This window comes from Pelodiscus sinensis, chromosome 1 (genome assembly GCF_052426305.1).
Source record: "Pelodiscus sinensis isolate ZL-2025 chromosome 1, ASM5242630v1, whole genome shotgun sequence".
NCBI lineage: Eukaryota > Metazoa > Chordata > Testudines > Trionychidae > Pelodiscus > Pelodiscus sinensis.
The window spans coordinates 35,508,696-35,652,874 of NC_143052.1; the positions used below are offsets into that span (position 1 = coordinate 35,508,696).

Below are 144,179 nucleotides of genomic sequence, written 5' to 3' on the forward strand. Positions count from 1 at the left end.
AGAGAAATGAAACAAGAATCTAATGGGTGGAATGCTGACCCCACTGAATACAGTGATAACATTTATTACAATGGGATCAAGATTTCACCCAGCATCACTAGGCTCACTGAATTGGACAAAGCATGTATCATCAAAGGTCCAATTCTGCTAATCTCAATCTTGTTGAATGGTACTTTACAAATAGCCCCCATTAAGTCAATAGGGCCACTTTTGGAATATGGTATTCAACATGAATATGAGTGTGAGAATCTAGCTTCAAACAAATACATATCTTAGTTTCTATTCACACACATTGTTGCTAATGAAAATATAATTTTCTTCTGGCAAATACAGAAGTAGGGCAGTTGTAATGGAAAAGAGGTGAGTTTTGCAGATAAACTTTCATTATTTGTCAAAAGCCACCAAAAACTGAAGCAAACAGGATTATTTTTCCATCTTGGTAAATTGGCAGTAACATGATTTTTATATTATCAGCAATACAATTTTCTTCTTTCCACCAAAAGCTCATTGTTGCCATAGATAATGGCATGTTGGCCTTCCCAGCCTTCATGTTTTTGTGTGGACCATCCTAATGAAGATGATTTTCCTATGTATATGTCTTGTATACACCATATTAATTAAACACTAATTTTCAATAGCACATAAATTTATAGATTAATATCTATGAAATGTAATAGTACAAATTGTAAGGAACTAATAAAAATTTCTAACAAAGTAGGAGCTCATCAACTGGAAAAAGACAGAGAAGGATACACACTAGGGTATATTAATCTTCCACAAGATTACATGAGCCAGCAATATGACACAGCCATGAAACATGCAAATGATATCCTAGGGTGCATGAGACCAGCTGTTTCTGGTACAGATGGGGAAATGGTGATGCTATTGTACAAGGTACTAGGAACACCTAATCTGGAATACTGTGTATAATCCAAGTCACCACATTCAAGAAAGATTAATTCAAATTGGAACAGATGCAGAGAAGGGCTAGTAGGTTGATCAGAAAGTTATATGGTCTCCATACTTGATGAAAATTGGCTTGTGGATATAAATGTGCATAACTCAAGGATGCTTTATGTAAAACCATTCATGTAACATATCAATTTTAATGTTACAATCTGCTGAATCTGTATATCCTATTTTTGTTCATGTATCATTCTTGTATGCAAAATTAGAAATGTAAAGTGTGAATCTATTTATATTTTTATATGTGCCAATAAGGGCCGTTAGTGTTATTTCAGATACTTAATTACTCAGTATTCAAACCAATGATCTGTGAATGGTCATGCTTGCCCTATATGCCCAAACAGGTTGGTCCTAGAAAGACATGTGACCATGCCACCTGGTACTGGAATCCATCTTGAATCTGATATTTTTCCATAGGGATGGGAGGTGTGAACAAAAGCTTCCCTCCCTGAGGGAAAGTCTAATTAAGTATTGGGAAACCAACAGTCCTTTGCCTTCAGCTGGCCTTTGAATCTGTCTGGTCCACCCTAAAAGGATACCTGAGAACAAAGAAGTCTGAAAAGCTGTAGACTCGTGCCATATTAAAGATGAATTCTGGCTTGAGATAAGAAATGCTGTTTAGGGTAAAAAAGTACACATAAGTTTCTTACTGGGTTACAATTAGCTGTGGGTTTTTTTGTTTAAATTTAGTGACTTACTTTATCTGACTGTTTTCACTTGCAACCACTTACGTCCTACTTTTTATACCTAATAAAAACACTTTAGTTTATTATCAATTCCAGTGTAAATTGTTGCAGGGTGCGGGGACATATCTCTCTTTCATTGATAAAGAGGGTAGACTTTATGAGCTTTCTTTATGTAAAACTTTTACATAGGGTAAGATGTATTTGTTTGGGTTTTGGTCTCTCATGGGGATTGGTTTTCTAGGTGATAAACCCTTAGAGCTGAGCTCTCCCAGAGCTGAACTGATTTGGTGTCTTTGTTGCTCTGCAGGAGGCAGTAACCCCAACTCTGTACCTTGTCTGGGAGGGAACAGCAGAGGATCTGGTCCAGCAGGACAGAGTGGTGGGGAGCCCCAGAGGGCAGTAAGGCAGGCATCAATGGCATGATCATACCCGGGGACAACCGAAGGGATTTTAAGTAATCCAACCCATTATATGGGGAATGAAGAGCCTATTTTATGAAAGGCACAAAAAGAACTTGGCTTATTTAGTCTAGCAAATCAATGGTTGAGAGGATGTATGATTGCATCAGTAGAGTAAACATCAGGGAGAGAGAAGACCTATTTAAACTCAAGGAGAATGTTGGTACAATAAAAAATTGGTGTAAAATGGCCATGAGTAAATTCAGTTTGGAAATTAGATATTTCTCACCATCAGAGGGGTGAGATTCTGAAACAGCTCCCCAATTGGAATAGTAGGGTAATAATTTTAAGTAATTTTTAGCTCGATCTTGATAAGTTTATGAAAGGAATTACATGATCTGGTTACCTATGATGTCAGGCATCTAGACTCGATTAGTAAATCCCTTCCAGGCCTATGTTCTTATGTTATTGTATACTGTGAACCTAAAAAAGGAGTTTATTGTATTCTTACATCACCAAAATTGGATTTAAGGCAAAGAAAAGTATTCTAAATATGTTTTAAAGCACTAATCCCTTAAAAATTAGAATGCCCTATAGCTCTAGAAATAACTGATATTCAAAGAGCTCAAAATTTCATAGAGACTTCTCGCTCCACTGTGCATTGCATCGAATATATGCAATGTTCATGACAAACTATACAACTGTGCCACATCTTATAGAAGTTGACAAAAAACAACCCTGGCTAGTATTCATGTGATGATTGTTATTGCTAGTTACTAGAAAGGGAAACCTCCCCTCAAGAACAAAGCTGTTCATTGTTAAATTTTGCATTTCTGTTGCATTAAGGATCTCAAAATTGCTTGAAAACATTGGTGAATTAATGGTTCATAGCAATCGTATAGGTAAGGAAACATCATTAGACACATTTTACTAATGGAGAAGCTGAAGCAAAGAAGAATTCATTATATGGTCCAAGGTCACATTGGAAATCTTTGGCAGGGAGCAGAACTCACATCAGTCCTAGGCTTTAGTCACAATATGCTTCTTCCCTTTTGAATTAGTTGCTAGCATTGTTAATATTCTAACTGGAAACTGGACTATTTAATATATTAATTAAAACCACCAAAGTATATCCATAAACTATTCCTGTTGAACATAAATAAATGCATAAATAAATCACTGCACTTGTGATTTCAGTGTTATCACAGAGCAGACTGTAAAGTTAGTGTGCCTGGAACATACATAAAGGCATGATGAAAATACAAAGAAGGGAAATGTATCCATTCCTCTAACACCTTTAAAATTGAAACTAAATTGGAACGAGTAGGAAAGGAGTTCTTGTAATCGTGCTACATGAAAGCCTTACAAGTAGTTTTCATTCACATCATACTGGTGCTGAAGTACTCTAGCTACTGATTGTGAAAGGTGAAAGAGATTGTTTCCTTAATAAAAAAAACCTGCATGCTGTTCATTGAAGGAAGAATATTAATACAATACTTTAACATCATACAATGGAATATGTGAAAATAATACAAAGACTTCTCATGAATCTCTAAGTTTCAGGAGAAAATACAATAATTTCTAGCTGTGCCAACAAATTCTATTTCAACAAGAAGTTCTCCAGATGCATAACCCAGCATGAGTAAGAAAGATCAGGGTAGGTAACACCAAATGGCCCTCCTTTCAAGTTATTTCTCTATATAAACAAGCAAAAGGAAGATAAGGATTAACAGAAACAATTATCAGCACCCCTAATTAAAGGAGTTCAGAGTTATTACATACAGTACATATTGCCCCTCTGAGGCTCTCCCACAAACACAATTAGAAAGATGCAATGTTAAGTCCTTAATCTGTTTTGTCCCTTGCTGCTCAATGCTAATGAAAGACTCGAGCATTTTAGAAGCACTTGCCTGTGTGGGCGTAGTATAGAGAGGCAAAGCCCTTTGTGGGAGCTCCAGGAGATATTCTACCACAGAGAGAGAAACACCTGCTAGAGCTCTCTGACATGCTGGGAACTCTGACAACTGGTACTTTCCTTACAGAGAGTGTAATGAGCAGACCTCTCCAGAACTGTCAAACTTCTTCCTTATCTTTCTCCTTAGTGCTTAGCTTAGCTACTGGTGCCAGACAGGAACAGTAATTGCATTTAGTGGAACATGAAGACAACAATCCTTTTTTATGGAAAAGCCTTTTTGTACCCACATCCCCCAGCATGACTACACAGGTTCTAATTGTGTCTGGTTCCAAAATGGAGCCCTGATCCAATGAAAAAACTAATAGAACAATTAGAGGTGTAGTTGACGTCTATATTTGATGGTGACATAGATTCCATGTCTACTCAAGGCTTGCAGTTTAGGACAGGCAATGTCACTCCTATGCCCATGGAAAATTAAACCATGTTTACGTGAAAGTTTCTTTTTTGAGCAATAAGGTCCACAGATGTCTTTGAGTACTTTAGCCTGTTTGCAAGTTGAGGCAAAACCACATATTCTAGTCACCATTATGCCCCACATTCTGAAGTGTCTTCCAATTGAGATGAATTTCACAACCAGAATAATGCAAATCTACTTTTGTCAACTACAGATTGTATTCAATACATGCGGAGCAAAAAACATCTCCTGCTCCAGCATATGCTGTAATCCACCTAATGATAACAAACCCATATTCTTGGATGTCAGTTTCTATCTCAATTCTGCTGCACTCTGTGAAGGTGGACAAGAAGAGAACACAATGCTGATTTTATTTTTCATTTTTCCTCTTTGTGAGTTTCTTCCCATAACTCTGTATCAGTTGGGGCAGCAAAATTGGGCTCATATTTCTCTAAAAATATTTAAATGGTTGACGCTCCCCAGCCTTACAGAGGCTGGGCTTATTTGTCTTTCCTTGCCCATATTAGTTTCATGGGAGGCATCAGTAAGGCCATGTTATATATTGCCATTTACACAATGCCACTAGTATACAAGGGTCTTTAAACATGCAGGCCAAAAATGATCCATGTTTTGAGGGGCTTGCATTTTAATTTGAAGAGATGCAGTTCAGAGATATAGGGCAGGAATTTAAAAAATAGTATCCAGTGGCTTTTATGGGCCGATTGTCAGAAGACCTCAACACCGAATCCATTCACAGATCTTTTGAAAATTTGGCCCCAACTGTGTGTGCTAAATACTTTAAAACAGAACTGACTGTTAAAGATGTGAAAACTGAAGCTGACAGCCAGGAGAGATTAGTTTTGGAAAGCTGAAGAAAGTGGGTTTTGAAAGCGAAATATCAAAGTGGAAAGGGCAGGTGAAGTGGTAGGGATTTTTTGATAAGTCATATAATAATGGACCTTCCAATTCTGCCTTCTACACATGACTGAGCCCTTTTTCATGGTAAGTACCATATTCATATAAGTACTCAACAATGTGTGGGGGGTTTGTATATTCAGTCCTAACCTGTGAAATGACCACCACATCCAAAGTGGATTCTGAAAACTCTTATTCATGTCATTAATCATTACTAGTCTGACTGAGTTCCATTGATTTCAGTGAGACTACTTGAAAGTGTGAGGCTTTGCAAGAACTGGGTCTCGATTTTGAAAGATTTACAAAAATACCCTCTCTCAGACTAGGACTTTGTACTGCAGAGTGTCAGCCCTGAGGAAATTTTTCATCATCATGAACAAACAGAAGTTTATGGTATTATGGAAGTACTGATAGATCCTTAACAATAGTATCTCTACAGTGACACAATAATTATTGAAAATTGCTACAGTTACATGTAGAGTTGTTTGTTCATATAACACAGTAAATAGAAATAACTGTAAAAACATAGGGTATGTCTATACTGCATCCCTCTGTCGGCAGAGGGATGCAGATTAGGTAGGTCGACATTGCAAATGAGGCAGGGATTTAAATATCCTGTGCCTAATTTGCATAAAAATGGCTGTCATGTTTTTCCGACTCAGCACCTTTTCAGATCCTGTAAACTTCCTTACAGGAGGCATAAGGGATATGTCAAAAAAGGCTTTCTTTCTCGACAGATCCCCTCTAGACTGCCGCTTTTTGCCGACAAAGTGCTGAGTCAGCAAACCACAGCAGCCATGTTTATGCAAATTAGGCGTGGGATATTTAAATCCCTGCCTCATTTGCAATGTCAACCTGCATAATCTGCATCCCTCTGCTGATAGAGTGATGCAGTCTAGACATACCCCTAGAGTAGCCAAATAGTTTTCCATTTTCACTGAAGAAAAAGAAGTGTGTCTCTTTCTGTGTTTGTGGGGAGGGGGACGGGGAGAGGTGAGAGATATTGAAGGTTCTTATTATTTAGGTGATGCTCTACTTTATGGAAGATCTAGTATGACATTGCACTGAAATGTTAGTCTTTAAGCCCTGGTCTACACAAGGGAGTTATTTCAACATAACTCCCATTACTTCGAAATAACAAGTGGAGTGTCCACACTACCACACCTCTCTATTTCAAAATAAGGGGCGGGTTATTTCAAAACAATAACTCCTGCTTTCCATGAGGATTAATGCTTATTTCAAAATATTTTTTTTAAATAGTGGGAATGTGGATGCTCTACATTTGCTATTTCGAAATAACAACTGCCCAGAGTCATTCCAAGCAATTACTCCCCAATGCTTCCTGGGGCGCTAAGTCAAGGTGGCATGTACACATTAAGGGAGCCTGACCAATTTTGAGGCTTCCCGGTGGTGTAGACCTGTTATTTCGAAATAGTTATTTCAAGTGTTATTATTTTGAAATAAGTTATTTTGAAATCATCTCTTAGTGTAGACATGCCCTAAGGGACTTTTGCACTGGGTAAAGCTTTCAAATATATCATGCAGATCCATTTGATCTGCATATATATGTCATCTTTCTTTATCTTGTGTTTACTGTATGTATTCCCTTTTAAAGCAAAAATGTATTACTTCTAACTTCAGCTGACAGCCTCCCCTCCCCCACACTGGCACTTGCAACTGTACAGGTCAGGTCAAAACCTCAAAGAAGGGTTAAATGTACCAGTTCATTGATAGGTGAACTTCAAAGGAATATTAAAAGATTCTATTTTTATATCTAGATAATTCATTTCTTAGACTAGATGTTCATTTGGCTTTGTCTTTATCTACATACATTCTATTTAATGGATGTCCGTTGTTTAATTTGTTGTTGCTATATATTTTTTGTTGTTCTGCAATTCTGCAATTACTTTTACATTATATATGGTAATTCTACTAGCTATCTTAGGTCAAAAGGCCTGTATTTAAATGTTTGGATGTAAAGTTGCTTGATGTGTAAAATCTCATGAAGAATCTTTCCTGTCTATTACATTGTGTTCCCATTAACTTTAAGTGGCCCTTCAACCAGAACTGAAGCCCTAAAACTTTGAATGAGAGGGTTGTTAGCTTTAGAGCATAGGTCACTATGTGAAGGTCAATGGAAGATCTATAAACTTCCTCTGCATTTAGTCAACAAAGCAAAACCCAGTGGTGATGAAAGCATTTGCTAGACTGTTTTCAACTATAAAAAAGCTACACTGAGAGCAATTATGAATCTTTGATTTAGCTGAATGTTGTGAGGGGGCATTCCAAATACCAGACAGAGGTCACTAAAAGCCATTTTGGGAAGCCCTGAGTAACTTATGAAAAAACTCTAAAACACTGGCAGATTACTACACCTCTGTTAATATTTTGTACTTACAAAGTTTAATTCATCTGTTATATATTTTATTTACTTTAATCTTTTAATAGCTCTCATTAGCAGATGTGGTCACCCATGCTCAAAAAAGATATATTGGAATTGGAAAGGGTTCAGAAAAGGTAACACAATGATTAGTGGTGTGGAACAGCTGTCATAAGAGGATTCATAACTCCTGGACTTTTCAGCTTGGAAAAGAGATGGTTAAGAGGGAATATCATTAAGCTCCATCAAATTATGACCTGTGTAGAGAAAGAATCATAGAATCATAGAACACTAGAACTGGAAGGGACCTCAAGAGGTCATTGAGTCCAGTCCCTTGCCCTATTGGCAGGACCCAGTACCATCTGACCATCCCTGATAGATGTCTATCTAACCTGCTCTTAAATATCTCCAGAGATGGAGATTCTACAACCTCCTTAGGCAATTTATTCCAGTGTTTAACCACCCTGACAGTTAGGAAGTTTTTCCTAATGTCCAACCTAAGCCTCCCTTGCTGCAGTTTAAGCCCGTTGCTTCTTGTCCTATCATCAGAGGCCAAGGAGAACAATTTTTCTCCTTCCTCCTTGTGACACCCTTTTAGATACCTGAAAACCACTATCATGTCCCTTCTTGATCTTCTCTTTTCCAAACTAAACAAGCCCAGTTCTTTCAGTCTTACTTCATAGGTCATGTTCTCTAGACCTTTAATTATTCATGTTGCTCTTCTCTGGACCTTTCCCAATTTCTCCACATCTTTCTTGAAATGTTATGCCCAGAACTGGACACAATATTTGAACTGAGGCCTAATTAGTGCAGAGTAGAGTGGAAGAATGTCTTCTCGTGTCTTTCTCACAACACTCCTGTTAATGCATCCTAGAACCAGGTTTACTTTTTGTGCAACAGCATCACACTGTTGACTCATATTTAGCTTGTGGTCCACTGAGATCCACTAGATCCCTTTCTGCAGTACTACTTCCTAGACAGTAGCTTCTCATTCTGTATGTATGAGACTGATTGCTCCATCCTAAGTGGCATACTTTGCATTTGTCCTTATTAAACTTCATCCTATTTATCTCAGACCAATTCTCCAGTTTGTCCAGATTATTTTAAATTATGACCCTATCCTCCAAAGCAGTTGCAACCCCTCCCTGCTTCGTATTACCGTTCCACGAGGAGTAACAGTAGTTCGGATTAGAGAGCCTAATCCAAACTGTCTACTCCATGCCGCGTGTAGCCGCGGGCACGGAGTCCGAATGACCGGGGCTTTAAAAATGGCAGCGCCTGGCAAGATGCAAATGAAGCCTGGGATATTTAAATCCCGGGCTTCATTTTCAACTTCGGTTGCCTACATTAGCCACCCTAGTTCGAACTAGGGTGGTAGTGTAGACATATCCTGAGTTACTACAGGCAGTGTGTCAGAGTGACAGAGCAAAATTCACAAGCAGCAAAAACTGTTTCAACAGCCTTAAAAGAGGTAGTGAAAAAAATTGGCCCATTGTGTTCCATTTGTGATAGCACAATCTTTACCACAGGAAGAAATAATTGTCATGATTTGTTCTTTGCAGAATCTATCAAAAGGACAATTTGGTCTATGAAAATGAAAGGTCACATTTTAAAAGAATTTTTTTCCATAAAGGCACAGCAAACACAAAAAGGACCCTAGACAAAAAGAATGTTCCTTGCTGTATAAAAATGTTCTCCTTTCCTCCTCTTTTAGGGTGATCATCAGGGGCCTGATACAAAGCTCATCAAACTCAAAGTGAAGTTTTAATGCCCAGCCCTAGTATCCAAATTAGGGCTTATGGTGTTAGAAACTCTCTTTAAGAAAACATTTCAAAATAATTAACATTGAATAAACCTGTTGCCTCTACTTTAGGAGTGTCAAACATTTTAAGTCAAGTGTCTCATGCCCTTGTACAAATGATAATAGACTGGATGCTAGCAGGTTTGCAGCTTAAATTGGGAGGATAGGGTTAGATTTCTTTTTTTTAAACAAATGATATTTAACCTTTCCAGTTATTTAAGGCCCAATTCTGCTAATTTTGTCCCCGCCTTCTCTACACACAGCACCCAAAGTGGTGGTAGCGGGGGGGGAGGGAACCTTATCCGCATAGGTCGGGTGCCAGCATGCTGTCCTCCAAGGGGGAAACAGACGGGGGTGATGGGTTTTGGTGTGAGAGGAGGAGAGGGCCCTCCACAGGTCCCTTCTTTCTCTTGTGGCCTACAGCGGCCAACCACCATCCTCCCAGGACATCCTGCATGACCCAGACAGCCCTCCACAGTGCCTGCCTTTCCTCACTTTGCGGTCACCGGTAAACTGCAAATGTGTTTTTGTATGGATACAAGAACTGGCATACTAAAAAGTCTTCAAATAACAAGCTACAGGCATTCATAAACATATGCCTGAGGTACATTCTTTACATCAAATGTCAAGATTTTGTCAGAAATGAGGAGCTTTGGAACAGAGCAGGACAAGAACCACTTGACATTCAAATCAAGAGAAGAAAGTGGGGACGGCTAGGCCACACTCTCAGAAAATCATCATCCAGCATAGTCTGTCAAGCTCTCACATGGAACCCGCAAGGAAAATGCAAAAGAGGAAGACCTTGGACAATGTGGAGAAGATCTACTAAGATTGAAGGCCAACAACTGGGTACTCCTGAAATCAGCTAGAAGTTTTGTCTCAAGACAGAGTGAAGTGGAGGAGACTTGTAAATGACCTATCTTCTACTTGGAGTACAAGGGTTTAAGAAGAAGATGGCTAATTATGGCATTTGCCCCACATTGCTTGAATTTTGAGCAAGCCAGTAATACTACAGGTTTTATCAAAGTTATTTACTAGTGCAGATAACATTGACCTCCAAGTGGCACTGGTAGCAATATGATTTTTTGGACCATTGAATTTGAACGGCATATCAAGGACTAACTGTTCAATTTGTAAATAATAAAATCATTGCTGAGTAAATAAATCAGGGAAACCAGATTGGTTAAATTCCATTTGGCATAAATATCATGATCAAAAGAAAATATATGCATTTTCTTCTTCAGTCTTCTTCTCCTTGCTTCTCAGGTCGCAGGTACTGATCAATGATCTGTGTAGAGTCATAGATTTAAAAAAAATCAGTGCAGGCAATTCAGAAGAGAATTATACACAGGATGCTAAGAAATGAAGGGGAAGGGCCATATTGTCCATGCCTGCCTCTTTTGTAGTCATTTGCATCAACACAAAGGGGTTGTAAAACAATACTATTCATATTTGTCTGAATTCTACAATCTACATCCACTTTGCATACATATAAATGAAAGTTTGGATCATTAGATTCTACATATAGCAATTTCTTCCCATTCATTGAGGATTGCTAGAATTTCCTTAAAAGAACTGGGCCTGCTGAGCAAACATGCATGGTGAAGAGAAGTGAGTCACTTTGGAAATATGCGGATTTAACATACACTGCCTACCCAAGCAATTTTACACAAAATACACCTCTCCTTATTGCAAACAGCTACATTCATGGAAAGTTGTCAGTAACTATTTGTTACATTACACTATGAATTCTCATTCCCCTTCCTATACTACATCACAGCCAGATGACTGAAAATTTCCTTGTGACCTCATCCATATTCAAGGCTTTCTGGGGAACAAGGACTTCTTGTTTTTCTGGGGTAGTATAAGTATCAGAGGGAGAGCTGTGTTAGTCTGAATCTGCAAAAAGAATGAGAAGTCCTGTGGCACCTTATAGTCTAACAGATTTATTGGAGCATAAGCTTTTGTAGGCAAAGACCCACTTCATCAGATGCATCTGGACTTCTCATTGCCACAGGACTTCTCGTTGTTTTAGGGTAGTGTAGTCTAACTCGATGAGTACTAATGAAAAAAAAATGGAAGAAAAGGGAAATGCTCTCCTCCCTATTCTCAATATCAGCAATACCCCCAAGGCAGGTCTAAGAGCTGAGCAATCACCTATAGGAATGTGGAAATAACAGCATCATTCAAAACAGCAGATAACACTTCTCCTCCTAATACAGCAATTTTTGAAGCTGTGACTAATTTTCAGTTGTTGGTATGGCTAAGCTTCCAGCCCAGAGTGCTGGCAGGCAAGGAATTAGTTGTGTTGGGAAGTTCTGCGGGAGTCAAAGCATGATTTTAACAAGAATGTCTAATTCATCATGACAGAAATCACTTGATGGGGAACCTGCTTAGTCGTGGCACAGCTATATATGCTCACTCAAACCTCTCTCACCACCAAATCTACAGACACTAATCTGTGATCCCTGAAAGCTATGATGTACTCAGTGTTTTGATGCTGTTATATTTTGAGAAGATCTGATAAAAGTAACTGAAGCACTTTTTTAAAAAAAAGTGCACAAGTAAAATAACAGCTATATTTAATACTTTTATTTTACTGTTGCGACATTTTAACTTTCCTTTATTCAGTCTGGGTTGCCTGTATTGCATTCATCCCAAATGAACAAAGAAGGCTCTAAAGTTGGTAATTGTACATTCAGACTCCAGTTAATAATCTCACTGACACTTGTATAATTCCCCTGACTTTGCTGGAGTTTTTCAAAATATGGGGCCAGATTCAGCAACCCCTTTCTCTGTGCATAGCATATAGTATATAAGGCTATGTCTACACAGCAGCATTATTTTGGAATAACTGATGTCATCCGTGTTTACACACAAGCAGTTATTTCAACATAATGTCAAAAGAATGTCGAGCTAGAAGACTGCTTACTCTGACTCCTGTAACCCTCACATTGTATAAGGGGTAAGGGAAGTCGGGGGAAGAGTTCTCTATTTCAAAATAACTGCTGTGTAGACAGTGCCAAAAGTCGAAATAAGCTATTTCGAGTTAAGCTACACAATTAGTGTAGCTATAGTTGTGTTGCTTATTTCGACTTTAGCCCTAATGTGTAGATGTGCCCTAAGTTAGCAACTGCTATTCATCAGAGTAAAAATTTCTGACTCCATCCCTTATAATGACATGATAGCAGAATTGGCCTCAAATACCTATTACTCCTGAATGCGGTTTTGGAAAAAAGGAGTTCTGTTTGAGTTGCATACAGAATGCACAGGAGGCTTTCTATGTAGCATATGGCTGACCATATGATAAAGTTATTTGTTCTTTTTCCTTCATCATGAAAAATTATGTGTAATTACTGTTGGTACAAAATAAATCAGCCCATCATTGGGTGAAGTCAGCCTCCCCATATCATGAAGGCCTGTAATTCTTAAGGACAGAAGCACATTCTGGATTACATTTGTAAAAAAAACATTTTTTTTTCTGGAGCATCTTACATTTACTTTCATTTCTACATTCAAAGCTCAGCAGCATTTTGAATGCCAGTGCAGATGGATGTCATCCCTAATAGGATAAGCATTTGAAGTGGCACTTGGTGAATGATTGACATTGGGTATACAGCGAGTTCTTATTCTGTCACACTTTGGCATGTCATTAGGTGTCAGAGTTAATCCACTGCCAGCTATCTGACAGGATTGCATTTAGCGCCTGATGACGGTCTCCAAAACATTCATGATTAGAGCTGCATACAAATGCTGCTTACTCAATTGAATAAACACCAGTTATGGGCACAAAAAAGTGGAATTCCCAGATCAGCAATTTATGGGTACACAAAGACATAAATCATAGCACTGAGCACCAGTGTGCAGTACTGAGGGTGTCGGTTAGCAACTCCACTGCTTAGCTGGAAGAAGAGAAAGGCACTGTGCCTGGGTAAGGTGTAATGTGTACTAAAGAACTCTGGGAAATGTGATAGTGGTTTTCAGCTTCACATGCAAGCATATGCATAGAGAAAGTAAGACCCTAGCATCTCTTTCTAGCATTTGTAATGCTGCTGTAAAGCCAGAAGCAGAGATTGAAAATATGACCTTGGCTCTGGTCTACACTATGCATGTCCACACTACCAAGCTTGTTATTTCAAAATAATGAGCTGGTTATTTAAATATAACTCCTGCTTTTCACAAGGAATAGCTCTTACTTCAAAAGAGTTATTTTGAAAAAATGGTAGTATGGACGCTCCACTGCTGCTATTTTGAAATAATTACTCCCATTACAGTCATTGAAAGTAATTACTCTCCAGTGCTTCCTGGGGCTCTAAGTTGAGGTAGTGTGCCCACATTCAGGGACCCTGCCTCGGACTAATTTTGAGGCCAAGGGTGAAATTTCAGGTGCAGGGGGAGCGGGGCAGGAGGACAGCAACTTCCTTCACCAGCCAGGTGTGAGAGGCATGCACAGAATACAAGTACTTTCCTCTCACTCTCTTAGGGTATGTATACACTACCCCGCTAGTTCGAACTAGCGGGGGTAATGTAGTCATCCGCAGTTGCAAATGAAGCCCGGGATTTGAATTTCCCGGGCTTCATTTGCATGAAGCCGGCTGGCGCCATTTTTAAATGCCGGCTAGTTCGGACCCCGTGCCACACGGCTACACGCGGCATGGGGTCCGAACTAGCTGGCATTTAAAAATGGCGCTGGCCAGCTTCATGCAAATGAAGCCCGGGAAATTCAAATCCCGGGCTTCATTTGCAACTGCGGATGACTACATTACCCCCGCTAGTTCGAACTAGCGGGGTAGTGTAGACATACCCTTAGGGTATGTCTTCATTACAGCATTATTTCGAAATAGCTTGTCGTACCTCGGTGTTTTCGTACCTCGGTACCTTCGCTGGTCTGGACTGTCAGTGTCAGCATCATCTGGTCAGGGTTGTCCTGGCGTGCTCCTGACAGGACCTCTACTCCGTTGTTAAACTTTCGGCTGCGTGCGTAACAATTGGTACTCCCTTTATCTAGAGTGTTAGACCCCGTGCACTTGGGTCAACACAAGAGATCTCTGAGAGGCCCCGGAAACGACAGATGCAGACAAGGTTTGAAATCAGTCGAGCAGGTTTATTGTCAAATGCGAAGCTCTACCAGTTGGTAACACAGATCAGTACAATGTTACACCACTGGGCACTATGGCCCGCGTTGACAAGGTACCAACACCGGGCAGGCCTATTGCCATATAACAGATATTAACAGCAGTTAGTCAAAGTTAAGCTACTGTGCACTCTGTAAGTTTAGGCAATGACACCTGCCGTTCAGGTGCCTCGTGCGCCCCCCCCAAGGTCAGCCGGAGAGCACCCTCTGCGGTGTCCTTTTATAGACAGGTACAAACAACTTACATCATTTCTTTACGTACCAGGTTACTACCCTCTGTTGCCTAGTTACCACCCCTCACCTTACGGAAAGGGGGCTTACTTACTATCCATCATGCTGTCAATTTTGACCCAGTCCTGAACCTAGGTCAGTATGTGCATTAGTTTTTAGGTAGTTTTTGTACCAAGACATTTCTTATTAAGATGTTCCATTACTCCCCTTTGGCTCACAGTCTGTACCCAGTACCTCCCTGTGTCCTTCCATGCTCGACCTAACTTACACAATCACACAATTATCAATAGGGCCTCTTTCTTGGCTCCTGTTACTGAACCAAAGTCTTGCTCACTAGATTGCAGGCCTGTTGCTGTTTTCATGTTACAAACCTCTATTTAGGCCTGCTGACTCCATGTTACTGACCCTCAATTTACTACATAGCTTATAGACACAAAGGCTACGTCTACACTGGCATGAATTTCCGGAAATGCTTAAAACGGAACAGTTTTCCGTTATAAGTATTTCTGAAAAAAGAGCGTCTACATTGGCAGGATGCTTTTCCGGAAAAGCCCTTTTTCTGGAAAAGTGTCTGTGGCCAATGTAGACGCGCTTTTCCGGAAAAAAGCCCCGATCGTCATTTTCGCGATCAGGGCTTTTTTGCGGAAAAGACTACTGTGCTGTCTACACTGGCCCTTTTCTGGAATAGTTTTCCGGAAAAAGGACTTTTGCTCAAGTGGGAGCAGCAGTTTTTCCGAAAAAAAAGCAGCTGATTTTTTACAGTAGCTCATCAGTGCTTTTCTGGAAATTCAAGGGGCCAGTGTAGGCAGCTCGCAGCTTATTCAGGAAAAGCTGCTGCTTTTCTGGAATAAGTGGTCCAGTGTAGACACAGCCAAAATTCATTTCAAAATAGCGTTTTGCTATTTTGAAAAAAAGCGTCCACACTGATAGGATGTTGAATCGCATTTAAGGCCAGGTGGAACCAGTTCTAGCAGGGCATAAGGTCAGAAGCTACCTTGTGTAGCTGCTGCCTGAGGCTTAAAGGGACTCCCCCCCCCCCCCCAGACAGCTGGTTCTAAGGTTTCCCTGCTTGCTTTCCTACCTCGCTGAGGAACAGCAAAGCATTGTTTTCTCTGCACGTTCTGGTTGCCCTCACTCAGGACACTACAGCACTCTGCAGCATGGAGCCTGAGCCACTCGGGGCACTCTGGTGCTTCTCCTGGATGCCTTGCTGTGACCTGGCAGCATGTTCTGCAGTCAATAACAGTCTTCCTGGTGTGCCCCACTGGGGGCTTGTGCCTCATTCCTTCCTCATGTCCTTCCACTTACCCCTTCCCAACCCTCCTTCCTGCTGTACAATAAAAGACTCATGTGTTCATTACAACAAAGCCTCTTTATTGAACAAAACTGGGGTGGGGGGGAATGAAACTGAGGTGAGATGGGGGAAAGAAGGTGGGAGAGGGGAAGATGGAGAGTGTGGGGGGGAACCTGGGAAGAGGGAGCTAGCAGAAGGAGGCAAGGGGAAGAAGGGGGAGGAGAAGCTCAGGGCTAAGGGTTGGGGGGTCTCGCTGGCCGAACTATGTCCCAGCACCATGGGTGTGGGGGTCTCGGTGTCCCTGGGGGTGTGCTAAGGGTGGGTAGGAAGAAGCAGGAGGGGGCAAAGGAGTGGGAGGAGGAGCAGTACCTGGGGAGGCAGTGGTCCTGCCTCCCAGATTGTGGTCCATGGTATCAAAATAGGGGCAGGAGTCTGGGTCTGCCCCTGGTTGGGAGCTGCCCCTTGTGGCCCTGGCATAGGCCTGCCACAGCTCCTTTATTTTCATGCGAACTGTTCCTGGGTTCGCACGCAGCCTTTGGTGGCCAAGCTGGCAGTCATCCATCTTTAGACAGTTGCGTTCCTCCATTTAGTGCGCAGATCATGGATGTTGGAGGCATACCACCAAACCTCATTGAGGTCCATGATCTCCGCACTGGAGCAGGCACGTGCCCACCTTTTCTGGTCCCTGGCAGCCTCCTGGGAGCTGTCAGACTGGTCCTGGGAGCAGTGGAGGGCTGGCTGGCACTGGCTGCCTGGCTCATGCTGGGGCCACTGGGTCAGGTGCAGTGACTGCTGGCTCTGGGCTGGCAGGCTTGGAGCTGGCACAGGCACTGTGGCCAGAGTCAACCCCTTCAAGGGCTCTGGGGAGGGGGGAGGGAGAGGAGTTTTCTTGGTGAGGCCCCCTATTTCAAAATAAGCAGCTACACAGCACTTATTTCGAAATAGCAATTTCAAAATTGGCAATATTCCTCGTGGAATGAGGTTTACCAATTTCAAAATAAGCCTTCTGCTATTTTGATTTCAATTCGAAATAGCGGTTTGGCTGTGTAGATGCTGGTAAAGTTATTTCGAAATAACTTTGCTGTGTAGACATACCCTTAGGGTGTGTCTACACTGCAGGGCTTAACTCAAAATAAGCTAAGCAAATTGAGCTACATCAATTGTGTATCTTATTTCAAAATAGGGAGCGTCTTTACAGCGCTTATTTTGAAATAGAGCAGTCTTCCACCAACTTCCATTAATCCTCATACAGTGAGGGTTACAGGAGTCGGAGTAAGAAGTCCTGCAGCTTGACAGTATTTTGACACTATTTTGAAATAACTCCTGCTCTGTAGACATGGACTAAGTTATTTTGGAATAGCGCTAGTTATTTCAAACTAGTATTGCAGTGTAGACGTACTCTTAGTATCTGGGGAACAGGATGAAAAGCAAGCCAGAACCCAGAGCACACGGCTGCTGCGCCCCCCACCCTCCCAAAATCCACCCTTGTTCAAGGCTTCCCTGTAGTGTGGACATGCTATTTTGAAATAGTTATTTTGGGAGTTATTATTTTGAAATAATTCCCCAGTGTAGACATGCCCATGGGGGCTAAAGCCATGTATCTTTGTACAGAATGAACTAAAATCCAAATTGTGCTTAGCTAAGACCATATACCAAACTTCACTCTCCTTTGTCAGTGGTCCCAGTGCCACTGGATTATACTATCAAAGCTACTAGCTGGTTCTCCCATTTGCATTCAGGAAATAGAAAAAGCCCCCTATATAGATGAGCGAAAGGAGTGTGGAGGAGTAACACCCTGCCCTTCTCCCCAGAGCATGATTAGACTCAGAGCATGAGTGCTTCTACATGCTTACCACCGGCTGAAATAGAACCATAACAAAATTTAGTTTTTCCTTCTGATATGGTGGCTGTATAATCAAAAAGAGTAAGGGCATCATAAGCACAGGAGAGCTCTAAGTAAAAAGTTCGTTGAAAGATTTTTTCCTCCTTTTTTCTCCTTTTCACACCCACCCATTTTCTACTCCCCTGCTACTTTCTGTTGTGTTTTCTTATAATAGCAAAAGCAGGATTTTAGTAACTTTCATTTCACTGCAAGCCAATCCCAGAGCACTAAAAGAGAGGCACATAAAGCAGGAAATGAGAGGGACAGAAAACAATGTAACAAAGGAAGAAGAGGTAGCACACTAAGGGAAGGAACAAACAGGAGACAGCGTAAGTGAAAAGATGACACAACAGAAATTTTCCTTTCTTGACTGGTATCCATATGTGTGAACATCCCTTTCCACCTTTCTGTCTTTGTATCCTACACACATACCTCAAGTTAATGTAACGTGTTGTGCTCCAAGTCTCTAATCACCAAATTGTAACTCTGTGCTCCTCCCCTCTGTTTGCACTCAGTGGTTGTCTCTCATCCTATAATAAGAATCAGAATAATAGGAACTTGTTGGGAAATTTCTATGAACATTATTTTTTCAACTTCAAATTCTGTTTGGACAGGAAAATTTCATTTGATCAGTATTTTAAATTTTTTACAGGGAAACACACAATGTAATGTTTCATGTTTTGGGTCAGTCCAACATTAAACTTATTTGCCTGATTCTGACATACCTTTAATGACAGTTCCAGTTTCCATTCTCTCCTATGACTAGGCTCCTTCACCAGATTATATCTCCCATGTTGCAACATTCTCTCCCTGTCACAGAACGTACACCTGTGTCCACATCCTTCAAACTGTTGTTAGAGTTGCCAACTGTCCATCTGCACAAACCCAAACACCATTGCCCTGCCCCCTCTGATGACATTCCCCTTCACTCCATCCTCATTCCTTCATTGCTCACTCTCTGCCACCCTCACTCACTATCAGCAGGCTGGGGCAGAGGCTTAGGCTATGGGAAGGACTGAAGAGATGAGTGGGAATGTATAGAAGGGACTGAGGGATGCAGGCTCTGGGAGGATATTTGGATGTGGGGTGTATACTTTGGGCTCTGAGTGAGAACTAGGGTGCAGGAGCATGTGAGGGATGCAGGTTCCAGCCATGTGTTGCCTATCTCAGACAGCCTTCAAAATCAACCAGCACATCCCTCTGGCAGTAGCTTGTAGGTGGGAGCCAGGGGATTTCTGTGCTCTGCCCCATCCACAGCTCCCATTAGCCATAGTCTCTAGCCCGTGGGAGCTGTAAAGTTGGTGCTTGGGGTGAAGGCAGTGCACAGAGATCCCCCTGCGCTTTCTCCCCTAGGGACTGTATCGCTACAGGGGAGGACATGTGCCGGTCACTTCTGGGAGTGGCGTGGAGCAGACAGGGAGTCTGCCTTAGCCCTGTGGACTTTTAGCAGGTTAAAATCTTCCAGACTGGGTGCAGCAGCCTCTGGCACAATTCCAAGAGACTTCTGGTGAAACTGGGAGAGTTGTAAACTTTAACTGTTGCAATAATCCTTGTTCAAAGTATTCCTTGTAAATTATCATCCAAAAATGCATCATTTGCTGGTCAATATTCTCCTGATAAAATTGTATGTGACATTACAAGATCCCATAGTTTTTGAACTGAAGTTGGCAAACATGTCTGTCTGAAAGGAATGTATGTGCTGCTTACTTCACAGTTAAATAGTAAACAGAATCATTAGGAAGGAAGGGAAACAAAAATGAAACTCCAGTAGATAAGGAATAACAGCAATGAACATCCTTACCTATAGATTTGCGGGTTTCTGAGTCTTAGCTAGAAATGTTTACCAAGAAAGGGACACACTAAAAATTACAAACAAACATCCCTCCCCCATCTCCCTCTCTGCCAATAGTTTCACAGAACCTGAAGAGATAAAGGAAGCCATCACTGAAACAGAGAAGTATCCCGACTTTGGTCAGTAAGGCTATGTCTATGCTGCAGCACTATTTCGATATCCCAAAACAGCTATTTTACGTCTTTTGAGCATGCCCATTATTTCAAAATATAATGGGCTCACTATTCCAATGTCACTGTAAACCTCATTCCATGAGAAATAAGGAATATTTCAGAATAGTAATTTATTTCAAAATAAGTGCTCTGTAAACAGCACCAAACTTCAAAATAAGCTATTTCAAAATTGACTCAAAATAAGCTACACAATTTGCATAGCTCAAACGGCGGCTGAAAGCATGTGATGAGAAACTCTCCCTTTGAATTTAGCATAGTTTGTTAAATTAAGCACAAGTTGTATTTTCCTTTTATTTTTCTTGAAACTATTTCTGACTTCTATGACTCATTAAATGTCTTCACTTAAAATCGATTTTTCTCTTTGTTGTTAATTAACATCTTTTGTTGTTTTATCTAAGCCAGTGTGTTTGGACTAAAATGTTTGGGAAGCACCCTCTGGGATAGCAAGATGTGTGCCTACCATTTCTATTAATAAAATGATGTAGTTTAGATAAGTTTGTATAGTCCAACTGAGTGCTAGGCAGCACAGTACATGCATTTCTGGAGGGAAATCTAGGATTTGGAGTTTAATGGGGATCATTCTTCAATGTAAATATGGTAGTTAGAGCCAAGGCATAGCTGGCTGACTGCAGAACATATGCAGAAATAGATGGGAGGGGCTTGCTTACTGACAGCTGTTTGTGAGTAGTCCAGACTAGAAGCTAGAACAGCAAAATATTGTAAAGGATACCCATGGCTAGAGGCAGGGGTCACACAGTTACTCATTATTTTGTTCTCTTCTCACCCCTCCTCCACCCACAGAATAAAAAAAACTTTAGGACTTACCCAAACCTGCAAGGAAAAACCAACAAAAACAAAACAAACAAAAAAATCAAAATAGAGCTTTTTGTATAAAGTAAAAGTGTTCTGAAAACTCTTGGACTGCTGATTTTCAATGACGTTCTGGCCCCAGTGTGACACTTCTAGTATTGTAAGGACCCAGGAAAAAATGTAGGGAAAGCCTATGGGGAAAGGTTATAGGATAAAGAAAAATCCTCCATCCTGGGTAGCCCTACATCACTCCCACTCCAGAACATGGGGCAACACTGGGAGCAGGGAAGCAAAGTGTGAAAATAGGGAAGTGATACCATTAAAGCTCACTCTATTCTGTCTACTTCAAACCACTGCAGTTAGAAGGCAAATTAAAGGCAGTTTCAGAACTGATCTGACATATTCTGGAAGCCAGGTAGGTTCGCAAACATCCTGAGAAAATGGAGAGAGAACAAGGATGACATAAAGTGCTTGGGATAGGGGCACCAACCCCAAAAATGAAATAGAGAATTAGGCTTTTGATGTTTCACGAAGCTGATCAATTATTGGTCATTAATAAACATGATTGTGAGAAAAAGCACCACTTGTCTTTCCTAGAAAAAAGATTTTCAAAATGAGTGATCAAAAAGTTTAGAAGCATCAAACATAACAAATAAAGAAGAAAATAAAGTATTACAAAACATGTTTTATTTATCCCCAAAGTCAAAATTGAGGGTAGGAGAATTACGCATGGGAAAATATTCTTCAGACTGAATATTTTCTTTGAGGTACCTCTTTATAATATAAAACAAAATATGTTGCATTGAAAACTGTTTGTTAAAGATTATTTCAATCTATTGTTTAAACACCATTGTGGGATATTCATTAAGCTAAAACTTCAAAAGCTAACTGTTTACACTGTCCAGTGTGGTAAACCAAAGTTCTTGCACTATCAGTTGAAATTCACTAGAGTAAAAGATGAATTAATATAATCAGAACCTTCAATATCCTTTTTTATATGTCTTTTGAACAATGGTAATAGTTAAGTAAATTGATAAGTGAAATTTCTTTATTTGCGAACTTTTGAATGTCAGAGAGATGCTGCTAAGATCCCAGGGCCAAGCTATTTGCATGGCTAATAAGATACACTTAAATTTAATGCTATAGCATTGACAGATGTTCGTTTTCAAATATCTATCATGTATGTAAAGGTAAATGTCAAGCAGTACTTACTCAGAAATTTGCTTTACTCCCGAGAATTAGAATGAATTCCAAAAGAAGAAAAAAACAAGACTAGATACATAAAACATTAGGCATGCTGGCAATGAAAAATGACTTCTGTGCTTTTACAGACATGTGGATACTAAATACCTATTAACTGAATTTCTTACTGAACTTTTTCGGAAAGATACTTTTGCAATTGTTTGCTTTTATTGTTTATTTTTTTTTTATATATATATATATATATATATATATATATATATATATATATATATATATATATATATATGCAGAGAATCAAACAAGCCAATAGATTACATATAAATATGGCTTATAACTATCTATTATTCCTTCTCCTAATGTGATTGTAATCATCTAACTCAGAAATGCCATGTATGTTACACGCTGGTGATTTGACACTCACTGCTGGCCTATTTCACCTGACTTAGGTTCATGAGGTCTCAGTCTGTGGGACTGTTTAATCACAATATGGTCTTCTGAGATTCCGGTGAAGCCTAGGTCCTTGGACAGCACAAGATGGTATTGTCACATATCTCAGATTCCAGACCGAGTAGGAATGTTTGCACTGCTATGTTTAGTCCAAGAGACTCAGAGCTGCAGGGTTTTCTTTGCAGTGTAGGGCTTAATCGGGATCCATCTTACCAAGTAGTGTTCAAAGATGTAGGGAGAGACATTCACTACAAGAAGTGTTTTTATACACCAAAGACTCAGAATCTACTGTCCTTAGAAACCAATAGGAATCATTTCACTAACTTCAGTGGATACTAGTTTGTGTCAGATCCTACAAAGACTGATGCATGTGAGTAATTTAATTTACATCTGTAATCTTTCTTCAAAGAGACTACTTGAGTGAATAAAGTTACTTGCTGGCATAAATCTTTGCAGGATCAGGGTCTAAAAACAGTGGTTCTCAAACTTTTTGGCCCCTGGTACACCTGGTTCAATGCAAACCTTTCTGCAGACCACCAGTTGTTAATGGAAACTCGCCATTCATTACATAATTATGCCTGAGCCATTTTGCTAGTGTTGCAGCTAAGGAGAATGATGTATTTAAATTATTAAACAGATTAAGCATTTTAACTTTCTCATGTTAGTTTATCAAACTTCATTTTAAATACAGTAAAATATTAATTTATGTCCAACACAAAAGGTTTAAATGTTTTCTTTATTTATGGCAGGGATAGGGAACCATTTTTGTGTCGGAGGCCAGTGACCCACAGAAAAATCAGTTGGGGACCACACAAGTGAGAAGCAAAAAAACCCACTCCCTCAACCCCCACTAATGTGGCTCCCAATTGGGACACCTCACTTCTCTGGCAATTCAGTCCCATGGGATGAGGGAGAGGAACAGGGAGGACATAGGTTCAGGGCTTCCCATAGGCCAGGTTTACTCTTCTGGGGTTCTTGGGTTAGTAGATTTTGTGGACCCGCCTATGTTTTGGGAGGAGTTCATTGTGTGGATAGGGCTGGGGGTTGGAGTTTGGCCAGGGAGGAGGGCTCAGGAGCAGGCTCAGATTGCAGGGTCTCAGTGGGGTAGAGCGCATGAAGGGCTGGGAGTGTGGGGTCTGAGCATGAGGGGGAAGGAAGGTGCTTACTTGCTTTTGTACCCTACACAGCTCCCAAGCTACGAGTTGCTGCTCCAATTGACTGGATTCCAGGTGTCATGTGCTGGAAAGCCTCCAGGTGCCATGCGCTGCTGTTCTCCCATCTGGGTGAGGGGGAGCAGCAGCACAAGAAGCCACTTCTGGCTCCACTTCTTTCCTGTGGGCTGGATCCGGCAGGTAGGCTTGAGGCTTTCTTCCTCTCCTCCCCTCCGGTGGAAAGACAGCGCTGGCACTCAAACTTTGCAGGGGGTGGGGGGTCCCTGCAGTAGGGAGAGGCAGGAAGGAAGAGAGGAAGGAGGAAGGGGGCTGAGCTTGAGCCACAGACCACCTCAAAGGTGACCGCAGACAATTAGTGATCCATAGAATGCAGTTTGAGAACGACTGGTCTAAAGTAAAAGACATCACTGCAAATTCAGTGGCGAGAGCACCAAGGAAGAGCTACTGCTAAATATTACTTGCATTTTAACCAGTGTATTGATACAATTTTCACTGGCTTAGTATCTTAGCTGACATTGAATGAACGAAGCCAAAAAAATAAGAAGTCTCACGGGTCTATTTACACTAAGGCCACTATTCTGGGAGAATAATAAGGGGTCATACTGTTGATATATTTATAATTTTCAGGAGCGAGAGGGTGGTTCTGTAGAAATAATAGTATGTGGTCATATAATTTAGAACTGTATTGCAAGACAAACATACAAAGGAAGGTAAATTAGGTTTGCACAGACAACCTTAATTCTAGTATTTCCTAACTTTTGAGCGCTTGACTTTGTAATGCTAACGTACTTTTAACATTATGTGCATGTTTATTTATATATCTATCTAGTCATATAAAATAAGATCCTAAATATAAATGTTATCAGTTTACATGGATGGGGTCAACTTTACTTATTGTTTTCAGTGTGGTAAGAAAGGCTATGTCTAGACTGCAGGCTTCTTTCGAAAGAGGCTCTTTCGAAAGCATCTTTCGAAAGAGCCTCTTTCGAAAGATCGCGTCTAGACTGCAGGCAGATCTTTCGAAAGAGCAATCCGCTTTTTCGAAAGAGAGCACCCAGCGAGTCTGGATGCTCTCTTTTGAAGAAGCCCTATTTACATTGAAGAACGCCTTCTTTCGAAATTATTTCGAAAGAACGCGGCTTTTCTTTTGATGGCGGTAAACCTCGTTTCACGAGGAAGAACGCCTTCTTTCGAAAGTTCCTCTTTCGAAAGAAGGCGTTCTTCCTCGTGAAACGAGGTTTACCGCCATCAAAAGAAAAGCCACGTTCTTTCGAAATAATTTCGAAAGAACGCGGCTTGAGTCTGGACGCAGGGGAAGTTTTTTCGGGAAAAGTGGAAGTTTTTTCGGGAAAAGGCTACTTTTCCCGAAAAAAACCCTGAGTCTGGACACAGCCAAAGAGAAAGTAAGAGGACAAACATGTAAAATTAAAGACATATTTAGAACAGACGTCAAGGAAAACATTTCATATCTGGCATACTTCCTGCAAGGCAGACAAATCTCTGGAAGCAGATGGCATTTAATATTGGAGGGGAACATTTCCTCACAGAACTAAAAATAATATACGTAAAAGCCCTTTGTTCACTCAACTCTCCCACATTCACCACCCTATATATGCTGGAACTTGAGCAGAACACAAAACAGTATCAGATTGCTTTGACCTGATAATATTGATAAGATATTGGTAAACATGGGCACACAAGTAAATCTATTTCTCCTTAGAATATAGTGGCTGTGAGAACAAGGAGGTAAATAAAATATCAGAGCATGAATATACCCTTTTGAAAGTATAATTGTAATTACAGTAACTGTCTTCATCAACCTTTTTTTGCGTCAGTGTTTGTATTTATTATATGACTTCAAATGTGTCAGATCATACTGATTAACTGTACATTATCTAGGACACATGGTGATTGGACTTTTTGTTATTTCCCTTAGTCCAATTTTGCCTGATCGGTTATTAAAAATTCTCTCAACAATCAAACATAAACACAGGGGAATGTTACTTACAAGAAACAGAATTCTCACTAAGCGGCATATAGTTTAGAGTTTTCTCTGTTATACTGCTACATACAGCAACTTTTAGGCTGCTACAAGTTGAAGTGTAATCAGAGGCATCTTTAAGTAAACAAATAAAATAAACAGGGTTTGAACTAAAATATCTTTCTCAGGTTGAGTATTAGTACTTAAAACACACACAACACACTTTTGATACTCATATGCCCATTCCTGTTTACACTCAGGCTCTTTTATGCTGCAAAATGAAATGGCCCTGCAATGGGTGGAAATAAGAATCAGGTTCAGACTTTCAAATGCATGTGCAGTGTTACACTTCCTCATATGAAAGGTTGATTTTATCTTTATATAAATTCAGCCTTCTCTTTTATGCTACATATAGTATTTGTTTATTGTGCGTGTTAGGGAAGTGGTTATCAGTCAAACTTATGTTAGGAAAGTGATCAGTCTGTGAATTCTTGCATGTAAATTAAATGCTGTCTCTGGGGTAACTAACTTATCTTTCTATGACAGCTTCTTTTGTTTGAGACAAACTTGTTTGTTCTTTAAATCTAAGGTGAAAACTTTTGAAATTGCACTAGAAAAAAGTGATATTTTGGCTGTGTTTTCTGAATCTCAGAAATTATTAAAATTCATCATTTACAGTTTAACATTCTATGTGGTTGTTAGTGATGTCACAGTAATGATGTATTTCACCTCCTAATCTGCACTTCATGCCAATTTTACATTGATGTGGCAATAACCAGAAATCATTAACTATACAAAGAACAATAAAGATGACAAGCAAGCACACTAGCCTGTCAAAATATAGAAATATCAGAGAGAATTCTGGACTATATAGATCACTGTGTCTCATCACTAAGGCAATTCTTAATGTCCCAATCCAATGGAATTCATTACTTTTGACAGATAGAATAAAATTCACCCTTAAAATAATCAGTTCAGTATATTTTGTGGTTCTACCAACAATACATATATTTTCAGAAAATGTTTGTATGCATGTAACTTAAGTAATATTCTATATGAAATAGGTGTTTCTCTTTTTATGTATAGTAGAACACCTATTCGACAAATGAATGGAGACTGAGGAGTTCTAAAAATAAAAATTAATACTTGAGCATCTCAAAAATACAGCAGGTAGGGCGTACAAGTAACACCAGTGTTTCTTAAACTATATTCCGTGGAACTCTGGTGTTCTGTGAAAAACTCGTAGGTGTGCTGCAACCTCTTTTTTGTTTTTGTTATGTCTTTGTTTTTGTCTTTTTTTGTCTGACAACAATTTTTTTTTTAAGAAAATGTTCATAGTTGTTCCACATAAAAAAATATTATTGATTGTTGTTCCGTGGTCTCAAAAAGTTTAAGAAACACTGCAATACACTACGTCACTTTCTTCCTGTCATTCAAACATATGCAAAGCAATATCCAATGTGTTGAAAGCATTGGAATATGAAGGAATGTTGAGTTTTTCTTCATCAACAACACTTTCATTATGTGATTTTTTCCTCCATTGGGCAAAAATGCTTTGTATAATTTGTTGTTTGTCAGACTGGTGTTTTTAAAACTGTGTAGTGTGCAGTTCAAAACGTGGAGTTTATTCTTGTTTATGTCTACACGCTAATACCATGAACAGAAGCACAAGTCACACATGCATCCAGAAGACAACCGTTCCCTGTTCTGTGTAGTTTAATACCTATTAAAATATCTGTCAGTGACCAATATTGGAAATGGTTCAAAACATTATAACTAAACATGACACATATATTTAGCGATATGTGGAGATTCAGTTAGTTTATTTAAGTTTTCTACTTTTAATTATAATTAGGTGTTTTTATATTTACATAAACAAAATACATAATTTCTAAATATGCTCATACAATGTTAACAGGCAAAACAGATGGAGCTTTTAAAAATAAAGCTGAATTTAAAAACAAGAAAAATATACTACTTACATGGTCTTAAGTGATCAAAAGTCACCTGTACAGCACATTTAATATATAAGCCCACTGACAGAGTGGCATTTTGTCAGTACAGAGCAAGCTGTCATTTGCACAACATAAACAGAAACCTGCTCTGGCATTTCACCTAACTGAACTGAAATGTATTGTTGTTTGATGTATGGCATCGTTTTCTACAAATGTCATCTCATTTTCTTTCCTGGTGCCCTGTTTTAAACATAAAACGAAAACTTCTTTTGTTCCACCCATATTCTATTCCCCTGAAAAAGAACCTGTCTCTCTCTTTCTATCTCTATCTATCTCCCTCCTCCCCCATCTGACTTTTTGAAAGTCATGAGACTGGTTAAAAACAGATCACATCATCAAAAATAAAATGTACTAATAGCTCTGTTACAGATACCTGAGGGAATTTACCGTGCACCAGTGACAAAAAACTATATTGTACTCTTGAGGTCTCCCCCCTCATAAAAGCCACTATGACATTCTCTTCACCTGGGGAAAAAAATAAAAACAAGTTCTTACCTCATGCTGGCTAATAGGTGGTAATTCAAAGTAGGTCATGACTTAGGCCTGGTCTACACTAGAGCTTTATTTTGAAATAACACCCCTTAGGTCAAATTTATAAGGGGAGCATTCACACTACCAAGCTCATTATTTCAAAATTAGTGGCCACTTATTTCAAAATCTGTATTCCTGCTTTTCTCAGGAAATAACACTAATTTCAAAATAATTACTTCCCAGAATAATTCATACTAATTACTCCCCAGTGCTTTCTGGGGGCTCTAAAACAAGATAGTGTGTCCACATCGATGAAGGTTGCCTCGGACTAATTTTGAGGCTTTCCCATAGCAGGGTCACGCTATTTCAATTTTGTCAAATTGGGGGTTATAAAGTGAATTTACTTAGTTCAATATAATTTCCTATTGGCCTTAGTGAAGACAAGTAAGATGTAGATTTAACATTTCTAGGAAAAACTAGTTCCCCCCACCCACCACCAATATTTACCTGCTAATATGTGAACAGTACAAACTGCCTTGTCTTCACTAGTATTTTACCTCATGTTAGCTAACATGAGAAAAGAACACATCTTGTTTGACTACACATTAAGTTCTGGCCCCATTGGAGTAATGGCAAAACTCTCATTAACTGCATTGGATGATGTTCACCATAGCATTGAGCACTGAGGTATTAACATACAGTATTTCAACCTTTTAAACCTCCCTTATTCCCTTATCTTATACCTTTCATAAAAATAACTATTTGATGTAGATATCTTTACTGTAAATTTGTCATTAGTTATACAAAATGTTATAAAAAGTTTTATATTTGTTAATCTTTATGTTGTAGAAATCTTTAATGGATATGTATAGATTTATACAAAACTGCTCACTATTTTTTTTCTTAAAAATGCTGTAAAGCTTTTATTTTCCGTGGTGGTTGCTAAAATTACAGAAACCACATTAAAGAAATAATTACAAGAACATGCTTTAATCTAAATTAATATGTTTTATACACTTTTCTGCAATGTTATATTTGCCATCATTGAAACAAAAAATGTTTCAAATTGTATTCACCCCCAAATATATATATACTTATACAAAAATAAAAACCCCAGAGAAATTCTATTATCATCATTCACTATTGGTACTAGTTTCTTATCTCATTTCCACAGATGTAGTTTCACTAACATCAAGGGATTTGCACCCTTGAGAGTAGAATTTGGCCCTCATAAATAAATATTGCATAAAGGTCAATGATTCATTATTTTAAAAAAGATTTCTTCATTTATGATAAAACAAAACCCTTACAGGGATAATAAAACAAATACTAACTGGTTCCAAGGTTAATAGTACTAAATTTATAACCTAAAGGTATGAAATAATTCCCTAGATAGTGCATATTACTCTTAGTCTTGAGTCTTTGGAAGTTCCTCTCTTTATGGAGCAATATTTTATTCCTATTGCCCTCAGAGTCAGTATGATATAATTCTTTATCAGGAGTTCATACATAATAATTCCCAGTACCCGAAATTTCTTAACAGTTACATGAAACACCAAGTTATGAATGTAAAAGAAATAAAAATGTGAACTGGTTCTATGATCACAAATTTTTACTTCATGGAAAATGGTGTGTCATGTTATTTTATTTAAAAAAAAGATAGCAAATGTCTGGCTAGTCAGTGACATAGTGCTGAAGTGGGAGAGGAGGAAGGGATATCTCCTATTTGTAATCTATATCTCTATATCTATATACAGAGAGAGATACATAGAAATTAGAGATATGTGCATCTGTCTGAGAGTCTGTTTGTTCAAGACCTTGTCCTAAATGGTAAGGGCCACGACCACCAAATTTGATATTCAGCTTCCTCTAATCCCAAATTAAAGCAAGGTCAGGCTTTGGTTGTGCCAGGAAAATACAATTTTCCCGGAATTCCATAACATGGAAATAGAGTGGGCTAATCAGAGGGACAGTTATATTGCAGAGTGACCACTGGGGGCAGCGAGTGCAGGGGCAGGCTATATTGCAGAGTGACAACAGGGTGGTGATGGTACATGGAAGAAAATGGCCAGCTGGGGCTGGGGCTCACTCTCTTGATGGCCATCAGACTGGGTAAGTGGCTGTCATGCTCCAAAACCCTCCCCCCGGCCCTTGGCTACAGCACAGACTGGGGGGAGGGGAACCTCACTGACTCCTCTGCCACAGCCACAATCCCCAGGAGCACCACTGGGGATGGGCAACGGAGTGTGCCCCCCTTCTGCAGGAGCCACATCCCATCACCCCCAGCACTATTGGGCTGCCCAGTGCACCTGTGCAGCTCCCACTCTCTCCCATCCCCCAGGAAGACTGCATACACACACCCCTGTCCTCCTCTGGCTACCAACCTGGGCCCAGGGAGTGCCACCCCCCCCCCCCGGCCCAGTACCAGGGAGCTCCGGTGCAGCCATCCTGCATGGTTCCCCCACTCCTTTATCCCATGCTGGCACCCAGTGAGAAGCCAGTAGGCAGGGTGCACAGCCCCCTGCCCTGGGAACAAGCCAGGGGGCAGAGAGAAACCAACAGGTAGAGTGCACAGTCCATGCTGCTCTGGGCCACCCCTAGGGAGAAACCAATGTGCACCTTCATCCACCTGCCCTGATTCCTGTATTTCCACCCCTGCCTTGAACTCCTCCTCACCCTCCCCAAACCTGACTCTTGTACCCCCCACATTCCCAGCCCCCTGTCCTTACCCTTACACTCAACGTCCCACCTTGACTCCTGCACACCCCTTGGTTTTGGCCTCCTATCCTGAGCTTCTCACATTACAAGACCCTGAATCTAGCACAACCTCATACCACCAGTGCCTTGCCCTGCAGGACCTTGACAATGACGGGTAAGTCTTCTAGTATAAAAGCATATTTTTGTGTATTTCCTTACATAGTTCGGGCTTAACCCAAATTCACATTATATTTTGTAAAGGCTTGCATGTACACTATGACTCTTTATAATAGAAGTTCAAAGATTAGAACAACTGGTGAATTTTAATCTGATTTTATAAGAAAAATGTTGTAGAACAGCACCATCTGCAGGTGCACAATCCTTTTGAATATATGTAATGCAGTTGGTATATTTAGGCTTTGTTAATTTCTTCTGCCTTTATCTACTGGTATCTTGTTCTTTGTGATTGGGAAAAAATCAGTTATATATGGAGTATTTTACAGTACATTAGACACATCCCAATAAAATATTATAAATATGGAGTAAAATTATAATCTTAATTGTTACTAGACATAGATTATTTTGTTTACAAGATCATTGTGTTTACATGTATTATAAGATTAATTGTAATGTGGATGTTTACTTGTACAGTGAGAGTAATTATAATGTATATTTATGTAACTTGTACTATTTCTATATTGTTCAAAGTATGCTCCAGATAACTGTTTTGAACTCTGCTTTTTAAAATATTAAAAATGATAGATTGCTGTACTTTTATACAATTTGACTGAAGAATGCAGTATTATATATTCATTAATATGCCTTGCATCAAGTACATAAGAACACTATGTGAGACTATTAGTAATTAATGTTATTTCATTGATTTTTGCTATTAGAATTTTTTTTTCAAATTAATATCAGAAGAAGGTTGTCACATTCCAAGTAAATGCATTGTTTGCATCATAGTGGACTAAATTCACTTTTTCAAGTAAGTGTTCAAAATAGAAATACATTGTTCTTAAAATGGGGGGAAATGGGTGTGTTTAGAGCTTGCAGGCATGTGGAAGAAAAAAGGAAATGGGGAGGGTGGTATCAAGCATTTACAACCCCATTTAGGATGGTGACTCCACCCATCATTGTATAGAAATGTATTTTTTATGTAACCAAGTACATTATGAAATATAAAATGATTATTTATATTATAGCTTCCTAATGCAAACTATACAAGTGCATTGTTAATATTAATTCACTGGTCTAAGAGTTCAAAGCTTTCTAATATTATCTCAGCTTTTTCAAGTGTCCTTGCATGGCAGAATTAATGTGTTGAAATGAGGGATTAGATCCTTGGATGTAGAAGGAATTGGGCATTGTTATGAGGAAAAGTTGGCTTACACTCACGTATTTATGCCCCTGATCCTTAGCTGATCAACTGGTTTTGAGAACACCTTGCATTTTGTCTATTCATTTATACCAGTATATACAGTGGGGTTAACATTCCAGCATTGCAAGATAGTAGCAATTTGTAACCACTTTCTCACTCATTTTTTCACAAGTATAAATGACTACTCACTGGCAAAAATGTCCTAAATGAAGAATTAAAATTGTCCAGTGATATCAGATGTCCTTTCAAAATGCAAACACAGGAAAACAAGGAAATTCAGAGTTAAGGTACATGGCCATAACTGTTCTTTCTCAGAGAGAAAACACAAAACACCCATACTACCCATGCTTGTGGTTTGCCTTTTCACTGTGAACAAAAGGAGCTACGCACCCAACATGGGACTCAAGCTAACAGTAGATCAGGTTTAAAGAACTATAGTTTACTCCCAAAGCTATTCAGCTGGAGGGAAACTTCAAAAGCTAAATGTCCTGTTAATGCCTCTTTCTATGCCTGTTCATTCAGCACATGAGCCTTAGAATTGCTTGGTACATTCTTAACAGGAAAAGCAAAATTGTTTTTCAAATAAGACTTTAATCTGATTTTCCCCAAAGGGCTCATGGATGCCTTGCACTCTCTTGGGATACCTCTTGAACATCCTAGTGTGATAATCTGAACCTTGGTTTGATCTCTGTCTGTGTGCAAACAAGCATTAACAGAGTAGGTCAACTTTAATAAAAGCTATTTTTCCAGGGGAATGTACTTGGGGAATCCCTTGACCAAATACCCCTGAATTTGGGTCACCAGTCCAACAATAAATTGCCATGAGGCCAAAATATTTAAGTCAATCTAAATAACTATACAGATTTTAGAGCACTTAGACCGGCTGATCTTTAAACAGAAAGCTGGTCTTAACTGTAACTGTAGCAAAACTACTGCCCTGCTATAATACTATAATTGCTATAATGCATTAACGTCCTAAAAGCCTGACCCATGGTACCCCTTTTTAAAAAAAATCAACATATATTTACATCCATTTAACACATTTACAACAAATAATAAGTTACTGCCAATATTCATAGATAACAATGAAAGGTGGTCACTCTTCTGAACCTAACATAAACAGGTAATTCTTTACTGAATTTCTTTTAATAAATTATGCTTAATAGTTGCATAAAAGCATGTTTGGAAATTTTAAAATTATTCCCAACACATGTGCGTGTCACAAGAAGACTAACAAAACAGGTTGTTATAAACAAAAAAATCTATTAACCAAAACATAGTAAAAAATTAACAAAATATTAGCAGTATGTGCTAGTCCCAGATTCCGACAGGTTCACATAAAATTAGTCCTTAGCAGAAGACTTTTTGGAGAAATTACATTGCCATAAGTCTTCAGTTTTCCTGGTGTTTGTTTTTCTGTTGAAATAAGGGTTTGATCTGAAGATTCAAATCCAAAGCTACCGTTGTACAGTAGTTTCCATGCCCCTGACCAAAACGGAAAAACACATCTCAGCTGGTGGTGTGTTAGGAAGCAATTCTGATGAAACAAAGCTAATTTCAGAAATTCCCATAGCATAGTAACTCTGTTTTAAAAGCAGCTACTTTAAAAGGTATTTGTTTTGAAGTATGTTTTATCAACCGCCATACTGGGTTCCTATGTATATGCCAAATTTCCAAAGCAACAAGGTAAAACAGCATGTTAGGTAATGATGAAAATGATGGGGGCTGCTCTATTCACCACAAGCAGCACTTCTTTGTAGCTCATCTGGGGAATCGGTGCTGGCACCTGGTCTGACACCCTTCCTGCGGTTCGTTAGTCTGTCATTCCCTGTGGTTATTCCAATGCCTCTAGGGCTGTCAACCCTTCAGGAACCGGGTTCAATCTCCCAGAGGCTCCTTCAGTCACTACCATGACAACAGCAAAAGCCAGAGACCCAGGCAGTGCTGAAGGGCTGGCTTGTGGGGGTAGGGGAGAAACTAGCCCTGAACCCAGCCCCTTCTGGGTCTGAGGCCACCCCCCTGAATTTGCCCAGAGCCTGGAAAAAATCTGTTAGCTGTCCTGGGTATTTTTCTATAGTAATTACAATCCCACAGCTGGCCCATATCAACTGACTCAAGCTTTTAGGGCTTGGGGTTACAGGGTTGTTTAATTGTGGTTGGAACTCTGGAACCCTTCTACCTTGGAAGGTCCTAGAGCCTTGGCTCCAGACTGAACCTGAATATCTACAATGAAATTGAACAGTCCCAAGATTCTGAGCCCCCAACATTTGAAGCCTGGGTCAGCTGTGGGATTTTAATTGCACTGGAGACACACCTTAAAAGGCCTTCAACAAGATTCCACATAAGAGGCTACTAAGGTATTTAAGCCGTCACTGGGTGAGGGACAAAATATTGTCATGGACCAAAAACTGGCTTGAAGACTGAAAAGAAAGTAATATGAGTCACCCATTCTTCACTAAGATTCTTTATTAGGTAAACTGTTATTTAAAATATTTATTAATAATCTGGGAAGGGGGTTGGCTAAAGAGGGTACAAATTTTTCAGATGACACAAAGTTTAGACTAATCAGGAGCAGGGAGGACTCTAACTCCAGAGAGACCTAAACAAACTTGGTGAATTGGCAACACAATGAGAGATGAAATTCAGTGTCCATAAATGCAAAGAAAGGGAAAATATAAGTGAATGTACTCCTTACAGGATTCCGAATTAACTGTATAATTTAAAGAAATGAACCTGACTATCCTTGTAGGCAGTTCAATGAAGATGTCAACTGGATATGCAGCTGTGGTCACTGAGGCCAAGAATTTAGTAAGATTCAAAAGTGAATTGATATTTATAGGGATATTAAATATCCGGAGCTATTGTAATTAATAACAACATTTTAGGAAGTTTTATCAAACCTAGTGCTTCAGAGCTTAAACCAAACTCTAACTATTAGAGGTCAGGATGAGGCCTACTGTAGGGTCAGATTATCCAACATCTACCTAATGTGGAGTTCTTACACCTTCCTCTAAAGTATTGGTCACCATCAGAAACAAGACTGTGGGCTAAACTGGTGTTGGATCTGCTCCAGAATAGCAGTTTCTAGGCTCCAGCAATCCCTATTGTACAAGGGTTGTACATTTGCTTAGTAAAGCAATGGTCCCGCACACAAAGTGCTCAGGGTTTGTCTATAGCTATGCTGCCCATGGTTCAGAGTACAGGGGTATGAACTGCAATGCACATCAAAGTGCTGCTCTGCAACTCCTTTGTATGGATCCTCTCGGTGTGAACTGCACATTTCTAGTTCACGTTCACATAGACCTCTTCAAACAGGACTATAGTAATGTGAACTAGGAACCTTTTAGTTTGCACCCACAGAGTCCACATGGGGGAGATACAGCACAGCACTTTGGTGCTCACTGCTTTCACAACCCCATAGTCGAAACTCTGGGGCACTGCAGCCTTAGTCTAAATAAAATAAAATAAAATGTGAGAAGGGAAAAGGATATAATGTACAAATGAACTCATTAACTGGTGGCTGTCAAAAATAATTGTTTCTAAGTTTCTTTGTTTGTTTAATTTATTAGGTTAGCTGAAATGTGGCTAGACACTAGAGGAGATAAAACAACAGAATCAAAGAAAGGATTAAAAGAAAGAAAAAAGAGACACGGAGACTAGATGGCTGGTTGATGGGGAAAAGATAAGAAGGGGCCTGATCATAGTAGAACTAGAGCAAGACACTCAAGAGGACACCTACAAACTATGTACCACAATTTTCTGAAACAATTGGCATTAGAATAAAATATGGATTACAAACAATTCTTGCAGGTACTTTTACCACAGTCTGAATTCCAAGCAAATGTCTTTGTGATGACATCTTCTCTCCTGACACATGGTGACATTGTTTCAATTTTCACATGGTATCAGATTGGTGCCATCCAAGATTTGCATGGCCACTTGGATATCTTGACATCTTAACATCACCCTCCAATTTGAGATGACAGGTTTTTGAGAATTTTATGACAACAATTAAATCAAATCGATGTTGGTCTATAGCCTGACAACAAAATGTGAACAGCTGGGTCAGAATTCGGGATTTGGGGGGGGAAGGATCTATTGCTTGAAGGATGAAAAGAAATAGCTAAATATGTTGAGGCCACGTTTCAATGTATAAATTTATCCATCTATGCCTTAGCTCCAAGCTTCATCTCAAAGCCATTTTTATATTGCCAAAATATTAAACCTTATAAAACACTGCAAGCAACTGAAAGACCAATTCAGTTTTAGTACTAACAGTGTCACTGTATTGACTGTTATGGAAACTTGTGTATTAATTCCAGAACATATGTTTCTCTTCCTTTACTGTGGCTAATGTGGTATGAATTCTCTACAGTCTGGCCACCTGTGTATAGAGTGACAGAGGAATACTGTGATAGAACAATGACAAAATGATACTTGTGCATCAGCATCAAGGATACAATTAAAAACAGTCTCAGTTTAATGAGTCCTCTTGAGATTTGGACATCCAAGGTCTAGTTTCCCTGACACTCATTTACATAAGAAATCCATAAAAAAAGAGATGTGCCAAACACTGAAAAATATTGCTTCCAAACTTTTTTTTTCAGAGACCATGTTTAGTTTAAATATAACTTTTCAGCTATGTGGATGAGTAACATTATACAGAGAACAACCAGGCAAACAAGAGGTAGGGATTGACCAATTGGCTTGGAATTAAAAAGGCATGCTTTCCCACTCCAGCCCCTACACAGATATTGTCCCCATTTTAAGTACTGAAGTTGCAAAGAACCAATAGCTATGTTTTGGTAAGACTGTAGAATATTTATACTGCATTAGCCATAGTGAAAGAAGAGAAACATATGTTCCAGAATTAAAACCCAAGTTTTCATCACAGCCAATACAGTGACACTGTTAGTACTAAAACTGAATTGGCTCTTCTGTTGTTTGCAGTGTTTTATAAGGCTTAATATGTTGGCTCTGGAAATAGATTTCATTTTATCCAGTGCTCAATTTGTAAAGAAAGAAATGTCTAGGTACAGTGCATGGAGGACACCTTGACAGTAGAGTGTTGGGGCACAAAAGAGATGCCAAGCCAGAGCTCCAACGAGCCATGGCACATATTAAACTCTGCTTTTTTTATTTCATTTCACAAACATTTTGCTACTGTTACCAGAACTGGAGAAACATTAGAGAAGCTGCTATTGTTGTATCTGTTGTATACAACAGATTGTTGTATCTTCCTTTATGGGAAGTAAATGAGCTACAAATTGTACATTCTTGAAAGATATCCTACCTTTCCTGCAGATCCCAGAGCAACTGGTAAGATTTAGAGAAGACACCTCTAACTTTTGGATGCCTAACCAACTCCCAAGTACCAACTTTGAGGCTTTTTTCATGCCATAAGTACTATATACAAAGATCAGGGACACCAAGAGGGGTGAATTCCATATTCACGGAATTATATTTGCAATTCCTGTAGTAGTATTTAAAAGAACCCAGACATGCAGTCATTTACATTTAATGTAATTCAATCTTTTTTTCCATGCTTAGCTAATTGTAGTGCTTTCTTTATAAAGAACCTGACTCAAATGCTATTACATCAGTGGCAGATTGTCCATTGTCTTCAGTGAGTTTTGGAACACGAAGCTTTTAGATTCCTCCTTTTGCTTTTCATCTCTCTTTTTTTTTTGTACTAAGTGGGAGCTATCCTGTTGGGAGTGTGTCTACACAGCAAAGTTATGCTGGAACACATCCATTATTCCAAAATAACTATGCAAGCATCTACACAGCAATTCCATTATTTTGAAATAATTTTGAAATAACAGACAGCTTATTCTGACTTCTGTAAACCTCATTCTGTGAGGAATAATACCAATTCCGAAATTGCTATTTCGATATAAGGCGTGTGTAGATGCTCCACTGCTGGTATTTCAATTCTAAATTATTCCCCCTGGGGCTCTAAATCGAGATAGCACAGTCTTCCAGATAGAAGACTGGAAAAGGGCAAATATTGTGCCCATCTATAAAAAGGGGAATAAGAACAACCCAGGAAACTACAGACCGGTCAGTTTAACGTCTGTCCCAGGGAAGATAATGGAGCAGGTAATTAAGGAAATCATATGCAAACACTTGGAAGGTAATAAAGTGATAGGGAATAGCCAGCATGGGTTTGTGAAGAACAAGTCATTCCAAACTAATCTGATAGCTTTCTTTGATAGGATAACGAGCCTTGTGGATAAGGGAGAAGCGGTGGATGTCATATACCTAGACTTTAGTAAGGCATTTGATACAGTCTCGCATGATATTCTTATTGATAAACTAGGCAAATATAACTTAGATAGGGCCACGATAAGGTGGGTGCATAATTGGCTGGATAACCGTAGTCAGAGAGTTGTTGTTAACGGTGCTAAATCCTGCTGGAAAGGGATAACAAGTGGAGTTCTGCAAGGGTCTGTTTTGGGACCTGTACTGTTCAATATCTTCATCAATGATGTAGATATTGTGATAGAGAGAACGCTTATTAAGTTTGCAGATGATACCAAACTGGGTGGGGTTGCAACTTCTTTGGAGGATAGGGACATAATTCAAAATGACCTTAGCAAGTTAGAGAAATGGTCAGAGGTAAACAGGATGAGGTTTAATAAAGAGAAATGCAAAGTGCTCCACTTAGGAAGGAACAATCAGTTCCATACATACAAGATGGGAAGCGACTGTCTAGGAAGGAGCATGGCGGAAAGGGATCTAGGGGTCATAGTGGACCACAAGTTGAATATGAGTCAACAATGTGATGCTGTTGCAAAAAAAGCAAATATGATTCTAGGTTGTATCAACAGGTGTGTTGTAAGCAAAACTCGTGAAGTCATTCTGCCGCTCTACTCTGCACTAGTTAGGCCTCAGCTGGAGTACTGTGTCCAGTTCTGGGCACCACAGTTCAAGAAAGATGTGGAGAAATTGGAAAGGGTACAGAGAAGAGCAACAAGAATGATTAAAGGTTTAGAGAACATGACCTATGAAGCCAGGCTTCATGAACTGGGCTTGTTTAGTTTGGAAAAAAGAAGATTAAGGGGGGACATGATAGCGGTTTTCAAATATCTAAAAGGGTGTCACAAGGAGGAAGGAGAAAATTTGTTCCTCTTGGTTACTGAGGACAGGACAAGGAGTAATGGGCTTCAAGTGCAGCAGGGGAGGTTTAGATTGGACATTAGGAAAAAATTCCTAACTGTCAGGGTGGTCAAATATTGGAATAAATTGCTAAGGGAGGTGGTGGAATCTCCCTCTCTGGAGATATTTAAGAACAGGTTAGATAGACATCTGTCAGGGATGGTGTAGACGGAGCTTGGTCCTGCCTTGAGGGCGGGGGGCTGGACTTGATGACCTCACGAGGTCCCTTCCAGTCCTATGATTCTATGATTCTATACATTAGGGAAGCCTGCCACGGACTAACGTTGAGGCTTCCCTACAGTGTAGATGTGCTATTTCAAAATAAGCTATTTCAGAATAACTATTCCAGAATATCTTATTCCAAAATAACTGTGCAGTGCAGATGTACCCCTTGTGTGAACCCTGGGTTTGCTAGCTAAGATATATTGAGCCTTAGACCCTTTGATTTAGATTAGCTGTGTATTTTAACTGATTGGCTTTTTATTATTTTTATTTTAATATATTACATTTTGTTTGATGTATGTTTGTTAGATATCTACCTTAAGGCAAAATATACACATACAAAACATATTATACTGAGAAATTTCAGAGAGTATTATTTTTCCTTAGTTATCTTATCAGAAGAAGATAATTATTTATACAGCAACACTGTACTTATCTTACAAATATTGACTATCTAACCTTTTGAATTTCAAGTGTTTACCTCAGCTACAAAACAAATTTTTCCTTATGTTCTTATACTTCTCTATGATCAGTCTTTATTTTCCTTTTCAGACTGTCCTAAACCTTGCCTTTCCTTATTAAAGTCAATTCACTTCAATGAATGAAGACTCAACCCCTAATTCCTTAGAACAAATACATCCTATCTGAATCTCTAAGGGCACATCAATTCCGTAGCTTAAATTGAAATAGCTTATTTCAGTTTTTGGCACCGTCTACGCAGCAGGAAGTCCGAGTTAGATCACTCTTCCTACAACTTCCTTTACTCCTCGTAAAATGAGGGTTACAGGAATCAGAGTAAGAAGTCCTCCATCTTGACATTATTTTGACATGTTGAAATAACTGCTTACTGGGTAAATGTGGACAATATTATTTCGGAATAGTGACAGTTATTCTGAAAACACAGTGCTGTGTAGACACAGCTTCTGCTACTAGAACTCATGTAATTTGTGGGAATACATTTTTTGGGAAGGGAATAGTAGTGTTTCAGAGATTTGAAGTCACAACACCATCTTGTTTATACATTTCAAAGGGTATGACTAATGGCTCCTCTCTCAGCCAAGACACCAGGCACATGCAGAACGCAAGACATACACTACTACAGCTTGAGCTAAAGAGACATACTGCTACAGTAAGGTCTTTTCTATACTGCAGTTTTCCTGCCCAATGGCAGCTTTTGGCTACAAACAATGGAGGCATACTCACTGCAAAGATACTTTGAGCAACAAAACTCCTCCATTTTGGTGACAAAGTAAAACTTGTGACTCCTAGGATTTTCAGGCAAGCATTTTTGTCACCAAACTGCCAGCGTAAACACAGCAGCTCATTTTATGACTGTATTTGGCCTCCAAAAGGTGTCCCATAATGCCTATTGTGATCACTCTAGTCTGCACGTCCAATTCTGCTGCCCCACAACCAGGTAAGCCACAGCTGGTCTCTGTTCCTTTAAAACCCTGGGATTTTTTGCAATTCCACTTTCTGTTTGTGCAGCATGGAGAGATCACATAGCATCTTCCCAGCTGATCATGGTGACTTCATGTAGCAAACACTGTCCTGCTTGGACCAGTGCAGGGCTGCTGGATCTGCTTGAATATTTAAGGAGGGGAGGCTGTATAGTCTCACCTGCACTCCAGCCATAGGAATGTCAATAGTTATGGGCAGATTGCTTGAAGATTGTGTGAAAAGACCCGTGATCGGGACACACTGCAGTGCAGAGGAAAGATCAAAGAGCTGGGACACATATGCCAGAAGGCAATGGAGGCAAACCATTGCTCCTGTGCTGTGCTCCAGACCTGCTGTTTTATAAAGAGTTGGATGCTATCCTCAGTGGTAACCACACCTCCAGTAAAAGCCTGGAAACTTTGGTGAAGCCCAACGTCATCTTGCACCTTCTCAGACTATAATTGAACTGCTCTTTAAGGCTCACTAAGTTTCCTATGTAATGTTTCATGAGTCATGGCATTAAGGGGTATGCCAGGCCTCCTAGGATACTATGGACATTTCAACATTCCCTATTGTAATCTTCAGGTCTGGAAAGAAAGCATCTACTTGCAGCTTTCTGTACAAGCCAGTGTTATTAAAGATAAATGCATAATGCACCTTTCTGTACCACCCCACACTGAGGTCCGTGAAATGCCAACAGTGATCGAGAAGCAACATGGAGAACTACCCCTTCCTGCTGATGTACTCTGATGCATGGTGGTCCAGTACCAAAACTGAAATACATGTGCCATCTGTCATCCCTCTGCAGTTAGGGAAACCCATTTTTACAAAGTCATCCACTATTTAATGCACATTGCCAAGAGTCACAGTTCTTCACAGGAGGATGCAATTAATGGTCCTGCATGATTGCATTAATGCAGTCTGAATGGTCTGCTTCTGATTAGCAGTCTGGAATTGCCAGTTCCATGCTGCCGTTGCCATGCATTTCTCCTCCAAGAGGTACCTTTGGGTGTCCCTTTACCACGGGGCTGTTGAGAGCTCAGAACACAGTTCCTGGAAGGTAGCTTTGTTCACTTGAAAGTTCTGCAGCCACTGCTCATCATAACACTATTTTATAATAATGTGATCCTACCATTCAGTGCTAGTTTCCTTAGCCCAAAAGTGATAGTCCACCATATTCAACTGTTCTGTGAATTCCAAAAATGACCCTATGTTACTCTTATTGATGTCAGACAGTATATCAGGCAACTGTTAATCCCATTGAGTTTGGAAATTCACAATTAACTTCACTGCCATTCATGATGTGCTACTGTAACCTGGCAGAGCATTGGAGAGCAGTGTGGGATCCATTCTTTTAAACACAGATGGCAGACTGAGCATAAAACAAGGGAGATTGAACAATGTCATGAACTAAAAATGGAAGCACGTGGACTTCTGAGTTGTAAAGCAATGCATTATGGGACATTAAGCTCAGACTTATGATGTGCTGCAATCCACTCCACCCTCCCACAACACCTTGAGGGAGAAGGTGGAGAGCTGAACTATGGGACAACTACCTATAGTGCGTTGGTCTCACTGTCAATTCTACTGCCCCAAATGTGAAGACACTATGCCAACAAAGGAAGACAGTATGGGTATGCAACAGTTATTTTCTTTCAGTGTTTTTTAATCACTGACAAAACTTTCAGAGAAAAATCTCTGCCAGTATAGATATGACCTAAGAGAGTGTAACAACTCAATACAGATCAGCACAAAGAGAGCCGTAATCACCCACAATTAAATGGGATGCACATGTTTAGAGCCAGCACGCATACAATTACATTATTTACAAATATATCTCCTTGTATTTGAAGACAAAACATTGTTTGGATGTATGGAAGTATCTCCATCACTAGAGATATTTAAGAGCAGGTTAGACAGACACCTCTCAGGGATGATCTGACAGTGCTTGGTCCTGCTGTGAGGGCAGAAAACTGGACTCAATGACCTCTAGAGGTCCCTTCCAGATCTATCATTCTATGAAAAGCAAAATTTGTAAAATGGGTGAGAAGGCAAAAAAACAAGTACAAAAGGCTAAGGGCTAATTTAAAAATCAGTCCCTTAAAGATTACTTCACCCAAACATTACTGACTTAAATATATCCCTTAAGATAGGAGTGGGAAAATACTGACTCTCAGGCCAGATCTAGTCTGACAAGATAGCTCCTGGCAGGCTGCTACCATTGTATTTATCTTCAAGTTTTGTCAGTGATCAAAAAGCACTGAAAGAAAATCATTGTTGCATACCCATACTGTCTTCCTTTGTTGGCATAGTGTCTTCACTAACCCTGCTGAATCACTGTCATGTTATTGCCCATCCCTGCCTTAAGATAATGAAAGTAGATGCCTGCCTGTCCTTTAATTTTATAATATTGATGCACTTATAATAAGCCCCTACCAAATCCATAGCCATGCAAAACATATCATGGACTGTGAAATCTGGTTTCCTCCCATGAAATCTGGCCTTTTGTGGGTTTTAACCCAATTCTGTACAGATTTCATGAGGGAGACCAGTGTTTCTTAAATGGCAGTCCTGATCCAAAAGGGACTTGCAAGGGGGATCACAAGGTTATTTTAGGAGAGACATGATATTGCCACCCTTACTTCTGTTCTACCTTCAGAGCTGGGCAACTGAGCTATGTCGACACTGCAGTGCTATGCTGTTCCGTGTCTTTTGAGGGTGCAAGTTATTTCGAAATACAACGGGCTCACTATTCCTACATCACCATAAACCTCATTCCAAAAGGAGTAAGGGACATTTTGGAATAGCAATTTATTTAAAAATAAGTGCTGTGTAGACAGCACCAGATTTCAAAAAAAGCTATTTCGAAACTGACTTCAAATAAGTTATGCAAGTTGCATAGCTCAAATTGCATAGCTTATTTCGAGCTATAGGTGAAGTGTAGACACACCCCTAGAGACCGGTGGCTGTAATGTTGGCTGGGTGGCCCAGCTATGAAGGCAGTCTCCTGCCAGCAGCAGTGCAAAAGTAAGGGTGACAATGGCATACACATGTTACCCTTACTTCTGTATCGGGGCTTTCAGAGCTGGGCAGCCAGAGAGTGGCAGCTGTTGACTAAGTCCCAGCTTTGCAGGCAGCAGTGCAGAAATAAGAATGGCAGTAGCATAGCATCCTTATTTCTGTGCTGTTGCTGGTGGTAGCTCTGCCTTCAGAGCTGGACTCCCAGCCAGCAACCACCACCCTGCTCTGAAGGCAGTGCCACCATGAGCAGCAGTGCAAAATAAGGGTAGCAGTGTTGCACTCCACCACCTACAATAACCCTGCAACCCTCACACAGCTTCATTTTGGGTCAAGACCCCTACAATAGAACACCATGAAATTGCAGATTGAAATTTCCGAAATCATGAAATTAACCATTTTTAAAGTTCTCTTGACCACAAAATTGACCAAAATGGACAGTGAATTTGGTAGGGCTCTTCTTATTATTTATTAACTATTTCTATTGAATTACAATGATTCTATAATGAGCATGTTTTTTGAATTTCTGCATTACTGAACAAGAACAAAGAACTGTATAAAATTCATCATTACCTGTTTACATTAAAAGTTAATGTATCTACTGAAGTAGTAAATGAAATTTACTGTGTTTTTATTCACATTTTAAAAATTATTAATATTTCCACAAGGCCCCATTGTGTAAAGAGACTGTTGGAAAAGATTGCCACCTGTCCTGGTAATAAGCTCATTATTGGTTTTATATGTGTCACTTTGTACAGGTCCTGCTGACTTCAATTCAGTAAATAGCATATGAATCAGACAGTTTAATATTAGCTTTTAAGGTGAATCTGGACCAGTAAAGATTCTTTTAGCTGCTTGGTCTTTTCAGACTATTTTCTTTGGACTGAAACTCTTTTTCAAAGGTGCCTGACTTCTATGTTTCATTAATTGATTTTGCCACAGAAAGCTCTCCAGGCCTGTCATCGGTGTTCTTCTCAGTTATTGTTTTACTTCTATTTCTGTCAGTTCAGTCATGTCATCTCATTCAACCTTCCTACTTCTACCCAAACCCACCTTTTTCTGGAACTTTCCATAAATTCATCAAACATATTCAAGAAAGATCGGTAGTTCTGGTAATGCAATGCTACTGATTAATTTAAAAGTTTGGATTTGATGTTTGTTTCCCAGGAAAATTAACCATTGTATGGACTAGCAGATGCAGCAGGCTGGGAATTAGCTGAAGGGGAAAGCTGGGGTAACAAAGATGTGGGACTGAAAACTGTGAACAGGAAGAGTAGCTATAGAGCATGTGTTCCCAAACTGGGGGGGGCGTGCCTCCTGGGGGAGCATGAAGAACTTCCAGAGGGGGCATGAGGCGACTCAGCCACATACACCCCTGTCAATCCCACCCCAAGTTTTGCTGCTATTTTTGGGGGGGGGGTGAGGATTTCTCAAAAATCAAAAAGGGGACGTGATGCCAAAAAGTTTGGGAACCAATGTGTAGAGATTATAATGGTTTTTGTTCGTTCATTTGTTTTGTATTGTTGAATAGTAATTATCTCAAAAATATATTTTGGGATGCACCAAAACTATGCTGAACTCAGCAAATACTTTCACATAAAAAAAAATCAAAACTTTTTTTCTGAAAAAGTCAAAATGGTTTTTTTCAACCATTCTAAATGAAGTGTATTGACTTTTCATTTTAAAATGGCATTTCATTTCAAAATTTAGCATATTTATTTTAACATCCCCCTTCCCACTTTACCACCCCAAAAAGTTTTAAAAAACACCAGAATATGAAATTTTAAAAAACTCACAACCAACCAACTATCCAACCAACCAAACAAAAACTACATTTCAGACAAAATATTTTGCTCACCCAAAACAATTTTTTTCCAGTTTTTCGTTTCAGTGAGAAAAAAACCATCATTTTGGGTTTGAATCAAAGCAATTTCCCCCCTCATGTTTCACTACTGCCAACTGAAAAATCCATTATTTCCCCAGCTCCAATGTGGAGGTGTTCCAAGCAGACATGATTATCCTTATATTGTTCTTTCCTCAGCAAAGCTGCATTATAAACTGTTGATGTGAGATTTATTATAACTGCTAAAGAAGTTTAGCCCAGAATAACTATACTTATATATTGTGGTAGCCTTAAGAACCTCTTAGCAACTCCTCTGCTACTTCTTCAGTTTATGAGTATGAATGGGGACCCACTGGATGCATCTACACAGAAGTTAAATACAATGGCTGGCCAGGATTCACTGACTTGGGGGTCTGAGGGCTCAGGCTTCAGGGCTGTAAAATTGTTGTTTGGATATTCAGTCTCAGGCTGCAGTGAGAGCTCTGGGACCTGTCATGGGGAGAAGATCCCAGAACATTGGCTCCTGCCCAAGCCCAAATGGGCCTATTTTTTTTAAATGGGCCTGCTGTGATCATGCTACTTGTCTTGTGTTCCATTGTAGACATACATACTGAGGGTTACATACAGGAGATGCTAGTACTTGAAGCACCAATAGAATATGCTTCAGAGACTAACACAACTACCCTTCTGAAGCTTTTGAACATGCATGGCACTGCATTCAGTCATATGGAGTGGAAATCAATCAGCTACACAAAGAAACTATATGATATGGTATTAGATGTCTAGAGGAGGCTGGTATACCAGAGTGCTCTCGGACACACCCTGAAGTTGGGTGGTTGCAAAGGGGTTACTGCCTTCAGTTTCATATATTTTATCTCACAGACACGAGGCATCAGATTCAGAGAAATTCAAGAGAAGACAAGAAGGGGAGAATAGAGAAAAAAAGCTCCTTAAATATCCTTCTATTGTCTTTCTTTGTCTAATACATCTTCCCATCCAGCCTACTCTGATTCAAGCAATTAGCATATGGAATTCTGCAGAAGCCTCCATACACAGCTGTGCATAACTACTACTATAATGTGGCAGATTTTATTTGCTTTCAAACCAATCATCAGCCAAGTTTTCAGAGGGATTGCCTAAACGTGTTTCAGTGAGAGAGAGAGAGAAAAAGAAAGAGTATTACACCCTTTGGGAATAGTGGTATTCCCTGGCTAGAGGAGAGTATGCATATTTCAGGAAATACAGATTTCAGTTTTAGGTAGTGAGAAATACACATTTCAAAATTTGTTGCAATATGCGTAGAGCCTCTTTATACAAAACAATGAGCAGCAGCATTGGCAATATGCTTTAAATACATGCCTGATGGATAGCAAAGTAGGATGGAAAATTACAGGTGATTCCAGCGTTAGATTCCTCTGACTATGCAATTCCTAATTTACCTTCCTCACACCCACATTATGCTTCTCATCACAGAAATATTCTTCTATCAATATAGCTTAACTTGAGTAGCCTTATCATCTTGCCATGCATTGGCTTGATATTATACATAGATATAGACATAGATATTATCAAGCCAGTGCATAGCAAGATAGCATATATGCAGGTTGGACCTGTCTGGTCCAGCACCCTTGGGACCTGACTGGTCCCAGATGAGGGATTTTTCCAGACCAGGGGAGGTCATTTCAGGCACCTGTTGCCACCCCCTTCCACACCGAGCCAATTTCTGGGCTCCTCCCACAACCCAGCTAAGCCATGCATCAGCTCCTGGCCCCTCCCCAGCTGAGTCATACACTGGCTCCCGGCACCCTCCCTCCCACAGCCCAGCTGAGCTGTGCACTGGCTCCTGCCCCCCACTCCTGCAGCCCAACTGACACACATGCTGGCTCCATCTAGCTCACCCCTCGCAGCCCAGCTGAGCTGCATGATGGTTCTCAGGCTTCACCCACCTGCAGCATATCGAGACTCTCTGATCCTGGAACATCTGTGGTAATGCCAGAACACAGATGTTGCCATACCAGAGAATACCAGATTTTAGAGGTTCAACCTGTATAATTTATTTAAGCCTAGGCAAATGGATAGTGATCTGATTGAAGCATAGGTCATATAAACAGTTCTCTCTCCTCTTCCTCCTCCCTTACTCTCACTCCAAAATAGGTACACAATCTTTTCATGCACCATACTATCTGGGCTCATCTACATTGGCCCCTTTTCCAGAAGGGGCATGGTAATTTTTGAAATCGCAATAGGGAAATGCGCGGGGGATTTAAATATCCGCCGCGGCATTTAAATAAAAATGTCCGCCGCTTTTTTCCGGCTTTTAGAAAAGCCGGAAAAGAGCGTCTACACTGGCCCCGATCCTCCGGAAAAAGCACCCTTTTCCGGAGGATCTTATTCCTACTTTCTAAAAGCCGGAAAAAAGCGGCGGACATTTTTATTTAAATGCCGCGGGGGATATTTAAATCCCCCGCGCATTTCCCTATTGCGATTTCAAAAATTACCATGCCCCTTCCGGAAAAGGGGCCAATGTAGACGTAGCCTCTCTGTTTAATGCACTAAAGTGGAACAACTGAGACTACAACTGCCACAGTTCTGCCTAGTCAGCCTTCAAACCCAAATACAGCAGGAAGGACTAATCACTCTAATGACAACATCCAACATCTATTGATGGTTCTATTGGACTCATCAATAATCATCATCCAAGGATAATTGCTGGGCCAGCTACATTGTGGGCAAGTACATGTAGAGTCACATTGGGCTGGTTGTCTAGCTTGTACTTTGACTTCTAGGTAGGTTAACAAGTTTATATTCATATAAATGTATTTGTTGTCTAGATAGTTTAGTTCAGCACCTGAGGAAACAATATAACACACAAAAATATCTACCCCACTTTGATTTCAAAACATGCAGATTATTAAATCACATTTTAAATACTACACTTCCGCTCATTCACTGAAACAACCAATATCTAAATTGAATTCAATATTCTACAAGCTGAAAAGTGTGTCACTGCTATTTAAACGTATACATTTCAACTGTAGGGAATATTTTGTTAAAGGAACACTGAAGGTTGTGTGCTGCCTGGGACCTATGTTTGAGACATTACAGAAGCTTGTCCAAGGATCGTCCATCATTCTAACTAATACTCCACACTACTCATCTTTGCTGGCACTAATAACACTGCCAGTTATGACACTGAACAAAGCAATAGTGATACACAGCTCAGGAGTAAGACTAAAGGAATCGGGGGCATGAGTAGTGTTCTTGTTTATCCTTCTGGTTGTGGGTAAGGACCAAGGCATGGCTGTGCAGGTGGTTATGATGGGGAAGGCGTTGGCTCTCTCAACCATAGGATATTGTTCCAGGAAGAAGGAAGAGATAGGCATCACCTGACCAAGAAGAGGAAAATCATCTTCATGCACTGACTTGCTATCTAGTGATGAGGGCTTTAAAGTAGATTCAAAGGATGTAGTCTACTTGCAGGGAAGGGGCCAGGGCTGGGCTTCATGGCCTCCGCAGCCTTTACTCATAGGAGGGACTGGGGTCAGGCTGGGCTGCCTGCCCCTCAGTGGGTCCTTGGGTGGGCAGGACCAGGACTTGGCTGTCTGGGCCCCCTGGCCTCTATGCACAGGATGGGAGTGAGTCTGGTGAATGATTTCTGGTGCTGCTGGTGTCTCCTGGCAGTGGGACAGAGCTGTGTTGCTCAGCCCTGGGGGAGGTCCTGGAGGTGCCCGGTGGGTGATGGAAGATGTTTGGGGCAAGGGCGGCCACTTACCCAGTCTGATGGGCAGTAAGATGATGAATCCCAACTCCAGCTGGCCACCATCTTGCTGATTTGGCCACTCCCCCTATGATCACGCTGAAGTACAGCTGTCCTCCATGTCCCCTGTCCCAGTGGTTCTCTGCAGTATAGCTGTGCCTCCAATCAGTCCCCTCCCTTTCCATCTGATGGAAAACAATTCCATTACAGCCACATCTCATTTTCCTGACACAACCAAAGCATGACCTTGCTTATAAGTTAGGATAAGAGGAAGTTGCATAATACATTTGGTGGTCTTATCTCTTACCATTTAAAAATTCTTCAACAAGCAGACTCATGGACCAACTAACAGACAGACAGATGCAAATTTCTAAAATATATAGATAAATACATACAGTATTTTAGGTCATCAAATGTCTATGCAACTCACCATAGTAGGTGTCCTGTTCTGTTTTCTATTCTCTTTTAACTACAACTCTATCTAATTATCTGATCTACTTGCATATTACTAATTACTATTATATCTGAGCTGAGCTAATCTGAGCTCCCAAAAGAATAAGAGAAACACTAGTAAGGTAGCTTTCTAATGTACCAGAACTTTAATCTTTTTGTTTATTTAAAGTAAAAGCTCTGTTATCCAGCATTCATTTTACCAGATAGCTCAATTAACCAGCATTTCTGGTATGTCCCCAGGAAAATCATCAGTCTAGTAATCAAGACTAATACATTGCCCAGACATTATGTAATTGAATATTCTGCACTTTGCTTTTATGCAAAAAAGGCAGAAGGTAAGTAAGTAGGCTGAAATGAGGAGTTTATTTTTTTTAAAAAAAATAAGCTTACAGTGTGTATCATAGGGTCATTATGGATTCAGCCCCAATCTCCTATACCTTCTACATCTTCAGTAATAATTTATGTTGATGATGATGACTGTGAGGCACTGCAAGATCCAGAAGTGCCTTCTGAATCATCACCCCCATTTTTCCAGCATGTGAGATGATAAAGTTTTACTGTATTTTTAAACATCTACAGTATTCTGCTGTTAAATATCATTCCTGAAATGCTTAGTTCTCACTCATTTGTTAAATGGAGATGGGCACATGCAACGTAATTCAGAATAGGTTCATTCTATCCTCTGGATATCTACTACATTTGCTACTCTGACACTATGCTAGCCTGTCACAATTGAGATCAACCCTTGTGTCACTGTAATCTTGTGGCATATGTAGAACTCTTGGGGCCCAAGAGACTGGAAGTGTTCTAGTAATCACAAGGTTCTGACAGGCAGCAAGTGTGGAAAGGGCAGGAAATGATACAGATTATAGTTGGTACAGGTCTGCCAGGGGTACTATGGGACGTTTTCATTAAAATCCCTTTTTTTGCTACATCCTCTTAGATGATTTCTCCTTCTCTTCTTTTCCCCAAAGCTTAAATGGGAAGCTTTCACTAGCCCCCATTCTCTGAACCTATCACTTCTGATTTTCAGACTTCAGAATATTGCACATTAAAGATATTCCATTAAATAAGATCTCTAGTGACATTAAAAAGGAAGGGACAAATCCTAAATGCTAGTCACTTTGATAAGGATAAACCAAAAATATCAACCTTAAATCATCTAGAGAATACAATTGTTACCCAAGAGAAAGCCACTAATGGCACAGACTACTGCTTTAAGAACATGCAGGAAACTATTTGGCATACATACAAAAAGCTTCTCCAGCTGCAAGGGAAGTTAAATTCTGCACTGAGTTACAAATTCTTCTTTATTACTAAGTGGGCGGAAACAAAAAAAAAGTGGATTTTTTGGCTAAGTCATCAATACTGTCCTTTGAGGAGCCTGCTTCTTTTCAATCTCTAGTCCTTCACATAATGCATAAGTGGCCTCTGCAAGAGCTAACAGATGAGCTGGATTGCTATCACTCTGCTGTTTGTGTTGGATAGCTCAATGCAGACAGTGAATAATGGGTGACTGACATCTCTGTTTTGCAGACTAGCAAATTTCAGAACTGAACTTTGCCACTGGAGAGTGTGCTGACACAGGTCACCCAATAAACACTGTAATGGAATAGTTCTAAAACAGCTAGATCAGTTAAGCCCCCTCCTATTTTTTTATGAAGTTGGTGCATTCCAATACAATTGGAAGGTGCCGTAGCACAAATTGTCATGTGGTATATAAAACAAGAAGGCTAGGAGCTCTAAATATGAAACGTGAGAAAGATTTGAATAAGCTTTCCTCTGATATCAAGGCTAGGTCTACACTACAGCATTTTCTGATTTTTTTTGAAGAGGTTTTTCCAAAATTTGGCCCATATACACTGGCCCAAATTTCAGAAAATCCCTCTCTTTCAGAAGAGCCCTTCTTCCTCATAGAATGAGGAAGATAGGGCTTCCGAAAGAGTGCATTTGCACTTCCGCAAAAAAAGCAGAAGAGCAAACGCGTACCCTGGACACAGTGAGGTTTTTCCAGGATACTGGAGGTATCCCAGAAACCCCCCACAGTGTAGACATAGACTTAGTGACAAACTGGGGGCAGGACTTTGGAAGTAGACCATGTTTGCATGGACACACCTACTCTGGGTATGTGAAACAGACAGAGTTGGTTTGCAAATGTAATCAATTTTGGCTGCTTTAGAGGTCACAATTCTTTTTGAATTCATGGGTAATGAAATATTATCCTTGTTGAATAAATGAAGGGGAGTGTGGCTGAGAAAGACAATATAGAAACAATACTAGCCATGAGATTCCCTGTCACCCTGTGTAAACACTAAGGGTACGTCTAGACTACATGCCTCTGTCGCCAGAGGCATGTAGATTAGGCTACCAGACATAGTAAAATGAAGCGGCGATTTAAATAATCGCCGCTTCATTTAAATTTACATGGCTGCCGCGCTGAGCCGACAAACAGCTGATCAGCTGTTTGTCAGCTCAGCGTGATAGTCTGGACACGCGGGTGTCGACATCAAAGGTATTTGTCGACCACCCAGGTAAGCCTCCTGGGATGAGGTTTACCTGGGTGGTCGACAAATACCTTTGATGTCACCACCTGCGCGTCTAGACTACCGTGCTGAGCCGACAAACAGCTGATCAGCTGTTTGTCGGCTCAGCGCTGCAGCCATGTAAATTTAAATGAAGCGGCGATTATTTAAATCGCCGCTTCATTTTACTATGTCTGGTAGCCTAATCTACATTCCTCTGGCGGCAGAGGCATGTAGTCTAGATGTACCCTAAGAGCTGGGTTGGGTGCTGGAATCTCAGAATGCTGCAAGCAACAATGGCCGTACTGGGTCAGACCAAAGGTCCATCTAGCCCAGTAGCCTGTCTGCCAACAGTGGCCAACACCAGGTGCCCCAGAGAGAGTGGGCCACAGACAATAATCAAGTGATTTGTCTCCTGCCTTCCCTCTCCAGCCTCTGACAGACAGAGGCCAAGGACACCATTTTATCCCCTGGCTAATAGCCTTTTATGGACCTAACCTCCATGAAATTATCTAGCTCCTCTTTAAACTCTGTTATGGTCCTAGCCTAAACAGCCTCCTCTGGCAAGGAGTTCCACAGGTTGACTACAGGCTGACTGTGTGAAGAAGAACTTTCTTTTATTAGTTTTAAACCTGCTACCCATTAACTGTATTTAGTGTCCTCTAGTTCTTCTATTATGGGAACTAATAAATAACTTTTCTTTATTCGGCCTCTCCACACCACTCATGATTTTATATACCTCTATCATATCCCCCCTCAGTCTCCTCTTTTCTAAACTGAGAAGTTCCAATTGTTTTAACCTCTCTTCCAAACCCCTAATCATTTTAGTTGCCCTTTTCTGAACCCTTTCCAAGGCCAAAATATCTTTTTTGAGGTGAGGAGACCACAGCTGTACACAGTATTCAAGATGTGAGCGTACCACAGTTTTATACAGGAGCAGTAAGATATTCTGTCTTACTTTCTATCCCTTTCTTAATAATTCATAGACTCATAGACTTTAAGGTCAGAAGGGACCATTATGATCATCTAGTCTGACCCCCTGCACAGTGCAGGCCAGAGAATCTCGCCCACCCCTCTTAGAATAATCCTCTCACCTATGTCTCAGATATTGAAGCCTTCAAATACTTTGAAGGCCCCAACATGCAGAGAGTCCTTCAGCTGTGATCTGTGCCCAATGCTACAGAGGAAGGCGAAAAACATCCAGGGCCTCTGCCAATCTACCCTGGAGGAAAATTCCTTCCTGACCCCAAATATGGCGATCAGCTAAGCCCTGAGCATGTGGGTAAGACTCACCAGCCAGACACCCAGAAAGTTCCCTATAATGAATGGTCAATTAGTTACCAAGATCATGTTATTTCATCCAACCATCCCCTTATCATAGAATCATAGAACTGGAAGAGACCTCAGAAGGTCGTCAAGTCCAGCCCTCCGCTCTAGGCAGGACCAATCCCATCTAAATCAACCCGGCCAGGGCTTTGTCAAGCCGAGACTTAAACACCTCTAGGGATGGAGACTCCACTACTTCCCTAGGTAACCCATTCCAATGCTTCACTACCCTCCTAGTAAAATAGTTTTTCCTAATATCCAATCTGGACCTCTCCCACCACAACTTGAGACCATTGCTCCTTGTTCTGCCATCCGTCACCACCGAGAACAGCCTCTCTCCATTCTCTTTGGAACTTTCCTTCAGGAAGTTGAAGGCTGCTATCAAGTCCCCCCTCACTCTTCGCTTCTGCAGACTAAACAGAACAAATTCCTAGCATCCTATTTGACTGCCGCTGCACACTGTGTGGAAGTTTTCAGAGAACTATCCATGATAACTCCAAGATCTCTTTCCTGATTTGTCATAGCCAAATTAGCCTCCATCATGCTATATGTATAAATTAATAGAGATTGCCTATCTCCTAGGACTGGAAGGGACCTTGAAAGGTCATCAAGTCCAGTCCCCTGCTTTCACAGCAGGACCAAGTACCATCCCTGACACATTTTTGCCCCAAATGGTCTCTGCAAGGATTGAACTCACAACCCTGGGTTTAGCAGGTCAATGCTTAAACCAGTGAGCTATCCCTCCCCCGATCTGTGTTACATTACACTTATTTTTCCCGGGGGCTACATCTACACTGGCCCCTTTTCCGGAAGGGGCATGTTAATTTCAGCTATCGTAGTAGGGAAATCCGCGGGGGATTTAAATATCCCCCGCGGCATTTAAATAGAAAAGCCGGAAAAGAATGTCTACACTGGCCCCGATCCTCCGGAAAAAGCACCCTTTTCCGGAGGATCTTATTCCTACTTCAAAGTAGGAGTAAGATCCTCCGGAAAAGGGCACTTTTTCCGGAGGATCGGGGCCAGTGTAGACGCTCTTTTCCGGCTTTTCTAAAAGCCGGAAAAAAGCGGCGGACATTTTTATTTAAATGCCGCGGGGGATATTTAAATCCCCCGCGGATTTCCCTATTACGATAGCTGAAATTAACATGCCCCTTCCGGAAAAGGGGCCAGTGTAGACGTAGCCAATGTGTATTACTTTACACTTATCCACATTAAATTTCATTTACCATTTTGTTGCCCAATCACTCAGTTTGGTGAGATCTTTTTGGAGTCCATCACAGTCTGCTTCTGTCTTGACTATCCTAAGCAGTTTAGTATCATCCGCAAACTTTACCACCTCACTGCTTACCCTTTTCTCCAGATCATTTATGAATAAGTTGAAAAGGATTGGTCCCAGGACTGACCCTTGTGGGCTTGTGGTGTTTTTCCAAGTAAATCCTGGATTCCCTTTCCCTAATTAAAGCTTTGTTATGCACAGACTCAATGCTCTTATGAGGGGGCATAATGCCTCTTAGAGGTTCCTAATTTTTTTTCCAAAACTGGGGAGAGGGGGTTAACCAGGTCCTGTTTTATATTAAGAGTAACACTTAGCTTTTAAACCTGGTCCTTGCTACCAACTCCACTTAACACATGGGCTGTGTCTACACTGGCCACATAACCCGTAATAGCTATGGAAATGAGAGGTCAGAACAGGGAAATGCACGGGGGATTTAAATATCCCCCACGGAATTTAAATAAACATGGCCGCCGCTTTTTTCCAGCTTGGGGAAAAGCCGGAAAAGAGCGTCCAGACTGGCTCTTCCTTTCAAGTAGGAATAAGAGATCCTCCGGAATAGGGCTTTATTCCGGAGGATCGCGCCAGTCTGGACGCACTTTTCTGGCTTTTCCCCAAGCCGGAAAAAAGCGGCGGCCATGTTTATTTAAATCCCGCAGGGGATATTTAAATCCCCCGTGCATTTCCCTATTCTGACTTCTCTCATTTCCATAGCTATTACAGGTCATGTGGCCAGTGTAGACACAGCCATGGGTTTTATATACTTGGTAAAATTTACAACTATTCTTGTTTTGAAATGGATTTTTTGTTTGTTTACTATTTGCAGTATTTTGCTAGTAAGTCGATGGTATCATGAGCTTTCATGGGTACAACCCACTTCTTCAGCTGTCCCCATGAAAACTCATGATACCATCTACATGTTTTGTTAGTCTTTAAAGTGCTGCTAAACTATTCGTTGTTTTTTAAGTTTTTCCAGTTACAGACTAACTTGGCTATCCTCTGAATCTTTTGCTAGTAAGTGTAATTCTTTAATGCCTGTCTACAGATAGATTCTCACATAAGCAGAGTCTTGCTTTTCAAGACTACCATAATCATTGGGACCAATGGTAAAGAGGGTGCTATTCAACATAAGAAAAGCTTCTGAAACTATTCCTCAGTGCTTATTTTTCTCACATATATAAATAGGGATTGGAAAAAGTTACGTTTTTCTGTTCTGGTGCCCAACTTGCCCATACTACGATAAATGATATACAATAATCAAGGATTTTTGATTCAGTCTATCAGGGAGATTGGGTACAGCTATAAAATTCAGATCCAAGTTTGGATTCTGAATCCCCCTAGGGTTTGTAATGGTTTGATTCAAAAGTTTTGATTTTGGCTCCCAGCCTATATTAAGAAACGTGTGTGTGTAAAATTCTTCACTTCAACCATGTAGTCCCTCTCCTAGCTGTTTTGGTCTACCTGTGGATTTTGCACAACTCCAGTTGAGAAATCTATATCAAAAGTGCCAGCACTTCCAAAGTCTTGCAATAACAAGCTTTTCTTCTGGAATTCACTTTAAATACATTGTTGGTCATTGAGTTCCTTATGGTTTTGTTATTAAAAATAACAACTACAATGGCCTTATCAGGGATTTTGTCCCTAAGAATTTGGAGGAGGCAGCAGAAAGTCAATTTCTATGTACCTGAATCCATAACAAAGTTTTTGTGAATGAGTGTGTGAGAGTGAATTGATATAAGGAATACATGTAATGGCTGAAATGCTTAGATTCCTACCAGTGATCTCATCTGTAACTCAAGTTGCAAATAGTTTGAATTCTTTAGCTATAATTTGACCCATCAATGATTTTGCCCCATGCTCCACATGATGAAGATTATTTCCCTTATTGTTACTAAATCTCTTTTGAGATGTCTAACAGGTTGTTTAATGAAGAACTAATGGATAAAGAGGATGAACTAACAAGCTACCTGTTGAAGCTTCCCACACAGAATGCAAAGGAAGATTCATGGACTGCATGAGAGAAGAATTTGGATGCAGCAGCAGGGAGTCAATCTCTATGCAAATAACTGGGAACTACAGTGTTTTGATAACAAGCCACTTTAATAAAAATGGAATTCTCTCTTGCTTTTTACTCATCATTATCTGACCCACTACTGAGTGTATTCACATTCAGTAGCATAGGTGGCTTTTCATGTTAGCAACAAAGAAGGAAAACTTTTCACTGTGGTAGTACCACATGGACATTCATGGAGCTACAAGATCATGCTACAGCAAACATGCTTTAGTACTATAGGCTGTATGTATTAAGAAATTCAGAGATATCTACCCAAGTAGGACCCACAGGAATAATTTTGACCAGTATCGGGAACAGATCCTTCTATTTTCTTTTTGATTTTGTCTTTTTGTAGTGTTTTGAAGAACATGTGGATTTGTACTAATGCTGTAATGCTCAAGTAAGATCTGAAGAAAAGATCTGCATACTATTATAATTAACTACAGCATCACAAGGAGGCCTGCTTAAGTAGCAGTAAGTTCAGGATATTGTTTTCTCCTATAAAGACAAACAATGTCTGAATGGCAAGCAATCCACAAATTCCTCTCCTAAGGCTTCATCCCCGATGGCATCATTGTGAACTGGTCAAATACAGCTCCTTTCCATCAGTACTAAGAGTTTGATGCAGCTGTTGGGTGTCTCTTATGAAAGTGGATACAACACTGGTAGCTTATGGTGCATGAACATTTTCATAATATGTTACTATTTGCAGCCAACAACCATTTTAATCTTTCATTGACATATTGTCTCACTTTGGTATTTTGCAGCTATTACTGGGGTATATATAACCAGTAAAGTGCTTAGAAAGCAAATTAGAGTTCAGTCCCACCGCACCTTACCACACTATGTGCAAAATGAGATTTATCCTGAATTCCAATATTTACTCATATTATCTTAATCAGATAATTCTTAGAGGTCTCATTTAGCTTACATTTCTACTTCTGAGTCAGAGTATTTTGAAGAAGCACAAATGCAAAATACCACATATTAAATCATCAATATTTACAAAGGGGGAGAAATTAATCTCAGGCAGACTAGGCACTGTCCATTGGGTTCTAAAATCTGTCTTTACAATTATAAAGCTATAAAATCAACAATATAACATGTGTAATAGAAAAAGAGATGTAGGCCTGCCTTAAACATCTAAAGAGGTACTAAAAAACTTGCCAATAACATACCCCCCAAAACCCCATGATATCCCAAAATATAATGCATTTTTAAACCCAGATAAAATACTTGCCATATGCAAACGCCACTCGAGGAAAAACAAAAGCTTAGTATAATGATTAAACAAATGTATAAATAAGTTAACATTTCAAACAAATCTGTATGAAAGCTTTTAATTATATACTAAAATACATTACAACATCGAATTAAAAACAAATGAACAAGAAATATGCTTTTTTTCTTGGAAGATTTTTACATAAATAACTGATGAATGACAGCTCAATTCTAACAGTATTACGCATATCCACTCAAACTTGTTTATGGGGAAAAACATGAAATCTTTGCTAGTATCTAATTTAAAATGAGTTGCATTTTACACCGATTTGAATATGCTATATAACTATATTAATGAGAAATTTCACAGTATAGAGCCTAAAAAAGTTGCACATTTGAAACAGACTGTTTGATACCATTAATTGGTTTCTGGCATCTCTCCATGAAAATATATATATTGAAACAAGTTTAATTTAGCAGGGTCAAAAAGAGCATTAGACAAGAGATGTAAAAAATTCTGAAACTAGATTTTATTGACAGAGATAACTCTTGTGATTATAATGATAAAAAAATGCATATTCAGTGGAAAGTTCACAGCGTAACAGGAAACATCTCAAAGAATATGGATGAAGTCCGGGGGTGCAGCTACACTGCACAGTTATTTCGAGATAGCTAGTGTTATTTTGAAATAACAAAGAGAGCGTCTACACAGCCATTCCGTTTTTTTTAAAATAATTTTGAAATAACAGAAGGCTTATTCTGATATCTGTAAACCTCATTCTATGAGGAATAACACCTATTCTGAAATAGCTATTTCGAAATAAGGCGTGTAGATGCTCCACTGCTGCTATTTCAAAACAGCCCCTCACCAGAGCAATTCTAAGTTATTCCTCCCCTGTGCCTCTAAAGTGAGATTGCACATCTACATGAGGGAAGCCTGCCTCTGACTAATTTTGAGACTTCCCTGCAGTGTACTTGTGCTATTTTGAAATAAGCTCCTGGTTTCATGGGCCCATGGTGGGGGAGGAGGAGAGAGATATGAGGCAGAAAGAAGTGAGCAGCTGATGTGGAGGAAGAAAAAAGTAAGCAGCTGGTGGGGCCTGGAGTGCAAGATGAGTGAGGAGGTGGGGCCATGGTATGGCACTGGGGCCCTCTCTGACTGTGGGCCCACTGCTATGGAGCCATTGGCCATGTTAGTGATACCTCAGAACCCTGTTGGGCTCCATTCAAGAGCTGGGTGCAAACATTTTCTCTAAAGGTTTTTTGATGGAATAAGCAGTGTGTGCTGAAACTGAAATGTGTTTTCCCACTTTTTTATTTTGTTTTATTTTTCCCTTTTTTTTTGAATGTTTTTACAAATTCTGAAATTTTGTTTCATAATTTAAAATATTGCAATCTTTTTTAATATTTGTATTCACATTATTTCCTTGTGTCAGCAATAGGCAAAAAGACAGTTTAATTAACAGTACAAAAAGCAGAGACTGATTTAAAAAGGAAGCAAGAATAGCAGTAACATTTAATTATTTTAAAAGTGAAAAATGTAAATACTTTAATGAATAGAGTGTGCCATATTATGACATCTAAATAACACTACATATTATGAAAATAATTTTATATGACAATAGTATAAAAAAGAAAAAAGGAAATAAAAAATGAAACACAATAGCAACATTTCAATACAAAAAAATCTAAAAATAAAATTTCCATTGCACAGAACTTTTTAAGGTATGTATTTATTCTAATCTGGAATTGAAATAAATGTCAAAAATTCAAATTTTCCTGCAAAGTGGCATTTCTAATAAGTTCCTTTAAGTGTGGGGGGAGGGGGAAAGAGAAGCAGGAGAGAGAAGCTGATCATCTCTCAGTGGCCATTCTGATACAGAAATCAGAAATCATACAATAAATAGTGAAGGATTTTATAAGTTTCTCTCTCTATTCTCCTGTCTTCTTTTGCAATGAACCAGTTAACAACGTTGCCATTTTAATGCATAAACTTTAATATCCAAGGGTATGTCTACACTACAAAGTTAGTTCGAACTAACGGACGTTAGTTCGAACTAACTTTGATAGGCGCTACACTAGCGCTCCGTTAGTTCAAACTTAATTCGAACTAACGGAGCGCTTAGATCGAACTAGGTAAACCTCATTTTACGAGGATTAAGCCTAGTTCGAACTAGCTAGTTCGAATTAAGGGGTGTGTAGCCCCTTAATTCGAACTAGTGGGAGGCTAAGGCTTCCCAGGTTTCCCTGGTGGCCACTCTGGCCAACACCAGGGAAACTCTATTGCCCCCCTCCCGGCCCCGGAGTCCTTAAAGGGCCACGGACTGGCTACACAGTTTGTGCCAGTTGCAAGGCTGCCAGCACCCGTGCCAGCACCCCCCTGCACCTGCCACACTATGAGCCAGCCACCCGAGGACACCCAGACCTCCACTGCTCCCCAGGACCAGCCTGGCGGCTCCCAGGAGCCTGCCCGGGGGCGCAAAAGGTGGGCACCCGCTTGGTCAAGTGCGGAGATCGTAGACCTCATCGAGGTTTGGGGGGAAGCCTCCAATGTCCACGATCTCCGCACTAACCACAGGAACGCGGCCGTCTACGGCCGCATGGCTGCCAGCCTGGCCGCCAGGGGCCACCAGCGCAGCCGGGAGCAGGTGCGCTGCAAGGTGAAAGACCTGCGGCAGTCCTACTCCCGGGCCTGCCAGCCAGGGGCCGACCCAGAGGCCTGCCCCCACTTCCATACCCTGGACCGCCTCCTGGGGGCTCATGCCGACCCTGCCCCCCGGGACGTGATAGACCCCGGGGCAGAAGGACCGCTCCAGGAGATGGAGGAGGAGGAGGAGGAGGAGGGCTCTGAGAGCCAGGAGCCTGCCGCCAGCCTGCCCGGGACCCGGGACCCCCGAGGCACCCCACAGAGCCGCTCGCCTGTGTCGTCCGAGGCCGGGGAGGCGTCCACATGTGAGTACCATCGTATTCCCCTTATGTGTATGGGGGCTGGGCCGAGAGGGAGCCCCGGGACCGTGCGCCTGGGCCTTGCACACCAAGGAGCAGCAGCTGGGGATCCTGCAGGGGCCCTGGCCTTGCAGAGGGGAGCTGGGTTTCACACACCTGGGCCCCTGGGGTAATTGACCGCTGGTCTTGTTGCACCACAGCTGCAGCACCTGGGCCTGCAGGGCACACCACACCGCCTGCAGCAGCTGCCCGTACCCGGGCAAGCAGGAGAGCCAGGAATGAGGTGGACTACCAAAGGCGGCACCTCCGGTTCATGGATCACCAGCTCCGCACCCAGGACCACTGGGTCCAGGAGGACCTGAGGCTGCGCCGGAGGAGTCTGAAGGCCCTGGAGGAGCAGGGCCGTGCCCTGCGAGGCCACCTCCACAGCCTGCTAGACCGCTTCCCATTTCCTCCTCCTGCTGCTCCCCCTGCTCCTCCTGCTCCCCCTGCTCCCCCTCCTGCTCCTGCTCCCACTGCTCCCACTCCTGCTCCCACTCCCCCTGCTCCTCCTCCTGCTCCCGCTCCTGCTTCCGCTCCTGCTTCCTCCACACCCCCTGTCCATCCTGCCCCCCCCACAACCATTTCCCACCGACGCCCCCGGACCCGCAGTGTGGCGAGACGGGAGAGGCAGCCGGATTCCCACCCCTGAGCTTTCCTTTCCCTTCCTCCCTTCCCTCCCCTTCCAGCTCCCTCGTCCCAGGTTTCCCCCTCCCCTCTCCCACCCTCATTCCTCCCTTCCCCCACCCCAGTTATGTGAAATAAACAGACGTTTTTGTTTCAAAAACAGGTGTCTTTATTGTACAGTAGGTAGGGAGGGGAAAGGGGAAGGGGGGTAGGGTGGAAGAAGGCCACAGTGGGTCATGCAGGGAGAGGTCAGTCCTCCTCCTCCACCAGGAAGCTCTCCTTCAGGGCTTCCCGGATCCGGACGGCCCCCCGCTGGGCTTCCCGGATGGCGGCGGTGTGGGGCTGACCGTAGTGTCCAGCCATGCGGTCAGCCTCAGCCATCCAGGCTGGCAGGAAAGCCTCCCCCTTCCACTCACACAAATTGTGGAGCACACAACATGCTGCCACCACGGGAGGGATGTTGTGCTCGGCCAGGTCCAGACGGGTGAGGAGATATCGAAAGCGGGCTTTCAGTCGCCCGAAGGCCCCCTCCACCACGATGTGGGCCCTGGTCAGCCTGGCATTGAAGGCCTGGCGGGAGGGATTGAGGTGCCCCGTGTAGGGCTTCATGAGCCACGGCTGCAGTGGGTAGGTGGCATCCCCCACCAGGCACACGGGCATGTCCACGTCCCTGACCCTGATGTGGCGGTCGGGGAAGAAGGTCCCGTCCTGCAGCCGCTGGCACACGGAGGAGTTGTGGTACACCCGAGCGTCGTGTGCTTTGCCGGACCAGCCCACATTAATGTCCGTGAACTGTCCCCGGTGGTCACAAACGGCCTGCAGGATCACGGAGAAGTACCCCTTGCGGTTGATGTACCGGGACGCCTGGTGTTCCGGGACACGGATGGGGATGTGCGTCCCGTCGATGGACCCCCGCAGTTGCGGAAGCCGAGGGTGCTGAATCCCTGGATGACAGCGTCCGGGTCGGCGAGGCGGACCACCCTGTGGAGCAGGACTCGGTTGATGGCCTTGACCACCTGTGGAGAGAGACACAGCAAAGCGCCAATCAGTGGGGCGCCCGGGTGGCTGGGAGCGTTCGTGCCCTGGCAGTGCCCCGCGCCCCACTCCCGGTAGCAACCCCCCTGGCGGCGTGTAGTACGGCCGAGAAAAACCGACCCCTCCGGTGCAGGGCGCTTTCGCCTCCTCCCGCCCCCCCTTTGTCCCTGGGGCAGCCCATCCCCTCCTCGTAGGCCCCTCCCTCCCCGGCTCGGGGGCCGACGAGTACCGTACCTGCATGAGCACTGCTCCAACGGTGGATCTCCCCACGCCGAACTGGTCCAGAGGGCGATGGCCACCCACTTCTGGAGGGGGATGGCGGGCTTCATGCAAGTGTCCCTTCTGCACTCGCAGAGCTCCAGGAAGGTGTCCCTCCTCATCCTGAAGTTCTGGGTCCACTGTCGGTCCTCCCAGCGCTCCAGGACGATGCGGTCCCACCAGTCGCTGCTGGTGTCCAGACGCCAGACGCTGCGGGGCACGCCGGTGCCGGGGCACCGCCGCGGCTCCTCCACGGCCCCCAGGGCGGCCAGGCGGAGAGGCAGGGGGCTGACGTGCACCAGGTGGTGCCAGGCAGCCTCGAGCCATTGGTGGCAGGCTTGCAGCAGCAAGTCCAGAAAGTGCACCAGAAGGTGCAGGGCGAGCTGTGGCTCCATGTTGCCACCTGCGGCGGCCCCCCCCGAAGGGAAGCACCGACACAGACGGGCACAGAGACCAACACTTTGATGTCCCTCGGCGAGGTTGGCAAGGAAGCAGGAAAAGCTGAGAACCGGCTGTCCAGGGAGGGTCCCTTTAAGCTCAAGCCTCAGATAGCCTCAGACAGCAGCCACACAAAGCAACTACTGACCTGATGCCCTGCCAGAACCTGTTTCAGCTGCCCTTAAATGCCCCCCTGCGTCCAATCAGTGTGGACGCACTAGTTTGAATTAGCAAAACGCTAATTCGAACTAGTTTTTATTTCTAGATGCGCTAGTTCGAATTAGCTTAGTTCGAATTAACTAGTTTGAATTAGCGCTGTAGTGTAGACGTACCCCAATTTAGATGAACAATCAGTTTATACCGTTCCAAGTTTCTGTGTTAGGCTATCTGAATCCTGAAGCAAATATGATTGCTGCAGTCAGGTCACATTTCTAAGGCTGTTTTCAATCATAAAGGGTGGAAACTTTTTTTTTAATGGGAATTAAAGAACAGATGGTAGCAGCTCCAGAAAGAGTACCGGCTTACCAAACTGTTGAGAGCCATCCCACTTCTAGTTATGGCTGGTCAATCAGTATCTTGAAACTAAATTCTTGCAAACACATTTATGCTTCAATAATTTTGGTTGCAAATGACAAAGTGTAGCAGAAATTGGAAAATCATTTTTTGAGGAATATATTTCTGTATAAACATGTTTTAGCACCTTATTGCTAAAGGACCAGAGATACAAAACAATTCTATCACTTATCAACAGTAAATTAGGGTGAAATTCTGGCCTGTGCCCTTAGGGGCACCCAAGCTAACATACATAAGGCTTCAGTGAGACTTAGTAATAGGCCTAGGCCTTACACTACCCTCCTAAATAGTGATGATTTTCACTCAGAGTTAAAGCTGGTTGACCAGATAGCATGTGGGAAAAATCAGGGGCCTTTTTTTGAGGATGGGAATGGGGCTTAGGTGGGAGTGGGGCTCAGGTTGCCTGTAGAAGACAAAGCCCTCAATATCAGGATGTTCCAAATAATACAGGGAAACTTGGCCTGAACAGCCCACTAAAAAAAAGAAAAGAAGAATTTGAAACTTCAGTGAAAAATAATGATGTGTGCAACCTTTTCCAACTTGCTCTTCAAAAATATATTTTCTTCCCATTTTATTATTTGTTCCGGCATGAAAGTGAGCAGTCATTTGCACAAAATAAATAAATTACTGGTGCAAATATTAACACTAATAATTTCATTGACTTCAGTTGGAGTTAGGTATGCATTGATATCAGCTTACCGATCCTGCCACATGAGAATTCTAAAGGGGATCCAAACTTCCTTTCACAATACAGGGAGTGGATACTGCAATATTTTGTAACCAATAATACGCTGACAGTAGTTCTTAATATTCCAATTTGGTAGTAAAAAAAAAAAAAAGAAATTCCATCATTTTTATTACATACTCTTGCTACTAGTATATTGATTTTATTATAATCTGAGATTGATTTATTTCATATCTGCAACTATGTCTTCTCTTATAAAAGGCATTTTTTCATAATGTGGCTTTTACTAGAGCCATATCAATAAACCTCAAACAAATCAGACCAATAATACAGATTTCCAAGATATATTCAGCTTCTATATTAATCTTAGACTCCATTGCTCTTTTTTTTCTCAATGCCCCAGCTCCATACCTGTCAAACAATCTTAAATGAAAACTCAGACTATCAACCAACAAATGAACACTTTAGTCTAGCATAGCTCTGAGAAAGGGGTGAAGTACAAATGTCATCATTCTGGATATAGACCTTGGAGGCCTGGTGACTCTGACACGTATATCTGAGTCACAATTCTTCCCTGCATCCCTCTTGTTGTGTGGGTTTGGTTTGGAGTGTAGTAATTTGTTACAGTCCTATAGCAGCAGCAAGTTATGGGAGCATCTTGGCAGCTTACTTGTGAAAGCAAGAGAAATGGGGCTCTGCCAGAACTCTTCCTGTCCCGTGTCCATCTTTGCCTAGTAGTGGAATAAAGAGTTTGGGGAAGGCAGACTGGAGTGCACAACACTTTTACACACCCAACCCCAAGCTCCAGGAAATCCATGCATGGAAATGGATGGAGGAGCTCTCATATATTCTTGCTATATTGGGGGGGGGGGATTAAACAAATTCATAATTTAACCCCATTGTGTTTAAGGACAAAACAAAGATAACTTTTGACAGAATAATGGGCATTGTATATTATAAAATAGTCACAGCAGAGGAACAATTTCACACTCTACTGCACATATACTTGACCCTTGCTTTCCTTCTCCTCTGAGGGCTTGATTTGTACCATTAAAGTTTGTGGGAGGCTTGCAACTGACTTCAAGAGAAGTTCTATTTTTTCCCATGTAGGATTCTATGTGCTGTTCCATTTCAAAGAGCTACGTAAATTACACTTTGTGTCTATACAGTGTATGTTTTATTCACAAACACATGCTGGGAGTACACATTGCACAACAATGCAATCCAGTTCAAAATGAATGAAGTCTCTCTACAGTGATGTGGCTAGAATTTTTTTGCATTACATTTTTCAGCACACAATTAGGGGCAGTGATATGTAAACCCCAAAGAAGTAGAATTCATTTTAGAAGTGAAAATGAGATGCGCTGCTCGATTGCACATCTAACATTGCTTGCATACTCAGTCCTGATGCAGTTGAAAATGAGATCTAATGTCAGACCATCAATAAAAGCAGAGAGAAGCTTTTGTGCTCACATTCACACAACGATCAACACCTTCCTTTTTGTCACTTTACATATCTCCTCTCATTTGTCCTCCAATTGTCTTTAATTAAGCAACTTCAGACAGCTTTTTTTAATCATTGTAACCAAGAACATAAAAGCATATTAATGATGCAGAGACCAAACTGTTATATTACCCAAGTTTACACTTTTTCTCTTCTGAATCTCCTTGGCTGTGTCTAGACTGGCCAGTTTTTCCAGAAAATCAGCCACTTTTCCGGAAAAACTTGCCAGCTGTCTACACTGGCCGCTTGAATTTCCGCAAAAGCACTGACTTCCTACTGTAAGAAATCAGTGCTTTTTGAGGAAATACTTTGCTGCTCCCGTTCGGGCAAAAGTCCTTTTTGCGCAAAACTTTTGCGCAAAAGGGCAAGTGTAGACAGCTGAGACTTGTTTTCCGCAAAAAAGCCCCAATCGCGAAAATGGCGATTGGGGCTTTTTTGCGGAAAAGCACATCTAGATTGGCCATGGACGCTTTTCCGCAAAAAGTGCTTTTGCGGAAAAGCATTCGTGCCAATCTAGAGGCTCTGTTCCGAAAATGCTTTTAACGGAAAAGTTTTCCATTAAAAGCATTTCCGGAAAATCATGCCAGTCTAGACGTAGCCCTTCTGTTACCCAGAGGTAATAGTTGTAGATCTAATGGGATTCCAAATGCCCTAACACTAGCGGAAATGGAGGATAGTCCAGTGGATCTTTTCTGTTGTGCATAGAAAGAGGAGCGACACATTAATGACCTCATCCCCTGTCCAAGGAACAAAATGCAAGTCTCTTTCCCGGTTTAGGAGGAACGATTGCCTCAGCAAAACAGTAATGGTGCGCCTAGATTGGCATGATTTTGCACAAAAGTGGCCGCTTTTGCGCAAAATCTTGCCACCTGTCTACACTGGCCATGAGTATTTGTGCAAGAACACTGACTTTGTAATGTACAAAATCAGTGGTTCTTGCGCAAATACTCCGATGCTCCCGCTCAGGGATAAGCCCTCTTGCACAAGTATTCTTGCGGAGGAGGGCCAGTGTACACAGCCACGTTCATTTCTTGCGCAAGAAAGCCCGATGGCTAAAATGGCCATCGGAGCTTTCTTGCGCAAGAGAGCGTCTACAGTGGTATGGATGCTTTTGCGCAAAAGCAAATCTTTTGCGCAAAGGCACATGCCAGTATAGACGGTCTCTTGTGCAAATACTTTTAACGGAAAAACTTTTCCGTTAAAAGTATTTGCACAAAATCATGCCAGTCTAGATGCAGCCTAAGTGCTCCAACAGAGTTCTGCTTTAAATCACTTTTACTTATGGTTCTGAGCCTGCACCCTTTAAGGGATGGCATACTGTACAGGTACAGGGTGGCTACTACCATAGGAGAGGCCTGAGGAAACAGCATGAAGAAACAACATATCTCTGAAACTGGATGTTCCCAACATTTCCTGGAATCTATGGGGTTGGGAGTCCATAACTTTTATTTGTAACACGGGCTTCTTAATCTCTCTTCCCTTGAAAATTTATTTCCTTTGTAACACCCATGTGGATTTTGCCAGTGCCTTTGGATCCAAGGCACTTTACCCAAATGATGATGGCTTCCAGGGTTCACAGACCACATATCCCAGAATTCTTGGTGATGACAGGGATGGGGACAGAAGAACCTAAAAATCCCTTCTGGGAAAATAGGGCAGCTTCTGTAATCTTAACAAGCAGTCCATTAGGTCAATGAAAAGCCAGGAGTGCACAACCCCAGAAAGGGGCTGATTATATATAAAAAGAGCATTTAATTTGTGTTTGGAAGCTGGGAAAAAGACAGAAAATACATAGTCTACACTACAATGTATTTCCAGGATTACACGGACTCAGATCAATTTACCCTAGGTTAGATAGCCCAGGGTTTGATTGTCAACTTTATGTTGCAAATTTTTCTTACTTAGGCTTAAATTTGTCCACACTGAAGAATTAAGAACCAAATAAAAACAACTATATCCCAGATCTTTGGCCTCCTAGCCCTGTGGGAATATTTAACTGTCCACCCTGGCACACAACAGGAAATTTGAAGAAAACAGCCTGGTGATCATTCATTATGATTGGTGTACTTCCAGCAACCGGAGCCATCTACATGAAGGAGGCAACTTTTGAAGAATTTCTCTTAACTATGCTTTCACTCCTGTGTCAGAAAACACGCAGAGCTTCTGTCAGATGCTGCTGGTCATTTTGGCAGCATTTTCTGATTCACCAAAGGCAACAGAGAGCTTATAATGGAGGTGAAGAACACAGGTATGACAGACTCAAACTGGCTGATGCTGCTCATAACATGTATCACAACTGAGGATGCCCACTGATCCATAATGCTGCTGGATCAGTGCCACAACAACAAATATGTGGCACTAGATCATCATGCAAACCTGATGATTGGCTGGGGGTACCTTGCACTGAAATGGATTAGTTTTGTAAAGGGCAAACATTTTCACCTTCCCGCATTGTTTCCACTTGCCTTGTTGTACCATTCAATGATTGCAGAGCAGAGTACTTACTGGCAATGTAAAGTTATGTTAATAAAAATGAATGTCCTATTAAAAACTGTGCCTTCTCAAGTAAACATTCATTTTCAGGGAGTTTTTACTGTGTTTTCAAGTCTTCATTTTGAAGTCCATTATGGGGGTGGGAAGCCAAGAAGCAGGTAACATGACCTTTGCCATTGGCAGAGACATACTGGTAATGAGGGTGTAAAACTATGAATTAGTTCATAAAACAGAAATGTCTCCCATTTCCACATTAATGAACACTAAAATGGACTCCAAAACTCACCAGACTCAGGTGAGGTTTCTGTCCCTTTCCTTGTCTGCTGCAGGCTCCATGGCAGGCTGTTCCTCTTTAAACAGCTGCTCCCAGTAGGTCCCCAGCATGTACTGCTGCTGCTGCTGCTTCTCCAAAGCCTACTCAGAAACTGGTTTCCACAATAGAGTCACTGTCTTCACTCAGTGCCTGCTGGTAGCTCCCATCAGTCCCCACATTAGAGTCTGAGACCAGCAGGCCACCATCCTAGCTGACCAGTTCCTCATTCACCACCATCATTCACCAGGCCATCATGCTCACTGCTATCACCATGTCTAGCTCTAGGTCAAACATCTTAAAACATAAAAAACAATATATAGTCTTGCAGCCCCTTAGAGACTAACAAAACATGTAGATGGTGTCATGAGCTTTTGTGGGCACAGCCCACTTCTTCAGATGAATGGAGTTATTAAAGGTCCAGTTTCTAAAAAAATAGAGGATAGGAGGGGAGAGAAGGAAAAGGAAGGGAAAAAAAGAAGAAAAGAGGAAAGAAATAGTGAATTAGAGTGTCCATGCTACATGAAGCTTGATGGAAACTCTAATTGACTATTTCTTCCCCCTTTTTTTCTTTTTTCCCTTTGTTTTTCCTTCTCTCCCCACCCTCCACCACATCCCCTAATTATTTAGATACTGGACCTTTAATAATTCCATTCATCTGAAAAAATGGGTAGTGCCCATGAAAGCTCATGATACATTCTACATGTTTTGTTAGGGTACGTCTAGACTACATGCCTCTGTCGCCAGAGGCATGTAGATTAGGCTACCAGACATAGGAAAATGAAGCGGCAATTTAAATAATCGCCGCTTCATTTAAATTTACATGGCTGCCGCGCTGAGCTGACAAACAGCTGATCAGCTGTTTGTCGGCTCAGCGCGATAGTCTGGACGCGTGGGTGTTGACATCAAAGGTATTTGTCGACCACCCAGGTATGCCTCCTGGGATGAGGTATACCTGGGTGGTTGACAAATACCTTTGATGTTGCCCGCCGCTGCTGCGGCTTCGCTCCGGTGCCCCTGGTCTGCTGGAGACGGTCTCCAGCAGACCAGGGGCACCAGGAGCAGCTTTTCTCGCCCCGGAGGTCGAGGTGGCGGATCGCTGCCTTTGAGCTCCGGGGCGAGAAAGCCCCGTCCATAAGTGTGGATCCGACGTAAGTCAGATCCGCGTAAGTCGGGGAGTGCCTGTATTTCTTTCCCCTTTTCTTCTTTTTTCCCTTCCTTTTCCTTCTCTCCCCTCCCATCCTCTATTTATTTAGAAACTGGACCTTTAGTAACTCCATTCATCTGAAGAAGTGGGCTGTGCCCACAAAAGCTCATGACACCATCTATATTATAGCATCATTGGGATCAGAGCTGGCACTTGTTGAAGTAAATGAGGCAGTTCACACCTGAGAGCTATTGTTCCAGATGCTCCACAAATTCAGGCAGGTGTCTATTTTTGCTGTATATTTCAACTGTTTTATTCACAATCATCATGGCAAGAGATTTAAAAAATAAAGACATAAACAAGAAAAGCTGAAAGTGTGGAGAACTGTGAGATCTCTCCAGACCTGCCTTGTTTGCACATTTGGGGAAGCACTGCCCTAAGTAATTCAAAGGTTGAGAAGCCTTTTCAAACCCACCTCTTGATCTGATAGTGATCATCTAAAAGTAAGGTACAATACATTGTGGCTTGTGATTTGTCACAAGACACTAATATAGATCAAAATGTAAATATATACAATCTGCCCTTTATGATCCAAACATCATGTATTTAAAAATGCAAGAGAGCTGAGTATTTCGATTAGTAAATCTGAGGCTATCATGATCTACTTGCTCACGATGCACATGATGCAAGAATTTCCAGAGGAAATTCCAAGGCCTGTGTTATACCAGAAGTCAGGCTGGATGATCATAGTGGCCCTAACATTCCTAAATTCTATGAGTGAAAGGAAAAATTTCTCAAGTAAACTATCAGTTGTAATTTATTATTCTGCTCTAATTGAAAATTTATAACATGAAAGACCCATATCCTCTGTTATAGCGAAAGAGTGGTTAGGTAATTTAAGTGAAGAGAGGTGCAAAGGAGTAACTCTTGTATAAGTCTACCGATGGGAGGGAAGGGAGGGCAAGAGGGCAGTTGAACCAGGGCCCAGCAATTCAAATAGGACCTGGACTCCCAGCTGCTGCCACTGCTACTGCTGCAGCAGTGGCAGTCAGAGCCCTGACCCTTTAAATTGCTGTCCAGAGCACTGTACTGTGCACGCCAGGTGGCTCTGAGGGCTGGGATGGATCTGCTGTGCTCTGGCATTGTGGAGGGCTGGCTATCTTAGCCCCTCCCCTTTCTCCTGAGGCTCTGCCCTTCTGGGACTGAGGAGCTGGGCCCTCTCCGCCTTGCCCAAGGACCTGCAGAGTCTGTCTGCTCCCCTGCTCTTGTGCTACTGAGATCCTTGTGCAGCTGTTCAGTCTCCCAGTACAAATTGGAACAGTATAAAGAGATGCCATTCTTCTGTGACTTCTTTAGTAGTGTCTGTGGCAGCTTTGACCAAAGTGTAATGCAAAACCATCTTTACAGAGGAGAAGTCGGCCCAATGCTGGCAGATGAGATACAAGCTTTGTGTCATGTTGGGTCTCTGACTGCAGTGTCTCATTATTTCCAGTAAGCTGTAGAATCACATTACCAGTTATCCACTTACAGGGCAGAAATACCCAGATGTCCTTTCAAGGTCAGCAGCGTATGTGAAATGGTTTTAAAGTTTCAAGATAAACCCAGTGATACAATTCCATTGGAAAAAAAGTAATTTCCTCTAAACCTACCTCTCATTTCCTTTGCAACTGTATATTGAATATAACAACAGAAAATTAAACACTGATATTGTATTTTGCAGAAATAAAGGAGGGCACTTTCAGGTTAGTACCTCAGATTGATCACATTTGAATTTGATCAACAATTCATGAGCCAGGCTAGCTATGCTCCTTTCAGCTTCTAAAACACCAATAATCATGAAATTAGTATGTAAACCAAAATTGTACAGGAAATGAGTTACAGCTAGAAAAACTTACTCTGTTTTCATTTTATACCCACTGCAACTAAATTTAACTTTTCAGTAGTTCATTTTTGAGCTCCGGATCATGGATTTTGAAATGAAAATGATCAGGAGTATAATTAAGGACTGCTTGAAGCAAATCAAATAAAAAGTCATACACAATTTCCTTTACTAAGGGCACACTAGGGAGTATGACAGGGAGAGCTGGACAATTTGCCTGTCCCTTTGACATGCTAATGATAAAAATTTTAATACATGATACAAAGTCATTTAATTGCTTATATACTTCTGAATCTACCATAAGCTCATCAGAATCACAATTAGCTAATTAGTTAATTAGCACTTTTCCCCATCCTGCTCTCTCCATCGCCAGTGTTATTCTCTTTATCTCAGAGTGATCATTGAACAAGCAATCACATTTATTTTCATATGCCCAGCTGTACTGGCCAGAAAGTGTCTATAGAACCATGTTATATACACACAACTAGATACCAAAACAACTCAATTGATTTTATTTCACTCCTTTCTGTTATTTCTGCAAATCTGTATAGATAGTCTTATTGCTAAATAAGGAGTGTCCAATTTTGCATTATCTTAATTTGGTAAAAAGATGGAGTTGTGGTAAACGAGAATAGGACACTTAAGTCTTTTTTAAAGTATTTGTTACCACTTTCATTTGTGTCCATTGACCAGGAGATTCAAAAGAATGAGATATTGACACAGAAATGGATTTGGAAGCTGAAGGCTACAGCTTAATTACTTTTAATGAGGGAGGGGATGGAGGAGAGGGGAGGCCTCCAGGGTGGTATTAAATGGTCTCCATGCCAAAACCAATATTCTGGGTTGGTTTCTTCATTCTAACCCTCTTGTCTCCCCACAAAGAGGGATAACGAGGATAAACACATGAAGGGCACTATAGCTTGCAAAGTCTTAAGGTGCCTACATCTTACTCCATGCTAATGGGGTATTTGATGGGTTAGATCACAGAGATCCCTTTGAGACTGTCACCAGCTGTGCTGATCATAACACTAAATCTGCCCATCTGCTCTCTGGGGCATCCCACACCTTGCCCTGCTAAGCCAGATGCTCCGGTCTCCTCCAGCAAAGGCACAGAATTGTGCTAAGAGTCCCCCAGAAGAGTATCATAGACACTGATAATAATTCAGCTCTGGGAGGTCTCAGTTATAGAGACTTGACAGCATCTAGCACCGCAGCCCCAAATAGCGACACAAATTCCAAATAAATCCCTTTTACTCTGTATAAAAGTTTTACACAGAGAAAGCTCATGAAGTTTGCTCTCTTTACCAATGAAAAAGAGATATGCACAGCTGTTGTCCCCCTTCAGGTAACAATTATTTCTACAGGATTTGATATTAAACAAAGTGATTTTATAAATATAAAAAGTAGGATGTAAGTGATTACAAGTGAAAACAAACAGATCAAAGCAAGTTAGCAAGCAAAAATAAAAGAAAACATGTCAGCTAATCCTAACACAGTAAGAAAAATTACTAATCATATTTCTCAACCTAGTTCTTATATCAGATGCAATTTTTCATAAGCCACCCCTGTAGTTTCGGTTCTTTTTTCCTCCCAGCTTCTCTTGCATATTCTCTGAGGGTATGTCTACACTACAGCACTAATTGGAACTAACTAAATTCGAATTAGTTAATTTGAACTAAGCTAATTCGAACTAGTGCATCTAGACCTAAAAACTAGTTTGAATTAGCATTTTGCTCATTTGAACTAGCATGTCCACACTGAGTGGACCCTGAACTGAGGTTAAGGATGGCCGGAAGCAGTGCTGGCAGGGCATCAGATTAGGACTTAGAGTGTGGAGCTGCTGCCTCAGGCTAGCCACGGGCTGTGCTTAAAGGGACCCGACCCCCACCCCGGACAGACAGTTCTCAGGGGTTCCCCGCTTGCAAAGCAGTCCTGGCTTGGAGTGCCCAGAGTGCCCACACTCGGCACATCACAGCACTCGGCCATCAGCCCAGCTGCACTTGCCACAGGCTGCCATCCAGAGGGGGGGAGTCAATCAAGGGCCTTCAGGAGAGTTTCCACCCCGAGAAGCCCACAGAGCCAGCCCAGTCTTCCCTATCGGGGGCTCATACCCCATTCCTCTCTCACCTCCTTCCACTTACCCCTCCCTACCCCCTTCCTGATGTACAAAATAAAGGACACGTGTGTTCAAAAATAGAAACTCTCTTTATTGAACAAAACTGGGGGAAACTGGGAAAAGAAGGTGGGAGAGGGGAAGAGAGAGGGTGGGAGAGGGGAGGGCAACTAAAATGATCAGGGGTTTGGAACAGGTCCCATATGAAGAGAGGCTAAAGAGACTGGGACTTGTCAGCTTAGAAAAGAGGAGACTGAGGGGAGATATGATAGAGGTCTATAAAAGCATGAGTGGTATGGAGAGGGTGCATAAAGAAAAGTTCTTCATTAGTTCCCATAATAGAAGGACTAAAGGACACCAAATTAAATGAATGGGTAGCAGGCTTCAAACTAACAACAGAAAGTTCTTTTCACAAAGCACATAGTCAACCTGTGGAACTCCTTGCTGCAGGAGGCTGTGAAGGCTAGAACTAGAACAGAGTTTAAAGAGAAGTTAGATAAAGTCATGGAGGTTGAGTCCATGGAGTGGTATTAGCCAGGAGGTAGGAATCGTGTCCCTGGCCTCTGTTTGTGGAAGGTTGGAGATGGATGGCATGAGACAAATGGCTTGGTCATTGTCTTCGGTCCATCCCCTCCAGGGTACCTAGTGTTGGCCGCTGTCGGAAGACAGGCTACTGGGCTAGATGGACCTTTGGTCTGACCCAGTACGGCCATTCTTAGCTCAGAGCTCAGGGTCGGGGGTCTCACTGGACCACCTTGATTTTCATGCCAACCTCCTCCTGGGTGGCCAGGCTGGCAGCTATCCTGTCCTAGACGGCCACTTTCCTGTGCCTAGTGCAGAGGTCGTGGATGAGGTCCACGATGTCTACACTAGACCAGGCGGGCGCCCGTCTCTTGAGGACTTGGACAGGCTCCTGGGAGCCGCCAGCCTGGTCCCGGGAAGAGGCAGAGGGCTGGATGGCAGTGGGTGGCCGGCTCGAGCCGTGCCAGGTGCAGGGTCTGCTGTCTGGGTGCTGGCAGGCTTGCACCTGGCACGGGCACCGTAGCCAGCCCGTGCCCCTTTAAGGGCTCCGGGGCCGGGAGGGGGGCAGAAGAATTTCCCTGGTGTTGGCCAGAGTGGCCACCAGGGAAAGCTGGGGTGGGCTAGTCTCCCACTAGTTCAAATTAAGGGCCTACACAGCCCTTAATTCGAACTAGTTAATTCGAACTAGGCGTTAGTCCTCGTAGAATGAGGTTTACCTAGTTCGAATTAAGCGCTCCGCTAGTTCGAATTAAGTTCAAACTAGCGGTTTGCATGTGTAGCGCCTATCAAAGTTCATTCGATAGTTTGAATTAACTTTGTAGTGTAGACATACCCTGAGGGTGGAGTGGCCATTTCCAGCCAGCTGTAAATCCTCATTGTTTACTTTCCTTCCCTTAAATAGAATTTTTGCAGTGCAGAAAACCTTTGTTCCATTCTCCCTCCATCCCTCCCTCCCATCTGGAAGAATACAAATACAGCATGGATTCCAGTGCCATGTGACATGCTCATTTGTCTTTGTTGGATCAAGCATAGTTTGGACTTACAGGAAAAACAAAGCCATTTACAACTCATTGTCTTCAATGCTGTGCCATTAAGTTCCTTAAGTACCACTAATGGCGTTCACTAGAAGACCTAGCTTAATAAGCAGGTTTATACTTCATATTTCTAACTTCATGTACAAGAATGACATTCCAACCCTGGGCTATGGTGGGCAGCAGGGAGAAGGCAAACTCCTCCAGCTGCAGGTCCCCAGTGAGGGGCATCAAACTTCTCCAGCCCCTAGCTGTGGTGGGCAGAGTGGAACTCATCCACTCACTCCAGAGCTGAAGAAGTTGTGTCTATTCATCGGGTGGGTATTCCCTTGTTTGCCACCTCTTGCACATGGCCTTGGATAGTCTTTGGCCTAAAAGAACTATTTTAGCATCATGGATATGTTTATCTACTATCTAAAGATTTAATTAAAAATGTTCCAAACAGACAGTTAAATTATCATATCTACATACAAAGAATTACTAACCCAATTCTGACTCCGCAACTGTTTTATTGCTGACCTATGCCATTGTCAAAAGGTGGAGGGATTTGAGCTTGTTTAAACTACAGAAGAGAAGAGTAAGAGGGGATTTGATAGTAGCCTTTAACTACCAGAAGGGGGGTTGCAAAAAGGATGGAGAGAGACTGTTCTCAGTAGTGACGGATGGCAGAACAAGGAGCAATGGTCTCAAGTTGCAGTGGGGGAGGCCTAGATCGGATATTAGGAAAAACTGTTTTACTGGGAGGCTGGTGAAACACTGGAATGGGTTATCTAGGTGGTAGAATCTCCATCCTTAGAGGTATTTAAGTCTCAGCTTGACAAAGCCCTGGCTAAGATGGGATTGGTCCTGCTTTGGGCAGGTGGTTGGATTGGATGACCTCCTGAGGTCTCTTCCAACCCTATGATTCTATGATTCTAGTATCAGAATCAATCCCTACATTTTGTGTGATACAAACAAAAGCTATGAAATTCAAAATTTAGACTGAAACTGTCCTTAACTGTACCACTTTTTCTTCCATCATACACTGTAGTATGACTTTCCTTCTTTCTGTGTCTGCATCCCAACATAAAGAAACAGTCTTTGTATTTGATTTTCTTACATTGGTACAATAGATTGATATTCTGTCTAAAAGAGAAAAGTTGTCATCTGGAAATGTTAGTAAAAAAGAAAGCCGCAAGTATTACTTTTGCTGTTACATTATGGTATTTACAATTCTAATATTCCAATGAAAGATGAAAAGGGTGCCCTCTAAAAGGATGATTGTAAGTTGGAACTAATGGCAAGAGAGAGACCGTTTATTATTAATACTTTGCATTGTGATAGCAACCACATTCCCACTTTCAGGATCAGGTACCAGTTGCTCCTGCCCCAAAGAACTTTATATTAGTTTCAATATAGCGTCTTAATATTTTGCACACATCAGTGACCACCCTGCACCTATGAGCAAAAGGGGAAGGTGGCTGTCTGTCTTGGCCAAATGAAGGTAATAGGGCTGCATGGCATGATGTAGGTAGGAAAGATGAAAGCTACTGCAAAGAGGGAGCAATAGATCACTATCTCATCACCTGGGAATGCAGGGTTCAAAAAGGACATTGCTATCTCAGCTTGTGTGTGTGTGGGGGGGGCACATTGTATGATTTATACAGGTTAATTTACAGCTAGAAAACCAGACAGAAGCCCGGACTGGTTACATATATTAATATAATTGTGTGAACATGCAATACATCCAAGAGCATGCATGTAATCAAAGCTATTGCTTTGCAACATCTGTACATTCAGGCAGGCATGCAAAAAGTGTTGTTAGGTCCCACACAGCACATCCCTGCCACAATGAGAAGGTAGAAGATTGAGAATAGGACAAATGTTACCTGTATGAACAGGGCCTGGGTGATAGAATGCATGATGGTGCAAAGGGCCAGCTTCAAGCAATGGAATGGGCTAAGACCTCTGTTGGGATTATCCCAGCAAAGCTAGTGAGTCTAATTTGTGGGCTGGGTTTTTAAAGGGGTTTTCTTCTTTCATGTGAAATATTAATAATAATAAAGTAAAGGGTGTGGTTTGGCCTATTGTCCAGATGATAAGTGCACAAGAATGAATTTGGAGCACAGTGACAGGGCCATCCATTGCCTGTAGACAATTTTGGATTTTTCTCCTAAAGTTAGTTTCAAGCAGAATCAGTTTAGGGCTTCCCAAGGAATCAGCTCAGTGGGTCAAATTGGTGGCCTGGATTAATCAAAATGTTTAGGTTATAGGCATAAAATACACAAATCCACTTTCCCACTCCTAATATACAGTACTAGGATATTCTGCTGCATGATTTTATCCTCCACTCACACCAGTTTTACCTTGATGATAATAATAGAGTCATACTGTTTTTATGCCAGGATACAAATGGACAATCAGACTTATAATGATTGCTATAACGCTATGGAAAGGCTCTGAGGGTTGTTATACAAGATTTTTAATTGTGAATTTGAATTAAAAACTTTAAAACCTGTATCAAGTCTCTGATCTTTGTAAAGAATGAATCATTAAAGAGGAGCCTGAAGCAAGTCTGGAGATAATGATTTGAATTAGATTTTCAAATTTGTCTGAGAACAGGAGATGGCTCCAGACCCTTCTAAAGTACATTATTTGAATACGACCATAGAGCAGTAACTATTTCGATTAGCTATTTCAATAGAATTTAGAGTAAGCAATCTACCGCTTCAATGGAATTTAAAGACTAAGACAAAGGTTTATTAAATGAAGTCAAGTCATTGTTATTTAACTAGTAACTAATGATAAGTAGTGAGTGTTGTTTTCATTTCTTGAAACGAGATATAAATGTGACACAGTAAGAATGGGAAGGCATGTTAAAAAGCCAAACCTACAGTTCGGAAAGAGGAAGCGAAAATGAAATACAAAATAATTCAGACATACTGGCCAGAGAAAATCCTTGTTATAGCATAGCTGGTTTTACTGCTGCTTACATGTGACTTTTCTATATATCACTAGAACAAAGGGCCTGCTTAATAAGTTATTAAAGTTAATAAATTACTGTTCATTTACTTCAGTACGCTTTGGATCAGGCCCATAGACTTTGGTCATACCTGACTGTATCCTGTGCCCAGAATAACATGTGATATAGATGGTCCTGTGTTAATCACCTGTTTTATTTCTTATTTACCAAATATATCATTATTTACATGTCTTCTTCATTATTTAATTTTTGTGTCATCTGCAGACTTTATTAGTAATGATTTTGTGTTTTTCCAGGATATTAATGAAAATGTTCAAGAGCGTAGTTCCAAGAACTTATTACCTAGGAATGGCAGTTGTGTGTTAATGCTAAAGAGTTCCCAGTGGTTAATTGTATACTTACTGCCTATTCAAGATAATTACATATTAGATTGAACAGAACAATGTATTAGTCCCTTTCTGGTTTCCTTTATGCCATGTGAGATTTGAGGGCATTTTGTCATAATTTTGAAAATGTATTTTGGTTTGTTTTCTTATCCATTCCATGGTTTGTCTCAAGGGTTTTGGGTAGCTCAGTGCTAGATGGACTCGTATTCTAAGGCCTATCAATTCAGCCAGGTAAACTAATAAGCACAGATGTTGCCTTGTAAAATCTGTTTTTACCTAACTCTAGTAGATGTAATGTATTCATCAGTGCCTTTGGGTAATGTAATATTGATTTTTTTTATACTACACAGAGTATGAAGTTTAAATTCAGTTTCTTGACATTAACGTATACCATTTGTTGATCTAAGGTTTGGATAATTGCATTATATTTCTTCGCATTAAAATCATGAATATGATCACATTTAAAATACATATTTGTTGAAACTTAAAGAGCACCTTCTTTCCTCTCTATGTTAGCATTGATAGCATTTTATCATGTACCATCTGCCTCTTAAAATTACCAATATAAAATGTAAACATTTCTGAATAGTCTCTGTTGTTTCAGAACTACCTGTTAAGACCTGATAAACTGTTCCTAATGGAAACAGAAGCACTTGCCATATTTCTAGAGAAGCCTAGTTAGCAGCTTTCAGGTTTATGACCTTAGGAGAAAGTTCAATTCCCTGATCCAATGATTAAAAAGTGATTCCTATTAATAAATTGTAAAGCAAAAAAGGACTATGAAGATCATGTACTCTAACCTTCAATTTATCATAGACTATTTTACCTAGTAATTTTACCTAGTAATTCCTGCACCAAACACAAAACCTTTGCTACAACAAATCTTCCAGAAAGAAATTTTCTCCTGATTTAAAGACTGAGTGATGGAAAATCCACTTGTTACTAGATAAATTGTTTCAATGGTCAATTATCCTTGCTGTTAAAAATTTGCACCTTATTTCAAGTCTGAGTGTGTCTAGCTTCCCGTTCCAGAGACTGGATATTATTGTGCTTTTGTCATTTAAATTACTTTGCTTCTCCCTGCTAAGGTACTTATAGGCTGACCAAATCATTTCAACATTGTTGGATAAAGAAAATTGATTGAGGTTCTTTAATCTTTCACTGTAAGGCAGGTTTCCAGACCCAAAATCATATAGCACTTTTCTGGAGCCATTATAATTTATTAATATCCCTTTGTTGTTGTTGTTGTTGTTGTTATTATTATTATTATTATTATTATTATTATTATTATTATTATTAATACTAATACTAATACTAATACTAATAATACTAATAATATCTAGCTCTTTTATTAGAGACACGGAGGGTGAAATAATAGCTTCTGTTGAACCAATTTTGTTGAAAGAGAAAAGCTTCTGAACTTACACAGAACTCTTCTTCAGGTCTAGAAAATATCACGAGTGTCACAACTCAATACAAGTGGAACAGATTGTTTGGCATAAGTAGTTTACACTTACTTCAAGGTACCAGAGAAGTAGGTTGTAGTCAAATCTCCTCTGATCACACACCTCTAGTTATCACTAGCCACCTCACCTGGAGCCCATATCAACTATTACAACCTATATTTGATGGGGATCATATCCTGAAAATTTTTTCCTGAATCCTCTCTTTCAATCTTCAAATAGCCCCCTGACATCTCTATGCTAAGCATCAGAAGCAAATTCTCCACAGACCAAGAAACACCAAGTCAAAGCAGCACTAGAGCCATCAGAACAACAGAATCAAAACAGGCAGACAAAATTCATCTCCTTTCGTTATGCATACCTAGTACCACACAGCTTTCAAGATTCATAAGTCCTACTCATGCCTATCATAACATGTGTCATCGTCTCCAGTACACTAAATGTTTGTGGGCATTAATCCTTTGGCGAAGTGTCTGAGATGTTTGTCCAATGTACATAGCAGACGGACACTTTCGGCACATGATAGCATAGATTATATTTCTGGATGCGCAGGAATATGTGTTCTTGATCTTATAACTCACTTGGTTAGGTCCAATAATGGTATCAGCAGAATGAATATGTGGACAAAGCTGGCAATGGGGTTTGTTGCAAGGGAAGGTACCAGGGTTGGTATTAGTGTGGTATGTCCTGTGGTGGTTGGTCATTGAGTTGGTGGTTGGTAAGAACACTCCAAATAGCTCTTTAATCATTCTTTTCTTCAATAGATCTCAAAGCACTTCATTATCTTTTAATGTATTTAACTTTACACCTTTCCTTTGAAGTAGAGAAGTATAATTGTGCTTATTGCACAGATGGGGAGCTGCAACACAGACAGGCTAACTTTGTTGAAGGTCACATATGTAGGCTGAGGTAGAGCAGAAAATTGTATTCAGGTGTCTCAAGGTCTAGGTTAGTGTGATAACCATTAAACCACCCTTTTCCTTTGTTATGATGGAAACTAACTGCCTGCTAGTCATCTAGCAGAACAACTTCCCAACTCCCTATGATGTCTCACCTGCCATCACTTCTGCTTCAGGGAACAACTAATCCATATCTGCCCCACAGCTCTTCTTATATGGACATTCCAAGTCCTGACTGGATGCTTCTGATTATCTGGCTCTTATTGACTTCTGTCTGTACACCCTTCATATAGTGTCATTTACCCCTTTCAGGCTAGCATGGGGTAGATGCCCCATCAACACTTTCCTTTCTGTTGACATCAGAAGTGTAAACAGTGTTTTGATAATGGCCAAACTAATCCATACATAATAATCATAACAGTTGCCTAGCCTTATGTGTTAATCCTTTGCTGATACATCCAAGGGTCTCTTTATCTCAGTTGGCTACTACTTGGCACTGGGAGCTCATATTCAGTTATGTATCATGACCTGTAAGTCCTTTCGTAGAAAATTTGTTTCAATCTATTTTCTCCATAATAATTTCACTATGAGTATTAAAAACATTTTTCCAATAAATGTCACTTGAATCTAGAATTTCATTAAGATGTGTAGTTTCAAGTGTAAGAACCAGAAAAAAATAGTTTGGTGGTTAGAAATAGGTTATAAAGACCTCTTTCAAAGGGATCAATTGATATTTTTATAATAAAAAAGTTAAATTTATGTGTTGTCCTTTTGACATATTGTAGATCATGCTGGTAATACATTCTTTTCTTCATTAGAAAGTTCAGATTTTGAATTCTCTAGACAAATTAAAGAGTGGAGTATGAGAGTTGAAAAAAAATCACCAAGTGAGAAAGGTCTCCTTTTACTTTTTAATTCTTAAGTGTACAGTATTCAAAACAACCAGAGTGGGAATTCTAAAACCATGTAATATACTCAGGAGATTGTTATTTGGAATTTGAGCTATTTTCCCCTAATCTGAATTTGTTGTATTTGGCAGACTATAAAGTAAACACAGATAGAATTATATTAGAATATGGAGAACTACTGACACCATTAGAGATGGTGACTAATTGATCATGCACTCCATCTTCACACTAGGATAGGATTGTTTCCTGCTGTACATTTTCTAGTGTTTTGTCTAAACAAGATTTCAGAGTTTCAAGTAATGGAGCGTCCAACACTTCCCTGTGAAAACTGTAGTTGGAGTCACTAGGTATCAATATCAAGTGATTGTCCACAAGGAAAACTTCCTATGCAGCATCAGAAAAAGCTACTGACCATGCCTAATAATTGCCTATTCTGGTTGTTTCTGGGTTTTTCTAGCTGAGCCGCCTTGTCCTGCTATCTGCATGTGTACACAGACATTAGACATAAAATCTTCCCTCCCTTTCTTTGAACACAAAAAAATTCAAATGTTGTGGTTTAAAGTCTGTGGGTTGCACTTGTTTATTAGCCAAGTTACTTAGAACCATAGGATATTCATTGGCCATATGTTATTATCCATATCTTTTATATGTGGACATTTGATAATAATGTAATCCTATCTTCTGTTGCTGCTACTCACTAGATCCAAAATAAAAACCTCTCCTCCAGTTCTCCCAAATCTGTTGCTGTCTTCTCGGGATTCCAATCCAACTCCATCCTACAATGAGCTCTGTTCAGGTGGATTCCTGAAGCTACATGGAACCCCAAATTCTTTGATATGGTCCCTCAGGGGCAGAAGGGTGTGTCTGAATGTAACTCATTGTAGAGCCAGCATTATATTTTACAATAATTGTTCACCCTCTGATTGCTGAATTCCCACTCTCATCATGATCTCTGTTTCTACATGAACTCCCCTGGAGTACTTCTAGATTCCATTTTTCTTTCATTCTCACCCAATGCCTTGTGAGAAACATTTTTTTAATTTGTTAATTTCTATAATCTTTCTACAACTTACAAGTTTACTAGTTCCTATTTGATACAGTATTGACCATACTTTCTTTGGTGTACAGTGTTTCCATTCAAACCCACCCATATTTTGTAGGTAAACATTCAGGGCTCTGGCCAGATAACACTTTTACAAGTGCTTTAGCATAAGCAAAGCCAATATGGGTCTCTCTCCCTGAATTGGGAAGCATGTGTTCATTGAAGTATAGAAGGGAGAAACTGTGAAGACTCTGCCTGTTTGAACTGAAGCAGAGTGTGTTGAACTTCCTCCGTAGGTCTATCTATATAACAAAGAGCAGCAGCTGATCATGCAGTACTTAGAAAAGATCACTCCTTTTTAGTTCATTTTCTGAAGGTTCTCATTATACTCTATTTACAATTTTTTTAAAAAAATGCAGGAGTTGATGGCTTTGGTCATATTTATCTTAATAAACTTCTGGTGAGAATTTTTCAACACTGCAGAAACTGTTACCTCTAATTAAATTAAATATCTGAACTGGAGATCCCACCACTGAACAGGCTACTTGGTGAGAGTACTCACTTTTGGTGTGAGTGAGTGTGTTCGACTGTTTGAATTTTGTTTGTTTGTTGAGTTCTGAATCTGATTTCAGGTGACTGCAGTTTCAGTTTCAGCTGCTGTGGCAGTTGGGACTGAGTGCCTGACCTTTTGTTCCCTTGATTGCTCTCTTGATTGCATCTGGTCAGCCTTCCCCTGTGTGTGACTCATCGGGGGCAGGCCTGGCCTGGGCAAGCAGGTTTTAGAAGCCAGAGGCAGAGAGTGACCAGGGAGCCAAGTGGACAGGAGCTGCAGACAGGGGAGTTTGAGAGGGAGTTTGGCAGAGGGAGGCCTATGATGGTCAGGAAGACCCGCAACACCTGTGCCAGCACTGCTTCTGTCTCCTCTACCGGCACCTGTAGCAGACAGAGCACCTGAGCATGGATGCCTCTACCCAGATCCTGGTGTGGTTTTGCAGGGACTGTGGATTGCAATTCCTGCTTATTGATATCCAGGCTGGGGAGATCATCCAATGTGAAAGGTGCCTGCTGGTGGAATCTATCAGGCAGCAGGTGGCAGAGCTGCAGGAGGAAGTGGCTAGATTGAGGAGCACCTGCATCCATGAGAAATTCCTGGACCATGTTCATGAGGAGACAGCTGAGGTAGCTGTCCCAGTACACAGGACTGTGGACACACCGCTGGTGGAGGAGGAGACGGCTCAGAGTGGACAGTGGCAGCTGGTTACTTCTGGCAGCAGGCACTGCTCCACCCCTGCTCTGAACCCTCCTGCCGTGGTACTAGGAAACTGTTATGCTCTTCTTTATACAGGAGATCGGCAATCACCCCCTACACCAGAGGAGGAGAAGTCCCATACCCCCAAGGCTGGGAGGTCTGCTGCCACCACTGCGAATAGGAAATGTAGGGTAGTGGTGGTTGGAGACTCTCTTCTGAGGGGGACGGAGGCGCCCATCTGTCGCCCTGACATTTCATCTTGTGAGTTATGCTGTCTGCCTGGGGCCCGTATCCAAGATGTTACGGAGGCATTGTTGAGGATTATCCGGCCCTCTGACTATTACCCCATGCTATTCATCCATGTGGGCACAAATGATACTGTGAGGTGTGACACTGAGCGGATCAAGAGTGACTACAGGGCTCTGGGAGTACGGGTGAAGGAGTTTGGAGTGCAGGTGGTATTCTCTTCGATCCTTCCTGTCGTGGGTAGGGACTCAGGCAGAGACAGGTGCATCCTGGAGATGAATGCCTGGCTGCGAGGATGGTGTCTCCAGGAAGGCTTTGGCTTCCTCGACCATGGGGTGCTATTCCAGGAAGGACTGCTAAGCAGGGATGGCGTCCACATTTCGAGGAGGGGGAAGACCCTATTTGGACACAGAATGGCTAACCAAGTGAGGAGGGCTTTAAACTAGGTTCGACAGGGACAGGTGAGCAAAGCCCACAGGTAAGTGGAGAACATGGAGACTGGGAGATGGATCAGAAATGGGAGGGAGCATGGGCTACAATGGCAGAGAGAAAGGAGGGTCAGGGCAAAACTGGGAGGCAAGGTCAAATCAGGATCTTAGATGCCTATATACAAATGTGAGAAGTATGGGAAATAAGCAGAAAGAACTGGAAGTGCTAATAAATAAGTACAATTATGACATTGTTGGCATCACAGAAACTTGGTGGGATAATACACATGATTGGAATGTTTGTATAGAAGGGTACAGCTTGCTCAGGGAGGATAGACAGGGAAAAAAGGGAAGAGGTGTTTCCTTATACATTACAAATGAACACACTTGGAGTGTGGTGGAGGTGGGCATAGGAGATGGAAATGTTGAGAGTCTCTGGGTTAGGCTAAAAGGGATTAAAAACAAAGGTGATGTCATACTAGGAGTCTACTACAGGCCACCTACCCAGGTGGAAGAAGTGGATGAGGCTTTTTTTAAATAACTAACAAAATCATCCAAAGCCCAAGATTTGGTGGTGATGGGGGACTTCAACTATCCAGATATATGTTGGGAAAATAACACTGCGGGGCACAGACTATCCAATAAGTTCTTGGACTGCATTGGAGACAACTTTTTATTTCAGAAGGTTGAAAAAGCTACCAGGGAGAAAGCTGTTCTAGATTTGATCCTAACAAATAGGGAGGAACTTGTTGAGAATTTGAAAGTGGAAGGCAGGTTGGGTGAAAGTGATCATGAAATCATAGAGTTCACAATTCTAAGGAAGGGTAGAAGGGAGAACAGCAAAATAGAGATAATGGATTTCGGGAAGGCGGATTTTGGTAAACTCAGAGAGCTGATAGGTAAGGTCCCATGGGAATTGAAATTGAGGAAAAACAACTGAGAAGAGTTGGCAGTTTTTCAAAGGGACATTATTAAGGGCCCAAAAGCAAACTATTCATGTGTGTCAGAAAGATAGAAAATATGGCAAAAGACCTCCTTGGCTTAACCACAAGATATTGAATGATCTAAAAATAAAAAAGGAGTCATATAAAAAATGGAAAGTAGGACAAATTACAAAGGATGAATATAGGCAAACAGCACAGGAAGTCAAGGGCAAGGTTAGAAAGGCAAAGACACAGAATGAGCTCAAACTAGCTACGGGGATAAAGGGAAACAAAAAGGTGTTTTATAAATACATTAGAAGCAAGAGGAAGACCAAGGAGAGGGTAGGCCCACTGGTCAGTGAAGAGGGAGAAACAGTAACAGGAAACTTAGAAATGGCAGAGATGCTCAATGACTTCTTTGTTTCGGTCTTTACCGAGAAGTCTGTAGGAATGTCTAACATAGTGAATGCTAGTGGAAAAGGGGTAGGTTTAGAAGATAAAATAAAAAAACAACAAGTTAAAAATCACCTAGAAAAGTTAGATGCCTGCAAGTCACCAGGGCCTGATGAAATACCTCCTCTATCAGTTCCTAGGATGCATCTGAGGCTCTAGCTATCATCTTTGGAAAATCATGGGAGACAGGAGAGATTCCAGAGGACTGGAAAAGGGCAAATATAGTGCCCATCTATAAAAAGAGAAATAAGAACAACCCAGGAAACTACAGACCAGTTAGTTTAACTTTTGTGCCAGGGAAGATAATAGAGCAAGTAATTAAGGAAATCATCTGTAAACACTTGGAATATGGCAAGGTGATAGGGAACAACCAGCATGGATTTGTAAAGAACAAATCATGTCAAACCAATCTGATAGCTTTCTTTAATAGGATAACAAGACTTGTGAATAAGGGAGAAGCTGTGGATGTGGTTTACCTAGAATTTAGTAAGGCGTTTGATACGGTCTCGCATGATATTCTTATCAATAAACTAGGGAAATACAACTTAGATGGAGCTACTATAAGGTGGGTGCATAACTGGCTGGATAACCGTACTCAGAGTAGTTATTAATGGTTCACAATTCTGTTGGAAAGGCATAACAAGTGGGGTTCCTCAGGGGTCTGTTTTGGGACCAGCTCTGTTCAATATTTTCATCAACAATTTAGATATTGGTATAAAAAGTACGCTTGTTAAGTTGGCAGATGATACCAACCTGGAGGGATTGCGACTAATCTGGAGGATAGGGTCATAATTCAAAATGACCTGGATAAACTGGAGAAATGGTCTGAGATAAATAGGATGAAGTTTAATAAAGACAAATGCAAAGTGCTCCACTTAGGAAGGAACAATCAGTTTCACACATACAGAATGAGAAGCGACGGTTTGGGAAGGAGTACGGCAGAAAGGGATCTAGGGGTTATAGTGGACCACAAGTTAAATATGAGTCAGCAGTGTGATGCTGTTGCAAAGAAAGCAAACATGATTCTGGGATGTATTAACAGGTGTGTTGTGAGCAAGACACGAGAAGTCATTCTTCCACTCTACTCTGCGCTGGTTAGGCTTCAATTGGAGTATTGTGTCCAGTTCTGGGCACCGCATTTCAAGAAAGATGTGGAAAAATTGGAGAGGGTCCAGAGAAGAGCAATGAGAATGATTAAAGGTCTAAAGAACGTGACCTATGAGGGAAGGCTGAAGGAATTGGGTTTGTTTAGTTTAGAAAAGAGAAGATTGAGGGGGGACATGATAGCAGTTTTCAGATATCTAAAAGGGTGCCATAAGGAGGAGGGAGAAAACTTGTTCATCTTGGCCTCTGAGGATAGAACAAGAAGCAATGGGCTTAAACTGCAGCAAGGGAGGTTTAGGTTGGACATTAGGAAAAAATTCCTAACTGTCAGGGTGGCCAAACACTGGAATAAATTGCTCAGGGAGGTTGTGGAATCCCCATCTGTGGAGATATTTAAGAGTAGGTTAGATAAATGTCTATCAGGGATGGTCTAGACAGTATTTGGTCCTGCCATGAGGGCAGGGGACTGGACTCAATGACCTCTCGTGGTCCTTTCCAGTCCTAGTATTCTATGATTCTATGATTTCTAAATACACTGGATTACTTTAGGCATATTTTACTGGACATGACAATAAATATTTCGTATGGTCTATCTGATGACAGTACTTTACTGTCCTTAAATGTATTTCCTTTACTTATGACACTCTCCAGGTGGCACAGTAAATAGGCTCAAGTAGGTGTAAATAACTTTTAAGTGTTAGGTTGAGATACTATTTGTTCATCTCAAAATAAAAAATTATAATGGGATAATAACACTAAAATTTAAGCAAGATGAATATTTGAACTCAGATACAAAAAAGGGAGGAAGTGAGTGTAATTACTGGACAAACCCCCCAAAAAACAAGTCTGTGGGGGTATGTCTACACTACCACCCTAGTTCGAACTAGGGTGGTTAATGTAGGCAACCGGAGTTGCAAATGAAGCCCGGGATTTGAATTTCCCGGGCTTCATTTGCATATTGCCGGGCGCTGCCATTTTTAAATGTCCGCTAGTTTGGACTCCGTGCCCGTGGCTACACGCGGCATGAACTAGGTTGTTCGGATTAGGCTTCCTATTCTGAACTACCGGTACACCTCGTTCCACGAGGAGTAATGGTAGTTCGGAATAGGAAGCCTAATCCGAACTACCTAGTTCATGCCGCGTGTAGCCGTGGGCACGGAGTCCGAACTAGTGGACATTTAAAAATGGCGGCGCCCAGCAATATGCAAATGAAGCCCGGGAAATTCAAATCCCGGGCTTCATTTGCAACTCCGGTTGCCTACATTAGCCACCCTAGTTCAAACTAGGGTGGTAGTGTAGACATACCCTGGGAGACATAGTTAAAAAATGATATACAAACTTTATAATTAAATGAACTACAATTAAAACAAATGTTGACTTAAAATGTAAATATTGTATTTTGGAAATAAAAATCTACATAGACCAAAAATGTAATATTGTGCCCTATGGCATGGCTAAAACTGAAGATGAAAGAATAAACAGGAAAAGAACTCTCTCCAACTCAATTTCTCTAATGTTACAGGGTAATGCATAGCTTAATTGTTCCAAGTGATTTGGAAATGAACCAAGAATAAACATGATCTGTGGAACACTTACACTCATGACAGTTTGCTGCATAGATTTTTGCTGATGAACTGATAGTCAGTGGTAATCTTTATATGTCATCTGGTCACAAGTAGACATTTTAAATTAAAATATGATACTTCTTTATTGTTTTAAAAGAGAAACAAATCACTCAAGGTGATATTAGGCAAGGGAATAGATCCAGTTTTCAAGAAAAGAAACTGGAAAACATCTGCCACAGTTGTTGAAACAGATGAACATGCTTGTTCAGTCTGATTGTACAAGTATGACCTTTTAACCGAGTGGTTCTAAAGACAGACTCAAATGAAATACAGCTTTCCCCTATACACTTCCCCTCTATCCAGATACTCCTGTTCAATTACACTGCCAGGTTGTTTGATAAGGTGAATTTGGTAGCTGAATGTGGGGGATGAAGGAGGGATAATATGAAAAATAGAACAGAGCCAGGTAAGAGTCACATTAACTTAAATCAGATTATTTACGTGTAATGCATATAATTAAAAGAACTTTAGAAGGCAAGTGTACTTTCAACTTACTATCCAAATTTCTGAATAATGTCATTGCACGTCTACTATATAATAACACTACAGGTTATACCTCACGGCTGTGTCTGGACTGGCAAGTTTTTCCAGAAAATCAGCCGCTTTTCCGGAAAAACTTGCCAGCTGTCTACACTGGCCGCTTGAATTTCCAGAAAAGCACTGACGATCTCATGTAAGATCATCAGTGATTTTTCTGGAAATACTATGCTGTTCCCATTCAGGCAAAAGTCTTTTTCCGAAAGACTTTTGCGCAAAAAAGCCAGTGTAGACAGCACAGTACTGTTTTCCACAAAAAAACCCCGATCGCGAAAATGGCGATTGGGGCTTTTTTGCGGAAAAGCGCGTCTAGATTGGCCACGGATGCTTTTTCACAAAAAGTGCTTTTCTGGAAAAGCGTCCTGCCAATCTAGACGCGTTTTTCCGAAAATGCTTTTAATGGAAAACTTTTCCGTTAAAAGCATTTCCGGAAAATCATGCCAGTGTAGACGTAGCCCACTAGTCCAGCACTTCAGGACCTGACTGGTCCTGAAAGAGGGGTTTTGCCAGACCAGGGAAGGTCCCTCCACTTATGGCCATACTGCCACTGGGCTAAGGTTCCAGCCTGCCCTCACTGCTGCCTCAGCCCCCTGGGGCTCTCACTGGCCCCACTACTGCCAGAGCCAGAGTGCCACAGCCAGAGCTGCGCAACTGGGGCAGAGCTCAGCAGACTCTTGGCTCCATGACTGGGACCTGAGCTCCATGGTCTGGGTCAGAGCTCCTTGGCTGCCGCTCGGGCTGGGGCTGGAGTATCCTGGCTGCTGTAGCCACAACATGGCCAGAGCTACGTGGCTGGAGATGGGACCAGAGCTCCCTGGCTGCCTATGGGGTCAGGGCTTCCTGGCCAAGACCGGAGGTCCACAGCCTCTGCCAGGCTTCAGCTTCCTGGCCGCTGGGGCCAGAATTCCTTGCGGTGCTGTCTCTTCTCCCCTCACCCGGAACACATACACTCTGCACTCCCAGCTGAGTCACCAGTGCCCCGGGGTCCCGGTTAAGGAGGTACAACCTGTATCATGTTTTGTTGGTCTAAGCAAACCTTCAGAAAAATGTAGGCAGACTCTCATCATTATATTTTCTTTTGAAGATAGTTTCTTCCCTGAATGAAGTATTGCACAGCTTTTCAAAGCAAACCAAGAATTATACTACACATGTCTGGAAAAGAATGGAAATGTATGTTAGCACAAAATCATCAAATATCATCAAAGAATTATTGCACCATTTTCTGTGTGTGTGCGTGTGTGTATATATAAGTATTGGTAGTGAGGACTGATTTTCATTTCATGCCCTGGTGTTTGGTTAGATGCTATGACCAATTCTGTGATAGTTTGTCTTCCTTTGTTGTGACTGACCTGTAGTTGTATCATTATTATTTCTGGGTGTAGCCAAGGTTTTGTCTAGTTTATTCAATTTCTTTAAACTCCAAGGCAATTTATTTTTAATTCAGTTTTGGTTTTGAGCCTTGTGTTTATTTATTTTAACACTGGGTGTTGTATTCTATACCAGATTGTTGTCACCTGTGCTGTTTAAATCTAGCTTTAAGATCATCTGGAGTGTCCTTATTAGAGTTTGGAAATTTCTGGATTTGTTTTTTCCTCCCTCCCCCACCCCCAAAAAAGCAGAGAGGACAAAGGTGTTACCTAAAGCTGATCTCCTATGTCAGTGTTTCCCAAATGGGATTCCATGGAACTCCGGGGTTCTGCGAAGTGAAAATAAGGGTTCCCCACAAGAAAATTCCATTACAATAACATTTTATTATTTAAAAAAATATAATTAATATTATGTGATTTTTCTTTTTAAATATGTGCAATTAAACAAAATGTTGATCTCATGACCATGTTTAGCATTTGTTTATTATTATCCTTACTTATTTGTGGTCTACTTTTTCAGCTCCATATATTAGACTGTTATTAGGGGTTGTGCAAAATTATTTTGAGTTTAAAAGGGTTCCATGGCTAAATAAAATGGGGAAACACTGTTCTACGTAAGAGGAGGAGAGAGGAGTTGAAGAACAATACTGTGAGTAAACTGGCGCATTTGGCAAAGCAACAGGAGAAAAGCCATTCCGAAGAATATTTTTATGTGGTGATGAAAGACCCTGGAAGTTAAAGAAACATGAAATAGCAATTAGAGGGTACAACTGAAAATAGAGAAAAGAATGACAGAGTCTATTGGGAACTGCTAAGAGAAAAAGAACTGAGAGACTTTGCACTAAAATCCTTAGTAATAGGACCTTAAGGACTAAAGTTAATGTTCTCAAACGTTTTGACTAATGTTGAGGGAGATGGGTATTATAATTTATTTCTTTTACTTCATATTCTCAGTTTGTATTCATTATAATACCTATCATTAGTATATGCTTTTGTATGGGAAGAGGGATAGGAATAATTAATACTGCTTAGTTCAAATTATATCTTGAACATTTAATATGACCCGTGACACAACACAAGCACATACGATCACTCTGATCTTTTCTTACATTCTCTTTGTGAAGTCCTTATACCAACTTTTTAGAAGACATGACGCGGTTCCAGTGAAGTTAATAGGAGTCTTTCCACTGACTTTACTGATCAGCCCCAAAGCCCTGGTATACACTAGGGAGTTATTTCAAAATAACTCCCCTTATTTTGAAATAACAAGCTGGGTGTCCACGCTACCAAGTCCATAATTTCGAAATAACAGGTGGGTTATTTTGAAATATTAAATCCTGTTTTCCATGAGAAATAATGCTTATTTCGAAATAGTTGTTTTGCAATAGCAAAAGTGTGGACCTATACTGCTGCTATTTTTAAATAACTACTCCCCAGAGTCATTCAAAGTAATTACTCCCAAGTGCTTCCTGGGATTTTAAGTCAAGGTAGCATATCCATATTAAAGAAGTCTGCCTCAAGACTAGTTTTGAGGCTTTCCTGTAGTGTGAACATGCTATTTTGAAATAGTTATTTCAGGAGTCATTATTTTGAAATAAATTATTTTTAAATAATTTTCTAGTGTAGACATGCCCAAAGAGCATTACATTATTTAATCTCATAGGGTATGTCTACACTACAGCATTATTTCAAAATATCTTATTTCAAAATAGTTAATTCGAAATAAGTTATTTCGAAATAACGTGTCTACACACAAAATGCATTTCAAAATAGCATTTTGCTATTTTGACATAGCATGTCCACACTGAGTGGATGCTGAATCACATTTAAGGCTGGCCAGAACCAGGCGTGGCAGGGCATTAGGTCAGGAGTTACTTTGTGTGTCTGCTGCCTGAGGCTATCTGAGGCCTGTGCTTAAATGGACTCTCCCCCCCCCCACACTCCCCGACAGCCAGTTCTCAGGTTTCCCTGCTTGCTTGCCTACCTTGATGAGGGACAGCAAAGCATTTTGTCTCAGCATACTCTTGTTGCCCTCACTCGGGACACCACAGCACTCTGCAACAGGAGCCAAAGCTGCACCTGGGCACTCTGGTGCTTCTTGTGGATGCATCGCTGTGAGCCTGGCTGCACTTTCTGCAGGCTGCCATCAGGGAGGTCCATCGGGGGGCTGTCAGTATCCGGGAGGCCCTGGGGGAGAGCTTCCACCCTGAGGAGCACTAAGAGTCTCCGGGGTCTGCCCCACTGGGGGCTTGTGCCTCATTCCTCCCTCACATCCTTCCACTTACCTCTCCCTAATCCCTCTTCCTGATGTCAAATAAAATACATATATTTTCATGAACACAAACTCCCTTTGTTTAACAAAACTGTGTGTGGGGGGTGGGGTAGAGGGAATGAAACTCTGGTGATCCTGGAGAAAGGAGGTGGGAGAGGGGAAGAGAAAGGCTGGGAGAGGGGAGGGAGAAACCTAGGAGGAGGAAGCTGGAAGGGGGAAGCAAGGGGAAGAAGGGGGAGGGGAAGCTCAGTGCTTAGAGTTGGGGGAGTCTTGCCAGACCAACTTGATTTTCATGCAAACCTGCTCCTGGGTTTGCATGTGGCCTGTGGTGGTGAGGTTGGCAGCTATCCTGCCATAGACAGCCATGTTCCTCCATTTAGTGCGGAGATCATGGACAGTGGAGACATCCCCCCAAACCTGAATAAGATCCATGATCTCCACCCTGGACCAGGAAGGCACCCACCTTCTCCAGGCCCTGGCAAGCTCCTGGAAGCTGGCAGACTGCTCCTGGGGCATGGTGGAGGACGGGCTTCCAGTGGCTTGTTGGCTCATGTTTTGTGGCCACTGGGTAAGGAGCAGTGACTGCTGGCTCTGGGCTGGCAGGCTTGGAGCTGGCACAGGCACTGTGTCCAAAGTCAGCCCCTTTAAGGACTCTGTGGATGGGGGAGGGAGAGGAGTGTTCTTGGTTGAGGCTGGAGTGGCCACAAGGGCACTCTGGGAAGGCTGGAGGCCCCCTATTTCAAAATAAGTGTCTACACTGCACTTATTTCAAAATAGCTATTTTGAATTTGGCATTATTCCTTGTGGAATGAGGTTTACCAAATGTGAAATAAGTGCTCTGCTATTTCGATTTAATTTCAAAATAGCGGTTTGGCTGTGTAGACGCTAGTAAAATTATTTTGAAATAACAGCTGTTATTTCAAAATAACTTTGTTTTGTAGACATACCCATACAGAGTTATATTTTATTCCTTTTAATTGTTATGTTGCTTCCAGAAGAGACGTTTAACCTACTTTGCAGCAGAGCAATATAGGATACTTAATCAGAATTACCACTCTGAACTGAGCCCAATCCCTTTCCCACTTGAAGCAGAAATGAATTGTTTACCAGAAAACTGACCTGTGTTCGAGATGATCCCAAAATAATTTACAACCTAGAAAGAGAGAGAGGTATATCCAAACAGAGAAATAATTACTAAAAAGGATGTTTAACAGATGGGTAAGAGTACCATGTTTGAAGTTCCTGAAAATTAAGATGCCCAAAAATGATATTTGGATAATATGAAATATTAGAAGCTTTTGGAAAAAGCTCCAGAAAAGTATTATTTTTTACCACAGTCCTCTTCTCCAGATGTAGCACCTTTTTATATATTTAAAAGTTTGCATTCATTTTTGCTTTTCAACATCACACACAAACATCCCAATACAAAAGAAAACAAAAAAATTGAACATTATAAACTATCTATGGGTATGTCTACACTACCACCCTAATTCGAACTAGGGTGGTTAATGTAGGCAACCGGAGTTGCAAATGAAGCCCGGGATTTGAATTTCCCGGGCTTCATTTGCATATTGCCGGGCGCCGCCATTTTTAAATGTCCACTAGTTCGGACTCCGTGTCCACAGCTACACGCAGCATGAACTAGGTAGTTCGGATTAGGCTTCCTATTCCGAACTACTGGTACACTTCGTTCCATGAGGAGTAATGGTAGTTCGGAATAGGAAGCCTAATCCGAACTACCTAGTTCATGCCGCGTGTAGCCGCGGGCACGGAGTCCGAACTAGTGGACATTTAAAAATGGCGGTGCCCGGCAATATGCAAATGAAGCCCGGGAAATTCAAATCCCGGGCTTCATTTGCAACTCCGGTTGCCTACATTAACCACCCTAATTTGAACTAGGGTGGTAGTGTAGACATACCCTATGACATATAACAGTGTAAATATACATGTGCAAAAACCATTTTAGTAATCCTAAACTACAAAATCAGATGAATCAATCCTGTACACTGTAGGGTGGCAACATAGATAAGGAAGGGGACAAATGTAAGAAAGCAGGGGAAAAAGAAGGTTAAGGAAAAATCATGGTGAGAGGTTGAGGAAGGAGAAAGTGGTCTGGACTGGCCCTTTGGCCCTTGGGCATTCCCTAATAAAATATTTCTAAAACTGGTACCCAGATCTCTTCAGATTCATATAGCTGATCCCTGTGGTAGAAAGTGACCCTTTCTTTGGCTACTAGTTGAGAGACTTCACAATACTCACGTTTAATTCTGTACATTGATTTAACAGAATGTCCTATATATTTTTACTTCATGTAGGACATTGTCAGCCTGGCTCAAGTGATAGGTAACTGTTGTTTGTTTATTAAGATGCTAACCAAGAGTTGCTAAGAGGATCTAGGGATAGAATAAAGTCAATTAAAAAATAGACCAAAATTGAGGAGAGGGAAGATAATTTATAGCATCAAAAGTGGTTAGTTAGGAAACAGGGTATGGCTATTATGACACTGAACAGATAAACAATGCAATGAGTTGGCTTGATGAAAGCTCTGCTTGTTCTACAGGAGCAAAGCATTATCTCACAGTGAGATTAGATCACCTGACTACAGCAATGATGGCCAAATGATCCTGGGTTCATACAGGTTACCTTGGAGATCTGATTCTTGCTTGATACATTTCAAAAGGTTCCCATTGACTCATGGAGCAGCCACACTTTCCATTCCAAAGCTGCAGAACTGTCATCTTGGCCTATGCACTGGGGAATGAACTGGAGCTCGCCAGAGCTATAAGTATAAGGTTCTGCAACTTGAGCTAATGAGCTAAAGCTCAGACTTCTACACTCTGTGTGTTGCATAAAGCTTCCAGCCAAACTACTACTTGATTCACACATACGTTTTTCTTAAAGTCCTGCCAACACATGGCTTAGATTAGAGAATGACAAAACCTGCTGCTGACTGCATTGCTATGGATACTGTTTGAGGGGGGGCAGTAGTCTTGTTCTAGGTCACTTTATTACTGATGGTTTATAGGTGATTAAGATGTGTGGAAGAAAACATTGTCCTCACTCTGCATTTGTAAGCAACAAGTAGCCAGAGGCATTTTTATTACAAGCTGCAGCAAGGGAAAAACTGAAGTCCCCCTCTCCTCCAGAGTCAGATCTTCGAATACAAGTAATTATGAAGCAGTTTATATACTGTCCATTAGATATAATAACATTAAACAATTAGTCTACTTCCCATTACAAACACCAATGGCTAACAGTTATTTTAGTTCCACCCAGATGCTTCTTATCTCAAGGTCCCTGCCAGAGTCAGCATTCTATCCTTATCTCCGTATGGAGGCGAGAGGCAAAGGCAGCATCTTATTACAGCTCTCACGTTGTCAGCCCACAGACTTAGCCTGACTCTTGCTCTGCTACTGACAAGACTAAGATGGTTGCACACAAATTCCCTTATTCCCTTTTTCCTCCCTCCACAGATGGAAATTGTTCTCTGTCAGTTGCTGTGCTTTGGAAGGTACTTTGTAACCATTGAGCTTTGAAGCTTTTAATTGTTTCTTTGTAACTTTCAGCTACTTTGCCTTTTAAATTCTGAAACTTGTTGTAAGATTGTTGAGCTTTGTAACTTTCAGACACTTTCCTTGTGACTTGCTCTAAGCTACATTCTGTCCTGTGATAAGAGAGAAAGTGTGAATGGAGGCTGTGAGTGAGTCTGGGCAGGAAAACAGCAAGGTTGAAATGTGAAGCCAGGTGATGACTAATTAAAGCAATCATGGAGACACCACTGCTCTAAGCAAACAAAGGATAGTGGGAGGTTTGGGCATGCTCCTCCGTGAGGAAAGTGGAGAAAGAACCCTGTGTGTGTGACAGGAGCCACCCAGTTCCAATAAAAAGGAGAGAGCACGTGACAGAAGCTCTCTTTCCCATCAGCTCCCAAGAGGGTATCCATGGCTAGAGGCAAAACTCTGGAATCAATATGTTTTGGCTCACCCTGAATCCTTTTGTCTGTGAAAGTGTGAAAGTGCCTGAGGTCATGATAGAAATGTAGCCCTGTTAGTCTGGGGTAGTTGAAGCAAAATGCAGGACAATGTAGCACTTTAAAGACTAACAAGATGGTTTATTAGATGATGAGCTTTCGTGGGCCAGACCCACTTCCTCAGATCAAATAGTGGAAGAAAGTAGTCACAACCATATATACCAAAGGATACAATTTAAAAAAATGAACAAATATGAAAAGGACAAATCACATTGCAGAACAGAAGGGGGATGCGGGGGGGGGGGCGTGGGAAGGGGGAGGAAGGAAGGTAAGTGTCTGTGAATTGCTGATATTAAAGGTAGGGAGAGTGGGATGTTTGTGAGTTAATGGTATTACAGGTGATAATTGGGGAAACTGTCTTGGTAATGGGTGAGAAAGTTCAAAGACTTGTTAAGTCCTTGTTGGTAAGTGTCGAATTTTAACATGAATGACAGTTCAGAGGATTCCCTTTCAAGTGCAGATGTAAAAGGTCTTTGTAGCAGAATGCAGGTGGCTAAGTCATTTAGAGAGTATCCTTTCTGGTTAAAGTGGCAAGAAACTGTTTTCTCTTTGTGATCTTGTCTGATATCTGTTTTGTGGGCATTAATCCTTTGGCGAAGTGTCTGAGATGTTTGTCCAATGTACATAGCAGACGGACACTTTCGGCACATGATAGCGTAGATTATATTTCTGGATGCGCAGGAATATGTGTTCTTGATCTTATAACTCACTTGGTTAGGTCCAATAATGGTATCAGCAGAATGAATATGTGGACAAAGCTGGCAACGGGGTTTGTTGCAAGGGAAGGTACCAGGGTTGGTATTAGTGTGGTATGTCCTGTGGTGGTTGGTAAGAATCATCTTGAGGTTAGGTGGTTGTCTATAGGAGACTATGGGTCTGTCTCCCAGAGCCTCTTTGAGTATGGTATCCTGTTCCAATATAGGCTGTAGTTTATTGATAATGTGTTGGACAGGTTTAAGTTGGGGGTTGTAGGTGATGACAAGTGGTGTTCTATTGTTGGTTTTCTTGGGTCTGTCTTGAAGTAGATGGTTTCTAGGTATTCGTCTGGCTCTTTCAATTTGCTTTTTTGTTTCTCTGGGTGGGTAGTTGAGATTTATAAATGCTTGGTAGAGATCCTGAAGCTTCTGGTCTCTGTCAGTGGGGTTAGAGCAGATGTGGTTGTATCGAAGGGCTTGGCTATAGACGATGGATCGTGTGGTGTGTTCTGGATGGGAGCTGGATGCATGTAGGTAACTGTATGAGTCAGTGGGTTTTCTGTAGAGAGTGGTGTCTAATTTTCCATTGTTGATTTGTACGGTGGTGTCCAGGAAGTGGATCTCTCGTGTAGAATGGTCCAGGCTGAGGTTGATGGTGGGGTGTAGGTTGTTGAAATCTCTGTGGAATATCTCCAGTGTTTCTTGGCCATGTGTCCAGATCATAAAGATGTCATCGATGTACCGTAGGTAGAGGAGGGGTGAAAGGGGACGGGAGTTGAGGAAACGTTGTTCTAGGTCAGCCATAAAGATGTTAGCATACTGTGGGGCCATGCGTGTACCCATGGCTGTGCCGCTGATCTGGAGGTATAAGTTGTTCTCAAACCGGAAATAATTGTGGGTGAGAACAAAGTTACATAGGTCTGCTATCAGGTTGGCAGTAGTGTCCTCTGGGATAGTGTTTCTAATTGCTTGTAATCCGTCTTCATGTGGGATGTTGGTATATAGAGCTTCTACATCCATGGTGGCAAGGAGGTCATGATTGAGTGAGAGAGAGAGAGAGAGAGAGAGAGAGAGAGAGAGATCCTTCCACTTGAGTTTAACCCTAGAGTGGCATTTGATAACTCAATCCCCTTGGGTATGTCTATACTTGCACCCTAGTTCCATGATCTTGTTGGCGCGCTAGTTCGAATCACAGCTGATTTGAACCAGGAAGTGCACACCGGGACATGTTAGTTCAAACCAAAACCCTTGGATCAAACTAACGTTACTCTTGAAAAAATGAGTAGTAACAGTAGTTTGAACCAAAGGTGTTGGTTCGAACTAATGAGTCCTGGTGCACACTTCCTAGTTTGAATCAGCTGAGATTCGAACTAGCACACCAGCGAGATCATGCTAATGATGCGCGGGATATTTAAATCTACGCTTCATTGACTATTTTGAATGCCTGCATTTGCATCCCTTGTTCAAACTAGGATGCAAGTGTAGACATACCCCTTTAGTTTAACCCTGTAGTGAATTGTTAATTCTTCATTTAATAAATCCATATTTATTAAATATGGAACGAGGTGAACAGCTAGTTTCGATTAGGAAGCCTAATCTGAACTAGCTAGTCCGTGCTGCGTGTAGCCGCGCGGCATGGGGTCCGAACTAGCTGGCATTTAAAAATGGCGCCGGCCGGCTTTATGCAAATGAAGCCCAGGAAATGCTTTCGAAAATTTTACTCCATGTTTTCACTTATGCAAAATATGATTATCATGTTATGTTTTATGATGTTGACTCACTGTACCTCTATGTTGATTTCCAAATGGTATTTCTTATATTTAAACTAAAATAAGCAAGTAATTTATTATTCTTTTACTCTTTTGATATTCTTATTTTAGTTATTAATAAGGGACTCTTGCGTGCAAAAAAATAATAGCATAGACATAATGAAAAATATGTCTTTACATTTACCACATATTGCAAATCACAGTGGACATTTAGATGCCTACATTTAGCCCTAAATATTTAGCAAGCACATTTGGTGGTTCTTTTGATTAGACATACTAATTTTTTAATGACTCGTGTTGAAATCCTAACCCCACTGAAGTTAATGGGAGTTTTTCCAATGGCTTTAATTAGGTCACAATTTCACCCCAGCTTTTATGCATTATAATACATTCTACCACTCAATATTTCAGAGATCTCCTATTTTTGAGCCAAATGCTGGCATATACTCTCATGCAGAATTGTATCCTACCCACATAGTAGTTCAACTGAAGTCCTTGGATCTACTCATGAAGTAAGTTGTTAATAAACATGAAGAAAGGAATCAGACTCAGGCTCTTAATTTATTTCATGGATAAACTGTAAAGATATATATTATCATTTTATTTTACTTCTCCACATGCTGATTGCACCAGAATATTCTTGCTACTGTTTTGCATTATACAAGTTGGACCTCCCTGGTCTAGCATCATTGGGACTTGACCAGTCCTAAACAAGAGAATTTGCCAGATCGGGGGGGCCTCCTGCCACCTGCTCCCCAGCCCATCACCTGCTGCTGGCAGGATGTCCCAGTTGGCAACCCTGCCTTTCCCTCCTACCCACAACTTGGTTGGGCTGCTTGCCATTCTACTACTGGCGCCCTGGGTGGCACAGGCTCTGGGCACCTGTTGTGGGGCTCCATTCCTGTGCAACAGGAGCAACTGTGGGGTTGGGACTTGAACACCAGCCCCACGCTACCCCAGCCCTGGCCCTGCACAGCTGAGGAAAACTGTGGGGCTCCAACCCCATCCCCACACAGCCCCAGCCCAGCTCCGCACAGTCAGGGGAAGCTGGAGTCTCCAGCCCCAGCCCTGCACTCCTGGGGGCTGCTGAAGGGCTCCAGCTCTGGTCTCATGCTGTCCCCCAGCCAGACTGCTGACTCTGATGTCTCACCCAGCTGGCCCTCCTGTCCTTAGGTTCCTGGACTCTCTGCTCCGGGAGCATCCAGAGTCCCGGATTTTGGAAGTACAACTTTTATTTTATATAACAGGACACTGAGTTTGTTTGTAATTAAGAGACTTTGTAATATCCCAAAGTATATAGGAATGGCTATCAAATAAAACGTGAAAGCTATTCCAGGGGAACAGAGAATTATAATGATAAAAAAAAACACTAGGTACTACACAAAAATGCTTCCCCCTAGAAGACACTATTATATTACAGTTTTTTAAAAAATACACATTTTACAGATGATTGTGTGCTGTACTCCTGCATTTTTGTGCCATTAGGGCACTAATCTGTCTGGGGGGCATTATTAAGAGGCACCATTCTATGACGATTTCAGGAGGCATTCAATCTTCAGAGGGAAAAAAACCAAGAGATACCAGGTCTAAAAGGGGAAAAAGACCATTGCATCCTCCTTATAGAATGTACAGTGCGTGCGCCCTTTTTGCAGATGGATACCTAAATTGTCCCTTTGTGATGTGGGGGTGGAGACCTAGGCCACCCCAATGCTTTCAGGATATTTTGTGCCCCAGGAAGCGATAACTGGGAATACAATTGTTGCTTGCCCCTTCCTAGGGTGTACAGAGGAAAGAAAGGCTTCTTTCTTGGTCCTTTCCCCTTGGCACACTCCTACTGAGCCACAGAAGTAAGGCAATACAAATAATAGCATTGACCTCAGTGCATCCTATCTCCAAAATACAAATTGCTTTACTTTAAGTCAGCCGTATAATTCTTCTGCTAGTCAAGTTTGTGGACACACTTTTTTTTCCTATTTCTTTTCTAATCTCAGTTTGTTCCCTCTCTTTGGCATAATTGTTAAAATGCAGTATCCTTGAAAGCCTATCCATCTTCATTATGTGCCAATTACTCATTGTAGCATAGTGTCCTATTATTCTCAAGTCAAGTCCACAAACAGTTTGTCTCATTTTGATAGCCTGGCTGTTTCTCCTCTGTTGTCTTAGCTCCTGCCCAGGTCCCATTGTTCCGAGGTAAAGGTAACTCTACCTGTTAGTAAATTTGATTTTTCTTTCATCAGTATCCCTATGGATGCTCCATTACAGATGTATCTGCACCTTCAAGAGGTTTTTGTTTGCAGAATCTGTTTCACCCATGTATGTGTCCTACGCACCCTTGTGCCCCATACCAAGGTGTGATAGGTCAAAGTGGGCAAACTGTCTTCAGCTCCTTCTCAACCATCTTGGCCTGAAATGGAGCTCTAGCTTGTGTGCCTTGAGTATGCCTTGTCTAATAGAATTTTATTCTCTACTATAATACAGTTACAAGTTGGTTTAATTTTAACTTTTTTTCTCCCTATGGGGTGGCTTTCCTTTCTTGGAAGGACAAGCCCAGCTCTCTGGACTTCAAATGCTGCCTCACTTGCTTGGACACCACCTTGATTAGCAATGACCACACTAAGGTTACGTCTACATTAGCATCCCTTTCCGGAAAAGGGATGCTAATGTGACGAGTTGGAATTGCAAATCCGCGGGGGATTTAAATATCCCCCACGGCATTTGCATTTACATGGCTGCCGCTTTTTTCTGGCTTGGGGATAAGCCGGAGAAAAGCGCCAGTCTAGACGCGATTCTCCGGAAAATAAGCCCTTTTCATTTTCCGGAGAATCGCGTCTAGACTGGCGCTTTTCTCCAGCTTATCCCCAAGCAGGAAAAAAGCGGCAGCCATGTAAATGCAAATGCCGCGGGGGATATTTAAATCCCCTGCGGATTTGAAATTCCGAAGTGTCTAATCTGCATCCCTTTTCCGGAAAAGGGGTGCAGTGTAGACACAGCCTAAGTGTTTTTGCTGCCTGGGAGAGTCACACACTCCACAGAAATATAAATTCTGTTTTGCCCTTTGTTACCAACTCTCCTGAGGTCACCCCGAGTTCGGGTGAGCCATCGTCTCAAAAGGGGAGTATTTGCTTTGTGACTAACCGCCTGGCTGCGGTCTGAGGCCTGTAACTCCGGCACGCTCCAGACCCACTTGGATCCAAGGGGCCAGGAAGGGGGCTCGGGCCCTCCCACTCTCCGAGCCCTGACCCAGGGCCCTAGGACGGGGACGCCTGTCCCTTGTCAGTGGAGGGGGTTGAGTTCCCCAAACCCTCCACTCGCGGGGTTCGCGGCCCCGCCCTGGGTCTCTTCTTCCCGGCTCAATCCCAGTAGGTTCCCCAGCAAGGGGATAGACTCACCCTGAGTCCCTTCCTCTGGCGGGGGTCTGTGCGCAGGGGATCTCCCATGCTGCACTCTCCTGGCAGGGGGCTGGCCTTCTCCCACCTCCAGGAGCTCCCCCCTTGTTTGTGGCCCTCGCCCTTTTGAATCCCCCGCCCCTCCACCTCCTGCGCTGGCGTCCTCCCGGCGTTCGGGGCCCCGCCCTTCTTGGCATCCCGCTCGTCGCCTCCTCTCCTGATGTCATCCGGCAGCGCCGGGTAGTCCTCCCGATTGCCGGCCGCCTCTGCCTTTGCTACTGCTTCTGGGTTCCCCGTGGTCGGCCCCCCTTCCCGGGTGCCTGCTCTCTGCCCTGGTGTCCGTTTCAGTGCGGGGGAGTGCGGGCAAAGCGCCTGCCCCATCACACCCTTAAAACCAGGAGATTACACTGAGGCTTCTTATAATGGAACACTCTTGCTAATCTTTAAAGGAAGGTCAGGAGAACATCCGCCCACCACACACACACACACACACACACACGTTCCTCATCAAGCAGATCCTGTTGAGCTCAGATCAACATTCCCTGAGGAAAGGTAAGATTGCCAAAGTTCCCAGGAAGGGAAGCCCCCTTTAAGGCTCCATGGGTCTTGAACTCAGGCCTATAAAACTACCAAGCTGCTGTTAGCTCCAGGTTGTTAACCAATAGCAGCTGTAACCAACTTGCATGACTCCTGTGGACACTGACTATGGAAAGGTACACCTCGTGCATGACAGAGAGCAGTCCCATAGCTCCAACTTAGCTCCTCTCCCTCTATAAATCCTCGGGGCATTCCAGGAAATGTTCAGGCAATAGCATGGATCTTCTGTAGCTACCAAAACTATCCCTGCTCCTTGCTCTTGAATTCCTGGTTTGACCTTCGCTTGATTTGGACTTGACCTCTTAATGTAGACCCTGACAACTGACTTGGATTCCGACTCTTAGTATCAATCCTGGTCTGGACCTGAATACAAACTCCTATGCTGCTCCAAGTCTCAGTATTGTCTCTGATCTGACCCTTGGCTCTGACTGCCCCTTGTGACATCCAATTTTGTTGGGCTGATCAGGGATTCAAATCCTCCCCTGTCTTTAGCCTACTGGCTGCAGCTCTTTGCCAACCTCCTTGTCCCTACTTGGAAACTGATACATTTTCAATCAGCAGGGGAACAAATTACAACAAACAGATGGATTTTGGAGATTGTTACATTGGACTCCCCACATCTACTTTACACCCCTCCTTCCTTACCATATTCCTTCCTCTTTAAGGATCCCTCTCATGATCTTCTACTGAGACTTTTCTTCAGATAGAAATAATAGTGCCTGTCCCTGCTCAGCACAATGGGAAGCATTTCTATTTGAGATATTTCCTCATACCAAATAAAAATGGATGGTGGAGATCAATTTTAGACCTTAGGTTCCTAAACAAATTTGTAATATCTCAAAGATTCAGGATGGTGACTCTGGCAGCAAGTACTTCTTCATTGGGCCCAGGGAATTGATCTCCAGCTCTCAATCTACAAGATGCATATTTTCAAGTTGAAATATATATATTTTACAGAAGATACTTGCCTTTCTTGACAGGCCAGGATCGCTTCCAGTATTGTGTGCCTTCCTTCAGACTCCTCTCAGCTCCAAGAACATTCTGAAAAGTTCTAATTATGGCAGCCACTTCATCTTGTACCTCAATCACTGACTGCTCAAAATACTGTCTTAAGAAGTGCTTAAAAAACCAACAAATAGTCTGGTAGCACTTTAAAGACTAACTACCATCTACATGTTTTTCATGAGCTTTCGTGGGCATAGCCCACTTCTTCAGATGACCATATTGTTGGATGTTAAGGACCAAAAAGTAGTGCTGTCAGTCAACCGGAAGGCCCTTTTTTCCTATAGTTAAGCCTCCAACTCAATTTTCAGAAGTCCAATGTTTTCATCTATACAGAAAATATATTTCATAGGGGCATCCCTGTATTCATGGACTCTCGGTGCCTATCATCCCATGGACAGATATTTTAGTCAATCAAATTTAATCATAATTATTAAAGTGAGTACTCAAGCCTCAGTGAGAACTACCATCTGCTCATAGGTCCAATGGTATCTTGCAGTTTTGTCACACAAGGTTATACTTTCATATATGTCTCAGATGTCTACATCCAATTGTGGCTTATGAGTAGCTAGGGCCGAACTTTTAGTGTAAACAATGAGACACTTTCAAGAAGTGATTATCTATCTGTTGGTATTGGGCTCTTAATTAATATAACCCATCCAGCCATAAACAAAGTGCCATGGTTTTTTTTCCCCAAGTACTGTAGTTCCCTTTTTATGGAATCACAGAGTGTTGAACCGTGCAATAAGTTGAGCACTCTCATCTCCTATGGACCTCAATGGGAATAAAATATGCTCATTATGTTTTAGGACTGAGCTCAGAATCAGGTTTTTTGATGCTTGGTATTTCATGAATACTCACTTATCTGCAGTTATCTTAGGAAAGACATATCCTTACTATGGCAGTATGTCTGGGTACTATTGGAATGGTTGACCAGTAGCAAAGCACTCATTCTGCACAATTAACATAATGTTGAAAAAATCTGAAATTTTCCAAATGTGTTCATTCCATTGTCACTTTAATGTTTTGTTTGCCCAATCACCCCCCCCCCCCGAAGGTGAACAGTGTGTATATACCATTCAACCCACTCCTATATGTCATCTCTATGCAATGCAACGCAACAACAATATGTCAAGAACTGTGATTGATATAGAAGGCCAGGATGACCTTACTGGTCCTTGTGAGAAATAGAGGTTTTTTTTAACCCCCTTTTTTTTTCTTCTTCAGAAAAGAGGATTCTAAATATGAACTGTACACAAGGTCCTTCCATCTTAGATTATATTAAATGTCTATTAAAATGTCATGTTATTTCAAAAGAATTTACCTTAATTACCTTCTCCTCTTTTTAACTATATGGGCATTATACAGGAAATATATTGCTTTACTCAGCAAATTGGCATTTAGTCTTGATTTATAATACTTAGATGTTATCTTCTCAAAGGTAATTTCATTCCTGCCTAGAATGGGTGTAGTCATTCAGATCACTCTTTTCATATTTGGACTTTAGTGCCTATCAGTAGCCACAATTCTTTCAGACTACCACTTCAGTACCATCACAATGAAAACATTCCTTAGAAACCATTTCTTTCACCGTCATCAGACTAGGGGACCAACGTATTTTTAAAGCTCAATGCCAGTAATGGCAAAGAGATTGACTCAGGCTTTAATTGCAATGGAACATTGCTATTGCTCAATGTACTTTCACAAAATATGGTGCATGTCTCTACAGCTGAAAGCACCAAGTGTTTTATTAATTCTTTTTTTCCAGTGAAACTGATGAGAGTTAATTCCCAGAAGAAAATGACAACCGCAAAGCCTCAGCTGGCTGTTATGATTATTTACTAGGCACTCATCTTATTATGTGCTCTCCCTTAGGAATTAACCACATTGCTTCATGTGAGCAGGTTTGTGTCCTGGAGTTTTAGAGCTGTCACACAAGAAATAGTCATTATTGACAAAGATCAGTTAGCCATGATCCCAGTCTTCCAAGATTTATGACTATTGTCTATTTACGGCTGAAAAGAGTCCAGAAGTTCTTAATAGCAGCAGTGGCACTAAAAAGTTTGGTGGCACTTTGGTATCAGAAATAACAGAGATCCCTCCTGAAAGCTGACTTATGTAGTGGCTAGACTTAATTGGTTTAACAAATGTGATGCCAATGGTATGTTTACTGTCACTGTGCAGAGATTCAAAAGGTAAGAAATCAGTCACCTAGAAAAAAATGGAGAGTTATATGCTGACATTAGAGATAAACTCTTCAGGAATTTTATCAAGGAATAAAAATGGGCCATATGCCACTGAATTTTTAAAACATGAAGCAACTGAGAATTATTATCATTTATTTTTACATTTGTCAAATCTGTTGTAATACATAGTAAATAAGGAAAGGAAGGTGAATATAGCATCTTTTTTATATAGCTTAAAGTGCAGAATTACATTAGATTTCATTAACTAATAATGAACGATGTGAGAGTTACGTTCCAATTCGACTAAATGAACTGTTTATAAATTGGCATGTGCTCATAGTTTTATAGTCTTAAGAAAATAGGAGGGGAATCAGGATTGGCAAATCTATGAATATAGTTCTGCAAATAATTATCTGCTTCAACCATATATGGATAAATTCAATATCTAACTATAAATACTTTCTCTGGAAGAGCATTAATCCAGTATTAAAATAGCTCTCTTCAGGAACATCTAAACTGCAATGTTATTTCAGGATACCAGAGTACCCCAAAATAGCTATTTTGTGTCTTAACAGCAAGCCTGTTATTTTGGGCTTGCTATTCTGATGTCCTTATAAACCTTATTCGATGAGTAAGGGGGGACATTTCAGAATAGCTCTTTATTTCTAAATTTGGCACTGTGTAAACAGAGCCAAATGATGAAATAAGCTCTTTTGAAATAATATTGAAGTAAGATATGCAATTTATGTAGCTCAAATTTCATATCTTATTTCAAGTTACAGTGTAGTGTAGATGCACACTTCAGGTGGTTTGATGCAGTATTAAACATTTTGCCAGAATCTCCCAATAAATATTACCAATACCTCTTGAACATAATAAATATTGGAAGCAGCTCAGCCTCTTCCAGAGTAAAATCTTTGCAGAGTGAAGATTTCTCTGTCATGGAGTCAGGGTTTGCTACGCCCATGGAATGATTTCAAGGATGGCATATGGCCCACAAAAACCATGTAATACATTGAGACTGAACACCAACAACTATCCATATAGCATATTTCTGTACTAAGCCATTACTCTCAAAAGTCCCAGTTTCTTCTCCCTCTTAGGCTACACCTACACTGTAATGCTATTTTGGGATACCGGAGCATCCCAAAATAGCTATTCCACAGCTTAACAACAAGCTAATCCCCTGAGCAGCAAAGAGGAGGTGCGCTACTAGTGAGTGGTGGACACCTATATGTGCAATTGCAGGGCCTCGGGCACTGGTAGCACTTCAGTATCCCCTATTCTCTGCCTTTGGTATACAACAGGGTCATCTGAGTACTGAAAGTTTAATTTAACTCAAGTTCTTGAGTGCAAATAAATGGGTAGCTGGGTGAAATTTAATGGCCTCTGATATACAGGTCAGACTAGATGATCTAATGGACCCTGCTGGTCCTAAACTTTGTGAAATATAAGCTTCTAACCATGTTTGGGGGAGAGACCTTGAAATGTTTCATTATTCTGTAAAAAGATAGAATGTTATGGAAATTGTTACTAATGATGATGATATAGACCTACAAACACATTCAGGGCCATGAGGCACTTTAACATTAAAGGGAATACAAAGCTGACAGATCCCAGGAGATTTTCTGTTGGATGACCCTTTATGGCAGTGGATTAGGGGCAGGATTTGCCCTACAGTGATTCTGTTAGGAGATAAAGGGAATTGGAGCTTTGCATAGGAACAGCCTGGTCTGTCCTTGGTATATACTTTTCATCTCTGTTATCAGCAAAAGAAAATAGCGCCAATTATTTTGGTCTTATGGGCACCGTTTTGCTAGTAGAGCGGTAATGTGCTTTGTTGCAGTTTGGCTGGCTTGTGAAATGACAATGGCAATGTCCAGGTAGCAAAACATTAATTAGCTAGTATTCTGCTGTGTAGTCTATAAATTAATATGTTAATTCTATTTTATTTTAACACCAATCTCGCTTTATTCCTTAATGATCAAGGAAGCAGCTGCAAAAAACACAAGGGGTATGTCTACACTACAAAGTTAGTTCGAACTAACGGATGTTAGTTCGAACTAACTTTCATAGGCGCTACACTACCGCTCCGTTAGGTCGAATTTAATTCGAACTAACGGAGCGCTTAGTTCGAACTAGGTAATCCTCATTCCACGAGGATTAAGCCCAGTTCGAACTTACTAGTTCGAATTAAGGGCTGTGTAGACCCTGAATTCGAACTAGTGGGAGGCTAGCCCTCCCCAGGTTTCCCTGGTGGCCACTCTGGCCAGCACCAGGGAAACTCGTCTGCCCCCCTCCCGGCCCCGGACTCCTTAAAGGGGCACGGGCTGGCTACAGTGCCCGTGCCAGATGCAAGACTGCTAGCACCCAGCCAGCAGACCCTGCACCTGGCACGGATCGAGCCACCCACCCGATGCCCCCCAGCCCTCCCCCTCTTCCCGGGAAAAGGCTGGTGGCTCCCGGGAGCTTGCCCGGGACCGCAAGAGGCGGGCACCCGCCTGGGCTAATGCGGACATTATGGATCTCATCCACAATCTCCGCACTAGGCACAGGAAAGTGGCCGTTTAGGGCAAGAGATCTGCCAGCCTGGCCACCCAGGAGCAGGTGTGCAAGATAATCAAGGGGGTCCACTGAGACCCCTGACCCTGAGCCCTGAGCTTACAATGGCCGTACTGGGTCAGACCAAAGGTCCATCTAGCCCAGTAGCCTGTCTGCCGACAGCAGCCAATCCTAGGGACCCTGGAGGGGATGGACCGAAGACAGTGATCAAGCCATTTGTCTCGTGCAACCCTCTCCAGCCTTCCACAAACCTTGGGCAGGGACACCACTCCTACCCCCTGGCTAATAGCACTCCATGGACCCAACCTCCATGACTTGATCTCACTTCCCTTTAAACTCTGTTCTAGTTGTAGCCTTCACAGCCTCCTGCAGCAAGGAGTTCTTCAGGTTGACTCTTTGCTTTGTGAAGAACAACTTTCTGTTACTAGTTTGAAGCCTGCTACCCATTCCTTTCCTTTGGTGTCCTCTAGTCCTTCTTTATGGGAACTAATGATGAACTTTTCTGGATGCACCCTCTCCACCCAACTCCTGCTTTTAGAGACCTCTATCCTGTCCCCCCTCCGTCTCCTCTTTTCTAAGCTGAAAAGTCCCAGTCTCTTTAGTCTCTCTTCATATGGGACCTGTTCCCAAACCCTGATCATTTTAGTTGCCCTCCCCTCTCCTAGCCTCTCTTTTCCCCTCTCCCACCTACTTTTCCCAGTCTCCCCCAGTTTTGTTCAATAAAGACAGATTCCATTTTGGAAGACATGTTATCTTTATTTTGTACATCAAGAAGAGGGGCTAGGGAAGGGTAAGTGGAAGGAGGTGAGGGAGGAATGGGGCACAAGCCCTCGATGGGGAGGACTGGGCTGGCTCTGCGGGCTTCTGGGGGTGGAAGCTCTCCTGCAGCCCCCCAATTACCCCCTCTCCCCAGATAGCAGCCTGCGGCAAGTGCAGCCGGGCTGATGGCCGAGTGGTGTGATGTGCCCAGTGTGGGTACTCCGGGCACTCCAAGCCAGGACTGCTTTGCAAGCGGGGCACCCCAGAGAACTGTCTGTCTGGGGTGAAGGTCGGGACCCTTTAAGCACAGCCCTCGGCTAGCCTAAGACAGCATCTCCACGCTCTAAGTCCTCCTCTGATGCCCTGCCGGCACTGCTTCCGGCCATCCTTAACCCCGGTTCAGGATCCACTTAATGTGGACATGCTAGTTCGAATTAGCAAAACGCTAATTCGAACTAGTTTTTTAGTCTGGATCTGTTAGTTCGAATTAGCTTAGTTCGAATGAACTAATTCGAACTAAGTTAGTTCGAATTAGCACTGTAGTGTAGACATACCCAAGGTAACTAAGATTTCAAGGGTGTATCCTATAGTCATAAAACTGTGGCTATGTCTAGACTACAGTGATCTATGAGAAAAAGGTACACAAATTGCAGAGCACAATTTGCATACCTTTTTCCAATAGTTTTTTCGGAAGAGGCTTTTCTGAGATTTGGCCTGTCTACAGTGGGCCAAATTTCAGAAAAACATCCTCTTTCAGAAGTACCCTTCTTCCTTGTAGAAGGAAGAAGACGGGGCTTCCAAAAGAGTGTTTCTATTCTTCCACAATAAAAAAACCCAAAAATCCAGAAGAGCTGATGTGTTCCCGGGATGTGGTGTTCCCGGGATGTGGTGAAGTCCAGAAAAACCCTGTCGTCTAGACATAGCCTCAGTCACTGAGGTTATTAAAAAACTCTCTAGGTAGATGTTAAAATAAATAGGTCAGCTTTCTCTTGTTAACTAGCAGTTTGTTATGTATAGCACTTTAAGATTCATTTTTTGTGAACTGTGTTACTGTACATAAAATAAAGATTGAATGAATGACTAGATACTGGACTAACTTAAGTGGCGCAAAATGTATTCAATGTTTTATGTTCCTGTCAATGGACCAAGTGGAAAGAAGGGGAGATGGGTAAAGGGAAATGGGTTTTAAAAATCTAAATTCATACACACGTGGTAAATTCTGGTATAGAAAGTTAAAAAATACTGAGTGGTTTAATAGAATCAGCTTACTTCAGAAGTATAAAAAAGTAACAGTGTAGAGGGAAAACATTCAGACTTGCAAGCCATCACCACATTTTTGCCACAATAGTGCAATACATTTAAAAATGCTTCCTCCTCGGTTGGTTGTCCAACACAGACTGACCCAGGGATGGAGCTGAAGCCTGCATTTGGCAAGCAGGTTAAGGGACCTGTTGATTGCAGGGATATGGGGTGGAGTGGTTTAGGTGGTAGCTCATTCACCTGATAATCACAGGCTCATGGGTTTAAGTCTCACTCACCTTTAGGCTGTGACTAGACTACACCTCTCTGTTGACAGAGAGATGTACATTAGGCATCTTGAAAGTGCTAATGAGGCAGGGATTTAAATATCCTGTACTTCATTGGCATAAACATGGCCACTGCTTCTTTTCAAAATGGAACTTTCTAAAAAAAAAGGCAGCAGTCTAGATGCAGATCTGTCAAAAAATAAACCCTTTTTCGAAAGATCCTGTAAACCTCATTTTTTGAGGAATACAGGATCTTTCGAAAAAGGGTTTATTTTCAAAAGATCTGCATCTAGACTGCTGCTTTTTTCGAAAAAGCTCCATTTTGAGAAAAAAGCGGCAGCCATGTTTATGCTGATGAAGTACACGATATTTAAATCCCTGCCTCATTAGCAATTTCTACATGCCTAATCTACATCTCTCTGTTGACAGAGTGGTGTAGTCTAGTGGCCAGGCAAAGAACTCTCTGAAGTTGGGTTGGGTGCAGGAGTGGAGGGGATAGAGCGTTCAGTCAGACTTGAAAGCCACAATAGTGCAATACATTTAAAAAAGCTTCCTCCACCATTGGTTGTCCTTGTCAGATAAAGATTTTTCCATTCCACACTTTGTTCTGTCCCTGTTAGTTCTGGGTCCAGTGGAGAACATATTACAGGTTGAACTTCCCTGATCCAGCATCCTTGGGACCTCACTGGTACCAACCCTGGGAATTTACCAGACCAGGGGAGGTCAATGATGGCCCCTCTCCTTCCAGCCAATGGAACACCAAAGCACCTACCTATCCCATCCCTAGGGGTGCTGGGGCTCTGAGGCCAGCCCCCAGGATGTTGGGGCTCCAATGTGAACAGCCAAATGGCTTGGGCTCTTCTGTGGGTCCCCAGGGTACCAGAATTCCACTCCCAATTATCAGGCTCCAGGGCTCTGCTGCTGGCCTGTGGGACACAGGGTCTCCAGTGTCAGGCTTTGTTCTCCCTTGGCCTCCTGCCTCCAGCCCTCCTGCCTCCAGCCCACTGTTCCCCCCCCCCCCCAGTATATATATGGCAAAAGAGAGACTCAGTTTCACGGCTTTATAGTCCTGGCCTGGGAGAGTGACAATTGTGATCATTTGGTTTGATCTCCTGTATAACACAGGTCATAGAACTTTCACCCAAATAATTCTTCTTTGTATCCTTTTTTAGGGGGAAAAATGTCAGTGGTAGAGTATCCACCACAATCTTTACTGAGTTTTTCCAATGGTTAATACAGTTAAAAGTGCATGTCTTGTTTCCAGTCTTAATTTGTCTAGCTTTGGATTTTGTTATTCCTTCCACTGCTAGAGTGAACATTCATTTATTAAACACTTGTTAATTGTTTGTTATGGTCTGTAATCAAGTCACTGCTTAACCTTCTCTTTGTGAAGGCAAAAACCTTGTGTCTATCACTATAAGGCATGTTTGCTAATCTTTCAATTATCGTGGCTCTTCTCTGAACCCTCTCTAATTTACCAGCATCCTTGTTGAACTATATTCACCAGAAATGGACAGCGTGTTCTGGCAGCATTCAAACCAGTGAAATAAAATAATCTTTGAACTTCTACCCAAGATTTCTTTGTTTATGCATCTAAGTATTGCATTAGCTATTTTTGGCCACAGCATCACACTGGGGTCTTATGATCAGCTGATTATCGGCCATGCACATCTTTTTTTTCAGACTCACTGCTTCTCAGGAGAGAGTCCCCCACTGGGTGAGTGTTACCTAAATTCTTTTTTCCTAGATATGTACATTTACATATTGCTGTACTAAGTGGGGGCAGTCTTGCTTATGCTCTGTGTACCAAGCAATCTAGATCTCTTTATCAGTGATCCTTCTGATGGGGTGCAATCACAGGAGTCCCCTTGGGATTGTTCCCCAGTGTGCTGATTGTGCCACTGACACCTACCTTCTTCTTCTGTGGGATTCCCCACAACCCTGTCCTGCTGGGCCAGATCCTCTTGTCTTCCCCAGACAAGGCATAGAGTTGGGATTACTGCTCCCCTGCAGAACAACACAGACACTGAACCACTTCAGCACCAGAAGGACTCACTTCTAGGGCTCAGTACCCAAGAAACCAACTCCCAAAATGGATCTCAAAGTCCCAAATGAATCCATCTTTCTCTGTGTAAAAGTTTTACACATAAAAAGCTCGAAAGTTTCAAAAGAAAAAAAATGGCTGATTGCTTCCTATTGCTAAAATCAAGGGTGGGAAACCTTTTTTGGGTCAGGGATACCGACCCACAGAAAAATCAGTTGTGAGCTGCACACAAGTGAGTAACAAACAAAAAAACCACCCCTCACCAGCATGGACTCCCTAATGCTAGGGGGAGCCCTGAGCCTTAGGGGCCATATCCAGGCAAGCTGGGAGCTACAACTGACCCCTTAGGTTCCTCACCCCTGGCTTAAATAGACTTCCCCTCAGGGCAGAAATCCTTTATTTTGCATCTCCTGTCCCTATGGAAAATTACCAGGGTCAAATGGATTCTATTACTAGGTAGCATGATCACATATCTTTCTAGGACCAACCACAGTCTGGGCTCACAAGACAAGACCATTCATGGGTCATTGAGTTGATCACAGAATCATTAAGTTTCTAGGACACCAACAATAATGGCACTCATTAACTCATTTATAACTGTAAATATTCACATTTCATATTTCTAACTTCACATAGAAGAATGATACATGCACAAAAACAGGATATACAGATCCAGCAGATTGTAACTATAAAATTGATATGTTACATGACCTGCTCTGCATAAAGCATCTTTGAGTTATGCATATTCATGTTCATAAGCAAGTTTTCATAAGGCATGAAAGGCCTGTGACACCCTCCTTTTCATTACAAAATCCAGTTTAGGTCTTGATCTACAAAGGATCCAGTCCTGCTGCAGACAAAGAGCATGTCTACACAGTGAGCCATTATTTTGAAATAATGGTGAGCTGGAGGACTTCTCACTTCAACTCCCGTAACGCTCATTTCACAAGGGCTATGTCTAGATTGGATCCCTTTTTCTAGTCCATATTAATTCATGCACAATGTCTTAGGAAAGTTTATGCATTTTTATATAGGGTTTCCACCTATTTGCATATCTCACAACATTTTTAGTGACTACAGTGAGGTGGATCCTGCCCCAGATGAGGGAGGTGTGAAGCCCCTGAGGTGAGAGGAGGAGTTCCTGAGTGAACGTGCCCAGTGCTCACCCTGCAGTGGCAGCTCCTGTCTCATTTAACTGATTAGCTCTAAGATTCTGACTCAGGGAGGGGCTGGGAAAACCCTATAGAGGTTCAAGGTGAGGGAAGCCTCATTTGGAGAGCTGGAGCCACAAAGGAGGAGTAGATAGAAATGCTGGGAGTCAAGTTGAGCCAACACCACACAATAGAAACTGCGTCAGCTGGTCCAAGGATTTTATAGGTCAAAGTGGGGACTCTGGGAGTTCTGTATGTGGGAACATATATGGTGCTTATAACTACAGTATCTGACCAGAGCAAGGGTGGGCAATAATTTTTGACAGAGAGGGGTACTCCAAGATTTTGGAAAGTGGTTGAGGGCTGCACTCTTCCATGGTATGAATGGAGGAGATGTGGGGTCTGGGATGTGGTTGGGTATGGAAAGGAGCTTTGGGGTAAGGGATTTGGGTGCAGGAGGGAGACTGGAGTCTGGGAGGGACTTGGGATGAAGCAGGCGGTTGTGACCTAGGGCAGGGCACTGGAGTGCAGGGGTTTGGGATGTGACCTAGGATAGGAGAGTATTGTGATCTGGGGCAGGAGATTGGGGTGCCAGATCTGGGAGGGGATATGGGTGTAAGAGAGGGAGAGAGGGTTTGGGTATGTTGAGGTGGGGGGAGGGAGGACAAAGGATTGGGGTAGGAAAGGGTTGGGTGCCAGAAACAGGCTGTGGTCAAGAGACTTCTCTGCCAGCTGCCAAACTAGCCTTCTTGCTTGCCTGACCATGTGCTTCACTGAATAACTGAGACGAGGAGAGGGGCTACAGTTGTTCTTGGCTGCCTGTTATTTCAACAAGCAGCTCCCATTGGCTGGTTTCTGGCTTCTGCTGGGGGTGGGGCAGCTCCTGAAACTTCCCCCATCTCCTCCAGTTTTAAAACAAAAATGGAGCCCTGCAGCTGCATTTCTGCACAGCACGCAGGGCTGTGGGGCAAGCAGGGGAGATTGCCTGGGGTTCCCCACTGCCTCCATGGGCCAGATATGGTGTCTTGGAGGGACTGATCCAGCCCACGGGCTGTATTTTGCCCAAGCCTGGACTAGAACTTAATTGATTTTTATCTCCCACATCACATCTGTGATGTAGAGAATTATTATCCCCTGAACTGAAGCACATTTTAGATCAATTGGTTTACCCAAAGAGGACCTATAGGAAGGTTGCCTCAATTACACATTGAACTCGGGGCTTCTGAAACCATCTTGACTCTATTCACTAAATCCTAAATCCAGGATTTTTGGGGACTTTATCTGAAACTTTTATACAATGTCATTAGGAGGCCAGACCATTCCTAAGAAATAAGAATATATTAATGTGTGGGGAAAGGGAAAGTTGAAAGTCAGACAACAAAATTAACTGATTTTGTATTAAATGTAAGAAAGCAATGGTTTTTTCTTTGGAAAATCCTTTGTTCTCAATTTTAGTGTTTTCTATGAACATCAAAGCAGAACATTTCAATTTCATAGCTTACTAATAACTGTAAATAATGACAAAGAGCACTCTTATTGAAAAAATTCGGATCTCCTATTTTAAGTCATAAATTTGTGTATACTTTAAATGTATTGCTCTTAGATTCAGATTGCATAAATTGAACTATTCATTCACTTGCTGGAAAAATATAATGCAACTGAAACTGGTACCCAAAATCGAATTAGACTCATAGCAAAATACTGAATATGAGCCTTGAGCCTCCTGGGAGTTATTTTTAAGCTCAAAACAGATGAAATACTCCCTGTAATAAAAATGCAATAAAATGAAAAGATCATTAACAGTTGAAAAGTTCAGGTGGGAGATAAAGAGAAGGAAATAAACATAAACTTGATACAATATTTAATGCAGGGCCAAGATATATATTGTTACTTTTATTGCTACTGACCAAACCTCTAAAGTGAATGGGGTGAAATCCTGGTCGCATGGAAGAAAATTAAACTTTTGTAATTGACTTAAAATAGGGACACGATTTCACTCATATTGTTTTGGGAGTAATTGCTCCATTTCGTATTGGTGTGAACTTGCGAAGTGCTAAATTCCTTCTGAGAAATCCAGAAAGATCTCAAAGTATGAAGCTTAATTTAAGCTTTAAATTAATAGTTGTGAATATGGAGCAAGCTGAAAGAAGGATTCAGAAAACTCAGGAGAGAGGAGCAGCAGGATAGCAGACTGGGAAATGCCTTTCATGAAATCAAAACTCCATAGAACCAACAGGATCCACCACAAGAACTCATGTATCTTCAGAAATCCTGTGGAACTTTTGGTGTTGCCAATGGATCCAGAATCTACTTTTTCTACAAGGGTATGTCTACACTCCAAAGTTAAATCGAAATAACAGCCGTTATTTCAAATTAACTTTAATAGTGTCTACACAGGCAAACCGCTATTTTGAAATAAATTCGAAATAGTGGAGCCCTTATTTCAAATTTGGTAAACCTCATTCTACGAGGAATAAAACTAAATTTGAAATAGCTAATTCAAAATAAGTGCTGCGTAGACAGTTATTTCGAATTAGGGGGCCTCCAGCCTTTCCCAGGGAGTCCTGGTGACCACTCTGTGTGCAACCAGGAAAACTCATCTGCTCCCCCCCACACCTGAGGTCAACAACAATGGACAACTAAATATCATTTGGTAGACCTGTAATGAAATTTACTTCCTATCCCTTCAAAAATCCCCATCTCTATCTTCTTTCAGGGTCCATTCACATGAAGAATTTCTACAACAAGAAATAGAATTCCTCCTATAGTGATGAGCAATAGAATGGGTACCTCTTCAGTACTAAGGAAACATACTAGTGCCCAAGAAGAAGGGCATCTAGAGACCCAACCTTGATTTCTGCCATCTCAGCTGCTTTATTCACAAAATTCATTTTTGCATTGTCATACTGGCATCTATAATGCCATCCCTAGAAAGAAGTTTACAATTCTCAATAGGAAGTATGTATATTTTTATTAACCCCACTCATGCACTTTCTCAGATTCATAGTGAGGCCCCAACTATGTTCAATACACATATCTTCCATTCAATTTTTTTGTACCCAGGGCCTTTTCGAAGGTCTTTTCAGTTGTAGTATTCCATACTAGATGTTTTTTACTTCACTATCTTCTCATATCTTGATAATTGGCTTCTCATTGTCGGGATGCATCAAAGCTTTCCATAGACTTAATCACATTTTACCTTCTATCTTCCCTTACATGTCAGTATAAACTCAGAAGTCTCACTACTACAACACAGACTTTACAGGGCTATGAAAAAAAAAACAGTCACAGCAAGGGTTCAGGGGCAACAACAAACAGCTTCAAAGACCAGGTCATAAGCAACCTTAGATCACCAATCAAAATCTTGCTCTCCTGGTACATATGGCTTCATGCACTTATGTCCTAGTATTTTCCAGATTCCATCTTTGTTGTCTGCAACAATGGATTCAATGAGTGTACTCACCAAATGAAAAGTCTTGAAATGTGGAACAAGCTGAAACACTACAGCCGAGGAATGACTTTGAGCAAGCAAGGTGACAGTGTGAATTAGTGTTCTTTACTGATGACTGAGAGTCAGCAAAAAACTTCAAACTGTCACGCAGAAATTTTAAAATCATTATTACAGTGACTGCAGGTAAGCCTAAAGGTTCTTACTTCAGGCTCCAGATGTCTGCCTGAGGGCTTAGAAGTTAAACACAGAAAACCACTTCAAATTAAAAAAGTCAGTTTGGGGAATTCTATCACTGAACAGTGTTGCAGTACTTCAAACACTATATTAGCTTCTAGTGCTAAGGATAATATGCTGTATTATCTGTAGGATAGTTTTCTTGAATTCTAAACACAGATTAATATGAAAGGCTTTTTTGCCACTTTGAACCTGTGTAAGAAATGCAGCACCCAGGACATAGGCATGTCACAACATACATCTGCAAACAAATAGAAAAGGATAGAAAATATAATGGAGTTTGATGTACTCAAATTACCATAAAAATGATGGTGACAGTATCATAATACTTAGAGGCATGCATAAAAGTGAAGTTAGAAAAATATTTAAGGCTTTGAATAAGTGTAAGCAGGGGATGAACTACTGCTTGTTATCAGCCAGCTAAAAGGAGGGAGCTGCTCTGGGAGTGGGTGTGCTCACTCCAAGGCTACATCTACCCTGGCACATTCTCACGCAAAAACTCTTTTGTGGAAGAGTTCTTGTGCAAAAACTCTTCCAGAAGAGAGCATCTACACTGGCATGTGCTTTTGCACAAGAGATGTGCTTTTGCATAAGAGCATCCATGCCAGTGTAGATGCTTTCTTGTGCAAGAAAGCTCTGATGGCCATTTTAACTTTAGGGCTTTCTTGCTCAAGAAATTCAAGTTGCCTGTCTACACCGGCCTCTTGCGCAAGAACAGTTGCGCAAAAGGGCTTATTCCTGAGCAGGAGCATCAGAGTTCTGGTGCAAGAAGCCCTGATTTCATACATTAGAATGTCAGTTTACTTGCGCAAGAACAAACGGCCAGTGTAGACAGGCAACAAGTTTTTGTGCAAGAGCAACTGCTTTTGTGTGAGATTGCGCGAGTGTAGACACAGCCCAATTGTTTAGCTCTGAAAGATAATTAAGTGTTAACTGTTGATATGTAAATACAGCTCATGCCAGGAGGGGGAAGGAATCCGGGGTGTGGTTATATAAATTCAACTCAGCCATGGCTGATGGAAGATCAGTGTTGGAATGGAATGTGGTGTATTTAAATAATTTGGGGCTCTTGTGGGGGTCACAAATCATGCTACCCCTAAATGTGGGAACTGTAAAACTTGACACCAGTGCTTTCAGGAGAGACACCATCACTGTAAGAGATCTCCAAGGAACAAGCATCCCTGCTTCCAGAGTTGAGTCAATGGAGTTGGGGGAGGGGGAAGGGCTGAAGGGCTAAAGGGCTTGAGTCAACTTGCTTCACACCTGCCAGGTGTGAGCTGTAAGACTGGCCCAACCTGCCTCTTTCCCCTTTTTGTTTTAAGGTCAGACCTGAAGTAGACTCCACGAGGAGTCTCTTCGCTAGTCCAGCGGAGCGGCTGGCAGGAATGATCGGTGGGTGGCCGGTAGGAGCGGCGGCAGGACCCCTAGAAATTGAACCCAGCCCTGGTTGCTCCTGGGCCTACCCTGCAGAAGGATTACATAAGTAATAAATAATAACAGTTTAGAGAAGGTATAGCTATAAAATTAAAATGGCGATGACAATAATTTAACATTAAAAAATCAAAATGGAGGACTTAGATCAAATTAACCAGTGTCAGACAGGAGATTGTGGTGAAGTAAAGTTCAACAGGTTGATGTTGAACTTGGTCCAAAATACTTGAAGGGAGGGATTAGGAGTAGGATGTCAAATAGGTTCCGCTCAAATTACAGGTAAAGCTGATTTGTTGCTTTCTCAATTCCAGCCATTAGCAAGGGTCCTCCAGTGGAGGAATACCTGCGTAGCTAATCAGGAAATGACAAAAATCATATAATATGCAGACTGATGACAGGCTTGGTTGTGAGTAGGTGGTGAAGAACAATGAAGCAGTAGCACAGCTGAAATCACTAAAGCTATCTAATGGAGCAGAAGGACCCTTAGGGCACATCTACACAGCAGAGTAATTTCAAAATAACTGCTCCATGATGATGTGATCCCACAAGTTGGAAACGATGTCCAGTCACCATAAGTGGTGTTCCCTGCTATTCAGGGGAGGACATGAGGGGTTGTGCTGCATGAGCAGTGCCTGGAAAGAGAAGAGGTGCAGATCCTGTTCCTGCAGGGCCACAGGGGCAGCCTTCAGTAATTGCAGTAGGAGGTGCAGAAAGAGGTCTAAGAGCTGTTGACTGCTTGGAGGCAGGTCTGGCTCCGTGGCTGGAGTGCTGTGGTGTCTGCAAGGGCAACCAGAACAGGCAGTAAGAAGGCAACAGTGAAGAGCCTGAGGCACGACTGTACAGGGTGTCCCATTAAAGAGGAGTCTCAGACAGCCTCAGGCAGCAGCTCTAGGAAGGGGGGGTATGTCTACACTACCCCGCTAGTTCGAACTAGCGGGGTAATGTAGGCATACCGCACTTGCAAATGAAGCCCGGGATTTGAGGTGTACCGGTAGTTCGGAATAGGAAGCCTAGTCCAAACTACCTAGTTCGAGCCCCGTGTAGCCGCGCTGCACGGGGTTCGAACCAGCGGGGTTTTAAAAATGGCGGCTCCCCGCTTATGCAAATTCAAATCCCGGGCTTCATTTGCAAGTGCGGTATGCCTACATTACCCTCCTAGTTCGAACTAGGAGGGTAGTGTAGACATACCCTGAGTGCTGTCCTTATACCCTGATTGAAGTGCTTCCAGGGGGCTTTAAATGCATTTCAGGCTCTATTTCAAAATAGTTCAGTGCTATTTCAATTGGCATTTGTAGTGTGGACGTGCTATTTTGAAATAAGCTATTTTGGTATTTTTATTCTGAAATAGCTTGTTTCAAAGTAAGTGTACAGGACACATCATTTTTCAATAGGACCTGTGCAAGTCATGGAAAATAATTCTGCTTCAGAAGGAAAAATTCTCAGACTCATGAAAATAGAAGTAGACTGACATGTAACTATTATAATCGACTGTGCAGGTCAAATATTGGATGCATAAGCCATGAAAGAAGTTGCAGATCCAGGCACAACTCATAGATTGTCACTGCCACTGCTTACCACTGTCTCTCGAGACAAATGGGCCATATATACATTGTACATACCGCCTTAGAGAGCTTGTGAATAAGAGATAGTTGGTTCACCTGGGACCCAATGATTCTTTAATAATAACAAATTCATGGTTATGATTGTAAATAAAGCTATATGCGAGGCTTTGAAAGGATTTTACCCACTCATTCCATGATTGCACAATCAATTCTTATAGACAGCTATTGGTTAGTCATGTTTCTTAAATTGTAATATTGTAATGTTGCTTTGCACACCAGTGTGAGTAATATATATAATATTCTTTTGAATGTCATGTTCAACATTATATTTCTTCATCAAAGTTGGACATCCAAGCTCACCAGCCAATGAATGGTGTCTCTGGTTAGATTGTGGATATCCTCCAATGAGCCAGTGAATTTTCGTGTTGGGCATTCTGAAACAATGTGATGCATAGTTTGCAGATTTCCACAATCACAAAGTGGAGATGGCACACAAATTCCACTTATGTAGTAGATAACTGCACCCTGACCAGTCCTAAGCCAGTTTATGACACACCACTGTCTCTGGGGAAGATCGAAGCCTTTCTGCTCAGTGGCAGGATCCGACACAAGATGTTTGGGACATCTACTTGCTGCCATTCAGCTTGCCATAATTCCTTGACATTGGCCGTGACTTCCTTCGCTCGCTGCCAGGAAGGCTTTGAGATTTTTGACACGATGTTGGTGGCTGATCAAAATATTTCTGGATAAAAAGAGGTTGGCTGCTGCGGCTGATACATTGGTATAGTCTGCATTCCTACTGCCGTCGACGAATGCTTGGTGGGGCGATGTTTGCCAGTGGCAGTAACTGTTCTATGGCAGTGGGCTTTAAAGTTCCTGTTATCACTTGCATGGCGCTATTCAGTTGATTATCGACTAGCTTTGTGTGGGCGCTTTCTGACCATACAGGAGAGCAATATTCAGCAACAGAATGCGCCAGGGATATTGCTGAGGTCCTCAAGGTGCATGCTCCATCTCCCCAACTGGTTGCAGCGAGTTTTCTTAGAAGGTTGATCCTTAGCTTTAGTTTCTCCTTTGTTTGTTCCAGATGGCATCAGAAAGAGAGTGTATGGTCAAGTGTTACACCTAGTTATTTGGGATGAGGCTCATAAGCAATCTTTTTCCCACAGAAAGCAATATCAAGTTTTGCGGTGGCATTACAGTTGTCTAGATGAAAAGCTGTGACCACAGTTTTGTCTGGATTCGGTCACCATTTCTGTAGGTAGTTGGATATGGTCAATAGGACGGATGTTAGCATCTGGGTGACAGTTTTGAAAGATTGCAATTGTGCAGCCAGTGCGATATCATCTGCATTGATAAACATTGCAGAGCCAGTTTTTGGGATATCACAAAAATAGATGTTAAATAACAATGGTGCCAGTATGGAGCTCTGAGGGAGACCATTATTCAGTGTTCTGGATCTACTAATGCTATTATTGAGGTGCACATGAAACCGGAGGTCACCACGCACTGCTGTCAATAGCTGAGGTGTCAGCTGGCACTGAACCAGCCTTGATAGTTTGCATAGTAATCCCTTGCACCACACTTTGTCATATGCAGCTGACAGATTGACAAGAGCTATACCGGTCTTCTTTTTTTCCTGGTAGCCAGCTTCAATTGTGGTTGTGACAGCCACCACTTAGTAGCATGTGCTTCTGCCTGGCCTAAAATCATAGATGTAGTGATGTGTGTGTGTATATAAATACAACATTGAATCTACTATATGATTTATGTAGCATCCTGGTATATGGTTTCTAAATGTAATGAAATTTTGTTATTCTATAGGTCATGTATCATAGTGCATTCTTTCCTGAATATTAAGCTTGTTGTAGATGATTTCCTTTAAATAAATTATATTTTGTTTTTGAGCAATTACTGCTTGATTGTCAACTCTTTGTATCCATGTTCTCTCATGGGATTAGTTCAGGGGTAAGCAATAAGTGGCCCCAAGTTAACCTGCCAGATGCTTTATTTACCTATAAGTCTGCAAGGATGGCCACCCGCAGCTCCTGTTAGCTGTGGTTGGCCAATGGGCACTGTTGGAACCAGTGGCCCAGCTTCATTTAATCCCAATTATTCTAATGAATTAATAGACCTTGTGGGAATTATTCTTTTTGCTCTTTATGCAACATACACAATATAAAAGAACCAAACAGGCTTAGTGGGAGTACAATTTGCATATCTTTTTCTGAAAAAGAAGTGTAGTGCAGACATAGCCTGAATGGGTCAAGGCACTTTGGTGATTTCTGTTGTGGAGCATAACTTGCATCACCTCTAGGAAAAGTAATTTAAAACTAGATTAAGAGAACATTAAAATTTTATTCCTAAGCATTCGTAAGATAAGAAATATGAAAGTTAAGGGTGCACACATGAACTTAACTTTGCTTATTTTGCATATGTATTGCAATAAAGTCTTTAATGGAAGGATAACATGCTCTATAATAAGATACTATAACTTCAACAGACTGTTCATTGACACTCAAGATTTCATTCAGACCCACAACGCTCACTCAAATTCTTCAAAAAAACATGGAAACAACATCATTGGGGAAAAGTTTTCAGCATTCCTAATCATCTTTACATAGTCTACAGTCCTTTAACAACAGGACATTTGGTGACACATTCCAGTACCTGCATTTCCATCTCAAATATGCACAGAAAAGCAATATTCACCCCAATTTCATCAATCTTACTATCACTAAAAACCATATCAGTAATGCCTGTAATGTAGAAGCACAATAGAGTATGTGACAATGCCTTGCATTGTTCTGTTGGTGTACGAGAATAAGGTCCATCATCAAAGTTCTGATATAGACAATATATAAGCCTTAAAACAAGTGAATTGGAGAGAAGAAGAGGACAAGGAAGAAAATATCAATGGAGGAGAAAGAAAGAAAGAAAGAAAGAAAGAAAGAAAGAAAGAAAGAAAGAAAGAAAGAAAGAAAGAAAGAAAGAAAGAAAATTAAGAGCAAGAGAGAGGAACTGATAGAGGAGGAAAAAGGAAGGGGTGGAAGAAGAGAAGAAAAAAGGAATAGAATATGGAAATAGAAATAGAATAGAAGGAAAAAGGGAGGAGTGAACATGTTCACAGGTCCCATAAAATGTTTATGCCATCTAACACTTGTTTCAAACTAATATCATGTTACAGCTTATTTCTGTTTAGTAATAATGGGAAACAATAAGGTGGCACTACACACATCCCAGAATTAGATATATTTTCAAGTGTGTGTTCATTTTACACTTACTGTTTGCAATAAATCTGATCTGTGGTTACTATATCACGCTTATAATAAGCATTAGTAATTTATAGCAAAACAAACAAGATTTAGGTAACTGCAACTAGAAAGCATATTCATTATAATTTTATAGAGCATTCCTCCCATTTATGTTTTACAGTCTTTTTTCCCCTTGGGTATTTTCCCTTCTTTAGAGGGTTGTACATGCATACGTGCAAAACATTATTCATGGCACCAGAGAATGAGGCCATCTGTTCATTTTCAGCAGGGGCACAGTGCAAGCATTTTGGTTTAGCTCCGCCACTGGACTCAAAATAAAAGAACTGACTATTCCCTTGATGCATGCAGTCAGTTCCTGTAAACATTTTTTTAAGTGTTCTAATTATTACTGTCTGTTTTTCCTCTGTGGGATGTCCCAAACACCAGAGTACAAGCTTTTTTCTATCCCACCTGAATTCTGACTTCAACCCTGGCATATGTCAAGGGGCCTCTCTTCCCTGACGTAAAGACTCAGAAATCAGGAATGGTTTGAATAAATTTATTTTAATTCCCCAACACTAAAAATATTAAGTTCTCTATCTTCAAGCAAATTGTATATATTTGGATGGTGGAGGTTGAGTAACCAGAAAGACTTCTTTCAGTATGGTAAATGATCAGATCTTCAGTTACAAATGTTGTATTGTAACATAATATAAACAGAACATTTCATTACTGGGTAATAAATATGTATTATAAAACTAAATGAAAATAACAGTGCCATAAATTATCAGTATGTGTGTTATAAATATAGATGAGCTTTGAAGAAAGATTTTTGAATTGCTCATACACACAATATTCTCTAAAATAGTCTGATAATAGTGTTGTAAAATATATGAACTACAACTCAAAGTAAACTTACCAATAACAAAGAATATGTGATTCTGACAGGGTGTTTGGATTTTTTACTATCAAATAGCATAACTGGAAAACAATCATCCTGTTCTTTTTCACCATTCCATCAAAATTAGTACAGTTTTGATTCCACACCAATTGTAATTATTTGGAACCGAAATCCATCACATGTATAATTAAACAGTGAGGGCTAGAAAACCCTATGCACTAGCTGAATGGTAACATACTAGGTCTTTCCCATTTTTAACTTTGATAGGTCCAATACTGCCATGGCTCACACTGAGCAGAACATATTCATTCAGGTAAACCTCTTGGCACAAGAAAGGGAATAAGTAGTAGAATCCTTACTTATATTCAAACTACAGGTGGGACCTCCCTGGTCCAGCATTCTCAGGCCATGAGCAGTCCCAATTGACAGTTTTCTGGACCAGGGGAGGTCAATGTTCTCCTCCTGGCTATTGGCCCTGCTCCCCACCACAGGCCCGCTGCCCTCAGCCCCACTGGAGCTGCGTTTCCTGTCTGGGGCTACGCTCTACAGTGCACTGACACTGGCTGGGGCTGCAGTCTCCTCGCTGGCTTGGGCTGCACTCTTGGGCTCCAGTCCAGGTTGTGCTCTGGCCCAGGTAGAGCTATGCATCCCGATATGCCAGCCCATCTGGGACTGAGCTGCTAGCCCGCATCGGCCCTGCTGCCTCTCATCAGGTGGGACTATGCTCCCTGCTGTGCTGCCCTCGCTGTCACCAGGGCTGTGCTTTAGGGTGGGGCTGTGCTTCCTGCCACCGTGCCAGCTCTGCTACCACCAGTGCTGTGCTACCCACCATCAGCCCAACCCCTGAACCTTTGATCCAGCAATATCCATAGTCATTCCAGCCTACGTATGTTGTCAGTGAACTAGTGAGGCTAATGTAGGCATTCGAAGTTGCAAATAAAGCCCGGGATTTAAATATTACAAAAGTATTCTCTCAGGGCAAGTGTACATCATTGATAGTCTGCTTCTCATCTACGGGTATGTCTACACTAGCCCCCTAGTTCGATCTAGGGAGGCTAATGAGGGTGACTGAAATTGCAAATGAAGCGTGGGATTTAAATATCCCACGCTTCATTAGCATGTTCCCGGCCAGTCACCATTTTAGAAATTGACTAGCCCGAAGTAACTGCCCGCATCTACACGCAGCAGTGAAGTGGAATTCCGAATTAAAGTGCTAAATTGAATTAGCTGTTAAACCTCATTCCAGGAGGCCACTTGAGTTCCTGAAGCTATTCTCCATGGCCATGGAGAGCTTTGTATCTCCTCTCTCAGTCTTCTTCTCCAGCCCCAACACGGTGGCTCTGCTCCTACACTAGGCCCCCAACTCCTCCCCTTCTTTCAAGTCCCTGCCCTTCGGGAGACCCAGAACTGACTCCCCACATCTTGCCCTGGGGCCTGGATATTCTGCCAACCACCCCTCCTTAACTCTTAGTTCTTGTGCCTGTGGCCTGTACCCAGGTCTGGATCTATAGATAGGAGAGTCAGTGACTGGCTTTCAGCACCCCACTATTAAACACATTCCAGTGCCACTGGTGTTAAAACTAATTGGGGAATGGGTGGGCCAGACCATGGCCTGCTCAGGCCCACTTGTAGCTATTCCCCTGCTCTTTCAGACATATTTAATCTGCCTAAAAATCAAGGTCATCTTTTTAGCAATAATGAAGAGCTGCTATGAGTCTGACAGTCAAGAAATGAAGGCAAGGCAAAAAGACAAAGCTACTTTGTCATTTTACAAAGCTACTGTCATTTTATTTTTAAAATCTTGAAGAATTGAATAGAAGATTTCATCAGAAAGTATGGGTGAGGAAACATCTCAATTATCTGATCACTTGCCAAGTTGTGAGGATACCACGATGATGGCAAAAGCTGAACTAGGGGACTCTGCAGTAGCAAGGGAACTATAAAAATCTGGTAATTTTGTCAAAGTAAGGGAAGAAACCTACCCCGAAGAGATTGCAAGATAACCAAAAACTATTTCATTGGATAGGATAGAATATTTCTCAGTAAATAAACTGAAAAATACAGGTAATATGGAGAATTTGAGAAAACAGTGTGAGGTTTGAGGACAAAAGCAATGTAGAGGTCTTCAAGGGTATGTCTAGACTACATGCTTCTGCTGACAGAAATGAGGTTTACAGGAGCAGTCGACAAAGGCTTCCCTTGTCAACCAATCCGCGTCTTGACTCATGCACTGTGCCAATGATCAGCTGAGTTGGCACAGCATGGTGGCCATTTTTATTTTAATGAAGCCGGGGATATTTAAATCCCCGCTTCATTGACTATGTTGGGTAGCCTATTTTACATGCCGCTGTCAGCAGAGGCATGTAGTCTAGACATACCCCAAGAGTCCCATTTTCTGAGGATGAAGAAAAATGGTATCACAGAAGTGAGAAATTGGTTGATTTTCTCTGAAACCACCAAGGCAGTCTACTATCATGTTTGCAAATTATTCTCCGACCATAGTAAAGGAAAACAAACATTTGTCAACAGGCACATTAAGTGGAGAAATGTTGCAAGAGATAATGCTGATCATGAAACTTCCAAAGCTCAAATTAGTGCTATGTGTAAGATTGTTCAATGATGTAAATTCTCTGGAAGAATTGATTCTGTATTATTGACTCCACTTGAGAAGAAGTGTTCTTACTGGAGTAAAGTGTTCAGACGTGTTGTTGCCACGGTGAAACTGCTGTCTTTTTTGGGACTACCTATAACATGACATGATGAGTCATTAGTATCAAATAAGAAAGTTAATGTTTTAACCTGCCTTGAGTATTTTACTGAATTTGACAATTTTCTCAATGAACATTTGAAAAATTAATAGCATTGTGGCTCAAGGAAGACCAACTTTTTAACACACCAAACCTACAATGAATTAATTTCTATAATGGTAGAGCAGCTCAGAAACCAATTCACTGATAAGGTAAAGGATGCCAAGTACTATTCCATAGTTGATTCAACACCAGATGTAGAGACATGTTGATGAATTAACATTAATTTTAGTATATGTGACTGTCACTTTATTGAATTTTGAGGAGAGCAGCCAGGTCACTGCTGCACTCATGGGGGGGTGTTCGCCCCAAAAGTGGTACAAAGGGGGCCATGTGATGTGTCAAACAAATGCTTACTTGCTACTAATTCTGTATATGCTCTTCATCTATCTGTATAATGTCTGTGTGTGGAGTTATGAAGATGTACTCTGTATGGAGACTGGAAGTTTCTCTGTATGTGGTTGAGCAATGGGTTCAGCCTATGGACATGCTAATTAGCAAGGCTGTAGGAACAATAGGTCTCTTAAGTACCTGAGACCCACCTATGAAGGAATCTAGGTGCCTGGTCAGAGACCATGTGACTGTCTCCAGCTTGGAAGAAGCCAGGAAGGAGGTATAAATAGGCCATGTGGCTGACTCCATCTTGGTCTCCAGATCTGTTCCTGACTCCAGATGTGGCCTTGCAGGGAATCACGAGCCGGGAAGAACTATGGACCCATCCTGACAAAGGATGTGCACCAAGGACTTTTAAGCTAGCAGTTATAACATCTCTGCTGTGAGCCTGCATCAAGAACTGGGAGATTCGATGCATGTAATGTATGATACTTTGACAACCTTACTCTCATGCTTTTCTTTCTTGTAGTAATAAAACTTTAGATGTTAGATTCTAAAGGATTGGCTCAGCATGATTTGGGGGTAAGATCCGGGGGTAAATTGACCTGAGATCTGTGGCTGGTTTCTTGGAACCGGACAGAACTTGTTCGGGGAAGCTGAGATTGGGCTCTAAAACCCCTCACCTGAGTATGAGGCCCGGGACCATCTGGTGCATGGATATTGCTGGGGTGTAGGAGGGGTTTTGCTTGTGAGGCTTCAGGCAGGCAGCTGAAGCGCTCTGTGGGACTAGTTTGTGGCCTATTTGGTAAGGTCTTCAGTCTGGGGGCTGTAAGGAGCCCTGAATTTGAGCAATTCACCCTGAGTAGATGCCCTCAGCTGTGCCCAGATCCAGCCCAGTCCGTCATAGTGACCAGCAATGGTGAAGTTGTAGAGCGATTTCTTTGTTTTGTCCCACTAAAATCCCACACTTTTGAAAGTCTAGAGACAACAGTTTTGGAGACCTACAAATTTAGGTTTGGACATCAAAAATTGTTATGGGAAGAGCTTTGATAACACTGCAAATATGGCAAGAAAATATTCATATCTACAGGCAAGGCTTAACAATACAAATCTTTCTGCTTTATTTATGCCATATTCCAACCATTCCTTAAATTTAATCTGCAATGCTACAGCTATATCTTGTGAGGTAGCTACACATTTATTTTACTTCGTTCAAAACTTTTTTTTTTGTTTGTTTTTGTTTTCCACACTTTGGTGGAGAACACTACAATCAAGCTTAAAGCAGGCAAATGGTAAACATTTGACATTCAAAAGAATTTGTGACACCAGTTGGTCTGCTCATGCAGATGATGTTCTGGCTTTGAAAATGAGCTATGATGTTATAAAGAGAACTTTATCAGTCATAGCCGCATCAAATTCTGAAAAACCATGTGCAAAAACTGAAGCAAAATCCTTATCAGAAAAGTATGAAAAGTATGATATGGCTGTTTTTACTATTTTGTGGAATCATTTACTTCAAAGAATGAATGATGTCAGCAAATCACTGCAAAAAATTAATACAAATTTATTGAATGCTGCACAATTATTAGCTTTAGTTACAAGTTTTGACATAGAAGATTGAAATGACTATAGGTCTGTGGAAGCAGAGGCACTAATATTAACAGAAAATATATGTTTTTCTGATATATCTGATAAGATGTGTAAAAAAACAGGTAGTTATTTTTGATTAAACCAGAGCAATAAAATCAATTTAAAAGAGAAAGAGAAGTTCATCATTGAGACTGTCAATGTTATTTGTAGCTGAGTGCAGAAGGTGGGGCCCACAAGAGACCTTAAAATACCTTGCCTCTATAGGCTCTGTTTATAAAAACTCCGCAGAGTTACAGATTCCTGGCTCTGGGAGATAGACTGCCACCATTAAGTGAATTAAATAAAACCCTAAAAACCAGGAAGAACCACTAAAATTTCTTCCCAAAGGGTACACCAAGCTCTTTTGCCAAAAAGAACTTGAAAAAAGAGAAACAAAAAACACAGAAAACAAATTGTCTCTGATAACTGAGCTCTCAGGCTAGCCAGGCACACACACAGACCTTCTGTTACCTTTCAGGACACAAGAATTCAAAAAAAGTGATGTTATTAACAAAACCCAAAGGTCTACCTGATAAAGCATACCTGGTTGCTAGATGTTACAGAACAACTGCAGAAAGAGCAGATTAAAACACAGAGGAAAAAATTATCTCTCTGGGCATAGCTTGGGTATAGTGAATGGGGGGAGGGAAGCACATGGATTTCACACAGAGAAGTTTAATCAAACAGCAAATAAAGAAAAATAATCTGATTGCAACTAACTACACATTTTCCCTCTACTCACTATCTATACTTCAAGACCCAGTCCATTCCCATGCCAATATTTCTTGTGGGCATGGTAATCCTGTTTGATTATTTCATCTTGTTCCCCCAGCTGCTAACTTAGAAAGAGAAATAGCAAGGTATATATTTACAATTTAAATTTCAGCACAGTATCCAATTGGTTCTTCTGGATTGAACCCTTTAGTCACTGAGTCCTGGACAGTAATCCTTCTGTCCATCACACTGATGCAATAATAGTGCAATTTTAGAGTAGAGGTGATTCTCTAAAGAAAACTGTTGATTTATTTTGCATGTTTTTTGACATAAGCATGTGAAGATGCTAAAAGCCACTACACTAAGAAATTGTGTGTCCAAGAGGACACAGACACAAATATTTTGAAGATGAAGTGAAACATTTCATTTATTTTATCGAGAATGATGAGGTCTATGCTTCAGATCACCAGGTGATTTGTATAGACTTGAATATGGTGGTTTTCAAGCAATCTTTCCAAATGTAGAAACCATTCTGAAAATATTTTTAATAATACTTGTCACAAATGCTTCTGGTGAACCTTTTTTTTCTATATTGAAATGAGTTAAAAATTATTTGTGAAATATGATAAATCAGGAACATTTGACTAGTTCAGCAATATTGACAATTGAAAGTACCTCTTTACAAAACATTATTTATGATGACTTAATCAATAATTTTGTAAAGAAAAAGTATAGAAAGAAAGCTACCTACATCAATATTTTCTTCAAATTGAATAAATTTCTTCAGAGGAAGTTAGCTTTTATTTTTCCATTCATGCATCATCTATACTTTTAATTTTTACATATTTTTCATATTAGCTTAATGCAAATACAAGCTTTCATCTAGACCGGAAGTTCTCAAACTTGCTCTGGGAACGAAATTCAGATAGACTTAGGAAAGTTTATTATGTTTTTTTTTAATAAAACACTCTTATCCAAAGCACGTTAAAATAGTTAGCTAATCGTATAAACAATATTTGGAAAGGTCATTAAGTGGTCTACCAAGATCTTCAGCAATTTTGAAGCGGTCTGTGAAAAAAATGTTAGGCTACAAAAACAATCAAGGTATCTCACTCTATTTTCATGTATTTCTCATTACATATAATATAGGAGGAAGACGAAGAAAAAAGAATGAAAAATGGGAGGGCAGGAAGAGTGAATGCTCTTTTTCTTGGCTGAGTCCCCGGGGGTGGCGGGAGGGGCAAAATGAATATGAGCCCAGGGCCTCACTAACTCTAAATCTGCCACTGGACTCTTCCACAAGGTCATCCCATGGAATTTCTTTCTACCAAGCTTCTCTCAGACAGGTTCCTTTCACAGGATATCTCAGTAGAGAAAACACTACATCTTACTGAGATTTCAAAACTACTTGTTATGGGAAAGGATACTTTTATACAGAAGGCTTTGCTATCAGGCCTAAAGATCTATTGTGCTCTAAGAATTATGAATCTCAGAATATTTCAGGACAGAATCCAAGGACAGGGCGGAGCTGGACCTCTTTACCATAGGCTTTCACAAACAAGAAATTTAATCTTCAAAGCACTCCTCCCACTGACTTTAGTTGAAGTTTCCATTGCAAATGAGAACGTTCATCACTTCTGCAAACTAGACACAAGGTTTTGGGTAAGGCAATCAAGCTATGTCTACACTACAGGCTTCTTGCGCAAGAAGTTTTTTGTGGAAGAGATCTTCCACAAGAACTTCTTCCACAAGAGAGCATCCACACTGCAAAAGCGCATAGAAAAAGTGATGCGCTTTTGTGCAAGAGACCATCCACACTGCATGGATGCTCTCTCAAAAGAAAGTGCTGATAGCTATCCACAGAATGGCCACCAGGGCACCTGTGCTTTTTCCTCTTTCCTGTTTTTGCACAAAAATACCCTGTTGCCTGTCCACACACACCTTTCTGAGCAAAAACTCTGTAGTGTAGACCTAGCCTCAGAATATGAGAAACATGCAACTAGTGGCCCTCTGTGAAATGTTTGGTTTAAATGACTTGCCTGTTATTACACAATTCTCCACTGCAGCATTCAACTTCTTTAACCAGGGACTGTCCCTTCAATTCTTTCAGTCCCTTGCCTTCTTTACTACATGCCCTCCAACTTCTGCAACAACCTTAATTTATCCCTGCGGAAAATCTATCATATGATTTGTGGAAAACAGTAACTTATCGTGTAGTTAAAGATTATCATACACCAAGAAACAAACCTTAATTCTGTTATTTCCTAACTTTTAGAGTATTTGACATTGCATTCTTAATGTGTGTGCATGTGTGGCTTTCTATGTTTTCAAAAAAGCAAATGATGCCATCATGGGGCATTGAATTGACACTGGCATGGGTCATCCATAAGTCTCCAATGTTAAGGTGCACTCCACAGACCTCTAACTTGAGCTAATAAAGCATCTGGTTTCAGTAGTAAATTTTCATCCTCTGTGTGAACCGGGACTAGTAGCGGACCAGACACATTGCCCCTGAGTTGCACAGGTGTTGGTGATAGTGCATGGGGATGGAAAGATGGGGACCAGGAATCTTGGGTTCTCTTCCAGGCTCTGGAGAGAATTGTGCTGTAGTGATTGAAGTGTCTGTTAATGGTTGTCATTAACTTGTTTCTGTCAGTCCTGTCTTTCCCCCCTACCTCCATCTCCTTGTATCAGTTCCATTTTTCCCCACCGAGCCACTCTGAGGCTAACACTTTCTCTATACATCTAAAATGAAAGTATAGCTGTGGCAGCTTTAAAGTCAAAGTGTGGCCGTGAGGGGAGTCTTAAACTGAGTCTTCACTGCCACTTTACTGCGCTGCAACTTTCTCACTCGGGGTGTGAACACCCTCGCCCCAGAGCACAGCAAGTTACAGTGTTGTACAGTGCCAGTGGCAATGAGCTCTCAGCCCTGGGAGCCAACTCGCAGCACTGTCAGCTACTTGCCACATGCAGGTGGTTGACATTGCCATGGCCACACTTTCACTTTAAAGCACTGCCATGGCAGCACTGCCACTGCTGAGCTTTAATTTTAGAAGTGTAGACGAAGCCTCAGTCTCTACTCACTTGATTTCTAATCCCAGACCCACACTATTTGTACATCCAGTCCTGGGGCATGTGTACACTGGGGAGTTATTTCAAAATAGCACCCCTGATTTTGAAATAGGCGAGCAGCCACACTACCAAGCTTTGAATTTCAAAATAATGGGCTTGTTATTTTGAAATAATCATTCCTGCTTGTGTAGACGAATAAGCTTATTTCAAAATAGTTATTTTGGGATTTATTGTTTTGAAATAACCTGGTAAAGTAGACATAGCCTTAGTGCCTCCCCCCTACCAATCCTTGCCCAGCCAATGTCAGTTCCCCATCCCCTGAATTGACCCAGGATGGCCCGCAGCAGCCCAAAGCTTCAATTTCAGGAAAGTCCTGCTTGGGTTGAGGCTGGAACATTCTCAGTGAAGACAGAATCTTCAAGGAATTTAGCTGTTGAACTGTAAGAAATATCTACTGAGCATGTGCAAAACGATTTTATCAATTAGTCAACTTTGAACAGATTTTCAAGGGCATGGTAAAAGGCACATCAGCATAAAGGTTATCCCTTTCAAAAATCACATTCCTGATCCAGAGCCTGGAGAAGCTAGATCTTTTTGAGGGAAAGGTCATCAGTCTATATCCCAACATGCATATTTTTTCCAGAGCCTTGATCACTGAAAACCATTTTGTACGAAATTTTCAATTAAACCCCCTCACAAAATACTGGCCAAGACAGACATCTGGCATAGGAAATTTCAACTCAAATGTTTACTTTACCAGAGTCATAAGCAACTGAAAACAGGGCCTTATAATGGGAAATGTCTGGTGACTTTAATAATAAGAGCACTAGCAGCCCCAATTATAATTATTGCTAATATTGGAATAATTCCATAGCTTATTAATAAAGTTAGATTTGAATGAGAAGCACTGGCCTTTTTTTTGCCTCTTTGTAAAACACAGATTAATGGTTTTATATTCCGCAGTTACCTTTGAACTGAACTTATATTCTAACAGCAGCATCCTAGTTTGAGGTTACACACTTTATCATGAGAAGTTTGTTTTGTTAAATATGTCATTATCAGAATGTCACATGATCATTAACTATCCTAAAATACACCACCAATTAAAAGTTATTTGCAGCTTTAAATATCAACATTGTCTACAGATCTTGGAACTACTTTACGGAATGTTCTTTGTTCATTTTTTGGATTAAAAATAAAAGTTTACTGTCAATTTGATCAGCTGGGGCTATACTGAAACAGGGGTGTTAGTTTTGCTAAAAGTCAGTAGTCCCTTGACCACAGTCAAGGTGCAAATAGCAATCTTTTGTGTCTTCCAGCCTTCTGAGATAGTACAATGTATTGCCATATGAAGTTGCCAATATTTTTATTCAATAAAGGCTTGGCTGTAAAAACTGGCAAAGGAGGCACTTTAAATCAGTGCCACCAGTGTCTGTGAAGATAATTGTTCTTTGTTTAACACTAGAGTGTTTAATAATTCTTTAACGCCAGCATGATATTCCTGCAGGTTGCAAACACGATGATTTGCTTGTCCAGCAAGTACATGCAGTAGTGTTATGTTTCTCCCAGTTGATATTTTTATTTGAAAGACAAAAAATCAGTTTAGAAATTGGTATCCAGGCCCACAAATGCTCATTAAAATATCCCAGGGCATTTCTGTGTTGCCACAGTTCAGTTTGGGTAATTAGATTCTATCTGTTTTAAACACCCTCATACTTTTCTTTGGAAAAGTTACCCATCGTTTCCATACCAAATACTTTTTTTCCATCACTGCTGGTGTAGAACATCTGGGCTACGTCTACACTGGCCCCAAATTCCGGAAAAGGGATGCAAAGCAGGTAAGTCAGCATAGGGAAATCTGCGGGGGATTTAAATATCCCCCGCGGATTTAAATAAACATGTCCGCCGCTTTTTTTCCGGCTTGGGAAAAAGCCGGAAAAAAGCATCTAGACTGGCGCGATCCTCCGGAATAAAGCCCTTTTCCGGAGGATCTCTTATTCCTACCTTCAGGTAGATCCTCCGGAAAAGGGCTTTATTCCGGAGGATCGCGCCAGTCTAGACGCTTTTTTCCAGCTTTTCCCCAAGCCGGAAAAAAAGCGGTGGACATGTTTATTTAAATCCACGGGGGATATTTAAATCCCCCGCGGATTTCCCTATGCTGACTTACCTGCTTTGCATCCTTTGTCCGAATTTGGGGCCAGTGTAGACGTAGCCCTGCTGTGTTTTACCCCAGTGATGGGCTGCATATCCAGGCTGAGTAAAACTCTCAAACAGCAAAGCTTGATGAACAAATAATAGGAAATATAATGGAAATGTATGATGTTTGTTGGGAAACTAAAGAAAAAAAGTGTTGCATGCAGGACACCATAAATATCTCAAAAGTTCATTTACATACCCAATATTAATAGAGAGTGGAATAAGCATTCACTGGTACAACAGCCAGAGTTGATAGATAGGATGAGAGAAGGGCTGGGAGAGGGAAGCTTTGGCTGACACTAGTGTAGCAGCTTCTTGGCATTCCTAGCAAATCTTTAGAAGTCATTTATGGATGTGGTGTGTCAGCTCCAACTGAGGCAATTTTTGGCAGGCGAATGGTAGGAACTATTACTAACTCTCCTCTGTCTTCCATCCCCCTTTGGCAAATGTTTGTTATGCATATTTTTCATTTTCTCTTTTTGGAAAACAAAAACAGCCACACTGGGTTTCTGTTTTGTTTTACATAAAATAATATGTATGCTAATGGAGCCCATATCTTGCTGTTGAACTGTTGTCTGCTTATTACTTTGATGTAAGAAGTAGCATTTAGTATATGTTTGATAGTGCATGCTCTGTATTGTCCCTCACATTTTACATGGGAAATATTTCCATTTGCTCTTTTTGGGGAATTTTGTTTCTTTAATGATCATAGATCATCTGACGTACTTGGTAGAATATGATGGAATTGAATAGTTGGTTTTCCACACCGAAAGGATTTCTAATTCTCCATTTCTCTTTTAAATAGTTTGGTTCTCCATCTTTGTGTGTCCAGCAAGATTTGCTGCTCAGTAAGATTTTCCTGGCTTGGTCTATACTCCAGTATTCCAACTGATAGATGTGTTTTCTGGGGAAACTACAGCACTGAACATTCCCAAAACTAAATACTTCCCAGAGAAGAATATCTTATTGTTAAGTCAGATAACCAAAACCAAGCAGAGGCATATGGAATGATAAATTCCTCCCCTCTTCCTCAGTTGCCTTTTCTTAGTCTTTCTTCCTTGCAACAATTTGCAAGCAAAAATGAGAGACCATTTAAAAAAAAACAGGTGCCTTATATATGATCTTGCTGTGCACAACCTTGGGGTATGTCTACACATCAGTGGTAAATTCAAAGTGAGCTACGTAGCTTCAGCTATGTCAATTGCGTAGCTGAAGTCGAAATAGATTAACTTGGCTTTTGGCACTATCTACACAGCAGGAAGATGAAGGAAGAATACTCCTTCCTTTGACTTCCCTTAGTCCTCATGAAATGAGGGATACCATGAGTCGGAGTAAGAAGTCCTCCAGCTCGACATTATTTCTAAATAAAGGCTTGTAGTGCAAACATGCACTATGTTGTTTCAGAATATTGTCAGTTATTTCAAAATAATGCTGCTGTGTAGACATAGCCCTGATTATTAGGATGGAAAGACTGTTCTTTTCAATAAAGCAAGAAAAATAGTGGTGTTTCCATTATACAAGCACCACTCTATCACACTTTGCAGTGTTGAAATCTCAGAGAATAATTCAGTGTTCAAGGGAGCAACTAATTCCATTTACATTCCACCCATACAACTTTTCTGCAATCTATATACCACACTTCAAGACTATATTTAATGGCTTCATAACTAATAATATTTTCTCATGGTTTTGTGTATTAAATTTTCTGAACTGTTCTCTTCTCATTTCTCGACATGTTTACATTTATCTCAGGATGTTTAAGTCATTTTAAATAAAGATCTACAGGACATGCTGATTCCTACTGACTTTCCTGTTTAATTAGTTGGATTTCCCTCCTCTTACTATAAACAAAAACAAAATAATAAAGCACAGTTTAAAGCCTTTGATAAGAATAAGCAACTTGTGCATTATATAGTCTTTGACTCTATTAAGATGTGTCATATCATATTAAAAGCAAGCATGAAAAAATGAATACTGAAATCTCGACACTGCCAATGAGACATTACCTAGTGCCAATCATTACCCAAACAACCTGTGGATCCTAGATACATCTTTTCTCATTACAGAACAACTTAATTGGTTGTCTCATGAGATCTAGTCCTTCTCTCATTCCAGCTTCAATTCCAAATCCATAGGTACTTGCTACCCCAAGAGCTGATGATGGATTAATTCGCCTACAGTTGAAATATTTCACAAAAGACTCCCTAGGCTCATATTGAACTTTCTAGCCGGCCTACTTGCTTTTTAGGGATTCAAGGGAAAGTCCTCATCATTGTACCATTGTGATGAGATACAGTATGTTGAGAGGAAGTCTAATTAGATTTGACATTTTAATTGGGAATGATAAATGTCTTTCTCCAAACCTTCTAGAAACTGTTCACAGGTGACTGCTTACATGATAGCATTAATCCATAGCAGCCTCTAGCTACCCAGTAAGATCTTCTTAGTCACAACTTAGAGGAGCTAAAACTTTTTTGTTTTATCTGACATTATTATAATTATGGGAAGTACATTTTAATATCATTGTCATTACTGAACAGGCAATTGTTCTTATTGTTCATGCAACTGTTTAAATTAAAGATTATCAATTAATCTGCTTTTCAAAGATACACACACATTTAACTTTGCAAATAAATTCAGGGTTTTTTTCTAACGGATAATTAAAAATGTAGTAGAAAAAATAAGCCTTGTCTTCATGAAGCTCCATGTTTGTTGCTTGGTCTTAGTTAACTAATCAGCTTTGTATACATCAGCATGGCAGATTATGCCATATCTGTTCTTCAGATAACTAGAAGAGCACTTCTTTTCCTAATCTGAATGCTGTAAATCATTAAAATATCCCTACCATCATGCTTTAAGTGGATTATTGTGCAGTTCATTATGACATTGTATCAAATAAGTATAGCAACACAATCAAACTCAAAGGCCAGATCCTGAACACTGCTACAACCCCTCTGTTATCTACTGGCAACATAAAGGGGCCATAAAGATGGCTTAATCAGACAGATGACTATTCAATAACTGGGACATGAATGGTCATGCCTAATTGCTAGAGTCCAATGCCAAGACAAAGGTCAGAGCTGGAAATCAAGGTGTAAGGCATAGGAGCACGGACCTGGAGTAAGGCAGGAAAGCAGGATTGGGAACCAACAATGAGATCCAGAGGAAAGGAACCAGGAGCAGGCAGAAATGCAAGGCTCAGGAGTCAGAAAAACAGAAGGGATCCAGGGTAGCAACCACCTTGGGATTCTACTGGGTGCTCAGACTACTTCCTGTTCGACTTCTTGATTTACCCTCAGCCAAATAATGGAGTTGGATGTTTCTCTAGTCTGTCAGAATCTGCAGGGAAGCTAGCACTTCATTGGTTCTCTTCTCTGGATGTTCAGGTGAGCTGCACTGTGGCAGCTGTGGCTTGAGCACTGCCTGTAAGTCTAGGTTCAAGGCCTGAAATCTCATAGAACATCCCTGCAGTTAAATACACTTCCTGGGTGGGTTTTCCATATCCCCTTGCTGTGCCCAGTATTGGAAGTAGCCAGGTGAAGTTCTGCAGCACTTAGGATTACCAAACCTCCAGGACTGGCCTGAAGTCTCCCAGAATTAGTATCACTCTCCTAGTGCCTATTGAAAGCAATCCTGGAGATTTTATGCGCTATTACGTCATGTTGGGGGGAAAAATCTCCTGGAAGAACTTCACAGTTGGCAGCACTAACTATAGTGAAGTGATTGCTGGCTCATGGAATGGTAATATCAGTTCTAAGGCCTCTCTTAGCTGTGCTGAAGATCAAGCTGTTTCCGGTTTCAAAGAACACAAGGGTCTCTTTGTCCTCCAGTCTTACTTCTGTCAGGCAGAGCTTGATTGTAGATGTGGATTCAGCCTGAAATTGGTAAAAGCTAGTAAATTATTTTAGTCTATTACACTGCTAGGGACAATTGTAGTTTATGGTCCAGAGCAGCTTACTTTGGTAGCTTTTGTGACTACAAGCTCCCTTTATGAAATTCAGTGTGATGGAAATAAATGGAGTGCATTTGTTAAACACGATTTTATTGTCAGAAAATCTGTATGCAAGGAGACCATTTCCAGTTCTGTTAAATGGTTAAATGGTACCTTAACTGACCAAAAGAAATTTCTTTTATTGAGACTGACAATGGCAATTATCCTGTTTATCAGTGAAGTGAAGTGTGAGACATCCACATATTTTGAGGATAAAGAAGGCTTTGAGTGAGCAACAGTGTGCATACTAATGACGATGTGAAATGCAAGATACTAGGAAACAGTACAAGTTGTCAGATAAATTGTTTGTTGTAAAGCTTTTCTCAACAAATGACATTCCACTAAAATTATATATAAATTATGACTTTCATAAACCTAGATGACAAAACTAGGTACAGACAACAAAAACCTTCTTTAATAGGAATTCTTCTATCTTTAAGAAACAAAATACAATTTACATAATGTGGTAAGCATCATATTTTGGTCATGGCTTTGTGAGACATCCCCTCTTCTCCCACCCTAGAAAAATAATGCAGAGCAGTAAAGTGCTCTGAATCCTCAAAACAGTAGTAAAGAAACAAAGCATTAAGTTCCAAAAGTTTGTGAGACCATTTTTGCATCCTTCATAGCCCAGAATTGAAACTCAGTCACCCTTGGCCTCCTAAAAAACGCAATGATTTTTTAAAATCTTACCCTCGATCCTTTGGAGAATACTGGCATATAGATATAAAAATGGAGGGTGCTCTAGATAGACATAGCACTTATATGTGGAATTTTAATGCCATATTTAACATACAAGACGTGTGCCTCTCTAAGAAGAACCACTGTATCTTAGAATAAACTAACTGCTTAGTGTGAATTCAAGTCAACTAACAGGGGGTATGTCTACACTGCCACCCTAGTTCGAACTAGGGTGGCTAATGTAGGCATTCGAAGTTGCAAATGAAGTCCGGGATTTGCATCTTGCCAGTCGCCGCCATTTTTAAATCGCCCTTAGTGCGGCTACACGTGGCACGGAGTAGGTAGTTCGAATTATGTTCTCTACTTTCCACGAGGAGTACCGGTAGTTCGAATTAGAGAGCTTAATTCGAACTACCTACTCCGTGCCGCGTGTAGCCACGGGCACAGAGTCCGCACTAAGGGGGATTTAAAAATGGCGGCGCCCGGCAAGATGCAAATGAAGCCCGGGATATTTAAATCCCGGTCTTCATTTGCAACTTCGAATGCCTACATTAGCCACCCTAGTTTGAACCCTAGTGTAGACATACCCTAGGCTATTGGGATTGACTCTTTCCCTTTTATAATCTCTGAGAATGAGTACTTTCTTTCTCTCCATGTATCCATAGTTGGATCAATAACACTTACTGCTCTCACTAAAATGGAGATGAAAGGTGTCAAAATTTTAAAATGTAAATGGGACTGTAAAAATCACTTCTTCTAATCCAGAACCCCAATGCTAAACTGCTTTGTTCATAAATCATATGAATGCTTTCTATAGAGCAGAGTTAAGGTTGTTTGGGTGCTATAATTGTTAAGTGTAACTTTTGCTCTGGATGTCCTGATTTTATAATGTTTGGTTGAGACTACTAGCGACTGAACAAATCTCACAATGTCAATCAGAAAAGCCTCATGACTGTTCTGTTTCACCTCAGCCTTGTACATATATATACTAGGGAAATTCTCAGATGTTCTATTCAAGCAAACTTGCAGCTTTAGTGTGTCACTAGAATGGTACAAGGAGGATGAGGAATGCACCGGAATAGGGCCCTGAGCATCCCCATCACTCAAATGTATGTTACATGTGTTCATCAAGAACTGAAATGACACCAAATAAATATATAGGCTAATAAAAATTTCAAACTAAATATAACAAACTCCCTCTTAGAGAAAATATTCCCCATGGACAAGGTGGGGAAATCAACCTGTAAGAAGCAGCCCCCCTGTTTTGCACAGCTATATGAAAAGTAGGTAAAAATATAACTCTAAAATAATTTAACAAAATGTGAAATTCTGGAAAATCAATACCAATATAAAAATAAAGCATTGTCACAGGCGAGGTGGAAATTGAACACCTAGGAATGAGAAGAGATTCATTATCCAGAGCATGCTTTCTTCTTAAAACAATTTTCAAGGAAGATGTGCAGAGACTAATTTGACCTCAGGCTAAGGAGCTAGTTTGCTTTATTATTGCTTGGTAATTTATCTGTTTTATAATCTCTCAGTGATGATACGTATTATTTTCAAAGCCAGTGTGGTCTGGTTTGTGATTTTGCAGGAGTCCAAACCTATGTGTTTGTTCCATCTCTAATTTAAAACAAGATGTAGCAAGTGATTATAGCAAGCAGAAAATCTCAAATCACTGTTTCTCTCAGGGTATGTCTACACTACCCCGCTAGTTCGAACTAGTGGGGTAATGTATGCATACCGCACTTGCTAATGAAGCCCAGGATTTGAATTTCCTGGGCTTCATTTGCATAAGCGGGGAGCCGCCATTTTTAAATCCCCGCTGCTTCGAACCCCGTGCAGCGCGGCTACACGGGGCTCGAACTAGGTAGTTCGGACTAGGGTGCCTATTCCGAACTACCGGTACACCTCATTTCACGAGGAGTAACGGTAGTTCGGAATAGGAACGTAGTCCGAACTACCTAGTTCGAGCCCCGTGTAGCCGCGCTGCACGGGGTTCGAACCAGCGGGGATTTAAAAATGGCGGCTCCCCGCTTATGCTAATGAAGCCCGGGAAATTCAAATCCCGGGCTTCATTAGCAAGTGCGGTATGCATACATTACCCCGCTAGTTCGAACTAGCGGGGTAGTGTAGACATACCCTCAGTTTTTAGTTGACTGGACATTAAAGCTACGTTTACAATGCAGCGCTATTTCAGGATAC

The 144,179-nt window shown here is 41.4% G+C and overlaps 1 long non-coding RNA gene across 1 annotated transcript; it reads right to left on the reverse strand.

Moving 5' to 3' along the window:
* Positions 1-9,105: 9,105 nt before the first annotated feature.
* Positions 9,106-104,066, reverse strand: LOC106731668 (uncharacterized). The gene is made up of 3 exons (XR_012900710.2): positions 103,895-104,066; positions 18,489-18,586; positions 9,106-10,803 (listed from the first exon to the last, which is right to left on the reverse strand). It is a non-coding gene; the product is annotated as an uncharacterized LOC106731668 (long non-coding RNA).
* Between the last annotated feature and the right edge of the window lie 40,113 nt (positions 104,067-144,179).